This window comes from Micromys minutus, assembly GCF_963924665.1.
Source record: "Micromys minutus genome assembly, chromosome: 5".
Taxonomy (NCBI): domain Eukaryota; kingdom Metazoa; phylum Chordata; class Mammalia; order Rodentia; family Muridae; genus Micromys; species Micromys minutus.
In genome coordinates this window covers 73933702-74077880 of record NC_137974.1, presented here as the reverse complement: position 1 = coordinate 74077880, position 144179 = coordinate 73933702, and the positions used below count along the sequence as shown (strand labels likewise).

The window sequence follows — 144179 nt, the reverse complement described above, 5'->3', positions numbered from 1 at the left end:
CTCTCTACCACCCTTTGTTAACAACCTGAGCCTCCCCTGTTGCCTCTCTCCCCTAACGCCCCTCCCTCTGGAGAGCAGCATTCTGACCGTTCTATAAACCGATTTGTCTGCTACAGCTATTATCAAACTCAGCTTGAACAGCCTACCCTGTTTGCATGATATTAAAAAAAAAAATCAGAAGGTGGCATTCTTAATGAACCAAGGTCAAACGTGGTCCATTCTGTTGTGTCATGAGGGGGCTCTAAGAGCAGAGTATTGTTCAGTTCTTCTGAGAAATGTCCCGCTGACCCACATCTTCCATCAGGAAAACTAATGATTATTAAGAGTTGGCAGGAGCTGCCAAAGGCCCCCCCCCAAAAAAACAACTGATCTTAAGTATCAAGCCAGGCATCATGGCTCATACCTATAAGCCTAGTAATTAGGGGGCTGAGGCAGGAGAATTACTGCAAGTTCCAGGTCAATCTGGCCTACCTCGTGAGAAGAAAAGAAAATGGAAAAGTCAACAGTGACCAGTAAGTCAGTGTTTCATCATTAGAGAAATGAAACATTTTTCTATTATAAATGGCTACGTAATCGGCAGCTCACCATCATTGTGGTACCTTTAAAAGACTATGAGCAATGATTTATTTTTTGACAAAAAAAAAAAAAAAAAAAAAAATAGCACCATGAAGATTAACTGCTGCTTGGGATACCACAAAGATAACAGCATTGGATTCCTAAAAATGAGAGAGAGAGAGAAAAAAAAAAATCAATGCAAACAAACTGGCAGAAAGAAGTCCAACTGGATCCGTGCGAAATGATGTAACGATGAAACACAATCATTAAAGCGGCCACGGGGTTAATTACTTAACACTGTTTCTCATCTACTGCAGTCAGCACATTATCCCCAAGAAGAAGGAAGGGTAGCCGTGGAGCCTTGTCAGAGGACACAGCTACAGACAAAGCCGGCCTGACAAACGGGCCCAGAAGCTCCATATTGAACTCACAGGATGATACTGCAAGGCATCCAGAAAAGGTGTGCCTGCATTTCATTTCCAAGTCCATAGTTGAACTTCGGAGTCCAGGATGCTCCGGGTAGCCTGGATCCCTCCGGTACCTGGACACAAATGGCCCCTTGCTAAAACAGCATACCTGCCACCAAGCTTGAGCAGGGGAGCTGGGTCACTGGGTGACCCTTTGTGGAAGGGGGTGACCGCCTCCCAAACCATCCTCTCATTTCACATGCCAATGGGCACACATTCATAGGTGTGGGAAAGTACACACACACACACACACACACACACACACACACACAGACACACACAGAGAGAGAGAGAGAGAGAGAGAGAAACAAAGAGAGGCATGCATGCCATACAAGGTGCATATATAATTATTTAAATTAATTAAAGATACCACAGCCTAATTCCTCAAATTTGTGGATATTAAAAAAACAAATCCTTGAGTGGAACTGGAACCACTCTTGGTAGCCATGTGCCTGTAATCCCAGTACTTGGGGACCTGAGAGAGGGACACCTCTAATTCAAGGCCAGCTTGTGCTGCACTGGAAGCCTCTCTCTCCAAAACAAATTCTCTGGGGGGGGGGTGATAAAATAATGTAAAATAAATTTTCTTTTCTTTTAAGGATGAACGTATGGCTCCTTATAATTAATAACTAGTGCATTGCATGCCTGATAATTCTGTGGAAGCAGGAAGTGTCAAAGCATTAGCAGAAAGAATCCCCAGCACTGCCCCAATAGAACTACAGAGCAAGCAGAACAGACGCTGTGACTCGTGTGTAACAGAGCGCTCAGGAGGCAGAGGAAGGACCACAGTGTGATACCGAGAAAGGGAACAGGAGAAAGGCAAGAGAGGTAGGGCCTGTGAGAGAAGACAGAGGGAGAGGAAAAGAAGCTTCAAAATAATCGTCATGATTTTCTGCTTTAAAGGACATTGTAGATTAAAGGAAGACATGAGAATATATATTTTGGAACTCATGGGTTTTTAACCTCACACTGGGATCTTCAAGGAGAAATGCTTACGAGAATTTGTTGTTTCCTCTTGGATACGAGACTCTTTACTATTTTCATCAACTGCGGGGTTGATAGACTGGAGTGTATGGTTTACAGAGATTAGCAAGATGGAAGAACTGAGCCATGCATTCTAGAACTTGATTCAAAATGTAAGTGACCTTGTGCAGATGGAAGACCTGTCCTACTCAGACTGAGGGGCAGCTGTTCGATTTCCTAACACACAAACTATAGTGAACTGTTGAGCAAACACTATAAATGAAGACATCACGTTCAGCCGGATGCCTGTCAGTAGAGCAATTCCATTGAGAAGCTACCACAACAGAAGTGGGAATGCAGAGGGCACGATGCGTTCCCAGGCTGCTGTGCAGTCTCTCCCAAGCCAATGTCCAGAGCTGGGAGGAAGTGGTCTTCAGAGCCCATCTGGCCTTGAGCTTCTGTATCCAAAAGAGTTCTCCACAGAATGGAAGTAAATAACCCAGGAACCACCCTGACACGCACATTCTCAAAAGTGGGATTGGTTTAAGTCAACACAGCCAGTATTTCTATAACATTTTTACATACGGTTGGGCGTGGTAGCATATGTCCTTAATCCCAGAACTGAGCAGGCAATGACAGGGGGATATCTGTTCAAGGCTAGCCTGGTCTACATACAGAGTTCTAAGCCAGCCAAGGATACATACATGGTGATACCTTGTCTCAAAGAAATCCCAAAAGGTTATATATGTAACATTGAAACAAGCTTTTAGGCAAGAAGATACATAGACATGGATTCTGTGAATAAAGGGGGGAGGTGATGGTGGTGGTAGTTTTCAGAGCAATAATGTGACTTTTTTATTGTCTTAAATCATAAGGACATTATGTCTAAAACTAATATTTTCAATTATATGCCGTCATTTCTTCACAGTTGAAATTATAAGGTAAACTGAAGGTGAATACAAATAAAAATAGAAATATTTTTAAAAACGTGAGTCCTAGAACAACCCTAAAACATAATAGCCTCACATGAATTAGTCACGACTGTGCCCACGTGTATCGAAGATCAGGAAGCTGATAGCCTCTCAGAACATTTGGACTAGTTAAAAGTCATTAGCCGTGTTTATTTGGGGCATAGGTCACATTACAGCTCTGTTCTACTTGTACTTGTGAGCCGGTCACAAAGGTTTGAGAATGTCTTGTTAATGTCACAAAAGGTGCATTATGAAAAAGGATTGGATTAGAATTATCATGGCAAAAGATACCTGATCCCATGAACCTCCTACAAAATGAACCAACCCTCCCCATTTCATCTACAATTTAACTCAGACTTAGAGGTGAAAGATTTATAGTCTCCTTTTTGATATCAGTGTTAACCGAATCTTAATCTCAAGGATGATAAAGGCTCAGAAGCAATTCCCACTTTATAGAAAAGTAACAACACTGTGAGAAAAGACAAACCCGATTATTAATTACAGTTTGTGATTTTTCAATACAATCAACCTTCCATATAAAGATACTGCATCCAGTATCTTGGATTCAACCAACCAAGGATACAAAAACTGGGGGGAATAGAACTGGATGGAAATATAAAGGCATGTTTCTTGTCAGTATTCCCTAAATCCTCAGCACAGCAACTAATTACAAGGCACTTGCTTCTGACTAAGCACCCTAAATCTCACCTAGAGTCCACAGGATGGTCTCTGAAGGCTTTACACAAATACACCATTTTAACGAGCCTTGCACATCCAGACTCTGGTATTTGATGGAATTCTAGATAAAGTTCCCCTTAGAAAACAAGCGATGTTTAAATAACCACTTGACAGTCTTAGCATCTGAAAGCTTTGTTATAACCTGCAATTCACCGCCCCAAGTCCTCCGAGCATAGCTTACATGCTCATCGGTTCTAGTTATTAGGAAGCACTCCCATGGCCCTTGTATTTCCTCTGCAATGCTTCTTATTGAAATGTTTTTGGACCTAAAAAGCTAGTAGTTTGGGTTCACTAATCCCTAGTGTTTTAGTTGGTGGTGACAAGGACAACCATGGTGAAGACAAAGGCTCGCAGGCTCAGGCCAATTCAGGCAGAATCCTAGAAATGGGATCTTGACATAGTGTTTTCAGTGAGGACTTCCCACTTCCAACTGGCTGGGCTCTAAAGCTAATCACCTTCAGCAGAAGGGCTTGAACCCTGATGGAGGTTACTTGTCATTCAGTGAAAGTGAAGGTTGATTGATTCCTCTGAGATCCATTAGTAGCTCTATCTGTGGGTAAAAGGCCTGAGGGAATAGGGACCCTCACTACTTGTTGGTTAGAAAGGAGGAAGGGACAATGACTGACCACCCTGACCTTTGAAGACACTTCAGGAGTCAAGAATCTGAGCAGGGAGCAGCAAGGGAGAGGTTGGGACAGCCCTGCCATAAGGGATACAGGCAGGCCCAGACAAGGATTGTAAGGAGGGAAAAGCAGAAATGATGTCATAGGCAAATTTCACTTCCATCAGAACTAGCCTTATTCAGCTAAAGACAGATTACTACAGCAGAGATATAAATTATCTCTGGAATAACTTTGCAAAATAATAGGAAAAGTTTTTAGTTTGCTGACAAATATACATGCAGGTTTCCAAGCACTTAATCATCACCTTCAAAGTTTCTTGGAATCTGAGCTGGGGTTTTCACTGATTAGGATGGCAGGTTGTTCTGAAGAAGGTGCTTCCCAGGTCTCCTGTCAGAGGGCCTAATCCAGGAGGAACGCTAATCAAAGAGGCTGCTCCTGGGGTTCCTCTAGTTACATGGTTTTCAGAAATTGTATCAAAACCCCTCAAATACTGTTAATTGGTTTCAAGTCTCCATGGCAAACACACACACGCACACACACACACACACACACACACCAAAAACAAAAATACTGAGATGAATAGTTTAGAAACTGAATTATAAGAGATCGGTGTCAGATACTCCATTAAAATGCAATAGAAATTAGATTAGGTCTTCGATTGTAGAAACTTAGTAGTGACCTTTAAGGGTAGTGCTGTAAAACAACAACCAATCAATAGGATTTAGAAAGCCAGTTCAGACAGATGAAGTACTTGCCCGAAGCCAAGATGCAGCATGGACTAAGAAATGAAGAGCTGTTTCAGTGGCGCCCATTTTTGAGCCCAGCAGAGGTCATTCTCAGTTTCCCAGTGAGAGACCAGCCGCGGTTCCATGAGACTCCATGTCTACAAAATACAGTGAAAAAAATAAATAAATAAAAGATGGAGACTATATTCAGAAGGTAGCTCAACAATATTATTTTTAGATAGCATGAAGATATGCCAAATAATACCTCCCTACAACAATAATTCATAAACGTTTGCTGTCCACAATTGTCTCAGAAGCCAAATGTACCATCTCCTGAGCCCTCCTACCAGAGCTGTGGGCCCAGACATGTGAAGATGTTCTTGTGCCCCAAACAAGTACTCTGGGAATCTAGTGTCCCTGCTCTCTGACCGTCTGTGTGAGAAGGAATTTAGAGGACTGAACTCGTCCCCGCAGGTAGAACCTGTTTAAAATTAAAGAACATGTAAAATTCACAACAGTGCAAGGATCAATGAATATACAACAACCCACTACCTCGCCTGAAGGACTTCACAGTACAGTTGTAACCACGTATACCTCCCTTTGGAATTAACTCCTTCCTAACCACAGCTCTTTCTCACGTTTGAGCTCCGCTCTGCTGTGTGATTTGCTAGGACAGAGAACCCGGGAAATCTCAAAGACAATAGTCAAAGAACATGATTAGGATAATTTCTCAAGAAAGTCAAGGGGTCAGTGAACATATATGGGAAGGCATGTTCAAATGAGTTAGTAATCACAGGGACACGGCTTTTATGGGTGCTGATGGTAAACAGGTGAGGTATTGTATCATGCGACGTGTTGGAGAGGGAAGAACACTCAAGCCTGTTGGTAGGAGGATTCATTCACACAGCCTTCTAGAAAACAAGCTAGAATGTCTCGTTCAAATCAATATAGCTATACACTGTTCTCCAGTCTCCTCGTCCAAAACAAAAAGGCTTCATAGACACTGAATCTGTGTTTGCTCAGTGTGACTCCCGAGGACTTTCATTTTCAGGAGGGGTTTGGGTTGTTTGTTTATTTTGGTTTGTAACCTGGCTCTCCTGGAACTCACTATAGAAGGCAGGCTATCCTCAAGCTCACAGAGATCCTCTGACTCCAAAGGGCTGGGATTAAAGGCATGTGTCTCCAGGTGCAGCTTTTTCTTGAAGATGAGGGTGAACACTAAAGACTTTGTCCACCCGGGACCAGTGAGTGGATCAATGCAGTGTGTGTGCAGCCTTTCTCCTTGATATACATAGGACCCGTTTTAAAAATCCAGTCACAGATCTGAAAATACCCAGGGATGGTGGCGCACACCTTGAATCCCAGCACTTGGAAGAGAAAGGCAAACGCTCTGGGAGTGTGAAGCCAGCCCGGTCTACAAAGCAAGTTCTAGGAGAGCTGGGGACTCTGTCTCAAAAACAGACAGACAAACAGACAAGCTTCCTATCACGATACCACTCACGTGACTTCAAAATCATGTATTCCAAATGATGCTATACACCAAGTATATGAAAAGCCAACGTATTAAGCAATGGAAGGTTTGAAATAGTTGTATACAAAAGAAAACAAAACAAAACAGAAACCCATCAACAGAGGATGAACAGTATGCCACACTCCTGAGTCTACACCATCTCAGAGAGATGTATAGCACATCCTATACAGTAGTGAAGGTTACAGCAGCTCTCCTTCCGTCTCCTGTTTCCGCAGCCTTTTCTCATCGGGATTCCCTAAATCATCAGCCTAGTGACTATATACACAGCGTTTGCTTCTGATTAAAGCATCCTAAATACCTGACAGTCAATTTTCTTTTGACAGTTTTCCCAGGTTTGCAATTTTTTTGCAAATCCTTCATCTGTACTTGGTATATTCTAATTCAAGATGCAAGGGAACCCATCGTGAGTGATGGTGTATCAAATATCAGGATGCGTATTTCTAGCCGCCCCGTATATGGCATCTTTCTCTCCCTTTTACTCCAGGCAGGTAGCATCTGAAGTGAAACACTTGTTGGTTATTCCCTGTTGCTCTGACATGCTAGCACTCCTTACCAAACTTGAAGTGGGGTTGAGCATGACCATGATCCTCCTGAGTCTACCTCCTGGGGTTCAAACTTCAGCAATTTATAAAACCACACACAGCAGTCCATGCCTACACCACAGCACTGGGGATACGAATGCGGGAGAATCGGGAGTTCAATGTCACCCTTGTCTACACAGGAAGCTAGACACTGGCCTAAGCTAGAGATCCTGCCTCGGAATACATTAATGAGAGAACTACTCATATGCAATGGTATTTAGTCTGCATGACCCCAAGACCATTATTGAGTATAAAGAACAAGTTTCACGTCTCAGAGAACCCCTCAGTCTCAGTCTCTTTTCTGGCCACTGGGATGTTAAAAGTACATGAGATTCCTACCGGCAGATTGCTCCACCCCCTTTTTTTCCTATTATACCGAGTTTATTTCTTGGAATTTATTACAGGGTAGAATTGTCACGTTAAAGTAATTGGGTCCTTGATAAGTGATCTTATCTACCATAGCCACCAGGCACCTCATACCGTGAACAGGACCTGCCAGCAGCAATAAGAGTTGCCCATTCAACAAAGGCACCCATTCAGGAGGCTGGTTTCGACCTCAGAGCTTGAGAAAGGCATTGTACATTGTGCCTATTCACTGGACTGGTTCACTAGCAAGAGCCCTAGATTTAGGGAGGAAAAAACAAAACAAAACAAGACAAAAAAAAAAAAACACAAACAAAACAAAAACTTTCCGAAGACATGTAAGGCAAGTTGTGCAAGGGCTGCTGGTAAAAATTAGATTAATAATATCATTCTCCTGCCTAACTCGAGCTGTTTCTCATACCGTTCAGACTCCCAACAAAGTAGACTTCTTGTAAGGTAGAGCCCCGGTCCCCTCTTCTGCTTGTTTACACAGGCAGTCCTTTGTTTTCCAATTTCTAGAAGACTAAGTCATTTACACATATAAGTAAATCTAGAGTTTAACGTATTTTTCTATTTCAATTATCTAGTCTCCTCTGCCCTGGTACACTTCCCGCACCCCTCCACCCCCAACACCACTACCACCATGCCTTGGCAACACCACTACCACCATGCCTTGGCAACACCACTACCACCATGCCTTGGCAACGCCCTGCTGTTACACAAAGGAGACCCGTCTAGGTGTTACACACACTAACACAATGGTAGTATTAATTAATAAATGGTATGGTATTGACATTGTTCCTGTCACGGGAACAATGTTAATAGTCTTGTTAGAAAGTTTTGTTTTTAGTTTCTTTAAAAGAATTACTGTTGTTTTAGATTTATGTTGCATGGGTAATACGAAGGATTGCCAAATACTTTTCACCTAGATTTCCCAGATAGTAGTTTCCTGCCACATGGTTTAGGCATCTCTATCTATATGCCATATGCTACCATGTTCACTTAACCAGTTGCAAGTAAGTTACTGCTGTGTTCTGAACCCTTTAGTGTCCTGAAAGGGCCGTAACCTTCAAAGGAAATAAGACCATTCCTGGGTAACTGCAGTCCAGCGATTAGAATCAAACATTAATATAATTCTGTCTACTCATCCACAGTCGGGAGTCTCCTCAATTTCCCAAGTAATGTTTTCATAGAAATTCTGGATCAAGGTGGAAATAGCCGTTCCATCTTCTGTTGGCGTAGCTGTTCTGAGACCGAGCTTATGTAGGAAAACAAAAACCAAAACAATGTTCTCTGTGCTCAGTATGAATGACATTGAGATGAATCTCAGAATGGGACCCAATGAGTTTCATTCTAAGGGATTGATAGCTGAGTTCAATTTCTTAATTTTTTTTTAAATTTAAGAACCCCTATATCTCAATGTCTTTGTGCCTTCTTTTAATATATTAGCCATACTTTATTTTCCTTCTTAAAGTCCTTCAAAGAGGGCTACAAGTGTGTCTTGGTGGCAGAGTACTTGCTTGGACATGTGCAGCCCTGGGTTAGATGCTGTCTGTCTTTGTGACACCCTCACAGGCATAGAATCTTGTGAACTGCGGCCATTTTTTTGGCCTTGTTTTTCCTATCTAACGGGAGAAGTTTAGAAACCTTTCGTCCAAGTACTTAGGAGGCAGAGGCAGGCGGATCTCTGTATCGGAGGCCATCTCTGCTCTACAGAGAATTCTGGACAGCTATCTCAAAAAAGAAAGAAAGGGAGAGAGAGGGAGAGAGAGAGAGAGAGGGAGAGGGAGAGAGAGAGAGAGAGAAGAAAAAGGAAAGAAGAAAACCAACTGATTTAATCATGTTAAGAGGGATAAACTGAAGGCTTTTAGAAATGAAACTTTCAGTCTGATTAGTGGGTATCACACCAAATTACCCACAGTATTTTCTTTTGGCATCTGTGTTACAGTTCCCAAACATTGCTTTCTTTGGTATCTTGTGTCTTTGTGGATGTAATTATTTGTGGTTCGAAAAAAAAATGATTCAGTTATCAGAGATAATAGGCTTATCTAGGAAGGGGGAGGTCCTTGCAAGTACAAAAAGAGTTTGGAGAGTTTAGAAAGCTGAGGCAAGCTACAACTACAGCAAAGGGCTCTCCCCTCCAATCTGCAGTGCAAGAGAAGGCTTGACAGAGGTGAGTGAACCGTACAAACTGGTTTCAAGTAGCCAAAAGTCTAAGAAAGTTCAAGGTCTTCAAAGCTATGAAATAGTTCTTTCCCAATATTTAATCATAACATTCAACTCTAGATACATTTGCTTTAAAATAATGTTCACTTTTTTGAAATTGTTTTTTGGGTTTTTTTTTTTTTTTTTTTTTTTTTTTGCATGTTTTTTCATTCTAATTATGTTGACACATTTTATCTTCTTCTGGTAAAATATATAGATAGTTATTTCTGGAACCCAGGTCTTACTTACTATGCAGCCCTGGACAGTCTAGAACTGGCTATGTGTACCAGGCTATTACTAAGCTAGAAAAGATCCTCCTGCATCTGCCTCTTGAGAGCTAGGATTAAAAGCATTTGCCACCACATTCAACCTTTTTTTTTTTTTAAATTTTACTGTATTTTGTTTGTGACAATGCCCCCTATGCAGACCTGAACAACCTGATAATATTTTGTTTTCTTTTTAAACTCTTTCTGGTGTGTATGGTAGTGTGTTTTTATAGCAGGCAGGTAGATCTCAGAGGACTTGTATGGGCAAATTCTCTCCTCGGACTCTGGGACCCAGAGACTGGGTTCAGCTCATTGGGTTTGCATGTTCCAATGTTGTCAATGTTTTTGGAAACTGTGATGCTTTAAAAGTCACATAGCGGATCATTGTGAGTGGATCATTATGAGTGGATCAGAATTGTATTTAGCTAGTTCTATCATTTTCAAAATGTTTAGGAGTATACATATATCGGTTAAATTCAAACTTTGTCGATACTGTTCAAGTTCGAAATTCTTGGTTTTCCTAATCAAGTTCCCAGGAACTTGTTGCTTAGATGTAATCTGCTGAACCCACAGATCTACTTTCAACATAAGGTTAGATCTTGTTTTCAAACCAAGTATTCTAGGGTCATAAAGTAATAAGGAATTATTGATAACTTATTTTTGTGGTAAATGAATAATTTTCACAAAATTTGGATAAGTCCAGGTCTGTGCTCGAGTGAAGGTCAAAGGTCATGGTATTTGACTCCTATAAACATTTACAAAGGTGGCCTAAAAATAGAGTTGTCACCCAAGAGAGTGTAATTAAAGCTGGCCTAGAATCCCATTACATGTTATAAGTATTTTAGTTGCTCAACAGAGCTAGGTTTGTTGAACTTCCTGGAAGTCAGCAAATATTCTAGATCTTGGAGACTCAAAGAGTGACATTTGGGGACCATGTAGTTTACTAGCAAAAAATGTAATGTGTCATTGGTGGTTAGGCCAGGAGGAAACTGGAATTTAGAGTTGTCATATACAAGAGCAGAGAAGTTAGATCACCTTGAAAATTTAGAGACTAAAACATTCAGGAAATGGTGGTGACCATAACTTTACTTAACCATTGGCCAGCCTATGACTGCAACTGTCGTGTAATATGTTAACTTGACTTGGGTCATTTTGGAGGTAATTGTTATAGTTATTGTAAACACAAAGTAGGAAAGGATCCTACCAGAGCATCCCAATTAGTGGTCTAGTCTTATTTCAGTAAGCTTATATAGACATGGTAGGAAATTCCATTACCAAACTAGAAAATGTCATAGACATTTTTTAAATTCTATTTAGTGCTTTATATATTTTTTAAATGAAGACTAAAATCATAAATATTCAAATGAACAGATGGTTGGCTGCTGTCAGTCAAAGCAATAAAGGACTTTACAATTCTCACCAGGAGTGTATTTAGTTACAATTCACTTCTTTGGTCCTTTATATATTTTTTTAAGTGCAGTTCATTATAGAAGAACCTTTTTCTATTCTTCTCGAGTTTCTGATCTCTCTCAAAAATGTCAAAGCACATGAAAAGAATTGTATTCTTTTGACTCCATCATAATACTGAGGTGTCTCAGAGATGGGAAACGTGTACACTCTTTATTCTAGACTCTGATCCTTCCCTGGAAGATTATCTTCACCTTACTTCCCTTACAACATGCCAAGTTCCCAGACAGAAGCAAGCATTTCTGTGTGGGATTCCAAAGGCACCCTCCCTCCCCCCCCCAAAAAAAAAAAACATTTCATTCAGTTGTTATACCTTGTCAATAGAAATTGCATCACACTTAGGTTTGTATAACCTTATATCATTTGCTTGTTTGTTTTTAAGAGATGGAGGTCTCACAGTGTAATCCTAGTTGGCCAAAAATTCACTATGTAGACAAAGCTGGCTTCAAGCTCCCAGGATCTGTTTGTCTCTGCCTTTGACTCAATTCCTAGTACCACGAAGTAATTTAAAAGTTTAAAATTTTAATATAATTCAACATAGATTTAGACTCTCCAAATGACTGGGCACAGACTCTTACCCTCCTCAGAAATTGTGTTTAAGTGTCCATTCATGGACGTGCACGTGTGTGGCTGTCAGAGAACTCATAGGAGCTTGTTCTCTCCTTCTACCCTGTGGGTCCTTGGGATAGAACTCGGGCTCTCTGAACTCTCTGGCACATGCTCTCGCCCACGCTGCCTCTCCTAGTTCTGCCTTTTGATAAGAGGCGTGGAACCTGAGTTACCAGAAGCATCCCTATTGCTGCTATTGCTACTGATGCAATCATAGTTCTTGGAACTACAGAGGGAAAAAATAGGTTATGCACTCAGTGCACTAGACATCCGGTTTTATTCCCTGTGTGGTACCTACTTTATATTACCAAAGGCTATGCCATCACCCTGCCTTGAGTGGCAAGTGTCCTTCTGAGAGGAGCAGCTGAAAACTCTGGGCAGTCTCAGGCACTTCTATACTACACAACCACCCTGGGGAATCAAGAGATCTGCTTATCTTGCACCCTGCAGATCCCAATTTTATGAAAAGGTGAATCTATAGTTGGTAAGTTGCATGGAAAAACAAGGTGTGTTGCTATTGAGGACTTTTCTTAGTCTCTGACAAAAGGGGATGCTGTGGCCACTTGGATGGAATGTTTTTTTATTCTCCCTGAGTTCTGTTCTGTTTTCCTCTGTATAAAGATGGATGGTCCTATACTCCTTTGAATTGTTCTTAAAACAGGCTCTCACTGTGTAGCTACTGGGTGACATAGAACTCCTAGAGTTCTGCTTGCGTCTTCCTGATTGTTAGGATTAAAAGTATGTTGCACCACAGCTGGCCCTACTGAGGTCTTTACAAATTGTAAATTGTTTGTGATGCTAGAGATCCAATCTACACTTGTTTATGCTAAACAAACTCATCCCCTGTGTAAGCCAACCTAAACCCAGCTGGGCATGGTGACAAATGTCTTTCCTTTGTTCCAGCTTTTAGTGTTCTGCTCCCTCTCCCCCCCCCTCCCATAGTAGCTAAGTTATCGTTGCAGTACTTTGATTTAGTTCCTTGGTCTAAGAGTATTCTGAAAGTATCTGAATTTTTCACTATTACTCCAGATCTTCCAATGACGCTATTAACTTCCAGATAAAATCCAGACCCTTTAGCAAGCTATTTAGAAAGACTGTGCCCTGATCTGTGTTCTTACCCTTCTAGCCATTTTAGGCTTGGTTTCCAGCCTATGAGTCATGCTTCCTGGGGCCGCCACAGCTTCAGATCCAGTTTCTTTTGCTCAGGACATTGTCTTTCTAGACTATTTACTCTTTGAATCATTACCATTAGCTTTTCCTCAGCTATTCTAACAAGCAGAGCATTTTGTTTTTTGTTTTCTGCTATACAAAGCACTCATCAGCCTCTACAGCATTTATATTGCATTAATCATGTTTAGACCCTTTCTCTTATATTCCATGTTTTCATAGAAGAGAATTGCTATACTAATTTCCGTGTGCCTAAGATTACTTGGCAGATGACAGACATTTAATAAACTAGTGCATTTTGAATTAATACTTTATGATGATTTAGGATGTTTGGGTGGCTGCACTTTCTCTCTCTCTCTCTCTCTCTCTCTTTCTTTCTTTCTTTCTGGTAGAAAACAAACCCTGGGAATTCGGTCACGACTATGAGATTAGGTGAAATCAAGCAGGTAGATCCTTATTATAGCCCATGTTTACATAACTGCTTAAAAGAATTGTTTCCTAAAATGAATGAGAACTGACAAGTATCAGTGATGTGATTGAGTTCTTTTTGCACACTTAAAGTGGTGCCGGCATGCATCTTCTTGGCAAGGAGTTGTAGATCTCACTTCCCAGTAGAGTGATCCTCTGATCTCCCTTGCCTTAGCCTCAAACACTGAGAGTAGAGGCATGTACCACCGTGCCCAACCTGCTTACTACTTTTAATGTGTCTTCATCTATATAAAAGTTCCATTGGGACAGAAGCCATGACAGTAAACTAGGAGAGCACCTGGCATGCGGTAAGCAGGTATCACATAGGTTTTGTGGTAGGGAGAATGGTGGCTAGCCACATGGGTGAAAACTCCAGCTAGAGCAGAGAATTAAATCAGGAGGGCCTAGGACTCAAACTCTGGTGAAATCACTATTAAAGAGAAAACTAGAAATAGGGTGTCCTGAAAGGACTTTAGGTAGAAAATTACTTGAGGATACCTAAATATCATTTGAGTATCTGCTATGTGGATGAAGAGTTTGAGAACTTGAGGAATTTATTAGAGTCGGTGTGGTAGCACACACCTTTAATGCCAGGACTTGGGAGACAGGTAGGTAGAGCTGTGTGAATTTCAAGCCAGTCCGACCGTCTCAAAAGAAAGAAAGAAATGAAAGAGTTCACAAGAATTTCCTTTACACTCTTATTTGCCCTTATTCAGTGTCCTGCAATGACTGAGTGCACAGGTGGCAGTGTTTTCTCCACCTGCCCAAGGAAATGTCATACCTGTTAGCCAGGGGAAAATTATGACTCCTGTAGCTTTCCTAAAAGACGAAATGATCCCGTGTGTGCAGGAAATTGTTCAAGAACAGTTGATGTTCTTACGCAAGGCTGCCAGGGTGATGCAGCTTAGGATAAGTGCCTAAATGCCAACTCGGTGAATTAAATCTGTCAAGTGCCAGCCCTGCCATAGGACGCACAGCCAACCTTTAACATTCATTTATGTTCTTCTCCTTTCCTCCAGACACGGTAGATTCTTTTTTCCTAAGCTTTTTTTTTCTTCCTCTCAGATTGGAATAAGTCAACATGTTCTAGACAGTCACATGAGAACTACAGCCCTGCAGATTTCCAGTTCCCAAATGATCTGTATTCAGGCTGCAGAATCATGAGAAAAGAAAATTGCTAGATTTTCTAAAAATAGTTGTCAAACTCGATTTCATCAGGTACCAGAATGTAAACCTCAGGATATGAACCTGCTGAATTGTTAGGGGCCATAGTAAATCCTTTATTCAGCCAAAAGGAAGTCATTTTACCACAAGTTAAAAATGCTATTCTTTTGACCAGTCTGTGTTGGTCCATCTTAATGTGCATACTCTATTCCCAAGGAAGTAGTCTTCATATTAAGTAGTTGTAGAGATGAAAACATACTATCTGGCTTGAGGACTACACGAGCAATTTTCAGGTGTCCGTGTAAGTTTGAGAAGGGAAAGAAAATGCTTATGATACAAATCAGAGAGAACTTTAACTTTTTTAAATGTTGAGTTCCTGGCTTGATTTAATTTTAGAATCTATCACTTCCTACAACTTTATTAGATAATTTGCTATATTCTCTTTGGCCAGGCATAGTAAGGCATACCTGGAGTATTACCACTCGGGCAGAGAGATCTGGAGCTCAAAGCCAGGGTCAGCTATATAGTGTTTGAGACCAGCCTACATCACCTGAGACCTTACCTTAAAGACAAATAAAAGTGAAAACCCCATAAAGATGCTGAATATTGATCCACCTGGGTTCATTCATGAATATTTAGCCATAGTAATCTCCTACGTGACTGAAAGTTTCTATGTTGTCTGACTTTATATAAAACATAATAGCCTGCATTGGCCTATGGATTTGGCCTTGAGGTTAGATTCCTTAAAATTTATGACAAACTTAGCTCATTGGAAATTACTGTCTAAAATTCCAACAGAAACTTTGACATAGTACTGTATTTTTATTCATCAGTACATCTCTGACTCTAGTAATATTTCCTTTTTTTTTTTCTTAAACATTTTTCCAGTTCTGGGAATTAAACTCAAGGCCTTTTTAAGGCACTCTAACCACTAAGCTATATCACCAGCACTCTTGTTGCTTTTTAGTTGTGTGTTTTTGTGTGAGCAAATGGTGTTTGCAGAGGCTAGAGGAAGGTGTCAGTGTCACAAACCCTGACTCTAGAGTTATAAAAGGTTATGAGCTGCCCAACACAGATGCTGGGAACCAAATCTAGTCTTCTAGAAAAGCAACAGACTCTTAGCCACTCTAGTACAATTTTCCTTTTTGAGAACAGAATGAACGCTGGATCCTGTACTCTCCAAAGTAATTCAGAATATAGGTCTGTAAAACTAGACCCAGCCTGACAAAAAAAAAAAAAAAAAAGTAAATGATTTACCCATTGGGTATGTTTTAGTTTTTAGTTTTACTAATTGCTATTCTAGACAATACTGACAGTGGCCATTGCTGTACAGCCACTTTTGCTAAAACCTTTCTTAAATATGGTAATAGGAGCTCTGCCCAAGTAGCTACACACCTATTCAGCTCTAGCTATCCGGTATTTGCCCATACCAATAAACTTAGTCCACCGATACATTAGTGTTCCTTACTTGACTCTCACACATGTGATCTTTCTGTGCAACAATACCATTTTGCTATGTAAATGTAGTTCTTCGGGGTGTCTTATGGCCCCACACAATCCAAAGATTCTGAGGGTGAACTCTTTTTATACACCTGGCATAAATGGGATCATTGTTTACAGATGTACTGTGCTTGAAGATTCTCTATTTCCATTTAGATTTGATCTGTTGCCTTCTGAGGTCTTTAATCTTCCATCGCAACCTTCCCTTCCTGGCTTATCTTCTAGGTATTGTGTTTTATACAAGGAATATGCTGATAAAAGCTGGAAGGACAAGTTTTATTAAGGAGCTTCCAGTGGCATCTTTTCTGGCTAAAGTGGTTCTCTTCCATTTAGGGTTTCAGGAGTCTAATCACTAGGTTTTCAAGGTTGTTTTCTTCTCTTAAAGTCTGTTAGAGGTGCTTAATGCACCAACCACAAGTGGGTAAGTCCTCAGGGATCACCTTGCTCAATGTTAGGATGGGGTTATTCCTGAGATCAGCTTCCAACTTACTCAATGGCTAGAACAGACACACTCAGCAAACCGATAAGCCCAAGGCACCAAATAACAGCAGCTGCCAAAGAGATTGGCCATGACTGCCTTGTGAAAATTTAGTGGACTGGCCAGCAAGTCTGTATCTTAGTTTAAAATACATTCTTTCAGCAGCAAATAATGGAACTCCCTTTCCAAATAAGACTGCGTGGTAACTCCTTATAAAAGGGTAATCCCAGCAGAGATGATTCCTCTTCCTGAGAGCAGCAGCCAAGCTTCTAGTGCTCGGTGAGGACAGCTAATGGAGTACTGCACACCAGCAACTCTCATATCGTCAGCAATTACAGGATCTGCGGATTACACAGCTCACAATCTGCACCACAAGTTGTACAAGAAAACTAAGACACTGGTTTACTTTTGCTTACTATTTGCTGAGTTATTTTAGCTCACCAAATTCCCCTTTCGAAAACGTGTCATTATTTTGTTTGACTGAGTTGACCAACCTTTGGAGTAATAGAGGCTGATTTAATGTTTAAATGTGTTATTATACAAGTTGGCCAAGCTTATTTACTAATGCATTCTGCCCATATTTTCCCCAAGCTCAAGTTAATACTTATCCAGAGTCACTGGTCATATGAAAAGGTTTTACGTCTGTAATACTGAATCTGCCTTCTGTTCCTGGTCTGCTTAACTTCACTTTACTGTCCCTAGATTTTTCTTTTAATCTTCCTGCATTGTCTTACATAATTTAATCGTTACCCTACTTCACTTGTTTGTGAAGGGATCTGTGTCTCAAGTTTTTGACTTTAAATGGATCCCCTGGGCAAGCAATTTTTAGTGACAATGAGTTGCTGTTTTTGTTGCAGTTATTAAAGGTCTGGCCTCTTTTTTTTTTTTTTCAAATGCACTTACTTTGCTTACAGAGTGCATGTTTGTAAGACAGTTGAGTTTAACTACACAAGGAAAGTCTCTAAATAGAAGTGCTAATAAATCACAAAATGCGGTACACAGAGAGAGGGAGGGCACAACTTGATTCTTATGGTTTCTCCAACTGAATGTGCAGAAAAACAGGGAACAAAAGGCCTCAGTGTTGTTGGAAAGCTGAGTTCTTCAAAGCAGGTAAAGGTCCTGTTTACCTGTCCCAGATGAAAGCTGCCCTTGTATGATACAGAAACGACGGTGCTCAGGCTTCACTTAGAAACCTAGATTAAAAGGACACTGGAGCGGACTGAAGACCAACAAAAGGAGAAAGCTTAGCTTTTGACTCAAAAAAAAAAAAAAAAAAAGCCATCAGTCCTTGATAAAGCTGAAGATTCTTAATTTTTAAAAAAGCTTCCCCTTAGCAAAAGCTAACCTTTCATTATCTGTGAGTGAGCAGCAGTACAAAGAAAGGATGCATGTGATTTCGAAATGCCACAACCGAGCCAACAGCAGTTGCCAGCATCAGCAGTTTGGGGGTGTAACCTAAAAAGGAGGAGGAAAAAAGGGAAGAAGAAAGGCTCCGGAGCAACTAGGCTTCACTTGCCTCAAAAAAAAAAAAAAAAAGAGAGAGAGAGAGAGAGAGACATTTCCCCGGTTCCACGGGCTAATCTCTGCGGAGAACCTTCCCACGTGGAAGTGCGGGTGGTGACGCGAACCCCTAGTCCCAGCCTAGGGCCGGGCTCTGGAGCCGTGAGTCACCCGCCCAGCGGTCATGCGACATCAATATGGGGTGATGACGGAGATCCTGGGGCGCAAGTGCCAAGGTAAACCGTTGGCCAGCGCGGCGGAGCTATGGCCTCGGGCTACAGGGTTCCTCCCGCCGGAGCCGCGTTCCAAGTCCAGACTAAGTCCGGGGCCCTAGAGACGGGCGCGTCTGGTGGTGAAGAGCGGCTGGCACTCCGCGCCATTCATCAACCGGTTCGCACCGGTGGCGACTGCCGCGAGTGACGTTAGCGCCCCGGGCCCCGCCCAGCGCCGCTGGCGTTCCGCGCCGTGATTGGCCGCCGCCGGTGCGCACGTCGCGCCGGCTATAAAGGGGCGGGCTTGTGACGCAAGGGCGCCTGGGCGCGCGCATTGGCTCTGGGTTGCGGCCGGCTCGGCGACGCTCCTCGGGCAGCTCACTGCATGGTCGTCTGGTGCCCCCGCCGCCTGCATCGCTGCCGCCGCCCCGCGACGCCCACCGCCGCCTGCCCTGCCGCCGCCGCCGCCTGCGCCGCCTCGGGATCGGCTGTATGATTAGGCCACAATCTTCAATGAGTAGACATATTCCTGTGAGTACCGCGGGCCGGGCCTTTGTTAAGAGCGGGCGACTGAAGAGGGGAGGGAGGCTGGCCGGCGGCGGGACCCGGACCGGGAGCGGCCGACCGGGCAGCCCGGCGGCTTTGTGCGCCTGCGACCCGGCGGCCTTTGTCCCGAGAAGCCGCGAGGGCGTCGTGGACGTGGCCCGGGCGGGGCGGCGGGGGGGAACCGGGACCGGGCGCCCCGGGCTTCCCAAGATGGCCTCGGTGGCCGCCCGCGCTCGCCACCGCGAACCCGTGATTGCGGACCTCGCGGCTGTGCGCGCCGCTCAAGCCCGGACTTGCCCGATCGCCGCCGGGCGTCGGTAGGGGTGACCGGGGCGGCAGAGAGGGTCCTTTAACCGGCCCCGAGACGGGTTACGCTCCGGGCCGCCCGCTCTGGTGCCGGGAGCAACAGGAGCTGCTGGGCAGAACTGCGCGGCTCCTGTTGAACGAGCAGCCCTGCACCATTCCACCGCCGGTGAGACGAAATTTCTACGGTGTCGCACTGACCCGAGGTCTCGATTCGGGGGTTGGAGGTCGTGCATCCTGGCTTGCTTTTTCTTTTTCTTTTTTTCTAATTCGTTTTTTTTTTTTTTTTTTTTTTTTTTTTTTAAATGCTGGTTGTTTCGTGCCTGCTTAAACGGTTGGAGAACCAGACAAGCGCGACCTGTTTCGGGCAGGAAACTGCGCCTTGCATTCGCAAGATTAGGCGACTTGCCTGAAACCTGAGTGTATTTGGAACGGAATTGGATAAAGCAGATGATTCCACAGATTGGTTCTATTCTGCAGTCGGACCGACTTGACTTAAGCTAATGCCACACACACACACACACAAATGATCATTTTTCTCTGGTTATGTGCTGTTGGTGTGTACAGTTAAAATGGGAAGATCTTTTCTCGTGTCTTAGCTTTAGTTTTTTGCCTTTGAGGGAATGGGGGCATATTAACAAGGGTGTCGGTGGTCTCCACTGTTTTAACAGAAGTGTCCTCCAGCCACTGGGCGGCTCCACTCATTTCAAACCAGTTCAGGAAAAAAAAAATTTTCTTGCCGCTTTTCCACTTCCTAATGGAACTCATTAAAGGCTTTGTATGTAGATCCTGTCTATGAATGTCCCATAAAGTGCCAAATTTACAAAAGAAAAAAATGTACCTCAAAAGATAACAATGTTTTCAGATTATTGGGAGTCTACTCCCTGAAGTACCAATATCTTTACTGTCTTACACACTTGTTCCTTTTTCTTTATGCACTGGACAGGTGTATCTTTTGAGATACACTGGTGTCAAGAATAAGTTGTCTTGCTGTGGTACCGTCTAGTAAATAGAGAGTTTGGGGAGATTAGTCCTTTGTTTCACCGGAGAAAGTCGTTTGTTCAGAAGGACAGTGATTTGGCTTTTATTCATTCCTACACAAACTGCCTAGAGTAGATAGACCGTAAAAGGTTTCGTTAATGCTCATTTTCTTCTAATGGGTTTACTTGAAAGGTAGGCTTTGAAAAAATATCGTGTGAATATTAATATACTATTTGGTGCTGACATGACTACGGTTTAATTTTTAAAGAGGAGCTTATGGAAATAGTATTTGTCACATAGTTACATTGTATTTGAGACCATTATAAAAGTCTTACCATACATTGTTTTTTCATATTTGAGTTGGATTTTAGTTTTATATCAGGTAACTGGAATTGGAGTTTTAAAATAGCAAAAAGGTAAATTGCGTATTTTATTTGAACATGACTTGTCTTAAGTAGGATATGGTTGAAGACCTAAGTAAATTGTATTTACAAGAGCAAATGCAAAGAAATGGCATAAAAAAAGTTCTTGGGAGTTTTTAATCAGGAGATTACTGAGTTTCACTTAGAGAACAATCATTCAGTGCAATGTGTTTTATAGAAACAGACTGCCTGGCATTCCAGGCAACCTCCCTAGAGATGAGTCCCACAGTCTTCACCTTCACAGTTCACCTTCTACACACTTCACCTTCACAGTTTCCTGAGTGCCAGATCAATGTTCCCTACTGTGAGAATGCTGATACTTAAAGCCATGGATGTGTGTGAATTATTTTTAATGCCAAGGAGCTGCTACAGAATACAAAAGGGAAATGGGCAGGTCTTCAAATATAAACTTTAGAGACTAAAATTAAGGAGTAATTTATTTAAAATGCTTTATAAGATCATATAACAGATATCTCCTTAGTTTGATCACAGTAGCTTGATAACAAAATATAAGAAATGTTTGAAATGTCTGAATTCAGCGAATTGTGCAAAGACATCAAAGCATCAGACTACATGAAGTTTATATTTGTGTTTAAAATGGTAGGCTAAGGCAGTCTAGAAAACAGTGTACATAGTTGGGGCCAGAACAAAACTAACTGAAAGGAGTAAGTGTATGTGTATAGATGTATAAATGGAATTCCAGATGTAGCAGTGACCACTCTAATGGGCCTGCAACTGCTCGATTTAGGCCTATTGATTTAAAATGTAGTAACCTTGAATTTTGTAATGTAAGTAAAAGTTAATGTCAAATTAGTTTGTCTCTAACTTGAGCAGTTGTGTACTTAGTGGGAAAATCATGACATATTGCTTTGGAATTAGAAAATAACTTTTTCTTTTCTTGCTTTCTTTTTCTTCTAAACAGCAGTTCTGTGGTGTTCTTGGTCACACATTTATGGAGTTTCTGAAGGGCAGTGGAGATTACTGCCAGGCACAGCACGGCCTCTGTGCAGACAAGTGAACTGTAGAAATTCATTACTACTCCACCAAGAAGCCCCCGTAAATAAGTGGAGAACCTGGACACCGGCGTGTTGAATTGAAATCTGCAGAGCATTTTACAAGCGCTCAGACCTGGATGGGGTAAACCTCAGTGCACTTCCTTTGTGTTGCCTCAGTATTACTGGATTGAAGAATCACTGCTTCTTGTTAGGAGGTTCATTTCATTGCCCGTTTCCTGATTCATACTCAAAGCACTGAGAATTTCAAGTGGAGTATATTGAATATTAAAGTAGACTTCAGGCTGGTTTTGTTTTTTTTGTTTTGAATCATTTCTGTATTCAGTTTTTTAATTCTTTCATAACCCTCTTGGGTGTTTTTTAAACTAAATTAACATGGCTCGAATGAACCGCCCTGCTCCTGTGGAAGTCACATACAAGAACATGAGATTTCTTATTACACACAATCCAACCAATGCGACCTTAAACAAATTTATAGAGGTGAGATTCAATTTTTTAATGTCCTAATGTTGTAGTTTAATAGTGAGTCTGCTTGAAAATTGTTGTATCTATGGTTTTCATCCTCAGAGAGGAAATATTTGAATGGTAGAGGTGTGCTATACCTTGAGAACTGTACCCTTGAGTTTGCTTAGTTAAATTAACAAGGCAGAGACTACCACTTAGACTTTCCATATATCTTCTTAGCCTAGTGTAGTAAACTTGGATTAGTGTCTTTGATTTTATCTGTGCTTTGAATCGAAGATAATTTTCAGCTGCTAATTTCTTGTTTTCTGGTGACCGCTATGAGACCAATTTGCTTGTACAAGGAATTTAATTCCAAGTACCTTGTGTGAGCACACATTATGAAGTATAAAAATCTACGGATGCTCAGATAGCATAAATAGTTGAATGTTACATCATTTTTAAATTATAATGTCAGTGAGTTGAATTATAACTAATGCATTCGTAAGTCTATGGATTTGTCTTTAGTGGTGAGTTGCTTTTTCAAATTGAAGTGAGGACTTGAGCCTTTGAAATTATTCTCAGACTTGGGTCTGAGGAGGTCCAGTCAGTAAAGCACTTCACTGCTCCTGCAGACAGCCCTGCTGCTTCTTGGTGGCTAGCCAGCCTAGCCTCCTAACAAGCTGCGGGACAGTGAGAGATGTCTCAAAGTGAGGTGACCAGCACCTGGTAACTTGATGTACCAAGTACTCACAGAAGGAAAAATTTGGGGTTTGGATTTTTGTTTTACCAGAGTTCAGGGTTTCTATTCTCCCCAGTATAGCATTATTTAGCAGTCCTGTTCACTCTAGTGTGGAGCAAACATGAAGAACAGGTTTACCATTTGTTTACTAGCTGATCAGAAATGGTGCAGATGGCACAGGGCACAGCAAGAACACAGTTCCAAAGACCTCAGTGGTTTATTTTAATGCATGCATTGTTTCCTAGGAACTTAAGAAGTATGGAGTTACCACAATAGTAAGAGTATGTGAAGCAACTTACGACACTACTCTTGTGGAGAAAGAAGGCATTCGTGTTCTTGTAAGTACTTGAGTTTTTATGTATTTGTTACACTACAAAAGTTTATTTAGATCATCAGACCATGTTTTTTAAGTCAATAGTAACATGTAATTAAGCATTTTATCTGCTCTTTGAGAGTCTTGTTGCATAGCCCAGTTAGCCAGAAAAGTGCTGTGAACTAATGGGCTGCCTGCCTCTCCTAGATTTGGGGACATAGGGGTGTACCAGTGTACCTGGCTAAGTTAAAGTTCTAAAACATTTCTTTTGAATCAGGACTGGCCTTTTGATGATGGTGCACCACCATCCAACCAGATTGTTGATGACTGGTTAAGTCTTGTGAAGATTAAGTTTCGTGAAGAACCTGGTTGCTGTATTGCTGTCCATTGTGTTGCAGGCCTCGGCAGGTAAGGAACTACCTGATTTCCTCCTAGCTCGGTGGCTCTTACCCTTCCTATTGCTGCAGCCCTATAATATAGTTCCTTATGTTCTGGTGGCCGCCAATTAAAACCTTATTTTGTTGCCACTGTTGTGAATCATATATAGATCTGATATGGAGTCCACAGGTTGAACTGCTGTTTTAGATAAAGGTCTAAGTTGAAAGTTTCAACACTCCAGATTCTATTTGGGATTGGCCCTGGCCCCTATGCCTGCTAGACAAGGACTCTACCACTGTTGTACCTTTCCGTCCCCACTTGCCTTATTTTCAGACTGGGTGGCCCCTGCTGGTCTTGAAGTCACTTCAGTAGTAGGCTTGGGAATTGTAATTTTCATGCTTCACCTTTCCAAGTAGCTGAGATCCTAAGCCTATAGCATCAAAGCTAAGCTTTTATATTGTGTATGAACAACTAGTTTTACAGGGTTTAATTATTGACCAAATTTTTACCTTACCAGAGCTCCAGTGCTTGTTGCCCTCGCATTAATTGAAGGTGGAATGAAATATGAAGATGCAGTACAATTCATAAGACAGTAAGTAATAAACCTTTATTTTTCATGCCTGCTTATTAGTAAATATCTGAATTCAGTAAAACCCAAGCCATGTATTAACTGTTTTGATGTGTGTGCTTTCTGAGTATATGTTGTATGCATGGGGTCCCAAGGGGGCATCGAATGCCATAGAAGTGAAGTTTGGGTGGCTGTGGGCCACCTAGTGCACGAAGGGAACTTAAACCTGGTCCTCTTAAGAAGCAAGTGCTCTTAACTATCCCCCCAAATAGATATTTTTTAAGATAAGTATACTAAGGCAGGGATCCAACCTTTTTGTATTCATGCAGAGAATTGTTGGATTTTTTTTCCTGCTTTTTGACTCAATGTGCTTTTTAATTTACATTTTGCTGAGATGTATAAATCTAAGAACAGAGAGGTGTTTTGCCCTAGTCTCAGAATCATTTATAGGTTAAAAGTTAAATAAAACTGGCATATTTAGAAATCTCTGTTCTAGATAGTTTTTTTTTTTTGTTTTTTTTTTTTTTTTTTGTTTTGTTTTGTTTTTTGATTTCATTTTCCTTGCCACCAAAAATGGTACTCCTAATCTCTATCATGATCAAAAAGAGTTCTGTCTTTTCCTTGTTTCCCTCCAGAAAGCGGCGTGGAGCTTTTAACAGCAAGCAACTTTTGTATCTGGAGAAGTACCGTCCAAAAATGCGGCTCCGCTTCAAGGATTCCAATGGTCATAGAAACAACTGTTGTATTCAATAAAACTGGGGTGCCTGATGCCATTGCCTTGGAAAGGAGACTTCAGATGGGACCTGATTTGTCATCCGTAATTACCCAATGTGTCAGCTTACTATATAAGTCTACTGAAGCTCCACAGGAACATTGAAAACAGTTCTACAAGGCCACAAGCTTGGCAGAACTGCAACCTCTATGTGTGGGCTGTGATCAACATGTTTGGACACTTAGCAAAAGGCTTTGCTGGTCAGCATTTAAAATGTGCTTATTTGTACCAATTGACCTTCCCTAAAATGAGGTGTTGAGTTATGTCATTAAATGTACTCCTGTGCCAGAATACTATTAGTCTATAAGGAATTTAGAAGGATTAGGTGCCAAAAGACCCAGCACAATACTTGTATATTTTTATCATCATACAGAACCAAAATCCCAGGAACTAAACTCCCTAGACCTTCCATGGTGTGTTCCTTCAGTCATTTCCAACACTGCAGGGTTCTCCTTATCTGCCTGCTCACTCTGTGTTTACATCTCCCACACACGCACCACAACACATCAGGTTTGCTCAGCTGTCACTTATTTGTTAAACTAAGTCTTGCGGCGATTATTTAATGTCTTTGTCTTATTTTGTGCTGTTTGGAGCAACCTCCATTTGAAAATCAACTTTGTTACAGAAGCACATATCTTCAATAATGTCTTCAGACAAAAAGCCTTATAGTTAATTTAATGTTTGCACTCAGGTGCAACCTAACAGGGAGGGCCTGAAAAAGAAACGAGAGGAGGCTATTAAGTATTTTTAGTAATATGTTGCCTTTGTCTTGTGCAGAACATGTAGAGTATGCTCTTTAATTTAGTAAATATTTTTTAAGACATAGAGATACATTGTCGTAGCTAACCAATTCTTAATCAAAATTCCCAAAATTCTTTTGTTTTCCTTACCTATCAGAAGCTTTCCAACTTGTTTGAATTATGGTTTTCTCTTCTCTTCCCAAACTCTTGCAAAAAAGAAAAAGTGGGATCTGCTAGCGAACTGAGCAGAAATATTTTATATGCCTTTTGAGCTATGTAACTTAATAATTGGATACTTGATCATTTGTTTTATTATGTAATTGATAAAAAGGTGATATGTATTAATGTTAGTTCAACCATATTTATACTGTCTGCGAATGTGTGGATATAGTTCTGTGGGAGAAATAGTTTGTCAGTGTTCACCAGCTTGTAAAAACTTAGTGTGAGAGCTTCAACATCTAAATAAATGATGAAACACATTCGTCACTGAGGTTACTTTGCTTAAAATTAACTTAATTTGTAGAAAACGGAGATTCGATTACTATCATTTCAATTTACAAACAAATTTGTTAGGGTTGCCAAGTGCTTTTTATTAAAAACTGCTCTTTAAAGGTCCAGATAATTGAGTCAGTTGGATGTTGGGTACCAAGGGAGAACAGTCTGTAGTAGGTGATGACCTTGAGTTTAGTCAGTCCATCAGTCACTCGTAGCTCTGGGTTTCCGATCCCGTTTTCTCATGTTTAAGTTCATTACATACCTGTATATATTAATTTGAACCTGAGTATTTGGCACATGGTGGCTTAATAAATTTTAACTTTCAATAATCTGAAATGTTTCATTTTCCTAGTTCATGCTAAATGAACAGGATTCTTTGAAAATTTGAAATGATACTCTAATACTTTTAAGGTGTTACATGCCAGTCTAGCATCAAAAAGGTCCTTGCTTATTACTAAGTGATACACTGTTACCACACAGCCCATAAATAAATGTGCTTATTGGGAGGAGAAAGGTGCTGTCATGATTGTTGAGAAATTTGACTTTATTGAGATTGATGTATGGTGCTAAAAGTCACTTTGCATTATAAATTTAACCTGTATGTTATAAACTGGTATTTGCTTTATATTTTCTGTGAATACAGCAATACTTTGCATTACCAACCAAGAAATACCTTTGGTCTGATAAGAATTTAAGGACTTAGAAGCTGAATTCTTAAATGCAAGTTGGCTGTTATAAAATGTACTCAGTGGGAGGTTGGAAGTTTAGCTCAGTGAGTAGATGCTTGCTTAGCAAACAGGAAGTCCTGAGTTTACTTCCCAGAGCCAGATAAATATACAGGAATCAGAAATCCAAGGTCATCCTCACCTATAACTTAGCCAGCCTGGTCTACATGAAATGCTGTGTCTAAATATGTCATGTGCTTGATTAAGTTGGGGCACTTTTAGTAGATAATATAGTGACTACTTGCTGATGTGATTACTCAGAAAATGGAGTCTCCTTTTAGAAGTGACACTAAAATAGGTACCAAGGGGCATTTCTCAGTAGCCAGCAATCATTGTGCCCACTGAGGGCAAAGCTTCCCTCAGTGCTGGGCCAAGTGATCACACTGCATGTGGTCAAGTCCCAGGATGTAAATGATAACAGGTCCCATAGGCTAGCTGTAATCTCAACTGAGGGATCTTTTGTGTTAGGAACACTGGCTAGTACTGCAAAGGAATTAGAAGGTAGTGGTGCCTGGTTCTGTTCAATAATGAAGTTTTCAGGAAATGTTATTCGGTGAGTGTTTCAAATGGGAAGTGACTTGATTTCTTAATTCATAAGTGAAAGGTTAAGATACACAAATTAGTGTCTGCTGTACACATTTATACCCCCCACTCTTAGAGTCCTTGAATTAATGTTGTGTGTTCTCCTTAACTCATGAATTGGAAATTAAAGACTGCTTTCAAAGTGTCTGTCAGTGTTTCTGCATTACCTTTAAGCAACTACACGAAGCCGTACTGGAGGAAAAGGAAAATTAAAATGTTCGTTTTCATTAGTCACTTTATGCATTGAGGATGGAACTGGCAGTGGTACACTAGACACGGATTGACTAGAGAGCGCACTTAGCTGTTGACTAGCTCTCACTTAGTATTTTACAGTCAAGGATGTGAGCCTCCAGCCAGGTAACTAACAGGTAGAAATCAGAAATCAAGCCCATACTTGAAGCTGAGTGTAGGGGTACACTCTCTAATCTCAGGATTCCATTAACTGGTAGCAGGCAGATCTCTGCTTTCCATGCCAGCCGGAGCTACACAGTGAGATCCCATCTCAGAAAAGAAAATTCCATATATGAGTCTTATATATACCAAGCTATGCAGTTTATTTGAATGTGTAGTACTCCACAGTGGCTTCCTCTACTACTTGAGAACCTATCTCAAAAAAACAAGGCCAAAGAAAGGGAGTCAGGAAAGGACGAGAGGGATTCAGCTGAAGAAAGGCAATTGTCTATTTTCACTGAGCATGATGGTCGAATCTGCACCAATGGTAACCTGCAGCCTAACGTTCTGGTTGGAACACGCTTAAATACCTCTTCAAAGAATTACGTGCCCAGGTGTTTCCCTAGTTTGAATGCAAAATTAGAGGTGCTTCCAAAACAGCCTTGTCCCTTTAAAATTCTTTGTTCTGGCTTTACTTGTCTGTGTGTGTCCATGTGAGTGTGTGTGTTTGGATTCTGGCTTTACTTGTTTGTGTGTGTGTGTGTGTGTGTGTGTGTGTCTGTGTGTGTGTGTGTGTGTGTGTCTGTGTGTGTGTGTGTGTGTGTGTTAGGAATTGACCTTAGGAAGTTTGTTCACTGATTAAATTCAGTATTGTGATGGCCAGTCTTGGTAATCAACTGCACACCTTGAAGAGGGACCCTCAACTGAAAATAATTGCCCAGATTAGATGGGCTGTTGGCCATATCTGTGGGGCATTTTCTTGGTTGCTAATTGGTGTAAGCAGGACCCACTGTGGGCCCTATTGCCTCTGGGCTTGGGCTTCACTAAAGGAGCTGAATTTGAGGGAGCGGGCAAGCTTGTCAGTAGCCCTCCCTCCTTGGTTTCTCTTTCAGTTCTTGCCTCCAGGTTCCTGCTTTGTGCTACTGCCCTTATCTCCCTGGGTGATAACTATGGCCCACAAGCTGAAATAAGCCCTGCCTGCCCTCAAGTTGCTTTCTCTGGTCATTTACCACGGGAGTGGAAAGCCAGCTAGGACAAACACATCCTGGGAGAAGCATTTTTACCCCCTAGTTTATTTTCCACTGACAGTTGTCTGAGACAGGGTTGACCTCAATCTCCCTGTTACTGGAGGATGACGTTGAACTTCTGATCATTTCCAAGTTCTGGAATTGCAGGCAGGTGGTGCTGGAAATCAAACCCAGGGCCTGCAGCATCTAGATAAATACTCCACCCACTGGGCTACAACCTCACTCAGCCCAGGAGAGTCCATCACTTTTCTTTAGAAAGTAGAGTCTGGCTTCTTACAGAGCTAAGGTGAAAAGATTCCAGCTTTGAAGAATGATTTAGTTTCTTACTTGGCTGGAATCTGGAATTCATGATTATTTTGCATAAACAATTACATCCTAGGTGTTGGGCACTAGTGAGAAACTGCTAAGATTATGTTAAACCTTGAAATTGTGGGACTACCAGTAGAAGGTCAAGATGTAAACACGAACTCCTGGGTGTACAACATGTTATCTGAACCAAAACAACCCTCTCCCTAAACGTTTTGATATGTAAAAGAAACACTGAAATGCCCCTGCTGAAAATTTACATATATTGAAAATATTTTTACCCAAAGCCATCTGCAGAATACCATTAAAACACAGACTTTAAAGAAAATACGTAGACATTAATGAAGTGGTGGCCGAAGTTATGCTTAATCTGTTATACATGAAAATAAATCCGGGCAAACTTGACCCTGCTCTCTGCCGGCACATCCAGATGTTCAAACTCTTCACAGAAGCACAGCTCAAAGCCAATTCTTGACAGCATGAACATTTGAAGGTTGAGCCCCAGCCTTGAGTTGCTTGGCTGATTGCACATGCAAATCAGATTCTTCCTGGTGTTAGGGGTTGACAGGGGCACTGTGAAAGTAAGGCAAAGACAGGCAATTCTAGAAGCAGAGCTGTTCTTTAATCAGCAACGATTACAGTCTCTGTGGAGATGACACTGTCTGCACAAGGCACGGGGGGGGGGGGGGGAGGGTGGTAGGGGGGAGGCGGCACTTAGGTTTTATAAATCAGAAAAGGAGTTTAGGGGATGGAAAAGTCTATGGGTCAGTTTCCCCTGAAGTCTGGAAGTAGTGGGTACCAGTGGGTAAGTGTGTCACCTGCTTGGAGGCTTCCACAGAGCTTATCAGTCAAGTCAACTTCAAGAACTTCTCAGTCACCTGAGGCTTTTAGGTAATTAACCCTGGACCCAAACGACAGAGGCACTAGAACTGGCTGAACGACTTCTGCTTGAAACAGTGATTCTGCCCAATGATTCTACTTTGTTCTGAGGAATGAAAAAGCCCATTGTGGTTTAGTTCTGGGGACAGGCACAATGGAAGCTGCTGCTGTGACTTGGTTCTTTGGTGTTATTGTTTTTGTTTTCAAGCCAGGGTTTCTCTGTTACTGAAGACCACCTTTGTTGAAGCCCCTATCTGGACTCATTTTTTGACACAGCTGGCTTCCCTGTTCTTTCTGCCTTAAAAAGATAAAGGTGGGATGCTTAGCTTCTGCTTTGTGGCCACCTTTAAGAACTATCCATACTCTGTGGTATAGAATATTCAAGAACAACTAATATTTATCAGTACACCATTGTTTCTTTGAGTTTGGCCTTCACAGGGAGCATTTGTTTTCATTCTTTTTTTAAAAAAAAAAGATTTATTTATTTTATGTATGTGAGTACACTGTAGCTGTCTTCAGACACACCAGAAGAGGGCATTGGATCCCATTACAAATGGTTGTGAACCACCATGTGGTTGCTGGGGTTTGAACTCAGGTCCTCTGGAAGAGCAGCCAGTGCTCTTAACAGCTGAGCCACCTCTCCAGCCCCATTCTTCTACCTTAAATAGAACAAAACAAAAAACAAAAAACAAAAAAAAAAAAAAAAAAATTCAAACTCAAGAAGTTAGTTTCCTTTCCTGGGTTTTCTAATGTATAATTATACCTCTTTCCACGATTTCAAGTTTGTGATTTCTTTTTCTGAAGATTTATTTTGGGGGAAAAAAAGTTATGGGAACTTTGAAGGCATGTTAAAATTGAAAGGGTGGGTAAATGTTCCCTGTGCCTATTCACTATGATGGTGACTGTCCAACTTCAAACATCTCTTGACGCTCCAAAGTGACTTGAGATCCTGTTGAAACAGATTGCTGGGCTTTATACAAACACCCACAGTTCTGACTTGACAGAAGCTTGAGAATTTCCATTTCTCACATGTTGCTGAACCAATTTGAGAACCACTACTTTAAGGAATAAAATGAGTATTAAAGGAAATAAGGTGGACATGGCTCTGTCTCGGGCTGTTGCAGAGCACCAACTTCTAAATATCATAATCACCATCTGTATCAGCAAGATGTGACTATTTTCAAGAGAATTAGATCAGCATCCACACTGGGCTCTCATGAAGACGGCTACCTCTTACCCAGGTTGCCCATGGAAAGGCCCACACAGGAAGAACATACGGTCTGTAGCTTCAGCCACTAAGGAACTGAAGCTGCAAGACCAGAAGTCAGCTTCCAGATACCCTCACTCTCCTCAAGAACCTTCCAAATAATTGCTTTTAAATCTTGAGACACAGACACAGTGAGGTAAATATTGAATTAAGTTGACAGTTTGTAGCAATAGATGCCTAATATACCTCTACTGTGGTGGGAGATTAAAACAAATCTCATATATAAAATATATAGATGTAGATATCATTGTTCACTCATAAAATATAATTTTTACTTCTTCTGAACATATAAGAGTATCACACCCCCAAATCAACAATTGCTTAATATTATTAAGTATCTAATCATTCTAGATTTCCTTGATTGTTTCATATTTTTAAGAAATTGCCCTGCCCTATACCACACCAGAGAAGAAACGTAAGTGTAACTCTGATAATAATGTAAAAGCAGTTCTTTACATATATATGATTGTTTAGTGTGTGTGCGCTCGAGCGTGCATGTGTGTGCGTGTGTGCATGTGTGTGTGTGTGTGTGTGTGTGTGTGTGTATACACCTTCCACAACATGCACATGCAAATGGAGGTCAGAGGACTAGCATGTGGTTTGGGGACCAAAATGGAGGTGATGAGGGTTGACCAAAAGCACCTTTTCAGATGGAATGGACTCGTGGCAAACTGAAGGTAATTTTAACGGAAACATTAGTGCATCTGTCAGCTGTGCCTGGCTGTAACCTGTAACCACCTCAGCACTGGGAAGGTCTGGCAGGAAGTTTGGAGATTCCTGGCCACCTTATGTGACACGTGCCATAGTGTTCTCAAAATCATACTGATACATGGAATCCAAAGTTCAAGACTACACAGACTTATTTGTTTTGCTGTTAGAGGAAGGCTCACCATGTGACTGAGGATAATCTTCAACTATGACTCCCCCTCTACTTCCAAAGTCCTAGGACTACAGGCATGAACTACCATGTCTAGCCAAAAAAATCTTAATTGACAAATAATAGTTTTATATACTCATAATTTTATAATATGATGTGATATTTTGGTACTTTTATATGATGGAATGATTAAAACAAACTAACATCATTATTTTTTGTTTTCTCTTTTTCATGCACACATTAAAATTGTACTCATTTAATGGATTATTATTAACTGTAGTCACCATGCTTGTCCAATGGATGTCAATAATATCCAATTTTGATAGAAACTTTAGACACTTTGACAAACATCTTAGTCACCATCTTCAGAGTTAATTATATAATCAATTATGTAATTAACTTGAGCCAACTAATTATATGCCTTACAATAATTTGTTAATCGATTGCTGATTGATGGACTGACTGATTTCCTTCTTCCTTCCTCAGTACCACTGAGACTTTAACCCAGGACTTTGTACATGCTAGGCAAATCATTAAACTTTACCACCAGCCCATTTTATGTATTTTTTATTATTTAAAATAATTTTTAAATTTAAATAAATTTTGATTATATATTCTTTCCCCAAAGTCCATTCAGGTCCTCTCTTCCTCTTTACTCACCCAACATCCAGTTCTTTCTTAAAAACAATAACAAAAAAAAAATACAAAAATAGAAATCCCTAAAACCAAGAAAACAAAATAAAACTATCCCACCCGCTCCCAAAACACCACCAAACTGTAACCAGTTAAAAGCATATATATAACTGTGAAATCCATTATATGTTGGTTAACTACTCCTGAACCTGAAACCTGCCTCTGCTGTGTTTGACACACTCTGGGTAACTCTGCTGGACAAAACTGGCTTTTCCCTTTCCCAGTGGGTATAAGTGGCAGTTGTTAACCTTTACCCTGGTGGTTATGTTTCCATCCATTCATTCATTTACTCATTCTTTAAAATTATAACGATTCATGTGAGCTTCGCTCATGTTCATTTACAGACTCATGTTTCCTTGGTCCTCTTTCCCCTCTGGCTCTTATAGACTCTACCTCTTCTTTTGCCCGGTTCCCTGAGCTATGAGAGGCAGAGATTTGATGGGTACAGCCCATTTAGGGCTAAGTATTCCAATGTCTGGCAATGGGGGAAGGTTCTCTGATGATGGCTGAACATTGTGAGTATAGGAAAATGTCATTAGGGGCCATTTCCCGTTTTTTACTTTTTACTCTGAGATCCCTGTCTCACCGAGTTGCTCAGGCTAGTCTTGAACTTTCGATCTTCCTACCTTAGCTTTCTAGTGATGGGAAGATGAGTGTGGGCCACCACTACCCACACATCCACACACCCACACACACAAGTTACTTCTTTAGTCTGGTGCTGTGCAATTTGGTAGCTCATTGAGGAATGTGTAGGATAAACAAGCTGCCTCAGACTTATCTAGCAATGTGTGTTGGATCTTCTGGTCTTCAATAATTTCCCAACTCAAGCAATGGGAGATTTCAGTCATGAGTCTATCAGTTTTACAGATCATCCTCGAATGAGATCATCTGTATGGACAAACTTTGCCTTTTCTTCAGGCATCTCCTGCCTACTTCCTTGTTAAAAAAAAAATAATTGTCTGCTAATCAGTGCTAAGTTCTTCAGAGAGTCTGATTAAAGCCATGAATCTAGGCTTTCGTTACACATCATAGTCTCTGTGACAGATGCTGATACTAATAAAAAGACACTACCCAAAACAAGGAAATTGCTGCTCTTCTGAGTTTCTATCCAAGTGGAACAAAACAAAACAAAAACCTCATGAGCTGGGCAGGGGATCGCAGACCTGTAATCCACAGCACCCCAGAGTCTGAAGCTACTCTGAGCTACACAGGAGACGTTGCTCAAAAACGGCAGCAACAGCAGTAGCCAAAGCAAAAGACTTTTCGGGGTACGCTGATGTGTAGAAAAGAGGAAGAAACAATGGTCTAATCCAGTCAGAGCAATTAAGCCTCTCTGTGAGTTGTCCAAGGAGAATATGTAGCTGTGAAACAGAATCAAATTTGCTACGTTCTTCTGTAGTAAAAGTTCCCCTTTTTGAAATAAGAGAAGATCCTGAGAGAGGGTGTTTGTTTGTTTGTTTTGGTACCAGCGTATTGGTTTCCTGCCTAGCACGAGGACGGCTAGCTAACAGATAAGCTCTAAGTGGTAGCCATTTTTTAACTACGGAGTGGACTCGGCTTATTGCAACAAAGATGGCAGAAGTATCTGCAAAGAACCACAAGGAAAACAAAACTTTCTGCAAATACATTAAGAATAGGGACTTGCTGTAGTAATTAGATCTCCGACAAATATGAATATTGTTGCAGAACTGGGGCGTGGGGGTGGTCTATAAAACGATAGAAGACCAGAGAAATAGGCATTGAGCCGTCTGCCTTAAGTGCCTGATGGGTAGACAAATGGCAGCTTGCCCAGAAATCAAAGAAGAGCAAGGGTGACCATCTCCAAAGCAGTTTTACAAAGGTTGTGTTCCTGCAGTCATCGCTGGACTTTGTCCCTTGGGGAAATGGGTGTTTTTGAGTGAGCATATTCCTGAGAGCTTAGTCACTGGGAGAGATGACTCGGGGACTGCTATTGACAAGGAGGCCAGCAGGTGGCAAGAGAAGGAAAACTGAGCCAAACAGCAGGTCAGCTTGGGATTCCTGGGCTCGGCACCTCCGTCCTAACCCCAGCTTCACATCCGTGACCACGAAGCTCCCGTTGTGTTCACTTTCAGACCCATGCAAATCTCTCTTTTGTTCAGAGGAGTCCAGGGCAACACAACACAGCGATACTGACCCAGCAGTGTTTACCGCGAGCGCTGTTTTCATTCTTTGAGAGCTGAGTTGTGGACTCAACCTAGCAACCAGGGAGGAAAGACAACGTGGGTCACAGAAACAGGCTAGACACGGTTCAGCTGGACAGAATGAAGCTATGGCATCTGGAGCTGGAGAGAAGCATGTTGAATCAAATAAGTCACTCTCAGATACATAAAATTATGTGTGCATACCAAGTGAAAGGGGGAAAAAAAGAGAGAGCTGAGTGGGGGACCAAAGGGAACTAACTGGGTGAAGGAGAACCGGGAAGGGAGCGGGTATGGGGAAACAGACTCGCTATACATTTTGTATTTCTTTTCGCATGTTCTTGTGTAATATAGCACCTTGCAAAGGGGGATATTGCACAATGAGTTTTAAAGTAAGAAAAAAAGAAGCCGAACGTTTTCAACAGAGAGGAAGCGTTCTTTTAAAGGATCCTCACACCTTTCCTGCGCTTACTGAAGCAGGTGAGCACAATGGAATGGCGAGACCAGACATCAGACCTTCTTAAAATTGCCGATCTTGTAGAATTTAGAGTCAGAGAGAGACGTTCCCTAGGTAACACGAGAGGGAAGTATGAGAAAGACTGGTGAGCCGTGTAGGAGTGAAGCAAAAGATCAGACATAACTTGATGAAGTTTTGCTGTTCAAGAATTTTTTTTTTTTTTTTGTCATGATGTAACATGGGAATCCGGTTGATACCACAATACCGAAAGCAGTCTTTCCCTTTGCACGGATACTAATTGGCAGCCACCCACTATGAAACTGTCTGTGAATTCTTAGTTGACAGGCTTCCAGGTACCAGGCAGAATCTCTTACCTTGCAGTGGTTTGAATAGGTATGACCCCTCCCCACCTCCTCTAGGCTCTGTGTTTGAATGTTTGGCCCATAGCAAGTGGCTGTAATTAAGAGGTGTGGCCATGTTGGAGTGGGCGTGGCCTCATTGACAGAAGTGTGTCACTGTGGGAGCCTGCATTAAGGTCTCCTATGCTCAAGCTACATCCAGTCGCAGAGTTTCGCCCTGCTGCCTTTAGATAAAGGTGTAGACCTCTCTCAACTCCTCCAGCTTCCCACCACGATGATAATGGGCTAAAATTCTGAAACTGCAAACCAGTCCCACTAAATGTTTTCTTTTATAATAGTTGCCGAGGATGTGATATCTCTTCACAGCAATAAAAACCATAAACAAGACACACCTGGGAAGTGGTTTACTTAAAATATGGGTGTTGTCCACCCTAAGAAAAGCGTATATAGCAAGAGATTTTTCAGTTGCCCCTATGGGATCTGATGCTTCTCTTCAGAGCCTCCATCTGCGCTGTCTCAGAGGCTGCCACCTAAACTCTCAGTTTTCATCACACTGCTGTCTGTCTGTGTGTCCACATTAATGACTCTTCCGCATACTCCCCAGCAATTGGTTTCAGTGTCCCCTTTGAGCCCCCATATGAGAGCTTTCGGTGCTTAGCTTGTCTAAATTCAGCTCTCAGGGAAGACTCCCTTACCCTCTAGGGACAATGGGAACACAGCAGTTAGCAACAGCTAATATTTAGCCTTGAAATAGGCTATTCTCAGAAGTGGCTGTAGTAATCAACAAATCAAAAGAAGTAAAACCATAGATTAATAAGGAAAAATAAATGGAGAGAGCCAAAGCCAGTGAAGACATTTGAGCCTTCTCATTCAGATACTTGAACCTAATAAATGTCCTACTAATTTTAATTTCATTTATTTTTTTCTTGTTTGGTTTTAATTGCCCATTTATTTATTTTGAAACAAGGTCTCACTGCATAGCGCTTGCTGGCCTGGAAGTAACTTTGTAGACAAAGTTGGTCTCAAACTCACAGAGATCTGTCAGTCTCTACCTCCCAAGAGCTGGGATTAGAGGGATATAGCACCATGCCAATCTTGTTGTTTTTCCTTTTTCTGTTATTTTGTTTCTTTGTTTCTTTTGTAGGTTCTTACAATGTAGCTATGGTTGGCCTTGCTACTCACAATGTAGACACACAGGCTGGCCTCAAACCCAGAGGTAAAATTGCCTCTGCCTACCAAGTACTGGGGTTAAAGGTGTACTACCATATCCAGCAGTACTGCTTGTTTTAATAAAGTTTGTTTGCATGAGCCAATCCATTTCCATTCAATGCAGAATTCAATACTACTACTCTAGACGTTTTTAATCATAATACTCCTCTCCCTTTCTCTCTCTCTTTCTCTCTTCTAATTTCCCTCCCTCCATCACTCCCCCATCTCTTTTCTCTGTTTCTCCCTTTCTGACGCAAGTGATTTGACCCAAAGCACTGTACATGATAGGTAAATGGTCTATATCCAATCTAAAGCCCCCAATAAAATGTTTAAGACAGGGAAATATACTGTCTGAGAATTTACCCAGTTAGTGATTGCACTAATATGTCTTAAACTAATTGTCCTGGTTAGCTTTAACTGCCAATTTGTCACAGCTTAATGTTATCGAAAAAGAAAGCCTTAACTGAAGAATTGCCTAGATCAAATAAATGTGCCTGCACACACATCTGTGGTAGACTATCTTGATTGTTAATTGATGTAGGAAGGCCCAGCCCACTGTTGGTGGCATAACCCCTAGGCAGCCAGCTATTCCTGAACTGTATCAGAAATCTAGCATAGTATTAACAGTTTGAGTTTGCCTTGGTTTTCTTTCATAATGTTTTATAGCCTGGCATTGTAGGCCAAATAAACCCTATCTTCCAAAAATTTCTTTAAGTCAGAGTGTTTTATTACAAAGAAATGAAACTAAAATACTAATGTTTTAATTTCTTGTCAAATTTCTTTTCCATTTAGTTGGTAGCTTCAAGGTCAATTTTTTTCTTAATTAAAAAAAGTTAATTATTCTGTGTGGATTGTATGTGTGAAAGATTTTTTTCCCTTTCTTCTGTGAGAATCCCACTTTTTACCCTTCCTGTAAAGTCGATAATTATCTCAGGATTTAAAGGCTCTGAAATGATGATATAAAAAATAAAACATCGAAACAAAAATATAATATATATAAAAGATTTCTGGGCCAAATGATGCATAAACCAGGAAGCTAAACATACTTCTGCTTCAGCTCTGCCATCCATGTAAAAAATAGGAATAAAAACTAAACCCTAGTGAAGTGTAGAGCGTCTTGATGAATGCACATTACAAGTTATATCAAAGGAAAAGCATTGTGACTCAATAAAGCTGGTCAACCCCTTAAACACAACGCTGTGGGAAGAGTTGCCTGGGATTCACAACACAAACAGGTGTTTGTAGAGACCAGAGTCGAAAGCAGAGTTGGAACTTTGAATGTAAGATATTTTCTACTCCAACCTCCTCAATGGGTCTTAAGCTACCGATGTTGGATAGCGTTTGAAGCTGGTAGCACCACAGCAAGAACTGCACTCCCTCATTGACTGTGGGGTTTGCTGCCTCAAGGAACTGACCTCACTGTCTTCCTCTGCCCTCACATTAAGGCTCTAAAAATGTTAGAATCCAGATCAACCGAAGTGCAAGACGATTCCCCTCCCCCTCCCCTCCCTCTGGCAATCAGAGACAGCCTGATTACAAGTCTCCCTAGAAGCTACTTCTCAGTCACTAGACGTGGAACCTCCCTCATTCCTCTGAAACTTACAAAAGGGGATTCCCCACTTGGTCATTTGCTCTGAACACTTTTCAAAGTCTCAGCCATGCTATCGCCTGTCCGTTCACTGTGTTAATAACTTCTAATAAATATTGTATGCTGAGGACATAGATCAATGTTAAAGCAGTTAGCCTTTTATGTATAGTTGCATACATATGTGTGTAGATATAATTTATGTATATATATATATATATATATATATATATATATATATATATATATATGTAATATAAACTAGAAATGAGGTTTTATCCTATTACAAGGAATGCCAGAAAATTAATATTTTAAAAGCCATGTGTTAAGTCCCTATATCTCTCTCTTTGCTGAATTTCTCCTTACATTGATTATTGCAATTCCAAGAATTATCAAATATTTAAAATTTATGTATGTATGTATGTATTTAGTTAGTTAGTTTTTGGTATATATGCTCTACAATAGCTGTATGATCAAGACCATGGCAGCTCCCTCCCTATACCCTAAACCCTGATGGTAGCCTATGTCCAGAACCCATCTTCTCAGAAGACATGACAGTACTTTGGGTTGAGTTTCGGTGTGCTTATACCTCCTTATGCACAGGTCATTGTGTTACATCTGGGAATTTTTTTTTCTAAACTGTTCTGTTCTTAAATGTGCTTACAATAAACTGCTCAGAGTTAGACTCTAAAACTTTTAATCAAGCAGGCGAAGTACTGTTGAGCTCAATTTCCTCCTTACCTCTCCTGGATTGTTTCTCTACTGCCAAAGAATGTGCAGGAGCCTTCACGGGCCACCATGTCTGCTCTTACATCTCCCCACTATGAAGGACTCTTATCCATAACCATATAGTCTTCCTTAACTTTATTTTGGCTATACAGTATTGGGGGTTTTGTTTGTTTGTTTGTTTGTTTAAGACAACGTTTCTCTGTGTGGCTCTGGCTGTCCTGGAAGTCTCTCTGTAGACCAGACTGGCCATACTCAGAGATCTGTATGCCTCTGCCATCTGCATACTACATTAAAGATGTTCACCACCACCACCACACAGCTTACTGTTGTTTTTGTCAGTTTTTTTTTGTTTTGTTTTGTTTTTTAATCATAGCAACATAAACATAGGCCTGATGGCTCATGGCTCAGGAGGACTGTAATCCTAACACTTAGGAATTACAGGCAGGACGGTTGGTAGTTAGGTTATCCTTGGCTGGGTGGCAAGTTTGAGACAACCCTAGGCTATGTGAGACACTGTCATAAAACAAAAAAGAAGTTTTTCTGGTTGGGCTGCCGTGTCTGGTTTCAGTACTTAAGGGTGAGCCTGGCTGGTCCTGCGGTGACTTTGGTCTGGTATGCTAGGGTTGGGTGCTGGTGGTGGTGGGCACACTTTTCTTGGAGGAGAAGGGGAGGGAAGAATGGGGAGAGAAGCTGTAGAGGGTACTGGGGGGAGAGGAGGGCTGATATTGAGATATGGAGTAACCAAGTTAATGAAAAAAATAAAAATAAAGTATTAGATTAAATTACATTTCTTAAAATTTAGAGTATAGCTTAATATTTTAGCAGTGAAGTGTACAATTTTGCCTAATTTATATCTTCCATGTATAATTTGGTACAATTTTAACCCAAGTTTACAGATTAATGCTCCATTTGTGCGTTGTCACGTACGAATAAAATGACTGAACTCTGTTTCTCTTGTATAGTGAAAAGCCGCTAAGCAGTGATCAGTGTGTATATAGACTTACAAAAAAAAAACCTATGTTTTCATATTAACATTTTAAAGTGCTTTTTTAAGATTATTTATTATATATATGTACACTGTAGCTGTCCTCAGACACACCAGAAGAAGGCATCAGATCTCATTACAGAAGATTGTGAGCCACCACGTGGTTGCTGGGATTTGAACTCAGGACCTCTTGTAGAGCAGTCAGTGTTCTAACCACTGAGCCATCACTTCAGCCCCCTTATTAACATTTTTATATTGAACAATTTATGCTTTTCTTACTTGTCTGGGTCTTATTTTTCTTGCTTTATTTTAATGGCAACCATTTACAGTCAATTCATGCATTAATGTGCATACATCTCACCATTTTGTGACCTTAGTAAATGCTCTGGTCACATTGTTCTTATTATGTGAATGTAGATATTGAACCAGTTCTTTTGTAAAATTTGAAATGTTGTGTTCAAATCTGATCATTTTAAAGTGATAAATTTTACTAAATGCTCTCTGTGGGTCTGGAAAATAATCAGATGTTTTCTTCCAAACACTTGGTTCATATGATGAATGACACTAAATTATTTTCTTACAGGAAAACAGCTTTCAGTATTTAATGAAATTTTAACCGCTCATTCCTACCAGTCCCAGATCCAGGACTTTGAGTTAGCCCACCCCAACATCTACCCCATCAACTTTCTTCTGAAGCAGGCGAAAGGGGCACAGGTCCAAAGCTGCAGGATTTCCATAACACAGGTCAGTAACAGGATATACAGAGAAGTCCCAGTGAAAATCCAGCTTAGATAGTGGAAGCAAAAGGCCTTGGAAACAGACCAGTGACTCGTTGCAATGAGCATCTTCAGGTAAAGATATGGGGACGAAATGATATACTGTGTGATACACTGTAACACACTACAGCTTCCAAGACAAGAATTTTTTTTATTATATCTCATTTTATTTTATTTTGGGGGGTGCAGTGCTGGAGGGTGAATAAGACGGGTAGAGAGATAGGTGGGATTGGGGAACATGCTGTGAAATCCACAAAGACCCAATAAAAAGATAGAGATGAAAAAATAAGTTTCCAGCCTCCAGCACACTGCATTCTCACATATGGATATTCAAAGCTAAGAATGCTCATTTATTTTGAACTCATAAAAGTTATTTTTCTGAAGTATATGAAGCACAAAATGACTATGTTGAAATGTGCTTTACCTCGTCACTTTGCAATTCATTCTTTTTTTTTTTAACTGTTCAGTTTTCTCTGTGCTACCATTAAATTGAAATTTCAGACTGGTAAGTATATGAAGAATTAAGTAAGAATATTGGATCCCTTATTGTCTTTTATACCTTTTTCGAACTTATCTATCCTTCATCCTATATTAACTTATAATTTTTTTGTCTCCCAAGCTCCTGTGTAGAATCTCACTGGAACCACCATGAATGAAAGCAATGATGGAGGAACCACCAAAGGTCTGTATTTAATGAAGGGATTCTTCTATCACTGCTCTTGCTTCAGAGAACAAATTGTTACTTTCCCTAGGAAAGGGAGCAGGCAGACACAGAAGGAGAATGGAAAGGTAGAAAAAGTACTTACCGGACACAAAGTAAGACGGAAAGAACAATGAGGCAGCGTCTAACCCTGCAGGAGTTCAGCTTCTAAAGAGAGACATTAAGGTGTCCGTCCAGTGATAAATGTGCATCTCTGCTCGATGGTGACAATGGGCATGAAGTACAACCCGCAGACAAAGTACAGGGGAACACATTCATTTTCTGAAATTCTTATTTTGGAATCTGTGCTCTAGGTGAGCAGAGGCAGGACGTTAGGACATGCTCTTGCTTTCTGATATAAAATGCCAAAATTTCTACCATCAGTTCAACATTTAAAAAATTTTTTGAAGTATGTGAATCATGTGTGTGTGTGTGTGTGTGTGTGTGTGTGTGTGGCAGCTGCCCAAGGAGACCAGAGCAATCACAAGCACTTGTAAGTCACCTGCTATGAATTCTGGAAATTGAACATGGGTCCTCTAGAAAGGCAGCACACTGTTAATCACTGAATCATCTCTTTGGCTCAAGCATTTCTTAATAAAGTCTCTTCGAGTGTCCTCTGCTCTGGTTGTTGTTTTTTTTTTTTCTTTTGTCAACTTGACACAAACCTAGACACAGTTGGGAAAAGAAGCCTCAATTAAGAAAAAGTCCCCTGTGAGACTGTAGACAAGCCTGGGAGGCATTGTCTTAATTACTGCCTGATGAAGGAGAACTTAGTTCTCTGTGGTTGGGGCAGTCATGAGACAACAGCCATTGGTACAGGAGACAGTTTCCTAAACAGAACACCAATGGCTCGGGCTCTAAAATCAACAGTTGATAAATGGGATCTCATGTAACTGCAAAGCTTCTGTAAGGCAAAGGACACCATCAACAAGGCAAAATGGCAGCCTACAGATTGGTAAAAATTATCTTCGCTAATCCTACATCTGACAGAGGACTAGTGAGGGCTGATGTCTATATGCAGGTGAGTGCAGGCATAAGGTAAGGCAAAGCCTGTGATTGAGCAATGAAAAAGAAAGGCGGCGGGGGCGGGGCGGGGGGAGCAGAGTTTTTGAGAGTCAGGAGAGATGGGAGAGCGAGCGAGAAAAAGAGAAGATGGAGGAGGAGAAGGATGGCTCAGCCCTGTGTGGCTTTAAATAGCTACAGGTAGCCATGAATATCTTATAAGGGATGGATTGTTACAAGACAATTTGTCTTATCTAGGTGGGAAGTTTATATCAGTTGGCGCTGAGTTTATTGTGTGGACGTTTTGTGTAGTGAAAATTTACTGATATAAATCTCACTGAGAAATTACAAGCCTCTAGAGTTTTGATTTTACTGGGTTACTGGGAATTGTGACAATAACCACAGGGAGCAGAATCCACAGCAAGAGAGCCACTAGAGGGCGGCTGGTGCTGGGTTGGTGTTGCAGCAACCCACCATGGGGCTAGCCATGGTGGCGAGGTCTCAAATGGGGCCAGAGGGTAACAGGCAGTATCGTGGCATGGTGTCCATTTCAATTATTTTATTTTTTAACTATTTACCGACACAGACAATTTTTCAAAATCTATAGAGAAGTTAGACTCAAAAAAAAAAAAAAATAACCCAATTAAAATATGAGGTACAGAGCTAAACAGAGAATTCTCAAAAGGGAAATCTTTTTTTTTTTTTCTTTTTTTAGCTTTATTTTAAAAAAACAGAGATTATATGTATAGATTTTTAAAAGCATTTTTGCATAAAACTATATGAATATATTTTTGTCAGTACTTGATTTTTTTTAAGGTTTGATAGTATGCATTGAAATTTTACTAGTTACAATGAGCATAAAGTATATGTAAAACAGAACGTAACATAGAAATAATCAAAGTTTTCTTGCTGTGTAAAGATTAGACATAATAATTTTTAAATACCAAGAATTGCCACAAGGCTATATTCTTAGCTCTTGAATTATTGATTGTTTAAGGTCTAGGTGTACCCCACTCTAAATGGGTGCTATACACATTTTTTTTCTAAGAAGAACTGGGGCTTCCACTTTTTGGCTTTTTTTTTTTTTTTTTTTTTTTTTTTTTTTTTTTTTTTTTTGAGCTTCATATGGTCTTTGAGTTGTTTCTTGGGTATTTAGAGCTTTCTGGGGCTAGTATCCAATTATCAGTGACTGCATATTATGTTTGTTGTTTTGTGACTGGGTTACGTCACTCAGGATGATATTCTCTAGATGCATCCATTTATCTAGGAAATTTCATAAAGTCATTGTTTCTAATAGCTGAGTAGTACTCCACTGTGTAAATATACCACAATTTCTGTATCCATTCATCTACTGAAGGGCATCTGGGTTCTGTCCAGCTTCTGGCTATTATAAATAAGGCTGCTATGAACATGGTGGAGTATGTGTCCTTATTATATGTTGAAGCATCTTTGGGGTATATGCCCAGAAGTGGAGTAACTCGGTCTACAGGTACTAGTATGTCCAATTTTCAGAGAAAATGCCAGACTGATTTCTAGAGTGGTTGTACCAGTGTACAACCCCACTAACAGTGGAGGAATGTTTTTCAAACGAAAAATCTTTAATAGCTGAAAACCACTGAAAGAAATGTTCAATATCCGAAGTCATCAGGAAAATGTAAATCAAAATGATCCTGAGATTCCACCTCACACCAGCCAGAATGGCTTAGATCAAAAACTCAAGTGATAGCACATGCTGGTGAGGATATAGAGTAAGAGGGATCCTCCATTACTAATGGGAGTACAAACTTGTATAGCCACTCTGGAAATCAATCTGGCGGTTTCTTAGAAAATTAGAAATAGTTCTACCTGAAGACCAAACTAGACTGTTCCTGGGTGTATACCAAAAAGGTGCGCCACCATACCATACCGCCAGGACATGTGCTTCACCATGTTTATAGCAGCTTTATTTATAATAACCAGAAACTGAATATAGAAAATGTGATACATTTATACAATGAAATCTATTCGGCAATTAAAAACAAGAACATGGGGCTGGAGAGTTGATTCAGTGGTTAAAAGCACTGTCTGCTCTTCCAGAGGTCCTGAGTTCAATTCCCAGCAACCACATGGTGGCTCACAACCATCTGTAATGGGATCTGATGCCCTCTTCTGGTGTGTCTGAAGATGGCTACAATGTACTTAAACACACAAAATAAATAAACTTAAGAAAAGAAGCAACAACAAGACCATAAATGAAAATCAATAGCTTCATGGGAGTGAGGGGATGAGGAGAATCTCTAGGAAGTCCCAAAGAGGATGGATGGGAGAGATTCCCAGGAGTCAATGCAGGTGAGATGCCTAACAGCAGGGATATGGAACCTGAAGAGGGGCACCTTCTCCAGCCAGTCAGCACCCCTGGTAGAGGGTTAAGAGCAACAGCCCCCACAAAACTTTTGACACAAAGTGTATCCTGTCTAAAAGAAATACAGGGACAAAGGTGGAACAGAGACTGAAGGAATAGCCAACCAATAACCGGTCCAAGTTGAGACCCACCCGCATGGGAAAGCACCAATCCCTGACATTATTAATGATACTCTGTTATGTTTGCACATAGGGGATAGGAATTCCACAGGAAGACCAACAGAGTCAACTCACCTGGACCCTTGGGGGCTCTCGAGACTGAACAACCAACCAAAGAACATACACAGGCTGGACTGAGGACCCTGGCATATATGTCGCAGATGTGCAGCTCAGTCTTCAGATGGGTCACCTAACAACACAGTTGGGGTTGCATCCTGACTGTGGAATCTATTTCCCAATAGAGCTGCCTTGTCTGGCCTCAGTGGGAGAGGATGTGCCTAACCCTGCAGAGACTTGTTGTGCAGGGGGAAACCCAGGGGCCCCACCCTCTCAGAGGAAAAGGGGAGGACAGATGAGGGGAGGGACACTATGAGGGGTAGACCTGGAAGGAAAAGGCAATGTTTGGGATGTAAATAAATACATAAATTTAATGGAAAAAAAAAAAGGAAAACGTTATTTATGACAGTGCAATAAATCTACAGGCCTGTAAGACAGCCATGTGTTATCAATATCTGGTACTAAGTTATACATATATACATGGCTGGAAGTGTGGTACTGTTTATTGGAGCAGCACCATACCAGAAGTAAACCACGGCCTTACCAGACTGTGGCTGCTACAGTGTCACTAGGAAACAAAAATGTTTTAGCCACATCATAGTCCTGTAAGATTATACTGTAGTCAGGGATTGTTGTTGAAGGAAAACCCTAAAATGTATGCACAGTTGTGTCTAAAACAAAACAAAAAAAGAAGAGCCCAATACGTCACTATTGCTTTCCTGTCCTCCTTAAGGTACAACTATAACTGAGTGGTGAAAGCAGTGTTGTCTGGGACGTGCATGAGGCCTTAGGAAATGATTGACAAGGACACATGGCCATGATCACTGTCCCAGATATTCTGATTTTCACGTCCGAGGACTTTATTTTACCTCTCTTGCAAAGCAGTCAGGTAGCATGTCATTGTTCTACGGATAATAAGGACCCCAGTACAATGCATCAGAAGCAAGAAGGCCAAGATGACTATCCGTGAGAAGAGCTTGCTTTGACCATTTTATTATAAACAGTAAGTGAAGCTGTTTTTTCCTCTGGGAGAGTATTTCCAGAAAGGTTTTGAAAGACCCCCGCAGAGGGGAGACCCTCACTCAAGTCTCTGGAAGACATGACCCCCCAAGAACTCAGGAGAGACCATCCTTGCTGCAAATACACAAGGTTTATTGATGAACCAGTGCACTGGGGTCGAGACTCATATCCCATGCAGGGGTAGAGGAATCTGACTCCGAGTGGCTGGGAGAAGAGCCTAGTCAGCTCTGGCGCCATCTTGTAATGGCGAATGTGGCTTCCCACAGAAAAAACCATAACCCAAGGGGGGATGGAGTACGTCATTGGAAAATGCCAAAGATACCAGTGAAGAATCATAAGGGAAACACCTGGTTTCTCAAGATTGTTTATAAGGTGTTATTTTAGTTTTTATGGTTTTATGGTCAGTCAGTTCCTGAAACAGAGTCACTGAACCAGCTATCCTACATTTTTGGCTCTACTCTACTTGCTAACGTTCTTCTACTTTACCTGTTAGGGGGTCAGGATTTATCCTGGTCTTTCAATTTTGATAGAAGACACTGAGACAGAGGCTGTTCCTTGAGGCCACAAGGTATTGTCTATTTATCTGGAGACATAGTTCTCAATTACTCTTTAATTTTTGTCACAAAACACTGACATTTAGAGACATACTAAGTTTGAGAGGCTGCCTCTTACATTTTATTTTTCACAAAGTCCTCAAAGTCATACTCAATCTACATTTGCCTTCTTACCTTTGCAGCAGAAAAGTGTCACAAGATGGACTGGCCAGGTGCCTGAGCACAAGAATGTCAGAATGTCAGAGCATCATGGGAGTCTGAAGGGGATAAGGCATTTTGGAGCACCTAAAACCAGGAAGTGCATTTTTGGGAGAGGGGGAAAGGAGGGAAGTGTCTTGCACTCTAGGAAACCCGGGTGTAGAAGTAGAGAGGCTGTGGTGGAGGTGTAGGGGAAAGGCTTTGTCCAGTTTGCCTTTGGATTGCTGTGATAAACATCATGACCAAAAGTAGTCTGGGTAGGAGAGGGGTGATTTTCTCTCACAAGGTAGTCAATCATCTAGAAAAGCAGCAGCTTAAGGCAGCACCTGGCTGGTGGCAGGAACTGAAGCAGAGACCACAAAGAAGACTGATTTCTGGCTTGCTCAGCTGCTTTTCCTACATATCCCAGGCCCCCAGCTCAGCAAGAGGACCACCCCACTATAGGCTAGACACTCTTACATCAGTTAGCAATTAAGAAAGTGCCTTCTCAATGTTTTACCCAGGGAAGAGCATAACAATTGGTATCTAATACCAAATAATCAGCCCTGAAAACATACAAATTAGTAACATTATACAGACTGAGCAGGTTCCATATAACATAATAAACATATAATGAATAAATAATATTTATTGAATAAATAATTTCTAGGGAGCCTGTCATGGACTCAAACACCTATCCCTAACAAGATGTCCGATAGTATCTGAAAGATTACTGTCAGGGAATTAAGACCAGGGAATGTGGTCCAGCCAGCTCCTAGCTCAGACCTGACAATTTGGGGATTCCTCAGACCTGCTCACTGCAGACAATCCTGAGGAATGTTCTAGACAGGGAACAGCTATAGCTGCATTCTTTGCATACCTAGAAAGAATGGACACCTGCCTGGTCTCTCTCTTAGCACCTGGGGGAAAGCTAATGTCAACTGAAAATTGTTTAGATGCTCTTGTGAAAGATAAAGTATTACATGGAAATTGCTCAAACGTAGTGAATTGACTCAACCTGCCAGTGTTTAGTAACAAATCTTAAATAATTGAGCTATGTCCACAGACCATATTAGTATAGTTAATAAATCAGTTCCACTGGCTTTTAGATATAAATAAATAATATAAGGAAAATAAGTGATTAAATGTAAGCTATTTATTCATATCAATGAAGGATTTTTTAAAAGGGTTTTGAGGTTATAATATAATTATAATATTCCTCCCTTCTGCTTCTGCCCTTCAAACCCCCTTGCATATTCCTCCCATTGTCCTCCAAATTTATGGCCTTTCTTTTTCTTTCATGGTTATTGCATGTGTATATTTATAAGATATCCTAATAATCCTATAACATAACCTTCCCACTCAGTATAATGTTAACTGTATGTATGGTTTTAGGGCCGACTATTTGGCAGTAGACAACCAATTGATGTGCAGAAGATTAAATGGTATATTCAGCAATGAGGACTTACCTTCTGCTTCTTGAAGGGTAGAAGTCAAGGACTTCTGGAGGGTGGCAATGAGGGGAAACAGCAATGGGCTTCATTTGTCAGGGGAGTCTCTTGGACAGTCTCCTGGCCTACATCCAAAGAGGAAGTGTCTTCTATCTGGTATTGGGATTTCTATTAGGTATCCTTTCTCTTGTAGGAAGCACCATTATCCAGGATTTTTAATTTAAGCTTAATTTAAGTTAATAAGTTAAGCTTAATTTAATTTAAGCTTATATATACTATAAATTAACATATGTATGTGCGTGTTGAAGGTTTTCTAAGGTAATTAAAAGTATGATTCTGTGTGGCTTTTTAGACACCTTCATTGTTGATTTAGCCCCTTCCCTCTTTCTTTTGTATTTACCTTCCTCCTCACCAAACAAGGCCCCCCTTTCCCATTTCCCTAATAAGATCTCTTGCACCCTGTTATTGCCTCTCTATTATTACTCCCAGTGTCCTATCCTCGAAATGGTCTCCTTTTTCCTTCCTGGTTTCCATAGTTACTACAGGTTACAGTTACATCTGAAGATTTGCAGTTAGGAGCTTCTGATGAAAGAGAATATGTACCATTTGTCTTTCTGGGTCTGCGTTACCACACTTAACGTGACATTTTCTTGTTCCACCAATGTTCCTGAAAAGTTCCTGATTTCCTTTTTCTTTCTAGATATCTAGTATTCCAGAGTGTATATTACCACAACGTCACCGTGAATTTATAATGAAAGCTCATTATGAACATGTTACAAATGTACCACAACGACATTATCGATTGTAAGACTTTTAGGTTGTCTCATTTACATAGCTGTTGTGAACAGAGCAGTAATGACCATGGGCCAGCAAGTGTCTGGGATGCAGGGTACTGAGTCCTTTAGACATCCACTACAGAGTGGCTATAGCTGTGCCATATAATAGATTTGTTTTTAGCTCTTTGATAAGTCTCCATACTGATCTCCATAGTAGCCGTACCTGTTTGGAATCCCATTAACAATGAGTAACGGTTCTCCTTTCTCTGTATATCACCAGCATGTATTGTCAGTTCTGCTTTTAAAAACAGTTTAGTCTGAGTACCAGCTGGGACATGCACAACCCCATTTGTAATAGACAATGACAACATCTAAAAAGACTTGGTTGTTAAACAGATCAATGGCCAGCACTGACAAAAAAGCACTGGAAAAGCAAACATATCCCCAGATATTGAGTTTGTCTTATTATTCTTAACAGTCGTCAACAGTTTACGCTGTGATTTAGAGCAGTAAATACTATGAGGACTTGAATGAGTGCTAAGTTTAACCTCAAAATCAATAGGGGCTACATGACTGATCAATTTCATCACTGTGAAACTAATTAATCTTAACTATGAAGTTTCTGGCTCACTCTATGCAATGCCAGTTAATTCTCCCAACGTCGATTTTCTGTAGAGCTAACTTAACCTGAGTACATTCTTTGGGCCACAATTTCTTAACATGTTCTGGCCAATTTCCATCCTGCCTTTTTTTCTTTTGCAGAGTGAGATGTGTCCAGAAGCTCCCAACACATTAGGATGCAGGATACACTGCTTCATAACTGCTCATTCTGAACTGGTAGCAGATGAGCCTAAAAGCTGCCTTTTCTTCCTGTCTATCCTTTTTCCCTCTCTCATACCTAGGCTATCAATAAACTTTTACCCTTCCTGTCTTTACCATCCATATTAGTTACTATTCTTGTTGTTGTTACCAGGTACTGACAAAGAGACTGCTTAAAAGGAAGGAAATGTTTATTTGGTGCTACAGTTTGTCTTAGGGTTCTACTGCTGTGAACAGACACCATGACCAAAGCAACTCTTATAACGACAGTGTTTAATTGGGCCTGTCTTACAGGTTCAGAGGTTCAGTCCTTTATCATCAAGGCAGGAACATGACAGAATCCAGGCTGGCATGGTGCAGGAGGAGCTGAGGGTTCTGGAACATGAAGCAGCTAGTCACAACACATCCATGGTCAGGAAGCACATTCATCTGACTTTTTCTTTATATAGCTCCAACCAATGGGATGATGGCTCCTTTATTTAATGGAGATTGTTCTGCTTCAATTAATATAATGTAGAAAGTCTCTCACAGACATGCCTAGGGAGGGGTGTCTAGATCCTTTTCAGCTGACAATGAAAAGCAGTATTAACCTTCACTTTGCTAATCTGACAGCCAAATGCCACTTTTAAGTCAAACGTGCCAACCCTTATCCCCATAAAATCAAGGCCATCTCATAATGCAAGATGTATTCAGTCCAACTTCGAAAGTCCCCATGGTCTTTAGCAATTTCAACACTGCTTAAAAGTCCAAGTATCTCCTGACACAGGTAATGTCTTACCTGTGAATACATGTAAAATAACACAAACAAAACGAAACCAAACTCTTGAGAACATCCAATAGACAGTCTCAGAGAATAAGCATTCCCAATCCACCAAGGAATAATAGTGGTATAGCTTGCGCCAAAACTCAGCCAGGTAAATGCCAAATCATTCAGCTCTGTGTCCTGTCTAGCATATGTGACTTATGATATACTGCTCTGGGTTCCCAAAGGGTCAGGTAGCACGCCTGCAGTTATGATGTCTGCAGTTAAGATATATTTTCTTGGGCTGGCTCTGTCTTTACAAACAGGTGTCCTTGTGGAAAGCCCATGGTTCGAGCATGTCCAATATTATGGCATCTCTACTGTGATTTAGGCTTCAGAATCCCTTATAAACACAATGGCTTCCCTGCAGGGGCCCCAGGTCTGCAAAACCCAGATAAGAACAGGGGCAAAACCCAACAGACAACCACTCAAACTTAAGCATCTCCACAAGACAAGCTTTACTCCTGTACAGAACTGTGCATGGCTACAAAGATCTAGGGACCAAGTACACAGAGTCATGATGGTCGAGGATCCCTAGTGCAAGACAGAACTTGGCAGTGCCTCGTTGGCTGAGATCCAGTCTCAAAATCTGCCTGTAGTTGGTAATCTTAAAGATTGACAGAAAGGAAAATGAAGAGACAGTACAGGGAGAGGGGGGTTTAACAAATATTTCAGGAGTCACGGCAATGAGTTTGAATTTTTGACATGTGGATCTTTTAATTGAATCAAATTTGACTGAACACATCCAAATTTCAGGAACTGGGTACACGTGAAAAAAGAAAAAAACAGACATACAAAAATTTAGATTTACTTGATAAAGATGGCTAGGTTTATCTCAGCTTCTGCTTACACATTCTTCTTTCAAATTCCATTAAATGGTGCTAGGCCTACTTTTCCTGAGTGTCTTAAAGGACAAAAACGGCCCCGTGGGTATGGGTTTGTGTGGAGAGCCGTTGCTGCTACTTCTAGGAATTTGGCATTTGTCACTGGGCTTGGACTAGAAATAGGCTCAGATATCAAAAACAGTGATGCTGATTATGGGACAGAGAATGATGCTGACAGTGAACTTGCTGAGGACCCTGATAATGGTAACAGGGAAGCCATGTTGGGCCTTTGTTCCTGACCTACCACTGAACATTTAGCAGTATGATCCAAACCGGAGATTCTTGTGCTTGGCTCAAATAAGAATATCAGAAACAGTGACCTTGGGGCTTTGTTTACTCCTATGCTGAATTACTACCTTGTGTGATCTCCTTGTTTACTACTTCATTTGATTACTTTGTCTTTGATCTGAGAATTGGCCGTATGTTTTGAATGTACCTAGAACAATGTTAAAGCAGACTGGAGAGAAATAAAGCTACTTCGAGTCATGTTATAATTTTGTCTATTTTTCTTTTTCAACCCTCACTCCTTCGCTTGAGACCATGTTGACTGACTGAGCTGGCTTGGTCAGGTTTAGAGTTTGATTGACAGTGGCTCTTTCTTTTAGCTTCTGGGCTAAGCTCCTAATGCAGAGCATTAAATAACAGCCTATTCGAATAATAGCTACCGTTATTGTAATTAGGGATGTTAGAAAAGTAATAATTCCTTTGCATTCACCAAACCACCTTTTGATTAAGTTAGTGAGATGGTTGTCTGTTCCTCAGTTTTCTCATTAGAACAAGCATTAAAACCTTGGAGGGTCCGGGTAATGGTCCCATCTGGAGTTCTGTTGATAGAATTGAAGTGTAATATTGTCTACCCAGAAACTCTACATTTTTCATCGAAAATCATGTGTAATGTTAATGTGTTTTTCCAAATCATCTTACTAGTGGGGCTCAATTGTGTAACTATCACCTTGACAGCATCTTGGGCATAATTAACAAATCTTTGTTGCTTGCCATAAATATCCTGGATCGACAATTTTGCTAGCAGTCAATCATCAGAACAAAGCTGACTTGAAACTGGCATCTTGGTTTTAGAGCTGTGAAGTTGTTTGTGACTCTCCAGGGACTTTTACAGGATCTTGTTGAAAGACAGGCCTTCATGGTCCCAGTCATACTGTCCATTGGAATCAGTTGCTCTCTCCAGATAGAGAGACACAAATACAATTACCTACAGGATGTGGGGGCTTTATAGCCCCGGGAGGCAGAAGATGCTTCCTGTCTTTAACTAGGTAAACCACTACTGAGAGGTCTGTCAAGGTCATTGCCCCAGGCCTCTTGGTCTAAGAGAGAAATGACACAGCATGTGCCTTTTGGATTAGATGGCCATGTGGTTAGCAATCAACCTGTGGTCAGATTGCTAAGGGCAATGGCTCACTGTGTTTTAGCTGTTTCTCCAAGTCATGCTCTTGCAGATAGCAAATTAAAGTCATGCTTGTGAATAAGCAGTGCAAGCAATGCTTTAAGTAAATAACTGAATAAATCAACAAATTGGTTTCTATAACTGGCCCTTTTTACCATAGTCTACCTCAGCTGACTATACAAAAATGCCAATGGCCACTTGGATACCACATACTGATAACAGTTGATCTCTTAACTCAGTGACTCTAGATGGTACCATTCCCTGGGATTACTGTGAATGGCTGATAATGACTTAAAATACTTTAGGAAACATCACGTCCGTTGACTCAGATAACGGAAGTCACATCCCTGCAGTCACATCTGAGAACTTGCAGAAACACCCGAAATAAATTGGGAAAGTATTGAGGGATGAGGATTGGCTCTGTGCCAAATAAAGAAGCAGGCATTTGCTATACATTTCTTTGTCTTTCCCTTGGTAAAACTGCAGTCTACCCAGTCTAAGCACAAGTAAAAGAAATGGAGTCTGGGGTCTTTTCCCAGTGACCTGGAACTCTACAACACTGAAATAGTAATTATAGTTGTTAGAGGACAGATACAAACAGAACTTATTATACTATTTTGTCTCTGATTTTATTATGTCTATTTGAACAACTGCCAAAATAAAACATAGTTAAAAGGGTTGTGGTTTTATACACAAACATTTTTTAATACATTTAACTGTAATGCATACACATATATACACATTTCTTTGCTTGTTGTTTGTTTTGAAGCTGAATCTTACTAGGTATTCTAGAGCCTCAATCTGTATCCTCCTGCCTCAGCCTCTCAAATGCTCAGTCTTTAGGTGTGCACAGCTACATTGTAGTGGTTTGTATATGCTTGGCCCAGGGAGTGACACTATTAGGAGCTGTGGCCTTGTTAGAGTAGGTGTGGCCTTGCTGGAGGAAGTGTGTCACTGTGAGCATGGGCTTTAAGAGCCTTGTCTTAGCTGCCTGAAAGCCAGTCCTCTCCTGTTTGCAGTTAAATCAAGATGCTGAACTCTCAGCTCCTTCAGCACCATTCCATGCTTCCTACCATGCTGATCATGAACTTAACTGTAGAGCCAGTAAGCCAGCCCCAATTAAATGTTGTCCTTTCAAATGGAGGAGGAGGGGGATGGAGATGGGTGTAGGGGAAAAGGGATAACATCGCAAATGTAAATACAGAATATCTACAAATAAATAAATAAATAAATAAATAAATAAAATGTTGTCCTTTATATAAGTTGCCTTGATCATAGTGTCTGTTCATAGCAGTGGAAACTCTCACTAAGACATACACCCAGCTTCCCCTGCCTTCTTTGTGTGTGTGTGTGTGTGTGTGTGTGAGAGAGAGAGAGAGAGAGAGAGAGAGAGAGAGAGAGAGAGAGAGAGAGAGAGATATGCTTGTATTAACATATACGTGAGGTTATTTACTGGAGCATAGGCACTTTTCCAGTGACTGCAGGTCTAAAGAATGTGACCACTATCACCAGATCCTCCCCCACCCCTGGGGGTTTCGGTTACTTTTCCTGTTGATATGATAAAATACTCTGGCCACTTAAGGGAGGAAGAGAATATTCTGGCTCACTCTTCCAGGGTGCTGTTCACTAGGCAAGAAGTCAAGATGAATCAGTTAGTCACACAGTATTCACAACTGGAAAGCAGAGGGTAGTAGATATTCTGTGTTTTTTTTTTTTTTTCTCCTCCACTTACATCTTCTAGGATTCCTGCCCGAAAAGTAGTCCTACGAGAAGTTGAAATGGTCTTCTGTTATCAATTAACTTAATCAAGATAATCCCTCACAGGCATGTCCAAAGGTCTACCTCCCAGACAGTTCTAGATTCTGTCAAGTAGATAATTAACACTGGCATTGTATCCAGCAACCATTAACTTCAAACTGTTCCCCAGGTTTCCTATCTGGGGTAATTAGTAATTTGTACCCACCTTCCCAGAAATAGTATCCCACAATAATTTAGCAAACCTGGGGTGAAAGTCATGGAGATCTAAAGTTTTAGCCAAAAAGCATAGGTCACAGTCCCAGCTTAGTGATTGATCCCTAGAGTGGGGTCAGTCAATGGAACTATGCTTTTAATCTTTGGAATTCAACACTATTCTAAGTAGTGGTATCAGAGCTGAGTTGTAGAGCAACATCATAAATCAAAATGCATGTAACTTACTGTGTTAGTTAGGGTTTTACTGTTGTGAACAGACACCATGACCAAGGCAACTCTTATAAAAATAGTATTTAATTGGGGATGTCTTACAGGCTCAGAGGTTCAGTCCAGTAACATCAAGGCAGGAACATGGCAGCATCCAGGCAGCCATGGTACAGGAGGAGCTGTGAGTTCTATAGTTCTACATCATTATCTGAAGGCTGCTAGCAGAATACTCACTTCCAGATAGTTAGGATGAGGGTCTTAAAGCCCACAGCCACAGTGACACACCTATTCCAACAAGACCACACCTCTAAATAGTGCCACTCCCTTGGCCAGACATATTCAAACCATATCACTTGTCAAATACAGGTAATGGCTTGGCTATAAAGTAAGTATTCCTACCATCCCCCCAAAAGGGCCTCTGGATGAAAGCCAGGTTTCTAGGTGCTGAATTCAACCATTAGGAGTTGATTGTACATAGTTGTTCTACACGGTGGGTTCCAGGACAGCCAAGGCTACACAGAAAACCTTGTCTCTAAAAGCAAACGAAAATGAGTTGATTGCACCGTGAAGACTTTGACATCACCACTACATTCATGTATCTGAGGTTGAAAGAACTAGACCACTGAGAATGTGTTTTGGAGAATTATAATTTGGAGAAAGAGGACCTCTCTTTGGCTGTCTCTTCATCCTTTATACCCGGAGGTGAGCATCTGTCTTCCAACACATCCATCCTCTATGATGTTCTGCCATACAATAGGCCAGAAACACTGGAGTCAGTCAACTATGGCCTATAATCCCCAAAGCTGTAAATGCTAATAAACATTCCCTCCTTTTACTTATTTATTTACTTGTTTATTTTGAGATAGAGTTTCACTAAGTAGCCCTAGCTGGTCCTAAGTTTGTGATCCTCCTGGCTCAGCCTCTCAAGTACTAAGATGACCAGTGGTATGACTAGCGTTTTTTCTCCCTTTGAGTTTCTCTCTCTCACAGCATGTGACTCTGGGTACCACAAATGATATTTGGCTACACGGTGTCCTGCAGACCATCTGTTGTTTGTTCTCGTGAGATTGCGGGTGGATGGAGGTGTAACTGGGGACAATGCCCTAGCACCTTGACTAAGTATTAGAGCATGGATCATTAGCACAGGAAAAGATAAGCATTTAAAGTGTTGTTCCCACTAAATATGTGTCACTTTAGTGTCATCATAAGACTGAAAATTCTGCACTGTGGGCCATCTGTACCTACCCACCCCTAGAAAGGATTCACACTGGTGTCTGAGGCTTTTGAAGTCTTAGACCACAGAAAACAATGTTCAAGTCTTCAGTTTCTCTAGATAGTCCAGGAATCAGTTGGATTCTACATAGGTTATTACATTTCCAAGTCATCCGTAGTTTATAGCAAGAAGTATTGACAACTCTTGTTTAAGAGATGAGGTGAGGTATATCTCTTCTGTAGTTCATAACTATCCAAACTCAGCAATATTCTTAACCAACAGGAACACTTCATTAGCCAAAAGCAGTACTCATGTAAGAGCAACTATCAAGGCCCTTTTCTTTCCTTATAGGTGTGGTCAGTTATATTGTATCATCTCGTCTCTACTCTTAAAAGTATGGTGCAAGCCAGATTAGAAGGAAGAGAGACACTGAGAGGATACGCCTGTAGGGAGAAGTATAGGAAGAGGGGGGGCTTGACTTCTGACTGCCATTCTGTTCCATACACTTTTTGTCCAGCATAAGTGTGGTAAAGGGCTGGGCTCCAAGGCCATGAGTCTTCCACATGTGAAATTAGAAGAAAGAAGTAACATTGTAATATCTCCATTCTTAAAATGGAGGCTACTTCTGAAGGAGAAGGAGGAGGAGGAAGGAGAAGAAGAAGGAGAAGAAAAGAAGAAGGAGAAGAAAAGAAGAAGAAGGAGGAGGAGGAGGAGGAGAGGAAAAAGAAGAATTTCCAAAGACTTTCTAATTAGCTTAAGAATTTACTGTAGGAATATACCCAGTGCAAGGAAGGATTTCTATGCTTTTTTAGATTACTTACCAAAGCTTGCATAGGCTTAGCTGGCCAATGCTCCTTACTCATTTGTATGCACATTACTGCTGGTTCTGGGCTGGGGAAAGACTCCTTGGAAAAATAACAAAGAGTGCACCAAATGTACTCTGACTTACCTATCCTTTGTTTTTAGAATATAAATGGATGCACACATATACCAAGGATTAATTAATTAATTAACATCCCAAATGTTGTTCCTCCAGTTCCCCCTCAAAGAGTCTTCCCCTCCCCCCTCCCCTACTCTTCTGAGAAGGCCACCCATCCTCCCACCCTGGGGTATCAAGCCTCAACATGATTAGATGCATCCTCTCCCACTGAGGCCAGACAAGGCAGTGCTCTGCTACATATGTGCCTGGGCCTATGATTAGCCCATGTATGATCTTTGGCTGGTGGTTCCATCCTGGGAGCTCTGAGAAGTCCAGGTGAGTTGATGTTGCTGGTCTTCCTATGGGGTTCCTATCTCCTTCAGTTCCTTCAGTCCTTCCCCTAACTCTTCCATAGAAGTCACTGTCCTTCGTCCAAAGCTTGACTGTGAGAATCTGCATCTGTCTCAGACAACTGCTGGTAGAGCCTCTCAGAGGACACCCACGTCTGCAAGCACAACATAGCATCAGAAATAGTGTCAGGGATTGGTGCCCAGTTTGACTGGTTACTGGTCATCCATTCCTTCAGTAGGAGAGATTACTAAGGTAAAGATTTTTTTAAAAGATTTTCTTTTTAGAGTTTCGGAAAACTTTTAAAGGTATCAATGAGGAATTAATTAGACTATTAGACAAATAAAACAATATATTCCAGACAAACATCACCTTTCTATTTATTCTCAAGGTTAAATATAAAATCATAAGTGCTTGAACTGGGCTTGGGGGTACACCCTGTAATCCCACTCCTTGGGAATCAGAATCAGGAGGATCAAAATTCAGAGACAACATGGTGAAAGCTTGTCAAACAAGTCTAAAGTAACAGTTCTCTACCTGTGGGTCACAACCCCTTTGGAGGTCATAGGATCCTTTCATAGGACTTTTGTCAGATGATGCTGTATATCAGACATTTAATTACAATTCACAACAGTAACAACAATACAGTTATGAAGTAGCAACAAAATTAATTTTATAGTTGAGAGTCACTGCCAATGAGAGACTGTATTAAAGGGTCACAGCATTCGGAAGGTTGAGAAGCACTGGTCTAAAAGCTTGGAGATAGAAAATCCAACTCACTTTCTGAGAAATGAGAGAGTATTTAACACCAGTTTTCTATATACCAATATTGGATGTGAGACTATAATGAAGAACTGTATGTATAGTCATTTTTCTTTTGTTTTTGTTTTTAAGATAGGCCTCTAGGCTGACCTAAATCTCACTATGTATGATGCTCACCTCACCATAGCTTCAAACCATAGCAATACTAGTAAACCATCCTCTCAAGCCAGCATACTTGTACTTTATAAACTTTTAAGAAAAATAATTGTAAATTTAGTATTTTATGCCTGGCTAGACTATCTGACAGTTATGAGGATAAAGGAATATATCTTTAAGTATATGAGAATTTGTCTTTCCTGAGAACATTAAATTGTTAGTTTTGAGTAAAGCTGAACCCAGTATATGAGAGCACAGAAACAGCCAAGCCACGGGACAAAATTTGTCCAGATGGAGGCAGGAACCAGACTATTTGGCAACAGATAGTAACCTGCAGGCTGGATATGGCTCAGTATATTATAAAAACCTATGGTTCTTTTATCAGTAAAAAAACAAACAAACAAACAAACAACTAAAAGCAATAAAGATTTTCGAAAATGATGGCTTAACTGTAAATCAAACTAAATGGAGAATGATTTTTAACTGCTAAGTGGATCTTTCAAAGGAAGATGTTTTTGCTTGATGTTTGAATGTTGTTTGATTGGTATAGGGTTGTGAAATTCAGTTTTTAACAAAGTGAAATCCTATTCATGTCACACTAACAAATACTAACACAGTCATGCTATATAGTCTTTTTTATATAAAATTATAAAAATTATTCTATACAATTTACCCCCAATTCATTTTATTATACAGAGGATTAAGTAATTTTAATTTAATGTATTAGTTTAATTAAATTATTTATTTTTTGTAGTTAAATTTTTAAGAATTCTGGAATTTTGGCTTCTCTCAAAATTGGAAATACTATAAGAATGTGCTTTTGTTTTAATCCCAGCCATAGAATGTGGGTCTGCTTTGGGGACGTCTGCAGCAGCTGACTATGATTTGCCTCGTGCTCTAACAGAAGCATGTTTTTTGGCAGTTGCAGATAATGTCTATGATTGTGTGAAGTTTGGAATTCTGGGAACTTTTAAGAAGTCATATAAATGGTGAGAGCCCCGAGAAGTGTGATGGGTAGCTATTGTTTGTTTAGGGAGGTTGCTTGTGGTTTGTTAGTAGCCTTAGAAGAAACAAACAAAAAAAAGAAATTAGATCTAGGAATCTCTTTCCCCTCTCCCTCTTTTGCTTTCTTTCCCCGTTATCTTTCTTTCTCTTCTACCTAGTGTAGGGCATGAAACTGGAGGGATAAAAGGTAGAAAAAAGAAGAACCCACAAAGTAGCAAAGACCAGCTACACTTTCCCATAAGTTAGGAGTTTGAAAGGGTGACAGGAGAAGAGAAATGCAACAGTAACTTGCAGAATAGGAAGCCATTGTATACCAAGGAGCCTCAGGGGATGTTTAAGAACATGTTCATTTACAAATGTAATCACTTGAGGGAAAACAGCAACAGTGATCTTGTGTGCATATTTTTTACCTCCCACATGTAACCTTGAACATTTACATGTAAGTAGGCCTCACAACAGTCCTTCCAAAGGCTAAGACATTTGAGGCACAGAAAAATTAGGTCACACAAAGTTAACTACTTTGTTTCCATAGGTGAGAACGCTGGCTGATGATTGGAAATGGAACAGCTGTTTATTGAGAGTATATGGCTATGAAACTTAGAGAATATGAAACAAGTTCAGATTAGTTTCAGCATGAGGTATATAATATCTCAGACTCATGGATTTATAAATTAGAAGCTACATAGATTTGTATAGCTATTACAGTATACAGTAGTTACTAGAAAAATGAGACACAGGGGAAAGAAGTATTGTGTATTGAACAAATGTGGGGCTGCGATTATAGAGACGCTTGGCTAGACATTTTCACCTATGTATAAGCATCATAGTGTCTCATCTTCATCTGGGTCATTACAAATTCCTCTGTGTTTGCTACGGGCCCATACAGGATTTTGGGTAGTCTCATTGGCTTCAGCAGAGCAGTCCTGAAACAGATTACACAAATGCATTTTTGTTCTCTATGATTGTAGCCAGGATTCAATGAGACATGCTTAACTGGTAAGAAATAACCAGTACTGATTTTTACACAACGTGGTTTTCAATCACATCAAACTTTCATTCTAGGTGTGACCTCTTATGCTTTCAACACTAACAGAAGAGTTTGTATGCTCATATACTATGCTAAGAAAATACCTAATTAAACTAAACATAAGAGAAAAACTCAAGAAACATTGTAAGCAAAATATTTGAGGTTGTTTTTGTGTAGCACAGCATGTTGTGTCAAGTAAACATTTCAAAATCATAGTTTTTTTTTTTTTTCTTCTTCTTATTTAAAGAAGTATCGGGCTGGAGAGATGGCTCAGCAGTTAAGAGCACTGATTGCTCTTGCCAAGTTTAGTTCCCAGCAACCACAAGATGGCTCACAACCATCTATAATGGAATCCGATGCCCTCTTCTAGTGTATCTGAAACAGTGACAGTGCACTCACATACATACAATACATAAATAAATAAAATCTTTTTTTTAAGTATCAACTGATATAAACCTCAGCTTAACACATACTTTAAAGCTATTTATGTGTATTGGTGTTTTACTTGCATGTGTGTCTGGACTCTCAGAAGCAAGAATTCATCAGATCTCCTGAAACTGGAGTTACAGATGTAACTGTACAGGCACTGGGAATCACTCCCAAGTCCTCAGCAAGACCAACAAGTGCTTTTAATTGCTTAGCCATCTCTCCAGTTCCTAAATTTGATTGTAAAAGGACAGTTTTTATCATACTAACAAAAATTGCTAAGTATCTTTATAGCCAGGCTCTGTTCTCAAAAGTGACTCTCTTAAAATGTCTTTAAAAAATACCCATTATCAAGTTGTTCAAATATTGGTTTTCTAACCTATTTGCTCAAATTCTGCCCAAGGGATGGAATTATAGATGACTCACCATTACTGGCTTCATTTTGGGTCATGTTGTAAAGTAAAATTTGCTCTCACCTCAACAGTAGTTAGGTCTTCTGCTTGGTTATTTGATTGGTTTGAAACAGAATCTCATGAGGCATAGGGTAGCCTTCCACCTCCTTCCTCCCCCCTTAGCACTCCCCTCAGAGTGCTAAGACTTGTTGTTAATGACAGCATATCCAGCATGAGTATTTAGAAGTTTCCACATCCTGAGCTTTCCTGACTGAGACATGATTGGACTCCTGATAATTTTAATAAATTTGTCACAATAAATTTTGTTGAAAGTTTCAACTTAATTGTTATACCCGAGCAATGTATTTCTTTATGGTAATATTTTGATGGGCTATAGTTATTGCTATGTACCATTCAGCAGCCTGAAACTTCTAAAATCTATTCATATACATGTTGTGGTAAAAATAAAAATGTTATAGCCTTTTATCCTGCGCTAGTGCAGGCACCGTTAGAACCACAAGACACTGCACAGTATCTCTATCTCAGCAGCTTCATGCTGCCCCACGCACTCTCAGACCAAGGCAGTCCTAGAACTGCCCTCTCCCCATTGTCTCCCTGCCAACCAGGAACTTTGCTCACATTCCCCACAGCCTGGTAAAACAATGACTCAACAGCAATCAATAATTTATCAAACAGATTTATATGTTAAATTCTCAACCCACAATCCATCCAAATAGTAAGCTTGCAAACAGTTGACAAATATATAAACTGCTCACCTAGATAAGACTAATTGACCTATTGAAACCCTTGAAAATATTCATATCTACCTAGGGCCAATTAAGATCACCTGGGTCTAAATCCTCTTTCGCCAACTGCAGTTTGATTCTCCTCCCTTCCTCTCCTTCTATCTCCTTCCTAGACTTTTTCCTGCCTACCCTTTCTTCTCATCCAATGATAGGCTGGATCTACCTTGCTGCACAATGACATCATCCTACATATATACTTGATTATTTTATTGTAATATAAGGATACCTTTATCAACCTAATTCAGCTGCAGATGACATGTTCCAATCAGTTTTTTTTTTATTTTTTAAGAATTGCCTATTTTTTTTTATTTGAGTACACTGTCACTGTCTTCAGACACACGTGAAGAGGGCATCAGATCCCATTACAGATGGTTGTGAGCCACCATGTGGTTGCTGGGAATTGAACTCAGGACCTCTGGAAGAACAGCCAGTGCCTTTAATCACTGAGCCATCTCTTTAGTCCTTCCCCAATCAGCTTTATCATATGAAAATTTGATTTCAGGTAAGTGGTACCATTTTTTAAACCAAACCTTCCTTTTGTCACTTTTATAGTAAATGAGGGAAGGCGTGTGTGTTGGGGAGAGATAATTGCAAAGATCACATTTGGAGTGACAATATTTAAGACTGTTGTTTTCACAAGGAACAGTACTGTTTCTTATGAACTCAAAATCTATTTGTTTTATTCTGCTCAATTTCCCAACTCCCCCACTCTGTGAGTGTGTGTGTGTGTGTGCATATAAGTGTGTGCATGTGTGTGTGTGTGTGTGTGTGTGTGTGTATGAATGTGTGTGATTGTGTGTGCATGTGTGTGTGAAAGGAATTGTGGTGATGACGAAATTGAATTATCACGTCTTTTAGAGCAACCCAAACTGTCCATTCTTGAGGTTCCCTTCTGGGCTGGTTTGTTTTATGTGACATAAGATAGAGTTGTTTGGGAAGAAAACCTTCTTCTTTGAAAAACTGCCCCCATAAGATTTGTTTGCAGGCAAGTATATAGTTCATTTTCTTTCTATCTTTCTTTCTTTCTTTCTTAATATTTATTTTATGTATTTGAGTACATTGTAGCTGTCTTCAGACACACCAGAGGAGGGCATGTTCATTAAATACAAATATGCAAAGCACTGCTCCCCTAGTACCCAGAAGGCTGGGTAGGGTGTAGGAAGGGGAAGATGCATTTTCTTGTTTCTACAGAACATAGACAGTGGTAGCAATTACCAGTAGTGTTTTGTTGGCACTTGTCTTACTTAGGATCTCTGTTGCTTTGATATAATACCCTAGCCAAGAGCAACTTAGGAAGCAAAAGGTTTACTTTAGGTTACAACTCTTAGATCACAATCCAGTGCTGAGGGAAGCCAGGACAGGAACTCAGAGCAGGGACCTGAAGTCAGGAATTAAAGTAGAGGTCATAATGGAGGCTGATTACTGGCTTGCTCACTCAACAGCTTTCTCAGATAGTTTTCTTATAGCATCCAGAACCAACAGTCCAGGAGTGGCAATATCACAATAGACTGGACCCTCCTACACCAATCACTAATTATGAAAATGAACTATGGGGCTAAAGAGATGTCTCACTGGTTAAGAGCATTGACTTCTCTTCCAGAGTTCCTGAGTTCAATCCCCAGCAACCACATGGTGGCTCACAATTATCTGTAATAGGGTCTGATATCCTCTTCTGTTGTATCTGAAGTTGGCTACAGTGTACTCATATAAAATAAATAAATAAATAGATAAATAAATCCTTAAAGTGTATAGCTTTATTGATTGATAGTTCTTTGTGTGTGTGTGTGTGTGTGTGTGTGTGTGTGTGTGGGAGGGGCTGTAGATATACAATAGCTTATGTGTAGAGGTCAGAGAATAACTTCTGGATGTCTGCTCTTTCTTTTTACCAAAGGAGTCCCAGGGATCAAACTCAGGTTATTAGCTAGAAAAAAGCTGAAGGGTGCTCAGGAAAATCCAATCCAGATATTAGTCACTTTCTCGACACCTTGACTATCAGAGACAACTCACACAAAGAAGGTTTATTTTGGCTAAAGGTTTTGGAGGACTTTAGTCAATCCTGGGAGAGAGGCCATGACAGTAGAAGCAACTCAAGTCTAAGGTAGTGGTAGCCTGATACAGGTGGTTATAGTCTTCTGGTTTCTTTGGAGACTCGGTTGGGTTGTATAATGTTTTTCTGCAAACTGTCTTATCAGAGGATAGTTTGCTGAGAAGAAACACATGATGGGGTATGTGAAGTTTTGCTAGAGCAGAGGCCTGAGAGAACATGTGATGTTTGAAAAGAATATAAATGTTTCTTTGCTGGTCGTTGTTGTTTGTCGTGACTTGGTAGAGAGAAACATACCAAAAACCTTCTGGCGGCAGCTTCTTGTCACTTTCGAGGACTTTGGCCGATTGGCAGAATCTCTTGGTTTCTTCTGCATCAAACTGCCATTGTTGATTTGTAAATGATATTTGCAAGTGGACTGAGTTGCTGGGGCTGATTCCTGAGAGCCTAACGGCTGATATCCTGAAACTGTGAATTGGATTTGCCCTGCAAAAACTATTTCTAAGTAGGGTCACATTTTCCTTTGCCCTATTAACCTTTCCTTTTCACTACCTCTGGTGGGTGGTGGGCAACGAGGGAGATTAAAGCATTCAAGTACACTTATTAAAGTAGGTTATATATATATGTATATATATATGTATATATATATATATATATATGCCTACAGTGATGCTTACAATCCTATTACTTGGGAAGCCAAAGCAGGAGAATCATTGGGTTATGCAGTGGGAATATGTCTCAAACCAAACAATTCTCTAAATTATCTACTGTAAAGATGAAGGCAACTCAGCTGGTCATCCCTTGCTGAAACAATATTCCAGGGACTGGTGAATAGACATTGCCCTTCTTCAAGTTCTCATTTTTAGTACATCACACAAAAAAAGAAGCTTTTAAAAATTTTTTTAGATTCTCCTTTCCAAGATATAACCAGGAGGTGTGTCTTACCTTCCTTAGTTATGTCATGCCCCCAACTGGGTAAGAAGCAAGCACTTAGGTCATTGTATGACATATCCTCTGTTGCAACTTCTATAGTTTGAATCTCAGATCCTTCCACCCCAATGCCCAAGTGGTGGTGGCACTTGGTTGTCATCTGAGGGGTTTTTGGATAAAAGACTAGATTCTGATAACTCTGACATAAAGGACATTGATTAATCCCTTGGCAGACTTAAAATATGGTGACATTATTAGGAGGTGGCCTAGGTATTGGCTTCCAAAATAGCACTTGGAAGAACTATGCATAGACATCCCAGGTCATGTTTGTCACCCTGAGAAGTTAATCCTCTAACCTGTCATGCCTAGAAGGCCTATGTTCTTCTGCTGCGCATGGACAGACTTCCTGATAAATTACCTCTTTACTTCTGCACTATCTTGGGAAACAGAAAGGAAAATAAGACCAACCCTACTGGCTTTGACTACCACATCGAGTTTGGAACCTGCTGTGGGAATGCTCCCTATCTCTGGAGGGTGAGACAGAGACAATAGGACAGTGAAAAAGGCTTTTCGTCTCCTAGGCTTGAAAGCCAGACTGATTCTGCCCAAGCTGCCATGGAGACCCCACAGAGACCATGGGAACTGTTGGCTAGTAGACTCTGTCATTTTTAAATTGATATATTATATTTTTCATTGATAATTATATCATCTTAAGTTGATATATTATAATCTATTCTTCCCCAGGTAATGGGAGAGGAGCTTAGACGGAATGCTAACATTCCCCTGCTTTGGTTTAATTAAAAAAGGAAAAAAGGGCTGGAGAGATGGCTCAGCGGTTGAGAGCACCGGCTGTTCTTCCAGAGGTCTTGAGTTCAATTCCTGGCAACCACATGGTGGCTCACAACCATCTGTAATGGGATTTGATTCCCTCTTCTGGTGTGTTTAAAGAGCGTGACAGTGTGCTCACATACATAAAATAAATAAATATATCTTTTTTAAAAAAGGAAAAGAATTATAAAGAGGTGATGGTGAAGCAGAAATAGGGTTGTCATGATCTCTACTTCCGACTTAATTGTAGGACCTGGTGCTAGGAGTCCCACACGGCTCACTGGCTGGTGGAAAGGCAGCCTCTGCCTCCTCCACCACTGGGTCTGGCTGGCTTGCATAAACTCAGGCTTGGACGCATGAGATCAGTGCTCAGCAGGGCATGTGAACTCAGTGAAAGGAAAAGATGACAGGGCACCAATGAAAGAAAAAGTCATGGGGCACCAATGTTGTGAAAAGATGATGTCCCAGGTTTTGGCACCAATGTTAGGGGAAGGATGAAGAAAGTGGAGGGCATATGGCCCATGGAAGTGTGGCAAGGCCTGGGGGCAAGGGAGATGCCTCTGGGGGGGTCCATGTGGGGAATCCCTTCCCCCGAAGGACCAGCCACATGACAGTATAGTACAGAATAGAGTTTATTCAGGTCATGGGAGAGTTAAGAGGGTAGTAGAGGCAGAGGGAGGGAGGGGGAGAGAGGGAGAGGGAGAGGGAGAGGGAGAGGGAGGGGGGGGAATAGAGAAGTAGAGGCCGGCCATGAGCACATGGAGGGAGAAGGGAAGAGGAGGGATAGGGGTGGGAGAGCAAGAGAGCCAGCAGGCAAGAGAGAGAGGGGGCAAGCAGCCCCTTTTATAGTGTCAGGTCATTGGGGCGGAGCATACTGGCTACTGTCAGGTAATTGAGGGGTGGTGTTTATAGACTCCCAACACTCAGGCCTGAGCCCATAAGACCTACGCTCAGTGGGGCACGTGAGATTGGTGCTCAGCAGGGCATGTGACCTAGGCCTGAGCCTGTGAGAACAGCGCTCTGCTGCTGGTCTTTGCAGGATGCAGCGAAAAGCCACTGCCATTGGGTGCTAGGCCGAGCTGAACCAAGCCAGTTTCGGTGCAGGATGTGAGAACCTTTGGGAGAGAATATCTCTTCCCAATCACAGGTGTTATCAGCTCTTTAGAACAAAGGAACTCAGACAGAGGAATGATTTCTACACACATCTCACTTTGCTTTCATGCCCAGTTCCCATCTAAATACAGTTTTTTGAAACGGTTCAGAGTCTGACAACAAGCACTTCCTATTTGTTTGGCCTGAGGTCTTGGGAAGACCTTGTCTACATATTTAGGGGCGGTCCTGCCTCTGCGTAGAGCTTACATGCAGTCATGTCTACATAAAGGAGGAACTTGGGGCATGGCTGATCTGGAGAGTTTGGGAAGCTGCTGCCAGTTCGCTCACTATTCTTGGTGCTTTGACTGGTCTCAAGAGAGAATCAAGGTTGCTAACATGACCTACTTGCCCCACACTTAATGGGATAGATAAACAGGTGAGCAAATTAAGAAAACTGTGGGTGGGTGGGGAGAATGAACAGAGAGGAAATGGCCTCACAATTGAAGTTTTTAAAAGATTCCTAAGGCTTTCAAAGGCCTGGGGGGAGATGGAGGCTATTTTATTATTTGACACAGCCTTTCTAGCTACCCTCTGCTAACCCTTGGTATGTGATGGCAATTATCCATTCCTGAATAGGGAGGGCACTTCCTTTTACCCATTAATCATTCGGAAGGCTCACCTGGCTAGCCATGTTTGGGAGGAAAGTCAATGTGTAGATGGGAGAAAGCCTGTCAGTATAAGGGATACAATGTTCTGGGTGAGACTCTGAAGTTGAATGGATAGCTCACTAAATTGTTCTGGGTAATTTGATTCTTCTGTTTTCATCTCATATTAAAACATAACAATACTTAACCCTTTTCTAAACTAACATGACAGTATATATCTGCAAAATGGTTTCTCCAGAAAATTTTACTACATAAATGTTGTGCTTTTATTTTTTCCAATACTTCATTATGTTGATTTATGTTGCAAGAGAGACATGTGTACCATGACATAGGTGAGGAAGCCAGAGGTCAATTGCAGGAGTTGCTTTTCTTCTATTATATCAGATCTCAACCTTTAAAATGACATGACCTTTAATACAGTTCCTTGTGTTGTGGTGACCCCCAACTATAAAATTGTTTTTATATTGTTGTTGTTGCTACTTTATAACTGTTATTTTGTTACTGTTAAGAATTGTAATGTAATGAGTGTACTGTGGGCTTAGGACCGCGCCACACCGCGGGCCCCTGCCACTGCCCTCCACCACCCCAGCATCAAGGAGACAGGTGAGCATCTCTTGGGTTTGGCCAAGTCCCCCAAAAGACCTTCACGTCTCCCCAAAGCACTGTGCTAACCCCAGATACTTGGAACACCACAGCCGCTCTCTTTCAAGTCCGTGAGGATATGGGGTGGGGCTGAGTGTGTGGGTCTTGGTCCTGCACCACAGGCAAACTGGGGATTCCAGAAGGGAGACCAGATGGACGGGAATGGGTAAGGGGTCACAGGGCCCTCAACACTAATAAAGAATGGACTTGTTTCAAAAAAAAAAAAAAAAGAATTGTAATGTAAATAGTTTCAGAGATAGAGGTTTGCCTAAAGGTTGCAACCTATAAGGTTGAGAACCACTGATCTACTATGTGCACCCTAGGGTTTGAACTCAGGTGGTCAGGCTTAGTGCCTTTCCTGCTGGGTCACCTCTAGCCAGCTCCAAATGCCCAATTCCCTTATGCTCATTTTGGGCAACTCAAAAATTTCCTGCTTTTACCATTTAACTGAACTGATATTGTTGAGAATAGTGTTTTTGAGATGGCAAACACGTTTCATATCAAATGGGTGTTTTAAAGATTATATTTATATGTGTCTCGGTGTGGGAGTGCATACATAAAACAGATGCCCTCAAAGCCAGAAGTGGGCAGTTACAACCATTCCCAGGGCTCCTTTTTCTTGTAACCCGTGATATGGGTAAAAGACAAATTACTCTTAGAAGAAAAGCCTAGTAGTGGACAAATGCGGATTTGGGTGCTTAATCGAAAAAACAGATACAAATACCATGTTTATATCAAAGATGCTGAAGCTTTTCTAAAAATCAGAAATCTTTGATGTGTGAATTACATACAGTGCTAGATTTGTATTTTTATCTTTATTTTGCATTTTGTCCTAAATTTACTAAGATTTTTCTGAAGAGATGTTTTTATCAATTCTTAAATCCGTTAGCCGCTTAACAAGGAATAAGAGTTAGGTTATCTACTTTTTGCAGTTGCGTCCCAAACAATTCAAATGAAAATTTCTGATTATTAACTTCTATTTTTTTCTTTCTTAAACACACACACAGAGAGAGAGAGAGAGAGAGAGAGAGAGAGAGAGAGAGAGAAAGATACAGAGAGATGGGGTGAGGGTGGGGCGAGCAAACCCCACAAAGCCTTTAAAAGGTTTGAAACAAAGACTTGAGGTTATTAGATTCAGCAGGGCATGGCATTTCAGAGCTCCACCTGACTTAGGACAACCCAAGACTCTTTGTAGACCCGTGTGCTGTTAGCAGTGAATTTACCAGAAGACAGAAAAAGTACAGAGCAGGTCAACACACCTCAGTGGCTTGCTCCACCTCCTGCGGTTCTTACTCTGCAAAGTTGGCTCTGTACGTAGTTTAACTCAACAAAGGCTTTAAAAGGGAGAGTTCCGGCCTCAGGCTAAGGTGCTCAGCGGGTGTTGAAAACGTTGTAATTGTCTTTGCGGACTGAAGACACATTCCTGGTCTTTTAAGGGGCTCTTTTTTGGTTTCGGTGACTGACGGGCAACAGTTAAACCACAACACTTAACTGAAGGCCCGGATGGGGTAAACAAACTGCTATGGACTCTCCGTGTTTGCTCTCTGGATTTCAACATCCTATTGAAGGAATGCACTCCAGGAGTCTTTATAGTTGTCGATACCTAGGAAACCTAAGAAAAACCATTTAAGAGATAAAAAAGTAACCCTAAGTGTTTATTGCCTGTCATAAATGCTATGATAGACACTGCTACAAAATAATCAAGAGTGTTTGAAAACTTTAAGTGTATTTAGCCCGTCCTCTGCAAGGTGACAAGAAACTTTGACACTTGTCCTCAGAGGAATAAGGCATCTCCGGAAGGTAACATGGAACTGGGGTCGTCCAAGGACTGCAGTTCATATTTTGCTGATTGCTTACCAAGAACTTTTTTTTTTCTTTGTATCCAGAAATGTTTCTTTCTTTTCTTTTCTTTTCTTTTTTTTTTTTTTTTTTTAAGAGACAGGGTGTGTCACTATGTAGCCTTGGCTGGCTTAGAACTCTCCAAGATCCCCACTGCCCCCAGCACTGTGATGAACCACGCCTATGCCCTCAAGAAACGTTTTCTTGGAGTTCAGAGATGTTCCGGGCGGATCGGCTGCAGGGTGGGGGCAGCGCCACCCGGAACTTTCAGGCTCGACCGTTCCATTTTCACCCCATATCCAAAAAGTACAGGCACTAGGCGGGGAAACCGGTCCGCTCTGCCTCGTCTGTCCTCCTCCTCCTTCTCCGGAGCTGCGACCAGCGCGAGCCCCTAGCTCGGCTGCCGCGGCCTGGCAGAGCCTCGGCGGCGGCTGCGCGCAGGTCCCATCGCGCAGGCGCGGCGCACGCTGCCCCGGCCCCCGGAACGGTAAACAGTGGCGTCACGTGACGCGGCCCCGCTCCTGCTCCCGCGCCGCCACCGCGGTCGCACGCCGATGGCTGCGGGCTCTTGCCGCGCCGCACAGACACCACGAGGCAGGCGACCCCAGGGCTCAGGGAAGCAGTGACTGCAGCTCGGACGGGGAGGGCGGAGCGCAGGCCGGTCGTAGTGTCGTCACCACGGCGGCGCGGGCCGGGGAGTCCCGAGCCTAGGCAGCAACGCCGACGCCCTGCGCGCACCCCCTCCGCGGCCCCCTCCTCCGCGGCCCCGCGGCCTCCATCTTCCTCTGGCTGCCGGTGGCAGCGCTCGTCTGCGGAGCTGGTGAGTGGCGGCGCCCGCCGCGACGGGCACTCGGTGGCCTCCTTCCCCTATCCTCCCTCCCCACGCGGGCTGCCCGGGTCCTCTCCCCGCACCCCCATCTCGCGCTGCTGACCGCCCGATCCTCCCGGGCCGTTCGGCCTCCCGGGCTCGCCCCGCCCCGCCCCGGCCTGCCCCACCGTTTGGACCGCGAGCCCGGAGCGGCGGTGGCGGCGCGGCCTCCGCGCGATCGCCGGGCCTCGGTTCTCGCCTGCGAGCGTGCCCGGTCTCCGCCGTCGCCGCGCGGGCAGGCGGCGCGGGCCACGTCGGGTTCCAAGGCCCGGGGTCCCGGCGAGGTGGCCGCAGCCCGCTCGCGGAGCCTGGCAGCCGGCTGGGGTCCCAGCCGAGGCCGACCCGCGCCCGGGGCCGGTCCCGGGCCCCGCATCCGGGACGCCTGGGGCTGCGGATCTCCGGGGACCGCGCGCTTTTGTGCTGGGGACCCGGACAGTGGGCCGGCTCCTTTTGCCTAGTTTGAAATGGGAAGCCCAAGAGTCCTGCTTGCCGACGGGACGTGTAATTTAATGAACCACTAGTCGATAAGTACGTGTTAATGGTGCTAAATAACTGATCATCTGACACCGGGCGGGGGTGGGGGACCCTGGGAGAGGAGAGAGTGTTGTAGCACTGTCCAGCCGGAGGCTCAGTCCCCCAGATTCCCCTTCTCCCTGTCTCTGGCTAGCTAAATGACATTTCCTAGTTGTTACTATTCGAATGTGTGTTTATGATTGCTGTTGAGTAACCATTAGTAGAGCGCGGTTGTGGTTTGAGGGAGGGGGCAGTGTTTTAATGTCTGCCCGATGTTAATCATTCTTCGGACAGGTCTTTTAGAAAAGGATCGATCTAGACTTGACCCACGTTATGAATTTTGCTACCTGTTTTTACGCTAAACACACATACACACCCACCCACCCACCCACCCCCACACACACACCCGACCACAGCAGATTATACTGCTCTATTTAGTTCGTATTTTGCCATCAAACTTTGTCCCGTGTTTTCAATCTCCAAACCAACATCTCACTTCCTGCCTCTTAAAAAAATTCTTGTACTTGGGATTTTGAAAATGTAGGTGATGTTTGGTTGTTAAAAGAGATGGATGAGAGAAGCAGGAAGTGCTGTCTTATAGCATCCGTATGTTTTTAATGTATAGTGCAATTTCAGAGCACAGAAGATGTTGAGAGGAAAACCAGTTATTTCAAACAGTAATCCTTAGCATCTGACATACTTAGATGGTAGATGGTAGTTTTTCTTCTCAGTGTTCTCTTTGCCCGCCATTTATATTCACAATGATTCTTCCCCCTCATCATCATTGCCATGACCACTTGAACTGAGTATTCTAGTTTTCCATGAGAACAGATTTGAAGCAGGACCTGAGGAGTCATTGATGAAGCCACACATTCAGATAATTCAGTAGCAATAGAAAGACTTGTTGCATAGGCGGAACGGGCCATTTAAAAAGAGTTAAGACCGGAAATGTTAAGCTTTATTTTATAGACGTACCTGTGCCCTGTCAAGGCGACAACTGGCTCAGCGGAAGGCCAGGAGTTTTCTCTTGTCTTTTGTGCACTTTATTGGTGTTTCTTGAAGAGCATGCATGGTGGGATTTGTTAGAGGGCTCATGCTTCCTAGTGGAAGAACAGTGCGCTTATCCATTGTACCAAACTAGTTACATGCGGGTAAGCTTCTTAACGACACTTGTATGCTGTATAGTCTCTTATGTCATGAGAGAAAACTGGCCTGTAAGTGTAGGTGGGGAGTCAGTTAGAGTACAAATTTCAGAATAGAGAAATTGGAACGATTTTTAGCTAAAGTCTATTATTAAAAATTTAACCTACATTCTGTTTTAGAATCTGTGAAGAAAAGTTTGAGAGTTTCTGATTTATATATTATTGGCAAAAGTTGGAAAAGGTAGCAAGTGACAGTTTGCTATCCAATCATACAATCTTATTAAGAGTTGAGATTTTGGAGAATTGGGCATATACACAGGCATGAGACACTGACACTCAGACACGCACATATATACAAGTGAACACATTGGGTGTGATGTCAGGAAGTTTGAAAGCATTATACTGGAGTGCTCTGCTGTGAGTCTTTCCGTCGAGGAGAGCGGCTCCCTTAGTCCAGGGGAAAAAGTGAAATTGCAAACAAACAAACAAACAAAAAAATAAATAAATAAGGAAAACAAAACAAAAATAAAACAGAGCTGGGGAAGGCCAATTGTCAGGTAGGGAAATGATAACTCATACTTAGAGGCAGATAGCATTGTGCCCACAAGCAAATGTTCATAGGCATGGCTGAGGATAGCTAGCTGTCAATGCGGTCCAGCACAGATACAGACAGACTAAACAAAAAGAGTTGACATGTTTATTTATATTGAGAGATTTAGAAAAACTGCTTTACTAATTAAAAACAGGCCTACATTTCTGTTCCAGGTGTCAAAATAGGTAATAACTGGGTTCCTTGGCAAGGCCATACAGTGTTTACCTTTTTTGTTTTGTTTGTTTTTCAAGACTCTTTCTGTGTAGCCGAGGAGGTCCTGGAACTTACTCTGCAGACCAGGTTGACCTCACAAGATCCACCTGCCTCCTCCCAGCATACTGGGAGTAATTGTTGCTTGATTACTCCCAGTATTAGGAGATAGCAGAGCATTGATTTGATTAAAAGTATCTGAAACCAAGCTGCTCTGAAGGAAATAAAGTGTTGACCAAAAAACAGGGTTTAAAAACATTAAGATAGGCAATTGGGTGGAGATCTGCCTGTATTGGCGGGCAACTCCATACCTCAGGAATTAGTTTTGATCATTTGCACTGTGAAGAAGAGCTCTAAGAAAATAGTTGAGATTTAAATATTGCCCAGAAGTTTTCATCTACTAATACAATCAGGTGTACCAGTTTTGAATGGCATGGTAGATGATGCAGGCCAAGAATAGTACTGTTCATCCAGGTGGACATGTGACACCAAAGAGTAGGGAGAAAATACACCCAGCTTTAGCCGAGAAGTTTACCTTTCCTCCAAATGACATGTGCATGTGCATTGAGCGTAGCCATATTTTTATGTGTATAGTGTGGCTAAGTACATACTTCCTGTTTTATTTTGAACGAAAAGCAAGGTACTTGTTTTTTAGTTTTACAAATTTTATTGTTATTAAAGTTAGAAAAACAATGTGTTATGTAAGGAGAGTGCATAAAATAAAATTTAGAAGTGCTGGCTCAGAAATTATGCTGCCTGTGTTGTATTTTGAGGGTATTGGGTATGTGAGCTTTGGAAAATTACATAACCATTTGAGTTTGAATTGCTCTTCTGTAGAAGAGAAATAATAATCTCACCCACTTTACAGGCTCTGATACTCAGTGCTAAGTGCGTGTTGGTCTGGCTGTTAGTACCCAGTCTATGATGGTACCTCTGCACTTAAGTCAACTTAATTCAAAATTTTACTGCTGTTGAACGCTACCTAAAATACAATTATGGCAAATTTGAAAAGGACCTTTTCCTGTTACTACTTTTGACAGGTCCAGTTCTGACTTTGCAGGTTCAACTTGTGCCTGCAAGTTCTTCCTCCTAAGTTCATAGGTCTGCTTTAGTCTTAGGCAGGTCCCATTTATTCTTTTTACTGGATAATGTCACACAGACTTCATGATCTTGTTTTTCTTTATGGGGTTTTGCTGGTAGATTCTAACTCATATAGCTGGAACAGAATTTGAAGTGAGTAGAACAGTTACTTGTAGGATTGTACCTAAATATTTCAGTTTTCTTTGACTATCCTAGAAGGATAACCTAGTATTTACCTATAGTTTAAAATTTTTTTAAATAATTTAAATTTGTATGGGTGCTTGGTCTGCATGTATGTCTGTGCATGTGTGTGCTTGGTCTGCATGTATGTCTGTGCATGTGTGTGCTTGGTCTGCATGTATGTCTGTGCATGTGTGTGCTTGCATCTCACAGAGGCCGAAAGAGAGTCAGTTCCTCTGGGACTTGAGTTACAGTTCTAAGCAAGAATGTGGGTGCTGGGAATCAGAACTTGGTCCTGTGGAAGAGCAGCCAGTGAGTGGTCTTAACCTCTGAACTATCTCTCCAGTCCTTACCCGTAATGTTTTTATACCAGTTGTTGAGAAATGACCTCAACAAGTGAGTTTAAAATCGTTCTACTGCTTAGGCAGAAGACTAGGTGTAACTTGGAGGCTGTAGCACCTTTCTTATAAATTGATAATAGCAGTAGTTCTTGTCTAATAGTGTGCTTGTGAGGATTAAATAGCACAGTGCCCTGAGTAGTCAGTATTCAGCAAATTTAATTTTACAAAACTGTAGGGTAGGCAAGTGTATTAAATCTTGAATTAGCTATTTCTCAGGGTTCAGCTGTTAGCTCCATTGCTTACTCTTGCAAACAGTTTTATTTTTGCTAATCAATTTTTTAAAATTGGGATTATAATGTGTAATGTCTTTAGAGGAGCGTATTGTTAGCCCCCAACACCCCAAAGTGTGGACTTGAGTGCATTATAGTGTATTTATTAGTTATTGGGGTATCCGTCCCAGCTGTGATGACAGTAAAGAATCTGAACGTGGTCAAATGTTCTTTGGGTGGGTATAATTGCCTCTAGTTAAGAATAATTTGTTCCTGATGGCCCACACCTGGAATCCCCAGTGTGGGAAGTTAGAGGCAAAAGGGTTAACTGAGGCCAGCCTGGGCTTCCAGAGCCTGTCTCATACTCAAGGTGTGGGAAGAAGTAGGAAGCCTGTGTAGCTTGACATTAAATTAGAATATATTACATTTAATGTTCCACTGTTAATACCATTGTACTTTTTCTACAGCTGCCTATTAGAAATTCGTTCTTGCATGCATGATCAAATTGCTTGATTTCAAGTTCAAATCAAATTTAAATAGTTTAAATTATTATGTCAGAGCTGGAAGGCATCGAGTATGATCCCTTTCTAGGGCTTTGCTTTGTTCAAAGTGTTTGCCTGGATTTTCCTTACACAGAATTGATTACTACTCCTCTTTAGGTTTGCAGTAAAATGTTATTTTAAATACCTTCACTAGCATACATAAAAAATGCTCCTTTCCAATCAGTATTACCATGTTTAAAAATTTCATAAGTTTTTTTAATGCCCTTGTGTTTTAGTTACTTTTCTATTGCTGTGACAAAACACTTGACCGCGGCAACTTATAAAAGAAGGCATTTGACTTGTCTTCTGAGTCCATGTCAGAAAAAGATGCTGCAGGAGGCATGAGGGGCTGAAGAATGAGAGGGTGGGTAACTGGGATGATCGGAGCTTTTGAAACCTCGGCGCCCAGTACCAGTGACCCCTCCTTCAGCAAGGCCACACCTAATTTCCTAAGGAGAACCCAGTACTCAAGCACTCCATTCAGTGGGGGCCATTCTCATTTAAACAGCCAGCCACAGCATGGAGAGCTTCTGTTTCTTCATGTCACCTCTTACACGTGTGCATGCACATGTGCAGTCTGTATGAGACAACTGAAGCTCATTACATAGTTTCCAATCTCTCTTTTTAAATTTTATTTATTTTTAATGGGGTCTCTTCCCAGGTTGTTAGCCAAAGCTAGCCTTGAACTCTCTTCCCCTGCTTCTCTTTAGTGCTGGAATTACAGTCATGTTCCCACCGTCTCTTAACTTTGATACTGGTGTGGATTTATTGAAAAACTTTTTAAAAAGTAAGAGGATGAAGATGAAGTATTTTTTACATAGGTTTGCTTTAGAGTTTTATGTTTCAGACTTTCATATTGGGATAGAACTCAACCTTTGACCTGTAATTCAAGGCAGAGTTGCCGGGATTGGCCTTGAACACAAACATATTCTGTAGCTCAGGCAGGCTTTGACTTTGAAATTATCCAGGGCCTGCCTGCCTGCCTGCCTGCCTGCCTGCCTGCCTGCCTGCCTGCCTGCCTAAGTAGGTGGGATTAAAGGTCTGAGCCAATAGGCCCAGGTAAAAAAGTAAGACACATTTAAAATGAAATCTTAAAGTCAGTTTTTTAAAGTAATTTTTTGATACTTTGTAATTTTTTTACCTGTTCTGTTCATACCTGAAATAGAGAATAACATTTCTCTTTTATTTAGTGTAAATTTAACTGCAATCTAATTCTCAGAGTATTTTAAAATTGGAAGTAGATTAAATTTTACTTCATTAGTACTTATGTTTTAATTATGTTACTATTCGTAATTAGCACCATCTTTCTTAATTTCCTCCCTGAGTCTTTAGACTTCATGTCAGATATTGTCTACTTACTGCCTGAGTTTTCACCTGTGATCTTATTAACAGCCCTCCAATATGATAGTCTTTTGCTACTTATATTTTCTTATATTTGTCTGTAATCTGGTTTGAATTGTCAGTTCCTTAAATATGAGACAGTGCTTGGTTTTCCATTGTAGTAGGTGGTCAGAAATAAATCTGTGAGTGAGTGAGTGAGTGAGTGAGAGTGAGTGAGTGAAGGAATGGTTTGAATTAAGATTATCCAAACCTGTGACAACTCTGTATTTTATTGCTGATAAATAATTGATGTGACCCTGAACCCAGAAATCATTTCAGATTCTAGCATGTATAATTTCAATTGATTGATGATATAACTGTATACATTCCATGAGCCATCTTTAAAAAGATGATAGATTGTGTGTTTTGCTTTAAATAACCAATGAAAGGAATTATTTATGTAAAACTTTGGTGTAAGAAACAGAAATTTGTTTGTATCAAACAGCTATATATAATTACCAAAGATTCTGAAAATACCTTTAAAAAAAAACTGCCTTTCTTTTACATTACTTGTTTTCCAATGTTCACTTTAGTTTTAAAGCTGTCTTATTTTGGAGTACTGTTAGGTTTATAGAAACTCTGCAAAGCATGCTGAGTCCTATATACCCTGTATACAGCTTTAATGCATGTCCCTGATCACTGCCTTCAACTGGTATTAGTGCCTATCAGAGCCACAGAAGCCTCTTAACCTAAGGAAACACTTGATTCAGATTTTACCTGCTTTTCCAGAACTGAACTTTTTCTGTCAGTCCACATTGCACGTAGATTAATATGTCTGTTTTAATTAATATTTCTGTAATTAACATTTGGTTTCCTATCTAGCAGGAATTATTTCTTAAGGTACATCTTCAATCTTGTGTTAGTCTGTGGTTGTGCAGAGGCCATCCCCCTGAGTGAGCTTGCTGGACACAGGTGCTGGCAATTGTGCACGAGCGGCACAGGCTTTAGCTAAGCCCCAAAAGCTCACTTTTCACCTTAGTGTGAGTTAGTTTTGATACTTAATATCTGAAACCAATTAATTTATACTTGTGGTAAATGTTATTTTCAGGATAGCTTGGATGTTGGATGACTGTCCACTGTTTTTGCCATATTTTCTTTATTGTATGCAAATCTAATAGTACCCACTTCAAAAAAGTACCCTCATTAATTTATATATATTTCCCCTAAAATATGTCCCATATAATGCTACTATTGTGATTCATTCTATGGAATTCATAAATTTTGGAACCATAAATTTGGGGATCTTTTTGTTTTCTGTCTTAAAAGATTCTCATCTGTCTGGTATGCCAAAGCATCTCCTGCAGGGGAGGCTGCATAGTAAACATGTGATGAGAGATGAAATATTGTGAAAAAAATGCAGCCTTACTATACATAAGATTTTTGTCAACATTGGATCATAGGGTCTTGATTATGCTTTCTAAGTCTACTGAGAAACAAAGCTGTACATTTTGGGATGAAGAACCATACCGGAAATTCTGACCTATAAGGAGTTTAGTATGCTTAATCTTCCTGTCTGTCTGTCTTTCTGTCTCTGTCTCTTCCTTTCTTTTAGAGTGTTCAGTTTTGACATGGGGAAGTATGTTGAAACAGGAGGGTGTTATTCGCTCGGGCTGGCTTCAGGCTCTTTATGTAGCCAAGACTAGCCTTGAATTTGTGGTTTTCCATTTGAAGAATGATGGGATATTTTAATCTATTAAAATAATTAAAATTTTGAACATTTCTGCCATTCCTTAAAGTTTCCATTTATTCTTCAGTCTTTCGTCCGTATCTTCAGTCCCAGTCACTAATTTGGTGGAAAATTGTTTATCAATGGCCTTTAATGAGTCAGGTCTTTGTAACTCCTGAGCTCAGCATTAAGGATGAATAGGTATTTAGGTATGGACTATGGAGCTGATGACTTTGAGGAAGACCTTTAAATTATTTAAATGCATTTTTCTTGTAAAAGAAGCATATTTTCAAATCCCTTTTCTCATTGAGGATTAAGTTCTACACATGCAGATGAAATGCTTACCCCAGAGTATTGCATATATGTATCTGGTAGCTTTATATGGGAACGCCATATCACCTCCCTTTTTTTAGATTGTGAAAGAAAGGTTGGCTTGTGGGCCAGGCTGGCCTCAAGTTCCTGATACTCCTGCATTCCAGATTACAGATGTGCAGCCTCACCTGGCTTTCCCTCTCAGCTTTAGGCAGGGAGATTTTAAGCCAGGTTCAGAAAGGTTTGGTAGATTTAGTTGTAAAAGGCTTTGAAAATGTAGAGCACAGGATAGTCCAGGTGGTGAGTGCGGTTTTCTAACTGGTTCAATTTTATACCTAAAACCATTCATTAAAAAATTGTTTTTGATAATTGAGATTTCTTGAAATCTCCATGGAATACCTTTTGCTGAATGCTTGTGTATTGTTAAAATTTGGTAGACCATGTAAATCCCACATAACTCACTAAAATAAATTTCAGTATTTTATGTGCTTGTTTTCTTGTCATTTATCTTGTTTTCTCCTAAAAGAAGACCCGGGAGAAAGTGTGTGTGTTCGTACAGCTTTGCACATGTGTAAACTTGTGGTTTCTTGGGCTTAGTTAATAGTTTCTTTAATTTCACGGGGGGGGGGGGAGAATTGTCTCTCTGTGTTATGTGTGAATAGTTTTAATGGTTTGTAAATAAATCAAGGCTACTCTATGGTTTTTAGTAGATGTGGACCATAATTTAAATTAAATTTTAGCTGTTTTATGTGGGCTTACTGTAAAATATTGTTTTATTCTTTATGAAAATGTTATGGTTAAAACACAGTTTTATGGTTTAAACTATGTAATTTTCTCAGATATGTCAAATGAATGGGCTATATAATTAAAAAAACTAAATTGAATAAAACAGTAGCATTTCTGGTAAAATAATATTCTACATGGATATAAAGAAAGGTCATTCAGTAAAAATTTGATCCACATTTCCAAATGTATATTCTAAAAAACACTGAGGGTTTAAAAAAAAAAACAAATTCAGAAGTGTGTTCTTAGATTCAAAATTATTAAAATAATTTGGTATTAGGTGATTATTTTCAATTGATAGCTTTATTTCTTATGGTATTTTTTTTGTCTTTCTATAGGGTTGAAAGACACACAGAAGTCTTCATGGATATAGTTGATACATTTAATCATTTAATTCCTACTGAACACTTAGATGATGCCCTATTTCTAGGATCCAACCTGGAGAATGAAGTCTGTGAGGATTTTAGTACAAGTCAAAATGTCCTAGAGGACTCGCTGAAGAACATGCTCAGCGATAAGGATCCTATGCTAGGATCTGCAAGTAACCAGTTCTGTTTGCCTGTTTTGGATAGCAATGAGCCCAATTTCCAGATGCCTTGTACAACAGGTAATTCTTACTGTTTTTTTTTTTTTAAGTCTGCAATTTAAAATAAAGACTTTTCAGCAGCATCTTTTTTCCTTTTCGTTTTTAAAAACGAGTGTAGTGCATTCAGGGTTCTCTCCTTTAAATTTCCAGTCTCTTCCAGGCATCAGTTTAGAGAATTTTAACTAATTTTCTTCTAAGCAGTGTTATTATTGTCAAGGATGGTATAATTAGAGTGACCATGGGACATGGCACATCAGGTGGGATATTTGTGATGATTAAAGGGGTTGCTATTGATAATTGTGTCTTTAGAACATGTGAAAATTGGGACTCATGCTGGAAATGGAAGTTGCCTGGCCAATGGGACAGTGTCACCGAGGCCTGCCAGAGTCAGGGTGAAGGCTGGCTTGACATGTCTTCAGCTTTCAGAGTTCTCTTGGCGTAAATGACAGACTTTGATAGTCTGTGTGTCTGTTTCAAAGCCACAGAACAATGCTGTTCTGTACAGTAAGTACTAGCCATGTGTGATTATTACCCCAAATTAATTTAGTTCTAGTTGAGATGTGCCTCAAAGTGCACATTAAACTTTGGTTATTGGATATGAACGAAGATTGCAGAATATTTTATTAACTTCTTTATGATGTGGTAAAGTAATACTTTTAAAGATATTTGGTTAAATAAATGATGAAAATTAATTTCTTTTATTTTTTACAAAATTATTTTTATGAGTCTCTCTGGGTCTTAAATGTTGCCTCAGGCTGGCCTCCACCTCCTGGGGTCATGAAATTCTTTTGCCTGTGTAGAGGATTTCTGTGCCTGGCTTACGTTTTCTATTTGGTGTTTATTTACTTACTGAGATTGAGCCCAGGGCCTTGCACATGCCAGGCAAAATAACCCTTCACTAGGCAGGTCTGAGCCTAGCCTGTCGTTTTATATTTATATAAGTGTGGCTTGAACAGTTTGAAAGCACTGCTCTAGTCTGTAGTTGAAGCAGCTGAGAAAGTCAGGAGTAACTTTCTGTCAGGCAAACGTCTGTAGAATTGGATATGATGGTGAATGCCTGTAACCCCAGCACATGGGGAGCTGATGAAGCAGGGACATTTCAAGGTCATGGCCAGCCTGAGTTGCATGTTAAGACTCTGTCTCAAAGTCAAGGGAACTCCTGACTATTTCCCAGACTAATTCACAGGTTTATGTGACACTGGTTTGTTTGCTGATCACTTTAGACCACTCTTGAAATGTTTTCAGTGCATTTACTATTTTTTTTAATGTTTTTGTCCACTATTTTAAATTGATATAGTAACTGAAGGTTTGGAGTCTGGATTGACGTTGACTCAGATCATGCTGCCTGAAGACTTCAACTCTGGTTACTAGGACTCATTTCAGTCGCTCCTTAATCCTCAAGTGTTTTGAATGACATGCTATTAATGGCGTATTTCTGAAATAACTTATATTGTGCTGTTACCACATAGGTGATTTTGTTACTTGTATTACAAGTGTTTTAAAACTTTACAGTTGTTTTGTGTATGTGACTATGTTAAGTACTTTGATAACCTTTGCGTGTTCACACACAGTTGGCCAATTTAGGTCTACATTCAGGAAAAACATTTCATACCTGCGCACATGTTGGAATTACAGTCACCACTAATAATGTTTTGAAGGGTCTTGAATCACTATGGTTAGCATTTTGCTTAACAGTTTTACTTAACGAAGTTCTGGCTCATTAATTTCTGTCAGCTATATGCAATATCTTTTTAAATGATAATATCTATCGATGTAAAATTTTTTACTGATGTAAAAAGGCTTCAGTTTTAGGGAACATTTCTAGTTAAAGGGATAAAGTTCCTTTCTTGAAATATGTATTTTTGAAGATTGTATTAACACTTGTTAATAATGCTGAGTAGAAATGTTCTCATTAATTTATTGGCTGTAACTATCTTAGGTCTATAGAATGAACTTTTCATATCCCTGTGTGTATGGTATATATACTTTTAAGGCATGCAAGAGAATTGGAAGGACATTACAGCAGTGGTAAAGCTACTTTTCTTAGGATTGTGTAAATCTCATTTTTTGCCAGTCAGGGGATTTGATTCATGGCTCTTTTTGTCCTTTGAGATAGTTGGTTTAGTCAAAAACCCACTAGTTTTCTAATGACTGCAAATGGAAAACAATTTTTTCATTTTTACTTTAGAATAATAGTAAATTTAGAGTTTCAAAGAAGAAATCTTAACTATAATAAAAATGCTTTATGAAGAGTAACTTTTCCAGCTATTCATAAATACTTTGGATTTTTTGTTATGAACATGACTTGGGTTTTTACTCATGGTCTTGATGGGAGGTAAGCAGAGACATGTTCCTGTCTGTACTTCTTAGGACAGTACAGGCTAAAGCAGTGGTTATTTTGTAATTTTGGATTTTTTTTAAGTGCTGTAAATATAGCAAATGGAATGAGTGGAATATCTTCTTCTCTCTTCTCTGCTGAACCTGGTTGTTTCTGTAGCTGTTTAGAGATTTCTTGTGCTGTTGACAGAGTTTGGTCGTTTGTATTATAGTTTTGTTATCTATAGAAACTCATGCCTGTAATCTCAGTACTTGAGAGGCTGAGGTAAGATGATTGTCAGAAGTTTCCTGCTAGATTGGGCTAGATAGTAATTCCAGTCCAGTTAGGGATACTGAGAAAGACCCTTTTTCACCAGAATCTTTGCTTGTGCTGACTTACATCTAAGCAGGGTGCTGGGTTTGTAGTAACTTAGGTGTTTCTTAGCAGTATTATGATTTAGTACCATTTATAGCAGTTGCTTTTTAAAAATTAACATAATTATGCATATTCATAGCTTAGTGTGGTTTCAGTACTTGTACACAGTGTGCTATGGTCAAACCCATCCCTTAGAGATGGACTTGTGTTGACACGTGTCTCATTGCTTTATTCCACAGCATCGTCTTTGTAGCTGGTATAATTGTGACTTAAGTTTTTTTTACATCTTTTCTACTTTTTGGGTTTTTTAGAAACTTGTTTTTAAAGGTTTGCTTTTTTGACATGCACAGCTGTATATATATATATATATATATATATATATATATATATATATATATATATATATATATACACACACACACATATACATATATACGTATATATGCATATATATGTATATATATAATTTTTTTTCCTAAAATTGAATTGTGAAAATTAACATTTTAAATGGCATCCTAGTGTCAAAAAGGGACACTAGTTTTCTTTTGCATTTATTTTTTCCTTTCCAGTAGTGTTGGGAATATTCTCCAAATGTTGGATTATCTTGGTGTTGATCTTTTGATAGTAGGTAGGAAATCCAGTAGCAGTTCACTGTGGAATAGTGGATTGTTAGCCAGAGAGTCTGTAGTTCCTCAGGAAGCGATGAGCAGCAGATTGAGAAGCCTTTCTTAGCGCCTGTGGTGTTTTCTCCTTCTGTTTCAGGTGAGGAAAAGGTTTCCTTGTAAGTTGATGCTTGTTTATAAGCCTAGTTAGGTAATGGAATTGAGGGGGGATATCTGTTTTGTTCAGAGTTTAAATGTTAGTCTTTCTAGAAAAACACACCCAGTATTTAACTGAATATCTAGGTATTATATCCTGGCCAACTTGACTAAAATTAGTCATCATATCAAGACACCAAACTTAGCAACCATGTTAACTCACTGCAAAGTTGGCTTTGTGTTTGATGTCGTCAATCATTTCAGTCTCAGAAGTTTTGGGGCAGTGCTTCACAGTGAGCTTCTGGCAGACAGTTTATGGAGAAAGCCCCTAGTTCCTTTTCTTTAGAGGGTGTCTTTGAGGGAAGTTGATAAATGATTAGTGCTTCCATGTTAATGAACCAGGTGCTGGGTAGAGTGACTTGATTTGCTGTCCTATCTCATTGCATCTTCAGGATGGCATACACAGTAACTGTCAGTTACATTCTATTGCTGCAGTAAAGTGCCAGGACCAAGAGCAATTTAAGGAAGAAAAGATTGATTTTGGCTCAGAGTTCCAGAATGTAGGTGTCCATGACGGTTGGGAAGGCATGGCAGCTGAGGGCTGGTGGCAGACTCTGGCTTATCATCTGACAGCTGCATGCAGGAAGCAGGGGTGAGACTAAACACCAAAGCCTGCCACAGTGATGTACTTTCTCCAACAAGGTTGCAGTCTTGGGACCAAGCAATGCTGTTAACTGATGACCAAGTGCTTTTGTGTGTGGGGGGTGGGGTGGGGACTGATTCAAACCACAGTACTTATCAACAGGTTTCTATTCCATTCTATATATTTTTCCACCAAGTTCATTAATAAAAAGCCACAGTACTAAGCTTGAGATAGTAGGGTCTTAAGTTTTCTGCTGCTTAGTAGTTGAATACTCTTGTACTCAGGGCTTTAAAGCTGGTTCTCAAAATTTCATTTGGTTTTATTTTCAATTAGGACAGAGTTTTAAAATATGTTTTTTGGAAGGATAAAGATACTAGATTTTTTTTTTTTTAACACTACGGGAGATGAATAGAGTCTGCAATGGCTTATAATTTTAAGGGGAAGTGTGAGGAGAGACAGAAGCAGAACAGTTAGCTAGTGATTCAGTTGATTGTGCGAATAGATGCTCTTAATATATGCGGTTAATAAGTACCACTGGATAGGTATGCTACAAGCTGCTCAAAACATGTGTGTCAGGGTAGAATTCTGCTGTCCCTGAAACTGTCACAGTCCTGTTTCAGTCTATTAAGTACAGCATTTTTTTTTTTTTTTGTTTGTTTGTTTAAAGTATTTTGAGCTGTATTCATTTGTTGAATATGAGTCTTATGCTAGGTCATTTACCAGACTACAAATACACAAAAGTGAATAAAAGAGAATTTGCCTCAGTTATTATGGAGCTTAGCATTAAATAGAGAGATAACAGTTTTTGATGAGTTGTCTGAGTATATTTTGTAAGGCTAGCTATGTATTTAGCATGCACTTGTTGGAGGAGATAGTGTAGCAGTGGCTCAAATGTTCCTGAGCTGTGTTGTTAGCCAGGAATTCTTTGATCATTTCCCGAAGCTGTGATTTCAGCAACCTTGAATGATAAAGTCCCTTATCTATCACATTCTTTATTCCAAAGAGCAGATTTGCTTTGTGCACTACAATAGAACAATTACCGACTTGACTCCTGTTGATTGCTGCAGTTCACTGTTGGTGCAGACATCAAGCTAAGGCATTAAGAGGTCAGAGTAGTCCGTCTTATGTATTGTGCCATCAGCCATGAATCAGGGAGGACCTGGCCTATTTGTACAAAAGTAGAGTCAAATCCTAGCCTCTTTCCACATCTTAACATTTCTGTATATAATCCCATGTATGCATTATGCATATCCCATATGTACATTAATATTATATTACATGGACACTTCAAATGATTAATAAAAACAAAAATTAAATGAAAATTTACTTCTATGAATGTATACATATTCACATACATACACACACACATTATACACACACACACACATATACATGCATACACACATGTTACTTATACTGGCAGTAGAGAAGTGGGCACTTAGTAAGCTTTGACTTGAAAAAAATAAACCAAAGACAAAACAGGGTGTAGGACTGAGAAGCCAGACAGTGAACAGGTGTCCTGCACGTGTCCCGCAGGTGTGCTGCAGGTGTGCTGCAGGTGCGTGGCTTCTGACCCTGCTGCAGATTCTAACAAAAGCATAGAATCCTTCACTGTAAAGAAAACAAAACCTAGTGCTTTAAATACAATTGTTTTGGACACTAAACTAGAATTTCTGTCCAGAGTTTTTATTTTAATGTATAATAAATGGCAATCTTTAAGAGTATACTTTCAGAGAACATAGACTTTATTATCTTTTGAGCACAGATTTTAAAAAAAAGTCTCTCAATATGTCCCCATACAGGCTATGGGACTAATGAAGAGTAACTAGTATGGCCCTATCTCAGGATGGATTTGAAGTTATTTTTTCAAACAGTTCTCCTGGATGTTATGTGATACTGTTTGAGAGCAGCTAAGACAGTGGCACTTGTCTTATTGTTTGTCAGTTAAGTGCATGGGATGAGATTGTAAGAATCTAAAAGTAGGGGTCATTTGTTTAACTAGGAGTTTGCTCTCCTGTCCTTGTAGAAGACAGGGCCAAGAAGTGAGCTGAGATTTTCTGTAACAGGCCCAGTATCGGAGAGCAGAAGGGCTTGTTGTGTTGGATATTTCCTTTATAACCCAAGTTTACAGTGATAACTTAGTAAGTTTCTGTGTGGTCGTCACTGGTTGACTTATCATCCTTGGGGCTTCCTTCCAGGTAAAGCAGCATTGTAGAGTCTTTGTCACCGTCTCCACAGCGCTGCCTGCTGCTTCTGGAGTCCGTAACGCCTTGATCTCTAGCCTCCTGCTCTGCTTTCAGCCTATCACTCAGCTGGAGCTTCTTCCTAGAAGATGTCTCAGCTGAAGCTCAGTGGCAGATGTGCTGGGTTCATTCCTCTCTCAAGTACTCCTCCTGCTAGTTCTCCTGCTTTGTTACAGACTTACTCTGTGCTGGAAGTGTCATGGTAGTTATCACATGCATGTGTAGAAGAGGAAAACTGTATGAAGTCATTTACAAAGGAGTTGGTTAAAGTCTGAGGGTATCTAAAGTGATGACATTGTTGGATGCTAAATTGTTGCAGGCTTGCTTTCCTGGTAAAGCTAATTTCATCTTCCTGATGTTGCCTATCTACATGAGATGGCGACTCGAGTAATCAAATGTGAAAAGGCCCCCTTGGGTTGGATGGACAAGAGACAGTGCTTATTACAGTCAACGTCAACGCATACTGAAACTGTGTATATAAAAGAGTATATTTGACAGCTTGGCTCTCTTCAGTAAGACGTATGGTTGCTGGGACCGTAGCCCTCCTGCATCTGCTTCCAGATACTAGCACTGAAGCACCTGGCTTTAGTCTCATTTTCCCCCCTTTTTATGAGTGCATTTACACATGCAAGCATGTGCCTGCCTGCATATAGGTATCTCCATGTTACTGCAGTGCCTGCAGAAGTCAAAGCTGTTAGGTCCTCCTGGAGCTGCAGTTAAAGGGGTTGTTTGGGACCTGTTGTACTAGGAGCGGAACTTGGGCCATCTCAAACTCCCCAGATTTATTTTTATACTCTGTATTCTCAACTTAGAATTTAAGTAAACTTATCATACGTGCAAATACTGCTTTAAACATATTGATAAGTAACATATTCAGAGCTACTAGTATAATTAACAGAGAATACTTTAACTTGTTTGGTGATTTTCTATTTGTACATGTTAATGTGGAGTTTATAAGGTTTATGAGGTCCAGTGAGGTGGCTCATGGGTCAAGCCTAATGACCTGAGTTTATGGAGCATACGTGGTAGAAGCAGAGAAGCAGCTTCTATAAGTTCCTTTGACCTTTACTTGTACCCCCACATGAGGCAAACATAATAAAGATAAAACATTTTATAGGCACTGAGCTTGGTGCTTGTTACCATTGTACTCTGGTGGCAGAGGCAGGAGGATTGCTGGAACCTGGAGGACAGCCTGGGCCTCATAGTTTAGAAAACAAAACAAAGAAACAAAAACCCTTTTCCAAATAAAACGACTTGCCAGGGAAGAACAGCAAAGGAGTGTGGAACCCGTGTCAGTGTGTGGGTGTCAGGCATTTTTGAATAGAGTAGCACGTAGTCTATGATGTTCTTTTTAAAAATTTTAAAATTATTTATTCTTATGGGTCTGAGTATGTGTACATGTGTGTACACATGTGTGATGATGTATAGGACACAGTTGAGGATAACTTTGTGGAGTGAGTTCTCTCCTAAAGCCTCTTGGTGGGTTCTGTGCATTGAACTCTTTGTCCTGCTTGTGTGTTCAATGTTTTTATATGCTGAGCTATTTCTGTCCTTACTCTTTTTTTATGTGAAGGACTCATGAGTTGTTTTTCTGAACTTGCTTTTATGTTGGTCTGTTTGAGTCCATAATTATTAACTCTTTGCTGTCAAGAAGAACAATGAATAATAAAGATCTTTAAGTGCTTTATTTTGTTAGGTTTTAAGGATGTGGAGCAGGGAAGAGTCCTGAGTAAAGATGGAATGATATGGGGACTCCAGCGGCCTGGAGAGGATTCTTGTCTCAGGCCTTGTCCCTGATCAGTTTCTATATTCTATAGTTATTTCTTGGTAGTGGCAGGATCTGTTTTTAAAGAAGGAAAGCCTTGTTGATGACCTGGATTCCCCATTTCAAAGAGTTAGACATTCCTACTTTCCTACAGACTCCAAGAGCAACATCTCGCAGACTTTTTCTTTCCTATGTCTCTTACTGTTAAGGATTTACTCCAAAGATCTGACTTACTGGGTTACGTGGACTCAGAATATTTGACCACGGTTTTATTAATACCATGTTCACCTGAGAGGGAAAACAACTTCATTTGGCATTGTGGATCTTGTGCTTCACAGCCTAGAGAGTAGTTGTCACATCATTAGGAAGATAGGTTGGGGAATGCACTCTCTGTGAGTGACGTGTACCCAGCTACAAGATTGGCTAAGTGGTCCTGAGCAGTAACTAGTAGCTTCGGGCTTGCCTGCCATCTTCTTCTGCTCTGTGTACCGACACCCCTTCCCATTCCCGAGTTACCCATGGTGCATGGAGTACTTGGCTTATATTCTGAGCTGACCCTGCTTTACGTGTCCAAGACTTTCTATGCTACTTCCAGTTTTTGCCTCTTTAATGCATCATAAGCATTTGTCTTCATTTGTTATAACTTAGGGAGAAAGTGAATTATTGTAGTGTTTAACATTACTGTTTGCTTATTTGAGGCTTCATTCTTTGTGGAGGTGTCACTGTGGGGAGGGGTGTGTGCATGTGTGTATGCATATAGACCAGGTGTCCATGTCAAGTATCTTCCTTGGTTACCCTCCACTTATTTTTGAGTCAGGGTCTCATGTAGTGCAGGATGTTCTTAAATTCACTAATAGCTCAGTGATCTTGAATTCCTCATAGTTCTGCTTCTGCTCTTGGACGTATGGACATCCACTGGTACACTGTGTTTGCTGTGCATTACTACAATGTCATCTTTATAGAAGGGACTAATATTGCTTAGACCTTTTCTTAATAGAAAATGCTGTTATGTTTGTAATACCAGTCTCATTTGTAAAACATTTAGCTTGCTATGTAAAATAAAAATGTTTAACTCATCCTTAAATGTAATAACTTCTTTAAAGCCCTTGCTGTAAATTAAAAAAAAACAAAACAAAAAAACTTGCTGTGATATATCTTAAGAGTCACTCTTACTCTAGTGCAAACTTACTGTTCATAAAGTTTTAAAATATAGAGAACACTGTATTAATAATGCAATGCGAAAGAAGCATATTTTGAGGCATCAGTTTTCTCCTTTAGGATGTCTTGGTTCTTAGTGTCTCCAGGACATGCTGTGGCTGGGACTAATTCTCCAAAGGTGCTGCTATTACTTGGATTGAATATTGCTAACACTAATTTTGATTTAGATTTGCAAGTAAGGTAATACAAGTTTTTCTTCTAGATCATTATCTAGTTACAGATACTCTGACTGGTTAAAAAAAAATAAAGCTGCTGTGTAGAGGAGTAGAGAGCTGGCTTAGCAGTTAAGAGCACTTGCTTGTGCATGGAGCACCTGAGTACAGTTCCCAGCACGTGTGTCAGGCAGCGCATAACTGCCTGTAACTCCAGTTCCAAGGGAGCTGAAGTCCACTTGCTTCTGAGGGCACTCACACTTACTTGCATGAACAGATACTCCTACACAGCACATATACTGACAAAATTAAAAATAAGTCTTTCTTTAAAAAATGTATGTAAGGAATTGTAAAACCGACTTTTTATTTAAGGTATGATTTTAATGTATTCTGACTTTATATCTTATCCCCCTGAATTTTGCTAAATACTTGACATTGACTTTATAAAATTTTCGATACATATTAATTTTTATTCCGTGTGCATACATGTATGTGTGTGTGTGTGTGTGTGTGTGTGTGTGTGTGCGCGCGTGTGCGCGCGTGTGCATGTGTGCGCTCTTGTTGAGCATGTGGAGATATGGAAGTCAGAAAAACTTAGGAGTCACTGTCTCTCATGTGTTTTCTAGGGATTGAACTCAGGGCATCAGGCTTGGAGGCAGGCACCACTGTTTAGTGTGCCATTCTTTCCTCCTTCATGAGACAGAACCTCTTTTACACGTAGACCAGACTGGCCTCAAGACATGGTAGCCCTCTTGCCTCAGGCTCCCAAGTGCTGAGATACTCTGCACCTTAAGATTTATACCTTATGAAATGATGAGATTTAAATTAAAAATCTCTTTTTAAGATTTTAACTAAAATTACTGAGTTTGCAAGTCTAGGCACTTCTGCCCCACAGGTCGGAGAATAGCTTGGGAATCCGTCTCTGCTGCTTCCAGGCTCTAGGCTAGCTGGCCTGTGAGCTTAGTTTACCTTTCTAATTTCATCTCCCATCTCATGGTAGAGATGCTAGGATTCAGGCATATGTCACCTCTAGGATGTCTTGGTTATTAGTGTCTCTAGGTCATGCTGTGGCTGGGACAGGCATATCCTTTAAAAGGCCATTTTAAATGTTTTACAGTAAAATGGACTAGAAATCAAGTATATGCTATTTTGATATCTGGGTAAGGAAAAAGAAAGGTTTTTCATTTTAAATGTTTGTATTGAAACTTTCATACATAGTGATAATGATAGGATAGCATGTGCACAGGTACCTTCTGTTGGGACTCTCCACTGTTAATATTTGGTTCTGTTTGCTTTACTCGTGTGTGAAGTTTTCAAGTTTATCCAGTTCAACGGTAAGGTATCTCACAGGAAGGACTCACACACAATTCTGTGCCTAAATAGTACATAATATTAATGTAGTTATCTATTCAGATTCAAGTTTACTATTTATTCCCAAGTTACATTTTATCGTATTTATTTAAATCAAATTTAATTATTAAATTAAAATTTATTTAAATTTCTGAAATTACTCTTTCCCGCTGATTTTTTTTTTCCCCTTTTTCTTTTTTTGAGACAGTTTCAGTTGTAAACTGGCCTGGAACTCCGATTGTTGTTGAGGATGACCTTGAACTCCTGATAATTCCCCTCTACCTTTCAAATTTTAGGATCACAGGCATGTGCCAGCACACCCCATTTTGGCTCCCATAAATGGGGACTAAATCTAGGGCATTGTGCATTCTAGTCAAGAACTCTATCATTTGATCTGAGTTGCTATATCCACCTTTAGCCTTCAGGTCAGTACCTTTTGAAAAAAATAAGACCACCCATTGCAAGACTGTGCTAAATTACAAACATTTTAAATTTTTGATGAGGTGATAGCTTGTCCTTCGATTTCTGTAATTCCTTCAAATTGGAAATGAGGAATAAAAGCTTGATTAGAGTTAAGGTTAAACATATTTACAGGAATTGTTCCTGGGTGAAACTTTTCAATTAATGTTGTATAATGTCAGAAATCTTACTGTGCGTGATTGTAGAACTCTTATGCTAAATTTGTTTACTAGGCTAAGGCATTGAGACAGAAGTCTTCTTTAGGACTTGAGATAACATGCCTTCTCCAGAACCGTGACTTGGTCTAGTAAAATTAAAATTTCCTTATTACCTACAAGATAGTATGCAATTCTTATCGATGAGACTGTTGAAAGGGACAAACTTTAGCATTTATTCCACAGTTTCAGAATTTATGTTGGTGAAGTAGTTACATCCAACATCATGGAGTGGGCGGTCACAAAGACTCTGTGGGTCTGAAGTATGTGCAGAATGACTTTTTAGCATGGACACATGTGATCCTGTGCTCCATGCGAGTGCTGTTTCCTCCTTCATATACAAATTATGTCACATGTAGCCGGTGTGATGTATGTGCAGTGGCTGTTACCTGTGTGAGTTGCTGTTGTAGAAGCAATGCTTTGATTATTTTCTGATGTGAAGCTTTTGTTTTCACTTGGCTGCAGCCACATCCTTTTTCCTCTGCTTCATATATGGCTACTCTCAATTTTAGAATGAAAGGTTTTCCTGATAGGCAGTGTCCCAAACATAGATTTATAAAAAGAGGTTTGCTTGAAAGTTGTGTTTAAGAATATTTTCTAGCAGTAGGCTCAGCAGATTTATTTATTGATACTGTGATGCACAGTGGTCCCAGGGAAACTCACACGACTTGGATTAGTGGATGGGTAGTGCTCACCGACTCAGAGAACAGCTCTGCTGACTAGTTAGGAAATCATCTCCACACACATTCAGTAAACTGAGTTTGTCTACGAAGCGTCATACTGAGACGCTGATTTAGTTGTTTTAGAAAATGCATTACTGCCCCCACCACCCACCCACCCACCCACATTCACAGGGCAGTGGTAATCCTGGCCACAACAAGTGCTCTGCCACCCCTGTGTCCTTAGTGCCACTGAATCATTTTATTAGCAATATTGTCAACTACTGTTTTAATAGGTAAGGCTTCTGGTCCTTCCATCAATTGGGCCTGAGATATACTGGGGTAAAAGAATCATGATTGAATGATACATTCTCATCTTTTGAATAGTTTAGAACATTGAGCATCTTTTATTCATTTATCTAGCCGAGAGACCAGCAAACAGATTAATAGAAATATGTGGAATAAAACTTAGTTGTTGGCATATAAAACTGTAGAATTGAGCATCTTAACTGAGATGCACTTGATAAAGGATTAATATTGTGCTCAGAAGAGTCAGCATGTACTGAAGTTACCACTGTGGACTGAATTCAAGCCTGTGGTGTAAATGGTACAACATGTGGGTAGTTGCTTCAAAATAAATATACTCAGTGGTTCACCTTTTTCTCATGAAGCCTCAGTATATTTATTGTAACGATCAGGATTTTGTTGTTTTTCACTTTCTAAAATGTTTCTTAGATGCGCCAACTTTAATGCAGAGCTGATTTGTTTTCTGTCAAGGCTCCTTCCTGTCTTTAATCTTTTCAATTGTCGTTTTTAAAAGGATTTAGTTTCTAGACATGTTGAAAAAACTAGTAACTGGTTTTTTGAGGGAGCAGTTTTTTATTTATTTATTTTCTTATGTGTCTGTGCCTTCTAATATGTATGTTTCTACACTGTACGAATCCTCTGAGGGGCTATTCAGTACTTCTATAATATAATAGAGGTACTTTAATTCTTTTTGACTAAGTGGATTGAATCTAGACATAAAGGCTCTAAGTTTTTTTTAGGTAGACAATTGTAATCTGTGGTGCTTGTGCCCATTAGTCCTTAAGATTGAACAGTTGCATACTTCTGCAGCTGTTCAGACATTGACACTGTATCAGAAGGCATCAGTTTTTACCCCCATGGGTTTCGATTCTATGTGGTTGTGTGCATACAGTCACCAATGCCCTTTCCTGAGGTGGTGGTCGTTGCTCAAGCTTTACTTGGTAGGGGAAGACTACATTCCATTAAGAAGTTAAAGGCTTTCTTGTTTGTCTCTGTTTTCTTGTGAATATCATAGTGTTTGTTCAGTTTTCACCACTATGCCCAATATCTTAGGTAAGCAGATAGCGCAGGGAACAGGTTTATTTTGGGTAAGTTTTTTAGGTTTTAGTTGAAATCAGTTTCCCCTTTGCTTTCACGTGTGGAGAAGCAGCATATCATGGTTAGAAAGCGTGGTGGAGCAGAAGGACTTGGCTCATGCCTAGGAAGGAATAGGGTGGAAAAGAGACCTTTATCCCTAAACACCTTTCAAGAACACTTAGAATTCCATGAAGATCTTCCACTAGGCTTTGCCTCTTCAGGTTTCTACTTCTTCTCATTAGAGCCTTCCTGGAAGCCAGGTGACCCATGGCCCTTAGGGAACCATCTGCAACCCAAGCTACAGCTGTAACAGAACAGATTGGGTCCTGATTCATTGAAATGAGACACTCAATGAGTAAACATGATTTTTGTTTCAGTAAGAGGACTGAGTTTTTAAATTTATGTCTATTCCTATTTTATGGTAAGCATGATTCTTAGTAAAACTCTAGGCATTGGCAATATAATGCTTAGTTGCATAATTCTATGTAAGGTTTAAGGTTTGCTTTGACTTAAAAGTGGTTGATACTATACTATTTGATTGTTTTTTTAAAATGCCATCTATGTGTCAAGTGCTATATAGTTTAAGGTGTTAGAGGATGCAGTGGTTATTTGATACAAGTTCCTGGCCTCATGCAGCTAACACGTATCACTGTAGGATGGTGAGCAATCATAGTAGTTTCTTACATTGTGACAGTCACGGTGTATTTGAACATGCTCCATGAAGAAGAGCAGCATTGTAGCTGTGAAATTAGGTCATTTGCCATATAAGCATGAAGGCCTGACTTTGCTCTGGTATTTTTGATCCTTTCGTTTCTCTGTTGCTGTGGTGGAACACTGACCTACGCAGCGTTTAGAAAGAAGTTCATTCAGGCTTATCCTTCCAGAGGGATAAGGGTATGTCATATGAGGGAAATGGTAGACATGACAGTAGGAACAGAAATTGAGATTTCACATCTTCAAATGTAAGCACAAAGACAGAATAAATGGAACGTGGCCAGAGTCTTCAAGCCCTCAAAGCCTGCCTTTGGTGACATACTTCAGCAGCAAGGCCACAACTCCAAACAATACCATTATCTGAGAACCAAGTGTTCTAGTACATGAGTTTATAGGAAGCTTCCTCGTTCAGACCACCATAGATCCACAGAATTTGCATAAAAAGCTAGGTTTGGTTAGTGAGGTGGCCCAGTGCATGAAGGTTTTAACTGTCTAAGTTTGGCTCCTGGAACCCAATTGGTAGGAAAAATGAATATGTTATTGCAAATTGTCTTCAGATCTCCACCTGTGGGCCATGTTATGCACATGGGCCCTACTCCCAATACATCCTACACACATACATGCATATATACATACGTAATACGTGTCATGTAAGCAGTAGCTTTTTGAAAAATTGGGTACAGTGATGTGTACTGCTGTCTCAGTTCAGGAGAGACAGAAATAAGAGCATTCCTAGGGCTTGTTTGCCTTTCTTGGCTAGTTCCAGCTTCAGTGAGAGACACCGTCTCCATACTAAGGTAGAAAAGGTATAAGGAAGATTACTGCTTAAAATGTTCCCAGTGTTCCACACATAGGTACCTATACATGAACAAAGCAAATGAGTTAGGACATTTGTCTTACATATTCTAGCTGGCTGAAGAGAGCAGCCTGGATAATAGAGATGAAGGGAAGCTGGCCTGAAGCAGGTTCTGCTGACTCCTCCCCCAAAGGCTCCTGTCAGTAGTTTTCATGTCATCACTAGGAGTCCTAGGATTGGCCTGTCAATGCAAGTGTCTGTTGCTTGCATGCTTTTGGAGACATGGGCGGAGTTCAGATGGAAATGAAAAAATGTTCTCCTGAGTTCTTAGAAGGTTAACCAGTGCCCCTGGTGCCTTTCTTGTGACATCCTGTATTTAGGTGCCCATTTGGGGTTTTGAAGCTACCTTTCCACATCCGTTTTCCATAGGTTTGCTTTGCAGTTCCATGGTGTGAAGTGCACCTGTTTTTTTGTTTTTTGTTTTTTGTTTTTTTTCCTTTCTCTACTTGGAAGAATTGAAGTGTGGATGAGCACTCTTTCTGTAACAGCCCTTATTATGAAGTTTCATTGTTAACACTGTTTTGTATTCATTTTTTACAGCATTTGTAATATATTTTTCTGTCCCTCTGCCAAACAGGCTGGATCACAATTATCATTTTTTAAGGTTACATCAGTAGTTTACCATGGTACCAGATCAAGGACATTTATTTTCTCTTTCGTCCATTACTGACTTAATTGATTTTTGCTGTTCAGAAACATTTTACTTGTTTTTTGATTCACATGTCTCACACAAATCTCTTTATTTTTCCAACTTGCTTTTCTCAATTTCTTCTTATGCTTCAATTTTAATGTTGGAGGGTCACGAATTTCAGACTTTAGACAGTTATTCTATTTATACTCACTTTCAAGTCTGTTACTTGATTGCCTAAACAGAAAAATTAAAACCCTTTAAGATTGAACTCTCAGATATGTTTGTTTACATGTGTGAGGGATGGTGCACACGTGTGGAGGCCTGAGGTTAGCCTCAGTGTTCTTCAGGAGCAACATTAATGTTGTTTTTGAGACAGGCGCCTCAGATGTGTATGGACAGGTTGGTTCTCTGGAGTTGTTTTGCATTAGATATATTAGCTTCTTAGGAGTGAGTGTGATGTTTAGTACTGTTATGTTCCTAATGCAGATAAGAATGTGAGTAATGCTGCTGAATAGTCTGATCTTTGTACCCCTTTCAGTTCCATCCTTACAGTTAAAAGCTCACCGAGTTACGTGAAACAAACACACTTGCATCTATGTAGTGATGTAAGTACACAGGTAGGTAGTAAGGGAGTCACCATTCAATGAGTTTTATAGAAGATTATAAGCAGCTCATCTTGAAAAACTTCAGATTAAGGCCAGTGAAATACTGCAGGTAAAGGTTCTTGCTGCTAAGCTTGCAGACCTCAGTTTATAATCCCTGAGGTTTATGTGGAGGAAGGAGAGAATGAAATTGTGCAGGTTATCTTCTGACGTCCATGTTTATGTACCTTGGCATGTGCACACACACAATATTTAAAGCTCATTAATTGGCCTGTAGACTTAGTTACTAAGTGTCCCCAAGCCATTATTAATTAGCCTCTTGTGGGTGATTTTACCCATCAAGGTTGCCCCCCCCCATTGTAACGTAAGACTCGCGTATTGTAGAAGTTTGCTGACAGAGAAAGTGTAAGAGTAAGAAACTAGAATAACAACTATTCCTTATTTACTTTAACTGCTAACAGTCTGTGCTTTTTATGCATCTTTACAATGCAAATATACATAATTCGTGTGCTTTAAATAGAATTGAGAATTAGTGTTAATCTACTTTAAGTACTTAATATAAACTTTCTCTTCTGAGCATGTACAGTAACATAAATATTTGGTCATAGAATAGCCTCACTGATTTCCCATCTCTTGCTCTCTACCTATATTGTATCTTGAGAGAGTCCTGAGGAGTTTCTCGTCAGTATTTTTTTAGTGCTTAGTGTAGTGGTCTCTGAGAGTAGTGCATTCTTTGTAGTAAGATATTTGGAGGGCAGATGAGAAGTAAACCCTTGCCCTTTACAGAGGAGTCGATACTCCAACTATGTGCTTTCATGTGCGTCCTGTCAGTCTCCTCCCCTGTGAGTGGACACGGACGCGCATTTCATTCCTACGACCTATTGAACAGAGATCAGAATGTCTTCTGGCCAACATTTTCTTTGCAGTCCTTCTTTCCACTGTTTTTTAATGTTTATCTTGGGAAACGGTTTTAGCAGTTTTGTGAATCTATTCATTGTCGAATTGCATAAAGATTGTGTCATATGAAAGTAATTTATTAAGATTTTTGTTCTCTTTAAATTTTCGGATAGACTACTGTCCTGTTGAGCTGTTTTAAATGAAGTTCTTCTTCTTGGATAGAAAGATGAGGACTAGATAACTTCTGAGGTTCTTCTAATCCCTAGGATGAAGATAGTAACCAACATTTGTCTAGTGCTGTAAAGTTTACAGAGTGAGTTTATACATCATCCCCTAGACCCTCACAGCAGCAGCCGGAGCTGGTAAGACAGGTCTGTGACTCTGCTTTCAGAGGTAGAGGAGACCAGTGCACAGGCAGAGTGCTGAGTCACACTCTGGCTCCATCCTCTGATTAAGGCTGCCTTACTGGTTAGGGGGCATCATTGAGTTGTGTGACTACCACACTCACTGCTTTCCCCACCACTGGGCAAGGACAGCTTGCTTTCTTTCTTCTGTTCTTTCTTCGTATTTAACCATCCATTAATTACCTGCATTATTCCCACACATGCAGCATAATGTCAATAATTACCATTCAACCAAGAATTAGACTATTAGGTTTGGGCATGAACCTAGAATTAGGAGCTTTTCAAGACATAGAAGACTTTTGTACCACCTCAGCAGAATTGGGATAATTGGTTATTCCATGGCATTCTCAAAGGGAAAGAGATGATAGCAGAGCAACAGTTGAGGTTAGATCAACAAGGATTATTGCTAATTCTCTGAGCAGTTACCTCACAGGATAGACATTGGTCAAATGGAACAGATTGTAGGTGCTTACTGGTAAAGTACTGCATATGTTAGCAGTAGACTTAGATTTTTATGAGTATACAATATCACATTAAAACACTTTGATTTTTTCCCATGTACTGCTTTAAATTAATAACACACCCAAAATTTTTAAAAATAATTTTTGTTTTTGTTTCTTTCTAGTTGTTGGTCTTGACGATATTATGGATGAAGGAGTTGTTAAAGAAAGTGGTAATGATACCCTTGATGAAGAAGAATTGATTTTACCTAACAGGAGTTTGAGGGACAGAGTAGAAGACAATTCAGTAAGATCACCAAGAAAATCACCTCGTTTAATGGCACAAGGTAATCCTTCCCAAGAGGTTAAGCCAGAAGATCAGATGCATAGAACATGAGTGTTAGGTTGTATAATGCTAAGCAGATTACCTTTCCATCCACCCACCAATTACCTGCCACTTAACTGATTATTAGGGTCTCTATAGCCCAGGCTGAATTCAGACATCCTGTGAAGAAGCTAAGGCTGGCTTTGAACTCCTGTCATGTTACCTATATTCTAGTCACATCTGGCTTGAAAAATTGTTTTTCAAAATATGTTTTGTAGTATAAACATTTTTAAATTACTAATTTTTGAGATTCTGACGTTATTACATTGTTTCTTCCTTCCCATTCTGCCATTCATACTCCCATATGGCTCTCCTTGAATCTTTTAAATTCATGAGATTTTTAAAAGATTTATTTTATTTATATGAGTACACTGTAGCTGTCAGACACAGCAGAAGAGGGCATTGGATCCCATTGCAGATGGTTGTGAGCCATCATGTGGTTGCTGGGAATTGAACTCAGGACCTCTGGAAGAGCAGTCAGTGGTCTTCTGAGTCATCTCTCCAGCCAAGATTTTTTTTTTATTAATTGTTATACATGTGTGTATGTTTCTAAATACACAAATAGAGCCTCTAAGTCTGTATAATGTTACTTTATTGCGTTTTTAGGGCTAACCATCTGATATTGAATAACCAGTTAGTATACTGTTCTCTGAAGAAGACTATTTCTCTTTCTCATCATTTCTCAGTTGTCTGTAGTTCCTTGTGTTATTGAAGCTTTCTGGGTTTTCCCTGTCTATATTAGCATGTCTATTGATGCTGTTCTTGTTCAGCTCATGTTAGGAGTCATGATGAGACTTTATGGATGTAGCTTCTGACATTACTAGGACTTGCGATCTTGGAGTAAACTCCCTCATCCTTTGGCTCTTACAGTCTTTCCTCCACCTTAGGTGCTGCATCTTTTGTAAATGTATCTGTTGGAACTATGCTCTACAACTCTGCAGTTTGATTTATGGTGTTCTGTAGTGGTCTCTGTCTGTTACAAAGGAGAGGTTTTTTTGAGGGGTGAGAGCCACACTTGTTTGTGGGATATAAAGACACATATTTAGGATATAGTTAGGAACTATGCTAGTTTTAGTAAAGTAGTGGTTGTAGGTTCTAGTTGCATCATTGCCTGTTGCTAGGTTTTCAGTACAATGCATAGTTTCCATCTTAATTGGGTCTTAAGTCCAATTAAAGAGCTGTTGGTAACTGCCAAGGCCTGTGTACCACTACTGCACCCTTAGGGTTATTGTGCTGTGTGGGTCGCTAGTGTGGTTCATAGATGTCACAGCTGGGTAGGACTGTTGGTTGTTCCTTCCCTCCTTTGGAAGCTGGAATGGCGCCTTCTAGTACCACAAGAGCTAGTCCTCAGGGAGAAGGCTTTCAGATCAGTCTCTCCTTGGGCATCTTGGCCATTTGTCTCAAGTGTATGGTGTCTGTTTTTAGCAATAGGGACTTATCTTCTGCCTCTGGTGGCAACCTAAGGTAGCAATAGGCTATACTGTTTTGGGAATCTCTTGGACAGCACTAACAACTGAAAAGATAGCTTCTCATACCTGCTGTGGGTTGTTTGTTTGTTTTGTTAGATTGCCTTTGGCTCTGGGGAGGGAGTGTTATTAACCCAGATACTATATATGCATATAAAATTCATACACACGCACACACACACACACACACTCACACTCACACTCACACTCACACACACACTACATTGGTCATATCTCCCTCAGTATTATTTTCCTTCAATCCTTTCCACTCTGGCTGAAAATATTCTTTGTTCTCCCACCAAGTCTCTCTCCTACTTTAGTGTTGCTGTGTGTTCACAGCATTTTATCCCAATTGCTTATGTGGACATGAGTGAGAAAATTAACTTTAGCAAAGACAAATTACCATAGGAACAGATCTGAAAATATGACTTCACTTAATGACTTACAGAGTTGTTTCCTCTGATTTTTTTGGGGAAGGGGTTGAGTTGCTATATGGTGGATGGGAACTTGTAGAATCTTTTCCTCTATTAAAAAATATTTCATAACATGAAATCTTGGAGTGTTAAGGGATATTTTGTGTATTAAGGTTAGCTAGTATTCATGCGATTCGGAGTCTGGGAACTATTGTTCACTTCTGGAAATGTTTGTTACACACTACATCCATTTTCATTAGTTTGTCAACTCTTGCTTTCTGGAATTCAGGTCTAGTGAAAGATGCTGACCTTTCATTTTCTTTATTTCCCTTACTTTTTCTATAGTATCTTTTTGACTTAATCTTTTGAAATTATTTCATTTCCCTCTGACCTTCTTTCTGTCAAGTTTTACATTTCTAATGCTCAAATGTTTCTTTGTTTTGTTTAGGGAATGACCCTGAAAACAGCAATGTATTTATTTTTATTAAAATGTATGTAATAGCTTTTGTCTTTAAGATACTAATACCTTTTATCATTAGGATACTCAAAATGTTTTCAAAAGGATTCATCTCCTTTTTGTTTTGAAAGAAAAAAGTTAATATTTTGGTTTTTGTTTTTTATTTTAGAAAGCTTCCTCTCTTTTGTTTTACTCAGGAATTTCCAAAAAAATCAAAGAGCTGAGCAAACATTAAATGTACAGAGATTCTGTATACCACAGGATTAGTCACTGGCTGCTGCCAGCAAGAAACACAGCATTGGAAGATGGAGTTTTCTTGAGCCAGTGAGGAGGGGTTTGTAGCCTGAACGGGCAAGATCATTCTGTTGTCACGTTTAGTTCATAGGTAGAGAGAACAGTTTCTGCTGTTGCAGTGACACTGAGGGAGGCTCACTGAGTCTGAAGTTGACATCCCTAAGAGGAGCCAGGGCCATGGGAAATGCAGGACAGAGGAACAGTGAGTGCACACTGCCAGCCAGGTTCATTCAGACGAACGAATGCTGTGGAAAACTTAACTATATGGACTGAATATAAGAACTAAGCATTACTTGTCTTTTGGGATAACTCTCATCAGAGTTCAGGCTAGTTCTATGGTCTCATTAGCGTATTTTGGTAGTTTGATACCCTGCAAAGGAAGTTTTAATATAAATTCTGTTTCACATTTACCATTATCATATTGCTATTCTCCACTGGCATTCCTAGTCTAGACCCCTTTTCAGTCTCTAGGGCCATGGGTTCCAACCTTCCTAATGCTGCAGCCATTTAATACGGTTTCTTTGGTAGAGACCCCCCCCCAACAAGAAGATTATTTTTGTTGCTATTTCATAACTGTAAGTTTGCTACTGTTATATAAATATCTGTGTTTTCCAGTGGTCTTAGACAATCTCTGTGAAAGAGTTGTTTATTCCCAAAGGGGTCACAACTGACGGATTGAGGACCATTGCTTTAGGGGCTAAGCTCTAAGGGTTTAGGGCGGAGTGTTAATATGATAGATTTGATAGCTTGCCATCTTAGTGTTTGTCTCAGGTATACTGCTTAATTGTTCCTTGCTTGAATCACAAAATGTGTCATTGTTTCCTCTTATTCTTCATTTTCTGTAAATTCATGTCTTTATAAAAAAATCTTTTATTGTAGCTAAGGGAACAAGGGTTATCATTATAATTTCCTTGGTATATAATTTTAATCAACTTTTTAAAATTACTTAACTTGACACACGTGTACTTGACACTTTAAGAAATGATTAAGATTAATATATAGGAATTAAAATATAGGAAAAAATAAGGTTTTTTTTTTTTTTTTTTTGGCCTATGGGAAGGCATGCTTCAGACTAAGGCAGTTTATATTTAGAGAAGTAAAGGTGGCTTTATCCTTTGTCCAATATGTTTCTTCCTATTTGAAAATAATATTTCATTAGAATGCTCTCAGACTCAGCTGATTACCATGCCAATGCTTTTAGCAGCTACTTCAAAGCTAATTTTTCCCCTCAGTGGTTTTATTTCAAACATGTATAGAATTTAGAGCTTAAAAGTTACCAAAATACAGAGATAAAACTCTGATAGTTATTTTAAAAATAACAGAGCCTATAAAGAACAGTTCATAAACCATTAAGTAATGCTTTCTTATTTATTTCATCTTCATTTGTTGTATATACACATTTGTGTGTGTGTGTGTGAATATGAATGCCAGGGGTCAATTTCAGTTGTTTTTTTTCCTATCACTTTCTACCTTATGTTTTGAGTCAGTATCTCTCATTGAACCTGGAGCTCCTTGATTCAAGTAGGCCCGTAGTCAGTGAACTCCAGTGTTTTCTGTCTCAGCCCGCTGCCTGCCTCCCACATTGGGCTTACAGACATGTGCTTCCATATTCATCCTGTATGTGGGCGTCAGGGCTCTAAACTCAGGTCCTTGTGATGCAGAGCAGCAGATTAAGGACTGAGCCACCTCCCCAGCCCATACTTTTGTAAAGTTGTTGAGTGTGTTACACATGTTTAGAGATTGTGAGGCCCAGGGGAAGTAGAAAGAGTCCCAAAGTCTGAGTGGATTAGGCAGCTGATTTTTCCAGTGGGGCGTTGAAGAATGAGAGTGCTGTTAGTTACAGCAGGACCTGCTGTATCACCTGGATAACAAGCACATTCTCTAATAGTCTCATCCTCTACGAGAAGTGGCAAGTTGGGGGACATATTCAGAGTAGTAGTGTAGTAGGATTTTATGTTGAATGAACAGCTTTAAATGAATGTGCATGTGAAGTTGATTTAGAAGAGCAAGATGGATATACCTTTATACTTGGAGTTTGAGTTTTAATTCCAAGTTGCTTTTGTATGTAGTGAAATTTTAAGGTTTTCCTTACTTTCAGTTCTTTTTACTGTGTGTGCTTCCTTTCTCGGGAAGATTTTTCAGGCTCAGGACAACGGGAGGGGGAAACCTTATTTACTAGACTCTGTTAGGAATACTGTTAAAGAAGGAATCATCATACTTTTTAAATTTTTAAAAGTTTTTGTATTTTCCTTATACTTTTTTAAAGTTACTGACTCATTTGGCTGTCTGTGTGCAGTACCCTTAGTGCAGACTTTAATTTCTTGCATAGGAATAGTACAGGGACTGGAGGTGTGTGTAACTCATTTGTTCTAGAGTACAAACTAGCATATAAAATTGTGGGTTGTGGGTGTGGTGATAGGCTGTAAATCTCAGTATGTGAGAAGTAGAGGTGAGAGGATCAATTTCAAGGTCTCCTTGAAGTTTTTGAGTCTAGCCTAAGCTACATGAAGCTTGTTTCATTTCTTACCACACCCTTGAGTATAAAAGGGCATTACACTGAAATAGGAATCGGAGCAATAGATCTTGTTTATGATACATGGTTTGTTTGTACGTAAGACTTTTGGGATTTGTACTTATTTTTATGTTAGAAGTATTTGATGTTTAGAGTGTATATTACTTTAACACCTACTAGTGGTAATTTTATTTTGCTTTGATTTCCCTCTCTTACAGAAACAGTACTTGTTGAAAATATTTCTTAAAAATTAGATGAGCTTGAAATTTGTATTTCTATTTTGTCTGACAGAATTCATGATAAATGAAATTAACATGTTAGGCTATATATTATATACACACACACGTAATATATATTATATATATTAATATATACGTGATCATCAAGAGTTGCTCTCAGTAAATTTTTGTTTATATGATCAGGTAAGTGTCATAGGTCAGAATAAGGAAGTGATATATTTAGACTACTGAAATAAAAGCACACAGCAACTAGCTAAGTTATTTTTATTTTATTTCCCCCATGATAGAACAAGTAAGAAGTTTGCGACAAAGCACTATTGCCAAGCGTTCAAATGCAGCACCTCTAAGCACAAAAAAGCCATCTGGGAAGACTTTATCTACCTCTAAAGCAGGGGTGAGACCACCAGAAAGATGTCAGGGTAAAGAAGAAGCTTATGCGTCACTGAAATCTGAACACCCTAAGGACAGTAGAAGAAGCAGCCGGCATGCTGACCATGTGGACGTGGCACCAGAAGTCTCAGCATCTTCAGTTGATTCTTCAGTGTCATCTTGTGTGGGAGTGAAGGAAGACGTTGAGTTTGATCCCAAGCATGAGTCTGATAACCAGGGCGAAGAAGTGAATGTGCCATCTCCTGAGTTGAGTTGTCCACCTCTTTCAGAGACTAGTGCTAGTGTGGAGGAAAAGACCGACACGCTGATGGAATGTAAAACTAAGACTGACAGTAGCCCATTATTTAAGTTTTCAGTTAAAGAAGATGAGCAGGGAGATCTTGATTCAGGGGAGCTGGACAACACTATTGAAGAAAACAATGCAGTAGGAAAACTTGAAGAAGAATCAGAGGAGGTAAAGTTTCCGTGCGAAGGTGACCAGATGACTGAGGAACCTGAATCTTCTGATCTGTCTAGTGACTCTGTTTGTACCGATAAAAATCAGACAGAAATGAATGAAGGGGTGGAATGTCATTTGGGATTGAAGAATACTGTGGATATTGTTGGTAAACCTGAGAACTCTCCTCAAAGCAGTCAAATGGAAACCCTGGGCTATGGTGAGGACATGGGGCCTAATGATGCTCAGTTACAGAGCACAGAGTTTAATGAGTCACATTTGGAGGAGGTTGACACTTGTGCTTTTGAACCAGAAACTAGTACTTTTGAAAATACTATTTGTGATATTCCTGACCAGAATTCAAAGCAATTGATTACTGAAAGTATTAAAATGGAAACAGCAAATCTTCAAGATGATAGAAGCGGTTTAGATCCCAGAAACATAAAATCCAAACACACAAAATCTGTAACTCATTCTAAACAGAACATGACCATAGAGACACCAAGAAAAACTGTGGCAGCAAAGCATGAAATAGGTCAGAGCAAAACTAAATCTAATGTCAAGACTGTGAGGCGAAATACTGGTGAATCAGAACCCCAGCCTGATTGTCAGAGGCCAGTCAAAGTGAGAAAAAAACAAATTGATAAGGATTTGAAGAGTCAGAGTTGTAATTCTGGAGCTAAATCTGTAAAAAGCCAAGCACATTCTGTTTTGAAAAAAACACCCCAGGATCAAAATTCAGTGCAAATTTCCAAACCTTTAACTCCTTCTCTTAGTGATAAGCTTCATGGTCATTCTGGCTTTTCTAAGGAGCTTCATCATCATGTGCAAACTGGACACTTAGTGCATTCCAATCAGAAACAGAGCCATAAGCCTCAGCAACAGGCCGGAGTGGTGAAGGTCACTAGCCATGTGAAGGAAGAGCATGAACATCCAGGCAATGAGCATCTTAAGGAAGAGGATAAACTGAAGCAAAAAAAACATGATAGGAATCTACAGCCTCGCCAAAGGAGAAGCAGCAGAAGCTTTTCTCTGGATGAGCCTCCATTGTTCATTCCAGACAACATAGCAACTGTAAAAAAAGAAGGGTCAGATCAGACCACTTCTGTTGAAAGCAAATATATGTGGACTCCCAGCAAGCAATGTGGGTTTTGCAAAAAACCACATGGCAACAGGTGTGTGTGTGTGTGTGTGTGTGTGTGTGTGTGTTTGTGCATATCTGTATGGGTGTGTACATTGGGAAACTTGTAGGATGAGGATTGAGATATACGTGAGAACTTTCTAATATGATAAAAAAATTAATATAGAGACTTCCAAAAACCCCTTACCAATCCTGGATAAATAATAGAAACCTGGAACCATTTAATTTACAGCTAGATCACTGTAGGATATCTTTGAAAGCTTAGTCTGACCAGTCTGATGTGCAGGGACATGTTTTGTCATTGTGACCAGTTAGCATTTGATGTAGTCATTGCATCTGATAAAAACAAACCCTTTTTTGCTAATCAGAATTGTTATGCTGCCTCAGGACTGGGGGTTATATGTCTTTTTATTTGACTGCAGAACTAGTAATAAAGTATAAAGCTCTTAATGGAATGTCTATTTTTCTTTTGAAGCTGTTATTTTTTTTAAATGATGCACTTGCAGTACCAACCACTTCCATTTCAAAACTAACATATTTGATCTTGGAACTAAGTTCAGTAGCAAAAGCAACTGTTATATTACCTAGATGAATTTTGTATGTCATGGGGTAGATTGAAAATATGTATTTGGTTTTGGAGAGCTTAGTAGTTTAAAGAATTTGTGAGTTCTGATCTTTGAAAACTTTAAAGTTGACGTAACCACTATTATGATTGGGTTATTTTGGACTCTGTTTTTAGTAGCTTATCATATGCCCCATCTTTGGTGTATTATGCTTTTTTTTTCTGAGAAGGGACAAAGATGAAGTGATATCTGCTGTTGTAGATGGTACTGATCAAGTACTCATGTTGCTCTTCAGACTTATGTTAATGATAAAACTTGGACAGTACAGTTAAATGGCAGTTTCCTCTCCCAGCTCTATGAGATTACATAAATGTGAAACTAAATTAACAGAGAGGCAGTCAGTAGACAGTATGGTATACATCGCTTTAATTGGGAATAAGAGAGAAGTTTTGGGATTGTTAAATTGAGTTTTATGCATAGAGGTTTGTAAAGGTTTTGTTTTGAGACAGAGACTGTAGTTGAGCCTGATTTACAGCTCAGTGTGTGCTCTGTGCTGTCCTGGATCTTGGGGTCCCCTTGTCTCTGACTTTAGAGTGCTAAAATCTTTACTCTTTATGTCCTATTTTAATGTCAGGAATTACTCTATGAAAAAGTATCTGAAAAGATTTTTAAACTTTGTAGCATGTTTGAATAGAATGCTACCTTTATCCCAGTAGCATACTTCTTCATGTTTGTACATGTATATGTTTACATATTCCAGAGGGAGCTTCATATCTCAGAGATTTAAGGACTAACTCACATTGTTAATTTTATACTTTTGATTAAAGCCAGCCCTATCTCTTTTGGTGTCTTAAAGATTTACAACACTGCTGTGTGGTTAGAGTCATGGACTAGGAACCTCAAGAATTACATTGGCCTAGAGAGTTCGAGCCCATGTTTGCTGTGTTGCTATTAGCTCTTTGATAATAGCTTTTGTCCTATTGGCATAGTCTTCAGTTTGCTCAAACTCTATAGGGTTGACAGTCAGTTCATAACTTCATCAGTTTCTTAAAGATTACATAAAATAAAGACTACATGTTCTCTTTTAATATTTCATTAACATACTTTTTGAGACTTTCTTTGCTTTAGTCTGGAATACAGCCTAGAATGATAGCTGTGGGGCTGAGTTGACCCTGTGTAATTGATCTGGATGCTGTATATCAGAAAGAATTAGTTTCTGGAATTGGCTCTTTAGACACCTTAGTACTTTTTTCAGTCTGGGAATAAAGAAGCTAAGCCATTAGTTACATCTGTCTGTCTGTCTATCGATCTATCAATCATCAATCTGTCATCTATCTAATCTATCATTTATCATCTATCTTCAGCACTACATTCCTATATTGCCTTTCCATTCACTAAATACCTAAAGCATGCTTTTTACACAATTTGTAATTTTTCAATTTTAGTTTATATGTAGAAATACAGATATATTAGGAAAATATGGAAATTAATTATCTGATCTTTATATACAAGTCATATTGAAAGCTATTTGTAAATAGCACTTGTGACAGTAGAGTTAGCTAATATTCCACACAAATTACAATTGGAAATAGGTTTTTTGTATGTATGTCCTGTTGGATGTTTTGTATTATGAATCTTCATGACGTAACATTACAATCTGATATCCTAGAGACAATAGGTCTTTTAATAGTTATCTTTTTCTTCAGTTATTCTGATACAGATATATCAAGACTATTCAGTATACCTTAAAAATGAGAGCCTTGTTTGCTTTTACATAAATGTGATTTTTGAACCTTTTCACCAAAAGGCATTTTTGAATAGAAATTTTCTTAGTCTCTTGTGTTATGTCCCTTCCGCTTCTCTTCCTCCTTTGTCTTGAAGATGTTTGTGTCTTTAATTCGTAATGCATTTTCTTCACTTAAGTGTAAGTTGGACAAAACTTCAAATGCAAGAAGCAAAAAAATCCCCTTAGCAATATTAAGTTCAGAAAAGAATATTTAATTCTGCAGACATACTTCTAGAACAAGTGACTCTGGTTTTCTCATTTTAAGTTTTATAGACTATTTTTCTTTAAAGGTTAGGTTGACTATTAAGATGATTTTGTGTTTATGTGGTATAAAGGCTTATTTATATGTTGTGACAGGACATTCAGGGCTTCACTTAAATCACCCACAGGACCATAGGTCCAGATTGTAATACCTTCCATGTTAATTTGTGACCTGTATCTTTTAAGATCAAGTTTTCTTAGAATTGACTCTATAGTTTAACAATTAAAGTTTTCTAAGAGTTTTCTTCTGGCTCTTACCAAAAAAAATTAAGATTAGAAATACATGTTGCTTTCTGTTGCTTTTCAGTGTTTTTACTGTCAGTTCATAAGTGAGCATAGTAACAAAAGCCAGGAGTATTGCTACATTTTTCACTTAGCTAATATGTGCAGATTTGCTTGAGCTATCTGATTCAGCAACAGTGGACTCTTGTGTTCCATACAGAAATTTCTCCTCTTATTAATCACACCTTGGAGGACAGGGCAAGCAATGGAGTACTGGCTGTCTGCATCCCACTGCTGTGAACTTTTAAGTGTACTCTCCTAATCCTCGTCTTCAGAGCAGTATAGCCTGAGAGGAGAAAAGGGGGAGGGGGGCTTCCTCCATCCATCTCTACTCCCTTCTTTCTTTTTTCCCTCCTCTCCCTTTCATTCTGTCTTCAAAAGTTTTTTTTTTTTTTAGTTCATGGTTCTTAGAAGAGTACCTAAGTAGAGACTGGAGTTAACAATTATAAGTAATTGACTATATTAAAGTAGATCCCCAGACACCCCTTGCCACAGGACATGGGTGTTTGCTACTATTTTTTTTTTTTGTTTGTTTGTTTTGTAGAAAGTTTTATCTAAATACTTGTTTGTAAAACCAAACCTAAAGTACTAAGGTGACATCTTTAGATGAGAGATTTGGTTTTGAAAGCACGTCAACAATTGAGTATAAGCATTCCAAAGTAAACTTGAGATGGATATGATAAAATAATTTTTTGATAAATTTTATGATTATAGATCAGTGAGGTGACCTGGTTACATCAAATGGGAGTTTGAAAATGCTTTACAGTGTTTTAGAATCTGACATTTAAGACCGAAACCATTGCAAAGTTGATTTGAAGTCAAGGCAGGTCTGGTGATAGAAGGGAAGGGACCGCTCATTTTTCTTCTGAATATGAACGCTGTTTATACTAGGCAGTTGGCTTCAGGAAGTAACTACATGGAGTGTAGGAAAGAGCATTAAAGTATTAAACATGAAAGAATTCTTCAAGATCTCTACCCTGTGGAAAAACTGTCACCGAGATACCACAAAATCATCAGAAATTTCAGAGAAATTTTCAGATAAATGCCAGCATTATTTAAATGTTCTCATGGCCTGGGAATAGAAACTACTTTCCCCCATTTTTCAAACCAAGTGCATCGTAGGGAAGACTGATTGATAACGTGGGCAGCAGACAGACCACTGAAGTTAAAGGCCAGCTGTAGCTCGTTTCTAAGCCTCAGTGTAGTAGTCGGGCAGATGGCAGAGCACGCAGAAGGAAGAGCTGCTGTGTGTAGAGGAGGGACCACTTAAGACATTCCCTAAATGTAGCACCAGTGAGCACCTTGGGTGTATGTAGACTTGGGCTCTCACCAGGCTATTTAGACATTCCATCTGTTAGCATGTTTTTAAAGGACCAGGGTGTGTTTGGTGCTGCCACTTAATAAAATCAGTGCCACAAACTACTAGGATTATAAAGTCTCTGAAATCCTTAGAATTGCCAGCTGGGAAAAGAAAGGGGGGGATTAGATCTGAGTATTGCAGTGAGCGCACAGCATCACTAATCATGTATGAGTTGCCATTTTATTCCTAAGTAATTGCAAATACCTTCAGGAGAACCACAACTTGTCTTCTGATTCATGAGGGAATGCAGTAAAGAAAAACTCAGAAAAATCAGTTAAACACAAATGCAAGTGCATTCATGTTAAGATGGAGTGTTCCTAATTGGGCAGATGAGTTGATTTCCCAAAACACATGGACATTAACTAAGGAAGTCCATACCCAAAAGTAAACAAAAATCCTCCAGCTGAATCAACATATATTGGATCAAAATGATTCAGGTTACATGCTACTAGGAGTGAGAGGCCTTATTTACTCTTTTTTTCGTTTTTCAAATGCTCCAGTTTTCTGTATGATCTCTCCTCTTCAGTTGGATAGACTGTGATTAAGACCTCACACCTGATGGACTCTCTATGTGCTCTGTTCTGTGGTATTTTTGAACAGTGGGATGCCAGTTTTCATGACTGCCTTGTGTCCTCATTCCTATGGCCCATCAGTATCTTTCATTCCTACCAGGGAGGAGAGTCACTTGATTTAAAAGTCACATTGTACTTTTTGGGAACTTGCTCCATTTGAACAGTATTTGAACACTAAGTATTTTCACTCTATACTAAGATTTTAAAAGCAATCACCTCTTTTTTTTTCTCCCCCACCCCCAGGTTTATGGTTGGCTGTGGGAGGTGTGACGACTGGTTTCATGGGGACTGTGTTGGATTAAGTCTTTCTCACGCACAGCAAATGGGAGAGGAAGACAAAGAGTATGTTTGCGTGAGATGCTGTGCTGAAGAAGATAAAAAGACTGACATACTAGACACAGACATCTTGGCAGCCGCAGCTCCCACTGAAGCCCACAGTGAAGATAAAAGGATGGAGTGTGGCAAGGTGGCTTCTTCATCGAAGCACGCGCTTGCCGAGGATAAACACCGACACACGGAGGACCCCGGGAGGCACAGGGTCAAAATTTTAAAACGGGTAAGCTTTGCAGGAAGTAGGTTTGTTCTTTCCAGAGCTTTGTATGAACCTAAATGAAATTCAGAATTTCTTCTTCAGATCTGTTAACAGTGTACATTCTTATGTTAGCATTAAAATGAGTCGAATTTAAGGCAGTGGCCCGGGGAGCTGTAGGTTTACATTTGAATCTTTGTTGTGCAATGTTTATGTGGGTATGTGACCTAAGTATAAATTATGCTTACTAAATATGTTTGATAATTAAATATGTACTAAATGTTTGCATGTTGTTTTCAAGAATTAAAAAGAGTAACTGTAGCCTTTGAGCTCATTTGCTTGGAAGTCACTTCTCCCACCTTTCCTGTTGAACTGTGAACTTCTAAAAGTTTATTTTCCCTGATCTGGCATTCCATTCCATTCCATTCTATTTTATTTATTTATTTCTTTTATATATACTTTACCTAACTATTTTATGTGCCTTTGTGTGAGGGTATCAGGTCCCTTGAAAGCTAGAGTTACAGAAAGTTGTGAGCTGCCATGTGGGTGCCGGGATTTGAACATGGGTCCTTTGGAAGAGCAGACAGTGCTCTTAACCATTGAGCCATCTCTCTAATCCCCCTGATCTGACATTTAAACCACCTTCTAAAAGCATTTCCTAAACAAATTTAAAATATTTGTATTTAAAAGAAGGAAAATAAAAAGCATGTGTTATTCTGTCCTTTTAAGTTTTCTTTCATAAGCAGTGATTTTCCTCATTCTTGATTTATAGTAGAACCCTGAAGAGTAAATAGCACCATGTCAGTAAGTGTGTAAGAATAAGTAAGTATAGTGTCTGACAAGCAAACACTTGATTTACAGGCTGCAAGCAGAGGACAGGCGCCTGTGGTGCAGCTGTGCTGGCCTGTGAGCCACACACAGCTGGACAGGAGCAGTAGCTGGAGCTTCTCTTCTAAAGGATGGTGAGGGAGAACAGCTCGGCTAGTACAGCTTTGGCTTGTGCTTACATTGAGTCTCATAAGCTCCCGAGCATAGCTTCCTCCTGCAGCAGGGAAAGTGAGCCAGGGAAGAGCCTGGGCATCCTCTGATGGCCTCTCTGTTCTCTCCATTGTTTGTTGAGTCAGTTCATCCACACACTCCTTTTGTGACTATTCTTGGTTGAGCTCCATTTTGACAAACTTTTGTGACATTCAACATTCTGTTTGACAATATGTTTGGAGAGTTTCTTGGTTGTCAATAGGTTAATTGGTATTGCTGAGTGCTGTATTAGCATTTTGCAGTATGTTCTCTGAAAACTAATGTCTTTCATTAACTGTTGGTTATTGTACTTTGTATATAGTTTCTTGTCTGTTTAGAAATATATTGTCTTTTGGCTGAACTACGTCTTTCTTACTTTAAAAAAACACTATAAAAAGTTACTATTAATGTTTTCAGAAATCCTAGAAGCTGTTCTCTGTAGGTCATGCAGCATTGCATTATTGCATGGTGTTCTTGAACCCCTACCCTTTTTATTTTGTTTTTAAGTTTTTGAGACAGTACCCACTGGCTGTCCTGGATCTCACTGTGCAGGTCAGGCTGGCCTCAAACACATGCTCCACCACACCTGGCTGATGGTAAACTCTTGTATCTTCGGATCAATCTGGTGATAATTTATGCTGATTGCTTTTCACATATTACTTTTTATCACTAGATTTCTATGTTGCAATATTTATTGCATTTCCGTGTATGGTAGGAATGATGTTACCAGAGAACTGTACCAGTAAAATATGTTTCTAGGGGTGGATAGATAGATCTACCGTTAAGAGCACTGGCTGGTCTTTCAGAGAACCCTGGTGAAATTCCGAGTGTTCACAGCATAGCTCACAGTCAACTGTAATCCATATCTAGGAGTCTGACAACTACTCAGGCCTCCACAGGAACTAGGCATGTGTATGGTAAACTAATATGCATACATAGAAAACAAAAGTAAGTCCTAAAACCCGCTCCTCCCATTTCTACTCTTAAATTCCAGTTAGAAAACTAAAAAATACTTGAAAAATGAGAGCATTCTTACATTAAAGAAAGTAATGTTTCCACGTTTATCTTGGTCTTGGTCTGTATATGGGTTATTCTCCCTGTGTTTTGAGATTAATGTGATGTGATTCATTTCTCTCTGAGGAGTAGCAGGTACATTGATGTACCCATAAGAGTTAAAGTTGCCTGTTGACACCCTGGGACCATAACTGTGACCCGTAGGGAAGTTTATGAGACTTGTTTGTTCTTTAAATGCAGGTGCTCAGTTATCCATAGTCCCTTCCTCCAATTCACAGCCAACTAAGGCCCTTCCAACCTGATCTGGCTTGTGTTCTTTCGTAGGATATTATGTATTCTATACAATGTAAATGCTTAACAATAAAACCTGTGTTTTTTAATGATGGTAATTTATTTTTGGGTGTGCGCATGATTTTATATTATATATGTGAGTGCACTGTCACTTTGTTCAGACACACCAGAAGAGGACATCAGATCTCATTACAGATGGTTGTGAGAACTGAACTCAGGACTTCTGGAAGAGCTGTCAGTGCTCTTAGCCACCGAGGCATCTCTCCAGCCCCTATTTTTTTTTTTTTTTTAATCTCTTACAGAAGTATAAATATTTGGATTGGAAGTGTTTAGTTTCTTACAGGTTGTAATGTTAATTAGTTTAATTTTTTTCACTTATATGTTATTGAGGTTTGTCTTAAATAGTAAGTAGTTTTTATGTTAATGAAACAAATTCTATTTTTCAGGAGTCTGGTGAGGGAAGAGCTTCGTCTGAAAGTAGAGATAATGAAATTAAAAAATGGCAGCTAGCTCCTCTTCGAAAATTGGGCCAACCAATTTTACCTCGGAGATCATCAGAAGAAAAAAGTGAAAAAGTAGCAAAAGACTCTGCAGCTGTCCCCTGTGCAGGAGAGAGAGCGGCACGATCAGGTAGGAAGGGCACTGGAGAGCATGTGCTGTGTGTTTAGCTTATTCCCAGAAGGTTGTATATCTTGGAAATTTTTTGGGAAAAAAAATGAACATTTTAATGACTGTTAAAATACATTGTTGACTATGTTTATTATATAAAAAATTGCTCTAAACATTGGGGATACTAGATAAGTAGTTAGTGAAGTTAGAAGACCTTGATCCTGTCTTTTTTCTTTTAAATTTTAGTCAAAGAAAGTAGATAAATACAAGTGAGGGAATGCTATCAGAGGCTTTCAGAGAAGGGTAGGAGTGTGTCACAGAGGCACAGGTGGGGGCCAGGGGACTGATGTGGATGGAGAGAGGGAACAGAACCGAAGGAGAGGCAGGGTCGTTGGGAGCAATGCAGTGACTGTAGGCTTTCAGGCAGAAACAGGCTTGGTGTTGAGGAGGAAGAGAACCAGTGTGCACAGTGGGCAGCGTGGTGTCAGCGTGCCAGTAGACCAGTACTAGTGGGCAGGCTCAAGGACATCATGGAGGATGATGGTGTGTTCTCAGTAGTGGGAATCTCTGGAGTTTGTGTAAGGGAGTAATAGATGAAGGAGTCTGCTTCTCAGGAGTGCACAGCGGTGTCCTGTACGAGGAGTAAGAGTAGCTTGGTGCATAGGTACGGGGTGTAGTGAATATGGTCACATTAAGATACCTTTTACAGTGCAGTTAACCAAACTTGGTAGGAATTAGTTACAGGCCCATGAAGGAAGTGGGATGATTGTGTAGGATTCTATTTTTTTTTTTTTTTTTGATAAGAAGGAATGAGATTTGAGAAGGAATGTTTAAAAACCATTACACCTTTATCATTAATACTTTGAAATGGTATTAGACATTCAGGTAGGGTAGAGATATTAGTAAATCTTTGTCTGATGGTTGTAGAGCACATGACTTTGGGGATGTGGTCTGAACTTGCTCATCAGCCCACAGCTATTGTGTAAAATCAAAGATGTAGATAAAAAACAAAACAAAACAAAAAAACAGCTATGGAAAGTCTCATAATGGACAGACAGAGGCAGAGCCCTTATACCAGCCTGACTGATTGATTGTTATGTTTTCTAACGTGGGAATAGGCTGGAGGTTAACAGGGTGATTGTGACATTGGAAGAAACATGGTTAATGTTCAAAAAGCTAAAAGGAAGTGAGGAGCTGTCGGGCGCACGGCTGTCTCAGCAGCTGAGTACAGCATGAAGCCTCTGACTTAGCTAAGTAGGTCATTGGTGACCTTGACAGCAGCACAGGAGCAGCTGTGGCTTACAGCAGAGTGTAATGCTGAGGACCTGGAGAGACTCTGATCAGTGGAGCAGGACGGGAGGAGGGAGAGGGAGGGAGAGGTGGCAGTAGAGGTAAGAATTTTACTTAGAGAGAGAGAGAGAGAGAGAGAGAGAGAGAGAGAGAGAGAGAGAGAGAGAGAGAGAGAGAGAGTGTGTGTGTGTTTTCTTTAATGTACATTCTTAATGCCTTGTTAAAAATCAGTTGGTGTTCTCTCATTCTCTTGCTGTGGACATGCTTTTTTATGTCAACTGTGTGCTGTTGTGGCTAATATTGTAATGGCTTCAGCTTTTTAGCTCAGCATTACATTGGCTGTGTAAGATCTTTAGTTCACTACAAATTTTGGAAGTGTTTTCCTACAGTTACTGTGAGAATGTCTTTGATATTTTGACAAGAATGCATTGATTGGAGATTGTTTTGGACAGGATCAACCTTCAATGTATTTTTCAGTTTATAAACAAGGAATAACATTCACTGTATTTTAAATTTTCTTACCATAGTTTAAAATTTTATACTTAGGTAAGTTTAATCCTAGGTATTTTATCAACGCCATTAACAGTGAACTTAACTTTCTGTTTTTTTTTTTTTTCTGAGGAATTTCATTGTTTTAATGTTTTTAATTACTGAGATTTGTATATTGTTTTTTATGTCCTACAACTTATTGAATTTAATCATTCCTAAGAGGGTTGGGTTTTATTTGTTTGTGATGTTTTATGGAGGATTTCTTTTCATCTGTACAAGTTATATCATGTCTTCTGCAAGAGAGATAATTTGACCTCTCCTCTTTCTGTTTAGATGTCTCTTGTTCTGTTCATTTGTCTTACTCCTCTGGCTTCAAATCCCAAGTTTTCTTGAGTATCAAATATCCAAAAAAAATTTCAAATTAGGGCTGTTTAGTCAGTAGTAGAGAACATTGGATGCAGTAAGGGAGCAAAACCCATGTAATAGAGAGTGATGTCATGGTAGAAGTATTAGTTGAGATTCAGTTTTCTCAGTAAAATATGAAACAAGTCAAACTGGAAGAAGGGAGTGAGATGTCTCCAGTGTGCCATCAGAGTTCCCTGGAAGATAGGGAGAGTAGATTAGGGCACAACATTATCCTACCTACATGTTTAACAGAGTAAGTGCTAAGAGTGCAAGGGAGTGGTAATAGTGCTCTATATAGTTTGATTTTTATTAGAAATGAGGTTGTGAGGATAGTAAATGATAGATTTAAGGATTATTAGAATAGTGGTTATGTGAAAAATACCACAGGTCATTGGGAAGTGTCAGTCTAAACTATAGTGGGGCATCAGCTTACTCTTCAGGATGGCTACTATGGGAAAGATTGAAGACAAATGGTACTACTTAAGCCTTGATTTCATAGACACTAAGGGTAGATGGGCGATTACATTAGCTGGTGGTACCAAGAGTTGGAAAGAGTAGGATAGGGAAATCTCATAAAATTTTAAATGTGTTCACCATTTATAGAAGTGATATGAGGTAAATTTAAGCTGATTTGTGCATTACATGGTGCTTGTCTATATCACTACAACACTAGTAAGGACGGTAAGATTTACTTTTATTATTTCTAATGATGTATGTGTGTCCGCGTCAGTGTGTGTGTGTGTGTGTGTGTGTGTGTGTGTGTGTGTGTGTGAACTGAATCTTATCCTCTAGAACAGCAGGACATGCTGTTAACCTGGGTACCATCTTTCTGTCTACCAGTAGTGATTGCTTTGAATGCCAGTTGATCAAGCCAGCTTAGTCAGTCAACAGGGTCTGGAGAGAGGGAGGGAAGGAGGGAAGATTGAAAAGAAAAAGACAATTAGGCAACATTATAACATGACTCCAGCCAGTGCTGAGGAAGAGGTTTATTTTTTTCCAGTCTGCTTTTATATCACTATAGGTACATACCGAGAATATGGTCAGTTCTAAGGCACAAAGAAAGTAGACAAGGAAGAAACAAAGCATAACCAAAGGTCCCATGGTCACTGTGTTTAGGGTCTTATTAAGACCACGTTTCTCAGCTGTATTCATCTTGAGCCTACTTCCTTGTCCTAGCCCAATGTCATATTCCTGCCAGATTCCTAGAAGGCGGCCTCACACTCTCTCCACAGCCAGTGAATAGAATAAAATTTTACTGAGCCAAGAAGACTGTAGAATAAATACGCTGCTGGTTAAAGTTGTTTGACATTGAGATTTTGAAAATGCATGAAAATTAGTAATGTCAGAAAGAAATAGCAATGGAGTGGGCTAGCATTCAGCTAATGTCACACATATGACATGAGCGCAGTCAGTTCTATAACTCATTAATCAGTCATTGCATTTTTAGTTTCTGTAGTAACCTTGAGTCAGACTTCCCGAGTAGCTTTAAAAATACAAAAGCACATGAAGAATAAGTGAGTGCATACACTTTATGGCTCTAGAGCCACTCTTGATCACAGAGGGTTTAGGTAGCACTTTAGCACCAGGACAGTTCGAATTATGAACGCTGGGCCCTGTGTGATTTATAAATAGTGCTTAGTCTGCGTGGATTTAAACTTACATCATGTATTATAGAGAAAGTGTCTTTTAGAACAGTTTGATGAGTTTAGATTCTTTTTAAAATTAGGTACTCATGAGAAGCAAGAGACAAAAAAGAAAAAAGCGGAAAAGGGTGGATCTAATGTGCACCCGCCTGCTGCTGCTTCCAAGCCTTCTGCAGATCAGATCAGACAGAGCGTCCGGCATTCTCTTAAGGATATTCTTATGAAAAGGTAACATATTGTTATTGCCGGTGGCTGAATGGCGTGGGATTTTCTTGTATTTGAAAATAATTGAATTGTTTAAATTTTAAGACTTACAGACTCAAACTTGAAGATACCAGAGGAAAAGGCAGCAAAGGTTGCCACAAAAATTGAAAAAGAACTTTTCTCTTTTTTTCGGGACACGGATGCCAAGTATAAGAATAAATATAGAAGCTTGATGTTCAATCTAAAAGATCCTAAAAACAATGTAAGTAACTTGTTTAGTCTGAGTTTTCCTAAACTTACTTAATTTCGTGGGCATGTGTATGTGTGGGCATGCACATACTGTGGCTCTTTTGTCAGAGGACAACGCTGACGATCCATTTCTCTCTAGAGTGCGTGCAGAGTTGCACTGACGTCATCAGGCTGGGCAGCAGGCACCTTACCCAGAGCCACTGCACTCTATAACGCCTGTGCGGGCCGTGTCCTGAGCTGGGATCCAAGACTTCAGTGAAGTAGCCCTTCCTGACAGGGTCCTAGTAGAGTGAGAGGATCCGTTTGCTCTTGATTTAGACTCTACAAATATGTCCTGTTAGATGTCCATAGCCTGAGTGCCTCCTGGAACAGCTGTGTCCACCATCCAACATGTTTGTAGATGTCACGTTGTGAGAATGTGGAGCATCCCCGGGTAGTTTACACAACATTCTGTGTGTGGTTGGTTTGCTTGTGGTACTAGGGATTAAACTCAGGGCCTCGGGTCACAAAGTTTGTTCTCCACAGCTGAGCTCCTTTTTACTGAGAGCACCATTTCTCACTGGCATGGAAGGGGGTGTAGCCAGGGACGACTTTAAGTTTCTGATTCTTCTACCTCCACCTCGTGAGTACTAGGGTGCAGGCCTGAGCCATAGTGCTCAATTGACATGTTTCTGGGACTCAGACCCGGAGCTGCATGCATGCTGAGCAAGCACTGTACCAACTGAGCTGCGTGCACATTTCAGTAAGCTCCTGCGCTACTCACTCAGGACTCCTATACATCAGTGAGTGGTGCTGCGTTCATTGACACACATGTCTGGATTTATGTGCACTTTGTTTTCTTCATTATCTTTTTCATAACTCAGTTATGAGTATAAAATTTACTCTTCAGTATTCTTCAAAATCTCTGTTAAGCCTAAGCATTTTTATTTAATGCTGTAAGTAGAACTGCTCACTCAAAAAGTCACATTTTGTTGTAAACTAAAAACAAAAATCCACACCTGATGGCACATGCTTTACAGCAGAACTGTCTAGGGATCTGTGGCCGACAAGATCGCCTAAGCTGTGAATTCCCTGTGCAGCTAGAGACATTTCATCTTATCTCCAGAAAAATATTTTAAAATATATTTACCAAATTAAATAGAACTTTATTTTAAAATATATTTTAGCTGTGGATTAATAAACATTATTGTTCTCTTAATTATATCTTGGGAATTCTTGTTTGAGATTTAGCAAAAATCCAAAAGGTGTTTATATGTATTTGTGTGTGTGTGTGTGTATGCATGCATGTTTGCACATAGAAAGTTTTATACTGCATACACTAAGCAAAATTATTCAGTGAACATTTTAAATGTTCCAAATATAAATACGATTATTTTGTGTGCTATATTTACATAAGTGCATTGAGAAATTCTGCTAAAGTTGATTCTAGATTATAGAATGACATCTCTCTGTGTAAAAGTTTTCACATCAGTGATACAAATATGCACATTAATATTTGCTACAATGCAGTCATCTCTCAACTCATACATTTCAACAGCAGATAAAAAACACTGGGGAAAAATTGCATGTGTACTAAAGATGTATAGGCTTGTTTTTCTAGTCGTCACTCCCTTTGTAATGTTTGTCACAAGTATGTACAAAGTTCTTAAAATGTTAAGTAAATATAGAGTTTAAACTGTAGTTACATGACAATGTTGATACAATAAGAAAAAGCTATCGTTAGGTGATTTGCCATTGTGCACACATCAGAGTGTATCTACGAAGACAAAGGCAGCTAAGCCACCTTCCCTATCTATCACTAAGTAGTTAATTTTAAATGTGTACCATTGTTTGCATGGACTGGAATGTTACACGCAGCTGTGTATATAGATTATATGTTAACAGTACATAGTTCTTATTGGCAGTTTAAACATGAAGATTTAGGATTTAGGCAGAGTTCATGAGAACAATTCCTCTACTAGGGGAAGTGCAATTGATTAAAATATTTTCAAATGTATTAACAGTGTTGAAGACAAATCTCCATTATATAGACTGTTATGGACCAAGAACTTCTTAAATTATATAATCTAGAAACGTTCATCAGTAATCAAATGAAGATTTGATTTCCTTGCAATTAGTTCATTGCTGTGGTCTCCACTCAGGCCTGCCAGGATTCAAATGTAAAAATGTTTAAAAACAGAAACAGAGATGCCACTGCATGACTAAAAAGCTCTTTATTCGGTGCCTTTCTAGAAGTGGTGTGTTATTATAATTTGTCCTGGGGCAAATTAAGACTATTTTTGGACAGCTGTATAATGGTTTCATTGTACTTTTTCATGTTGATTTTTACATGGATTTTCTTTTTTAGGGGATGCATGGGTGGGTGGGCAGAAGCTTAGAGTGTCAGTGTATAACTGTCCTTAAATTCTGTCCTCCTGCCTCAATCTCAAGATTGAGTGCTGGGATTATAGACATGGCCACCACACTGGCATCAAATTGAATTTTATATAGGATGTGTTTTATGTTTTACTCTTCCAGAGTACAAAGGTGTTAGGCTGTATGCACTAGATTAGGATAAATTATTACATATTCATAAATCAGGCTTCAAAGTATCTCAAAGTGAAAGTCTAATTATTGAAAGTTCACATATTACCACCTCTCGTTTGTTCCTAAATGTTTGTGTCTTCTTTTCTTATTTTAAAATCCTATAGATACTTTTTAAGAAAGTTCTGAAAGGAGAAGTAACCCCCGATCATCTGATAAGAATGAGTCCAGAAGAACTAGCCTCCAAAGAGTTAGCTGCGTGGAGACGGAGGGAGAACAGACACGTAAGACATCTGGGACTTTGTGTTCAGCTTGGCTCTCAAAGATCCGTCCGTACAGAGTGCCACTAAAACAGGCTTTCTCTCCTTCAATGCATATTCTCTACTCACTCCCTGCTCCCTCCCCTCCCCTCCCCTCCCCTCCCCTCCCCTCCCCTTCCCTTCCTTCACCTCCCCTTCCCTTCTTTCACCTCCCCTCCCCTCCCCTTCCTTCACCTCCCCTCCCCTCCCCTTTCCTTCCTTCACCTCCCCTCCCCTTTCCTTCTTTCACCTCCCCTCCCCTTCCTTCACCTCCCCTCCCCTTCCTTCACCTCCCCTCCCCTCCCCTTCCCTTCCTTCACCTCCCCTCCCCTTTCCTTCCTTCACCTCCCCTCCCCTTTCCTTCCTTCACCTCCCCTCCCCTTTCCTTCCTTCACCTCCCCTCCCCTTCCCTTCCTTCACCTCCCCTCCCCTTCCTTCACCTCCCCTCCCCTCTCCTCTACTCCCCTCCCCTTCCCTTCCTTCATCTCCCCTTCCCTTCCCTCCCCTCCCCTCCCCTCCCCTTCCCTTCCTTCACCTCCCCTTCCCTTCCTTCACCTCCCCTCACCTCCCCTCCCCTTCCTTCACCTCCCCTCTCCTATTCTCTTTTGTCCTCCCCTCTCATCCCTTCTGGCCAGGCCAGGTGATTTTCTTTCTTCAGCACTCTAAGTTGCTAAGGCTACTGGCATGTACCACTTCACTTTTTTTTCTTTTTATTTAAGATTTAGTTATTTTTATTTTATGTATGAGTGTTTTTCCTGTGTATATGGGCATGTAGTGTCAAAAGAAGGTATATGTCTTAAGGTTTCTCTTGCTATGATGAAACCCCAAAGCAACTTGGGGAAGAAAGAGTTTCTTGGGTTTGTGTATCCTGAGTCATAGCCCATTGAGAGAAACTAAGACAGGAACTCAAACAGGGCAGGAACTTGGAGGCAGAGGCCATGCATGGAGGAGTGCTGCTTCCTGGCTTGCTCTCTGTAGCTTGCTCAGCCTGCTTTCTTACAGAGCTTAGGAACATCAGACCAGGGTGTTCCCACATTGTGTCCCTAACAATGAGCTGGGCCCTCTTCCATTGATCACTAAGAAAATTCTCTGCAAGCTTGTCTGCTCACAGACTGATCTTGTAGAAGCTTTTTCTCAGTTTGGGTCCCCTCCTCTTGGATAACTGTAGCATGTGTCAAATTGATATAAAACTAGTCATCACAGCTTTGGAATCCAGACAATTGGAGTTACAAATAGTTGTGAGCCTCCATGTAGATCCTGGGGAAGTGAGTAAATGTCTTTTGCCAGAACACCAAGTACCCTAAACCTCTGAGCCTGTCCAGCCTCTGCTTCCTAAACTCTTACATTTTATTGCCTGTCTTTATCTCTTCGGGTTGTTTGTTTGTTTGCTAATCGCCATATTAGAGAGTTATTTTATCATTTGTTACTTGCAAATCAGAACAATTGGAAAATAAGCATTAACCAACTTGTGTTCTCTATAACCAGTTTGAATGTGTTATATTAATATCTTAATGAATCAGACTGTTCAATTCTAAAACTTTGTAAAACTTTAAAAATATTACTATCAGGTTTCATGGGCCAATTTTAAAAGAAAGAAAGGCTCTTTTAGAACTAATTAATGTATTGGGAAGATAACCTGACTTATCATGTGTAAATATACATAGAAATATTGTTATGTGTATGTGGTGCTGTCTTAGATTGAACTGGAGCATTTTAATTTGTATACCAAAGTTTTTAAAATAAAAAGTCAGAGGTGCCAAAAATTTTCAGTTGGGATTTATACTTACAATACCTTTAAGGTCAGTCTTTAAAGATTAGCTAAAGTTTGCTCCCTCACACACTCACTCACACACTCACTCACACACTCACTCACTCACCCACTCACCCACTCACTCACTCACACACTCACTCACACACTCATGTGCTCACTCACCCACTCATTCACTCACTCACACACTCACTCACTCACTCACTCACTCACTCACTCATGTGCTCACTCACTGACTCACTCATCCATTCACTCACTCACCCACTCACCCACCCACTCACTCACCCACTCACTCACCCACTCACTCACTCACTCACCCACTCACCCACCCACTCACTCACCCACCCACTCACTCACCCACTCACCCACTCACTCACCCACTCACCCACTCACCCACCCACTCACTCACCCACTCACTCACTCACCCACTCACTCACTCACCCACTCACTCACTCACCCACTCACTCACCCACTCACTCACTCACTCACCCACTCACCCACTCACTCACTCACCCACTCACCCACTCACTCACTCACCCACTCACCCACCCACTCACTCACCCACCCACTCACTCACCCACTCACTCACCCACTCACCCACTCACTCACTCACTCACCCACTCACTCACCCACTCACCCACTCACTCACTCACCCACTCACTCACCCACTCACCCACTCACTCACCTACTCACTCACTCACACACTCACTCACTCACTCACACACTCACTCACTCACTCACACACTCACTCACTCACTCACACACTCATGTGCTCACTTACCCACTCACTGACTCACTCACTCACTGATGATTTGAGTTTTTGTTATTAAATATTAGCTGCCCATTTTAGAAAATGACTATGGTTGGCATTGCCCTTCGTAATTGACATGATTCTTTTATTCATAGAGCTTGTTTGAGTCTTAGACATTAACCTTTCTTGGCCTGTGCCTGGGGTGGTCTTCGGGTCTCAAGACCTTCATGAAACGTATTATCTTTTTTTTCCCTTTGATTTCATATAATCTCACCTCCACTTCATTTCAAAAATAATGTTAGCATCATCTTTCCCTGCACATTCCACATTTGCACTTGCCTTACCGAAGCTTTAAAAGCTTTAGCTGCATTTGATATGAGACTGTTTTACTTTTCCTTGTGTGATAAAGAGCCTTTATTCACTACCAATCTTACTAGTCCTATTGACCTTTTTAGTGGATGTTTTACAACCAAGAAACGAGATGAAGGGATAGACCTTTGCAGTTCGTGTGTGTGTGTGTGTGTGTGTGTGTGTGTGTGTGTACACGCACACTCTGGCCAGCTCTATCTCATACTCTTGTTATACTTGCTAACTTTGTTGTTGCTGAGTTTTTTTTTTTCTTTCTGTTAATTAACAGTGTTAACAGGCCTAAGGGACAGTAGAAGGAGGTTACCTGATTTTTGTTTGTTTTGTGATCATTGAATAAGCTGGTATTCGAGGGATATACTAGAACATCAGATGAGGAATATGAGTTAAGTTCGTTTTTGGATCCATGCAAGCCGCTTTCAAGTATCCATCCGGTGTCTCCCCACTCTGAGCACTGCCTCTCGTTGCCTCTCTGTAGAATGTCAGTGTGAGCCTCTCGTGGCTGAGGCGCAGAGTTGAATTCTTAAGACCTGTTCACACTTCTCAGGTTCTATTGGTATTTTATATCAGAGAAAAAACTGAAAGTTAATTATAATTCTTTAGGTCAGTCCTCATTAATTAAGGCACACACTTTAAATGTTTCCTTAAATTATTTTCTGTTAGACCATAGAGATGATCGAGAAGGAACAGAGAGAAGTGGAAAGACGACCAATCACGAAAATAACTCACAAAGGTGAGATAGAAATCGAGAGTGACGCCCCGATGAAAGAGCAGGAGGCAGCCATGGAGATCCAGGTAGGGACGGGTCTGTTGTTTTCCGCAGCTGCAGACACCAAGGTGGACAAAAGCTTGCCTCGTGCTCTTAAAGCAGGACAATATTTTAAAGTAGACTGTTTTACTGGATTGGTTCTTAGGAGCTTATTTTTTCTCAGAGTGCAGATTGTCTGCATTATAGCTGCCTGCTACAAGCTTGTGAATGTCCTGAGAGTATTTGATACAATAATCCTTGGTGCTTTGTAAATAGCATAATTTGAGAACTGTTGTAATTTTTCTTTAATTATATTAAGAAGTGTTTTCTTTTGTATAGTAGAGAAACAAGAAATAAGTGGATTAGGGCGGGGGCAGTCTCCTTCAAGTTTCTAGTTTCATTTTGAAGTTTCATTAAAAGCTTTGAAAAATTAGTTGTTTTGAGATTTTATTCTAAGCAACAAATGCTAATTGTTTTAAAGAAAGTAAAAACAACTTTTTAAATGTAGTGGCTTGACTTTGACAGATTAACAGTTTTAGTTTTTAAAATTGCTGCTAAAATGCATTGGTTAAAACTAATTTTCATTTTCTCTTATGTTAGGAACCTTCAGCCAATAAGTCATTGGAGAAGCCAGAAGCATCTGAGAAACAAAAAGAAGAGCTTGACTCCACATCTAAAGACACCACTAGTCAACACAGACAGCATCTTTTTGACCTGAACTGCAAAATATGCATAGGTCGGGAGTTCTGCTTGCTCTGCTGCTGTGCTCGCTGTGTGCGGGGGTGTGCGGGGTGCTGCAGCGCTGGCCCACGCATGGAGCATTTGAGTGGACCCAGTTTAGGAAGGCAGAAGCAGACATAGCTGAGCTTTACCACAGGCACAGGAATGGAAACATAGCAGCAGACATCTGTTAAAAAGACTGTTGGACTACTTGCCCTTTTCAGAACGTTTGAGGTTTTGTTTGTTTGTTTTCCATTTTGGATAGTATAGTCTGAAATTAGTGTCATTTTCTCTTTCACACTGCTCAGGTTTAGTGGCTATGCATTTATGGTTAGGAATAGAATTTCAGAACACAGATTTCTTTTTACTGGCTGGAGCTTATCAGTATTTTAGGGAAAATTCATCAGGGAGTCAGATTTACTTTAGGTTCTCACAGTGTCTTTATTTTAGTTTGTTAATGTCGTTGTTGTTGTTGTTTGTTTTTTTGAGAGGAGTTACCTTGAGTAACAGCCCTGGCTGTCCTAGAACTCGCTTTGTAGAGCAGCTGGCCTCCCACTCACATCTGTCAGCCTCTGCCTCCCCAGTGCTGGGACTGGGCTTATGCCGCACCGTTCCCGTTAGTGTGCTAGCATTCTTTCCTTACCGCACTTCCGTAGGTAATGACGGTGCCAGCAACTTCTCATTCGCGTGTGCTGTTTTCTGTTTAAACACTGATGAAAATTAAAGTCAGTCCAGGTAGAACCCTTCACAGTGTGAGGAAACCGTGTTTTGGTTAGCTTAGGTCTCTGGGATGGGGGGGTGGCATTGGTAAATTCTTTGGTTCTCTGAATAGGTGAAACAACTTGCTATGAGAAAACATCACAGGTGTATATTAATTACCCCAGGAAATATTTACTCAATATTCAAGCCAAAGAAGTCATCCCTTTTGAAAGTAAAAATGCATGAAAGTTTAAAAATTGCAGATAATAAGTTTATTTTGGTATTTCTGGCTTCAGGTCGAATGGCACCACCTGTAGATGATCTTTCTCCAAAAACCGTGAAAGTTGTTGTAGGAGGAGCCCGTAAACATTCCGACAACGAAGCAGAAAGTATAGCAGATGCGTTGTCTTCAACTACAAATATTCTGGCCTCTGAATTCTTTGAGGAGGAGAAACAAGAATCTCCCAAATCAACGTTCTCTCCCACTCCACGGTAGCTTTCTCTCAGTCATAATTCTGTAACGGTCATGCTTACTTGTACTTACAGATACGCAAACACAGAAAAGTGACATCTCCTAGGGACTTTTGAGAAAGTAGTATATATACCTCAGACCAATTGAGATAAATGAACAGGACTTTGGAGGTTAATTTATTTTGAATGGATTTTTAGACTTAAGAGATTTGAGAGTATGAAGTAATGACTTTGAGAATCTTAGTTGTGGGCTGAAAGATGGTTCAGTATTTACGAACTCTGGCTACTCCTGAACAGGACTTGGTTTCTATTCCCAGCATCCTTAAGGCAGGTCATAATCATCTATGACTACAGTTCCAAAGGATTGGACACCCCTCTGGTTTCCAAGGTCACATAGGCAAACAGGCAAAACTCCAGGTGAAATAAATGCAAGTAAATTTTTGTAAACAAATCAGAAACAAATGATTTAAATACACCCATCTCAGTGAGTAGGGGATGTAGCCTTTGTTCTGTGCATGCACATCTTTTGACCTTAGTCTACCTCAAGCCAGTTCAGGAGGATGTCTATAAAGCATGACTGTGCGGTTATGATTATAAATTTATAAATTGAAAGAGCAAACTTTTTATTGAGTTCATTTGAGTTGAGTGGACAGTTCAATTAAGATAGCTTTTATTTTGATTGACAATTATTGATACCGGTTTTTAATTGTCTTTTTGGACATAAGATACACTTAATGATTATAGAAAGTGGACTTACGCATGGGTATTTTGTTACATTTGTTGCGTCTACATGTGATACTAATGTGGAGATTTGATGACAACTTTGTGGAGCTGATTCCCTCCTTCCACCTTCATATGGACTCCAGGGATAGGCCCTTAGCAGTGGGAACCAGTATCGTTACCACCGAGTCATCTGGTTGGCATGGTTGCTAACTTTAGTATCCCTTTCTAGTCCAGAGATGCCTGGAACTGTGGAAGTTGAGTCAACCTTCCTGGCTCGATTGAACTTCATCTGGAAAGGTTTTATCAATATGCCTTCTGTGGCAAAGTTTGTTACCAAAGCCTACCCTGTGTCTGGATCCCCTGAGTACTTAACAGAGGTACTGTGAACTTTTTGCCTTTGCTTGCTCGGGTTTGCATGTGTTTCTGAAAACAATAGGCAGGGAGACGTGCTGTTAATAATCATTTAAAGAGTCTTTTAACCCATATATTACATAAAGTGCTGGCAAATTTATGGCAAAGTTAGCCTAAAAAAGGATTTTATTGTTAAAGAAATGGAATTCCTACACTGTCGATGTGTCTGTCGGTCACTGTTGAGGCAGTCACAGTACCAGTCTCAGGAGAGCACTGACCTGTGGTCGGGTAGATAGAAGTAAATCGTGTAGCAGAATGCTGTGGTTAGTGAGCAAGTGTGACATTTACGCATCAAAGGAGATAGAGCCAGTGCACTGAGCTGTGTACATTACCTTTGTGGATTTGATCCATTAGTTTTTTTCATTTATTCTAAGACAAAAGTTGTGATATTTCATTTTAAATTTCAAAACACCTAAATCATCTATCTGATCCTTCCCTATAGTTGGTTAGGATAGAATTTTCCTCAGTCTCACCCTCATCCTCTCTCCTCTGATCTTAATGTGCAGCCTGGAGTTCAGTGTAGACGCAGCAAGCCCCGTGTCACTGAGCCCCAGCGTGGTCCTTTACGTTCCATTGCTCTGACTGACTACATGGTGCTGCTCTTGTGCAGTTGACTTCCACATAATATTTTAGGAATGTGAATATTGCTAGAGAAAAATTAAACAGGCCACTAATGGTCTTTTTAAAGATAAAAAAGGATAAAAGAACATAACCCTTTAGAATTCTTATTTTCTCTTTAGATCATTTTGAAGCTAATTCTTTTACATGGATAATAAGGTCCTAGTCTCAGATCCTTTACATTTGAATAAAGATATTTTTATCAGTTCCATACTTTCAGTGTGGTTAGTTTCCTGAACCCCATCTCTGACTTTTACTTTTATTACAGCTAAAATATTAATATTAAAAGCAACTAATGAGTTAAGTAAACTTAATTCTACTTTCATGCTTTTCCTTGGTCTTCATAGAAAAAATAGAATATATTGAATAAAGTTTAAAATTTTTGTGATTAACTATATTTATATATCAATATACATTTAGTATGCCGTTTAAAATTGTATTGTTAATTTTCTCTTGCAAAAATATACTTTGCAATTAAATTGCATAAAATTTGAACTTCAGCTGTTAATAATTAAGGATTCCTTAAAAAGGAAGCGTAACAGCACCAGGCACAGTGGCACACACTGTTAGTATCAGCACGCTGGTGACAGAGGCAGGAGGGTCTCTCAGGAGTTTGAGGACAGCCTCATCTACATAGTGAGTTCCAGGACAGCTAGAGCTACATTTTTCAACCTTGTTTGGAAAAAAAGAACGAAACAAAAATAAGGCAATGATGCTATGCACGCCACGGACCGTTTGGACAGAGCCCACCTCCGAGTCTCTGAGTTGTGTGTGGTGCTGGCCACAGTGCCCCCTGTGCTTGTCATACCTGTGCTGCCCTGGTATGACTTCAGGCTTATGTCTGTGTGTCCTCAGTAACTGCATTTCCAATATTACTTATTTAAGTTGGCGTTTGAGATAGGCTCAGTTTCTCTCTATCTGGGTTTTATTTACTGATGCAGTTTGTTTAAATCTTTGTATGTTCTGGGGATTGATTGAACCCTGAGTCTTAACACATGCTAAGCACATGTTTTTATTACCATGTTCTCAGCTTTGTTTACGTGTTTATATTTTTATTCAAATTATTCTCAGAGATAAACATGTATGAGAGTTGGCATTGTAGTGAAGATGCTGAGTTTTGTTGATCACCTTTTCTTTTACCCATAGGACCTACCAGACAGTATTCAAGTAGGTGGCAGGATATCACCTCAAACAGTTTGGGATTATGTGGAAAAAATAAAAGCATCAGGCACCAAGGTGGGTAAATTCAACAGTGCCAGTATGTAAATGTTTCCAGAGTCGAACTAAAGTCTCACACAAGGATCGAACGGGAGCTAATACAAACTGGAAATGTACATAATCTATCTAGGAGGTGATAGGCAACTCAGTTACTAAAGTGTCTTACACAAGTTTGATCCCCAGCACACACATAACATGAGATATAGAGGTGCACATTTATAATCTCAGCCCCGGGGAGACAGATATGTAGACCAAGCAGGCTAATAGAGCTCAGGTCCCAGCAAGGTACTATTTCTACATCTGTGCATTCTATGTATGAATACACAGACTGAAGTGAAGCCATTTGCTCAAAGCAGTGCACCCTTCCCTTGATTCTCTGAAGGAAGTGTGTTGGAGTAGGTATGAGGTTTGCCTGTCAGAGAGGGCACAGCCATGCTCTGTACTCCAGTGCACACTGCACTACAGTCCACTGGGGCAGACCTGCAGAAGCCTTCTCTCCTGTCAGGATGCTCGAGCCTTATGGCTCTGGTCGTGGAGGGTCAACTGGGAACCAGGCTGCTTCTCGCCACTTTACTGTTCCCAATAGCACATGCTTTCATCGAGCACAGACATCCACACGTCACTCAGCACTAGCAGATGGAACGACTGAGAACTGAGTCACATAGCTGTGTGCAACTGGAAAGAAGTCAGGCAGAGGGGGCCATGTGCCGGCCAGAGATTAAGGTCTGTTAGTAACAGGAAGAGGAGATTATAAACTGAGTTGTAACCTCTGCCCCATCATGGTAATGCTTCTCTTCAGCCATGGGCTTTATCGGATGTAAGAGTGGCAAAGATCTTTTCCCAATCTGTTGGTTGCCATTTTGTCTTATTAACAATATTCTTTGCCTTCAGAAGCTTTGCGATTTTAAGAGGTCCTGTTTGCTTATTCTTGATTTTAGAGCATAAGCCCTTAGTGTTCTGTTCATAAGGGATCTTGTTGATTTTCTCAAAGAACCAGCTCCTGGTTTTGTTGATTCATTGTATAGTTCTTTTTGTTGCTACTTGATTGATTTCTGTTCTGAGTTTGATTATTTTCTGCCGTTTACTCCTCTTGGGTGTATCTGCTTTTTGTTCTAGAGCTTTCATTTGTGCTGTCAAGTTGCTCATGTATGCTTTCTCCAGTTTCTTTTTGGAGGCACTCAGTTATGAATTTTCCTATTAGCACTGCGTTTATTGTGTCCCATAAGTTTGGGTATTTTGTACTTTCATTTTCATTAAAGTCTAAAAAAGTCTTTGACTTCTTTATTTCTTCCTTGACCAAGTAATCATTGAGTAGAGCATTGTTCAGCTTCCATGTGTAAGTGGGCTTTCTGTCATTTTTGTTGTTATTGAAGATCAGTCTTAGTCCATGGTGATGTGATAGGTTGCATGGGATTATTTTAGTCTTCTTCTATCTGTTAAGGCCTGTTTTATATGGTCAGTTTTGGAGAGGGTACCATGAGATATTGAGAGAAGGTATCTTCTTTTAGGATGAAATGTTCTATGGATATCTGTAAAATACATTTGGTTCATAACTTGTGTTAGTTTTGCTGTGTCTCTGTTTAGTTTCTGTTTCCATGATTTGTCTATTGATGAGAGTGGGGTGTTGAAGTCTCCCATTATTATTGTGTCAGGTAATTGATATAGTTTTAATAGTTTATTGAAGTAGTTAAAATGTTATTGAACTGGGAAGTAGGGCCAGCACACCTCTTGAGGCCAGCCGAGTTTACATGGTCAAAAAATAAGTTACTACATTGGTTGCTATTACTTCTCTCCCAGCCCCCCTCCTCCCGTGTGTGTGTGTGTGTGTGTGTGTGTGTGTGTGTGTGTGTGTGTGTGTGTGTGTGTCTGTGTATTACTGCCCAGTATTTTATAGCATACCTTTAGCTTGAAATGATTTAAACACAGTAGTATTAGGCTTTGGATATATTAGTTACGTGATATTATTAAGATATTTTGGATATCCCTTATCAAAACTGCTTGTGATCAGAAATGTTTCAGATTTTGAGCTCTTTTGAATTTTGGAATGTTAACATATACATAAGATAATACCTTAAGAATGGGTATTTATGTATAATTATAGAATGATTTATGGATTATGTAAACATTATAAACATAGACTAATGGTAATTTCATACAAAATTGTTTGACACATCTGTGTTTTGAGTGCATCCTATCACTTGTTGACAGGTGTGGGATTTTCTAAATGTTGGCTTTTCTAGTTTCAGAATTGAGAGCATTTATCTTTAATAAACTGTGTATAATTCCAGAAGGTCGGGCCATAGCTTAGCTCACTAGTGTTTTCCCTCTTGTGTCTGTATTGACTTCTTAGTGAAGCAGGCCTTTTCCATTTTGACTGAATAAAAAGAAACCTTCATTTCTAAAATAATACCAGTTATGATTATCTTTTTTATTTGAAATAAAGCCAAGAACCCCAGGGATAGGTACCACAATTCTTGAGTTAGGCAATCACCTTAAAAAGTTAAGATCTGTTATATGCTTGTTTTTAGAGTCTTACCAAAACTAAAACTCAAAATTAGATGAGTACTAATTAATAAGCTTTTTAAATATCAAGGTACATTTTAGGTTAGTATTTTAACTAATTGTTATTCTCTTGTATAGGAAATCTGTGTGGTTCGCTTCACACCAGTAACTGAAGAAGATCAGATTTCTTACACTTTGCTGTTTGCATACTTCAGTAGCAGAAAGCGCTATGGTGTGGCTGCTAACAACATGAAGCTTGTTAAAGACATGTACCTTATTCCGTTGGGCGCTACGGATAAAATTCCACACCCTCTCGTCCCTTTTGATGGACCTGGTAGGTATATGTTTTGGTAATAGAATGAGGTTAAAATAAAGTGGGAGGGGTAGGTCCACAGTAGAATGAATGGTTGCTTTCTATCTTAGGATCCAGACTGTAAGAAATGACATGACCGGGGTAGCCACCATTCATTACCTTGTAATGAGTGCTTGTGAAAGCTATGAAATGATGGAGAAGGACCACTAGGTTATGGCAGTTATGTTTTTGTGTTTTCTCCAGGACTTGAGCTGCATAGACCTAACCTGTTGTTGGGCCTGATTATTCGTCAGAAACTGAAGCGACCGCATAGCGCTAGTGCAGGTCCCAGTCACACAGCCGAGACGCCTGAGAGTGGCCCAATAGCCTTGCCACCTGACAAGAAAAGTAAAATGGAGTCATCCACAGAGGAAGCAGCAGAGGAAGAGAGTGACTTTTTCAATTCTTTTACCACTGTGTTACACAAGCAGAGAAACAAGCCCCCCCAGCCTCTTCAGGAAGACCTGCCAATAGCAGCTGAACCGCTAATGGAAATCACCAAGCAGGAGCCACCAAAACCCTTAAGGTTCCTTCCTGGGGTCCTAATTGGCTGGGAAAATCAACCGTCTACTCTGGAACTAGCAAATAAACCTCTTCCTGTGGATGACATACTCCAAAGCCTATTGGGCACCACTGGTCAAGGCTATGACCAGGCTCAGCCAGCTGTAGAACAAAGCACTCTTAAGGAAATTCCTTTTATAAATGATCAAGCTAACCCAAAAGTTGAGAAAATAGATAAAGTGGCGGTGACTGAGGGTGAAACCAAGGAGATAAAAGTTAAAGCAGAAAATATTTCAGAGTCTACGGGTAAAAACTCAGGAGTAGAAGAAACTACATTGGTGGGTTCTTCTTCCACTTCTCCAGGGCCTTTGGCAAGCCTTAGTCTGAGAGGGAAACCACCAGATGTCTCTACAGAAGCATTCTTAACAAATTTATCAATTCCCTCAAAACCAGAGGAGACTGTGGAAAACAGAGAGAGAACATTAAAAAGACCTCTGCTCCAAGACCAAGAGAACAGTTTGCAAGACAGTAGAATTTCAAGTGACTCTCCGTGCAGGCCCAGCATGGGAAAGGGAAGCACAGAGGGGAACGTGAGCTGCACTGAGAGTCTTGTTGCTAACACAAGATCCCCACAGTTTATCAACCTGAAAAGGGATCCTAGGCAAGCAGCAGGACGAAATCAACAGACAACTTCAGAAAGCAAGGATGCAGAGAGCTGCAGAAATGGAGAAAAGCTTGCTGTGCCTGGTCTATCACACAACAAAGAACCCTTAGAACCCATCAGTGGAGAGGGGAAACTGTCTTCTCTAGAGAAGAGCTCGTGTGTAGAGAAGAATGATGATTCAGAAGCTGCGTCAAACTCGGCCTCTGTAGAAAACTTAAGTTCTTCACAAGCAGAGCAAGCCAATCCTTTACAAGAGGATATTCCAACACAAAGCATTGAAACCGTCCACCCGTTTAGAAGAGGGTCGGCTGCATCATCATCTCATTTTGAAGGTGGAAATACTTGCCAATCAGAGTTTCCTTCTAAAAGCATCAACTTCACTTCCAGGAGTACCAGCCCCCGAGCTAGCACAAACTTTTCCCCTATGAGGCCACAGCAGCCCAACCTCCAGCACCTTAAGTCTAGTCCTCCCGGATTCCCATTTCCAGGACCCCAAAACTTTCCTCCCCAGAGTATGTTTGGATTTCCACCACATTTGCCACCTCCGCTACTCCCCCCTCCAGGCTTTGGCTTTCCTCAAAATCCCCCCATGGTTCCTTGGCCACCTGTTCATGTCCCTGGCCAACCACAACGTATGATGGGGCCCATTTCACAGGCATCAAGGTTCATGGGCCCACAAAATTTTTATCAGGTAAAAGATATTCGGAGACCAGAAAGGCGACATAGTGACCCCTGGGGTAGGCAAGACCAACAACAACCAGATAGACCATTTAATCGGGGTAAAGGAGACCGTCAGAGATTTTACAGCGATTCCCACCACTTGAAAAGAGACCGTCATGACAAGGAATGGGAACAAGAATCTGAAAGGCACAGACATAGAGACAGAAGCCAAGAAAAGGACAGAGACAGGAAAATCAAAGAGGAGGCACATAAAGATAAGGAGAGACCACGGTTATCACACAGCGATCGAACAGCAGATGGGAAAGCAAACAGAGATGGTAAGAATGCAGACAAGAAACCGGACAGGCCTAAAGGTGAAGAGCATGAAAAGGAGAAAGAGAGAGAGAAGAGCAAGCACAGAGAGGGGGAGAAGGACAGAGAGCGATACCACAAAGACAGGGACCACACCGACAGAGCAAAGAGCAAAAGGTGAAACTCAAGGCTATATCAGCATCACATTCAGAACTGTTCCATGTATCTTTATAATATTGCCTGGTAGGACTGTGCCATCTTAACCCTCACTGTTGGTGGTTGGCAGAGTGAACTGTGCTGGTGCAGAGTCCTGTGCACCAGCACACACCGCTTCACACCACTGTCCTACCTACAGGAATTTAATATTTTTAAAGTTTTACAATACTGTATATTCAAAGATTTGTTTAATTAATATGCAATAAAGGCTTAGAAATTTAGTTTTATTCCTTAATTGGTAAATATGGTTAACTATGAAATATATTTCCTGCCTCAAGTGAATGTCCTTTATATAATGACTAATTTTAAAGTAATCTGTGCTCTGTACATTTGTTTTCAATTGCACTGTTTTTAAAGAAAATGTAGAGGAGCAGCAAAAAAGCCAAGCAACTTCCTAATCAGACCATACTAACTATTTAGGGGCAGTGTTTGACTGAATCAGAAGCCCAGGGAGTCCATTTGTTGCTTTAATCTGCGCTCATTGAAGGCGTTTCTGACCATGTACTGCAGTTTGTGGTAGGCCATATCCCTTTCCTTTCTGGCTCTTCAGAAACTTGAATACTTAAGCTTGTACATGATCTTGTGTTTTGCTATCCTTTTTACTGTAAAATGTAAATATTTTAAGGGATATTTTGATTCTAAAGATGATAAAAGAATTTCTCACCTACTTTGTGCGTGTGACTTGAAATTCTATAGTAAGAGGTTCTTCGAAGCTTCTTTCCCGTGAGACATTATTCTTTTACTCAACCAAGAATATGTAGACACACTGTCAAATGTTACCCCAGCGAGTTATGGTTGTTCTTACATCTTAGATGAATCACATCTAAAGACGCTAGTGTTTAGAACTGCCAGCAGGCAACTTTATAGTTGCCCACCAAGTTGCTATTATGTTTCTGAAAACTTAAATATGTAAAGCTGCAGAACTTTTAAGTGAAATGTATTTTGATTTTTTTTTTTTGTAAAATGATTTGTTTGTAGGGCAACTGTAAAATTGAGTGTGCCAGTTTGACTTGAAATAGAAAACACACAAGACTGTTATTCTTTTAGATCCAAACCTACCTACACCCCGAAATATATCCTGTGCTGATGTTTAAAACGTAAAGCAATAGCTGCCAGATGATGCTAACACTTGAGACCCAGGCAAGAGCGGTCAGTGTTCTTACCTACCTGTGAAGAAGAATTCCAGTAACCTCACAAAATTAACAAAATTGTTTCTAAAGGAGGATTACCAGGTTTTTTTGAAACCAAATTAACCTTGCTAGAGAAAATCCAGTCAAACATTTTGTCTGAATTGCAAGGATTACCTTTCTTTTTCTTCCCATCTTTGCCTCTGAAATTTATCATCATCATGAAAGTTCTAAAATGAAGGATTTCCATTTAAATAAAGTATTTTTAATGCTTGGTCTACTTTTATTTTGGAAGTTAACTTGTGAGGGAAAAGAAAGTCCTCGCACAAGGCCAGTCCTAAGGCTTATCATTGTTTGACTGATTGGGAAGGACTGCATTTCTTACCCGGCCTGTCAGTTAATCTTTTACTGATTTATGTGGTTTGAGAGTTACCCTAACACCTGATTTGTTTTCTAAGATACAAGTAAAAGTTAGTGAGCTGCTGAATGGAAACAGAGCTACAGTGAGCCCGAGTGCCCCAAGCATGGTGTTGAACATTCGGTTCATTTGAACTTTGACCAGTCTTGATATGTGAATGGTTGACTTAGACCATAGGAATCTGGAACCTGGGACGTTGGCCAAGGTCAGAGTTGGGGTTCCAGTCAAGCTCCACATTCCTCCATAGCCCCATGTGTTTAGCAGTGGTGCTCTGAGAACTAAGATCAAGGGAAGCAAAAGAATGTTTAGGTCCTCTTCATCCCATCAGTGTTCCTGAGCCCCTTCTCAGCAAGCTAATGGAGACAGTAGGAATAGGAAGCCAGCTGCATGCCCACTCTCTGTTCCTATACAGATGGGCTAATTCGTGTTAATCACTTGTTGGGACTCCTCAGTGCTCAGGTTTGTTGCTGTTGTGATGGTAGTTCATTGTAGGTCTCCAGATGGAAATTCCATACACATCTAGGAGGGAGGTAGCCATTGAGTGTACCTCTTTTTGGGAGTCTAGATGTATTAGGGTTGTTACTTCCTAGAGGAATAGGACTTATCGAATATACATATCACTTATTAGGATGGCTTATAGGCAGGTCTAATTCAATAATGGCCATCTACCACTGGAAGGTCCAAGAATCTAGTAGTTGTTTAGTTCACAATCTCAGCTGGTCCTCAGTAGATGTCAGAATTGACAGCAGTGGGGTTTAGTGCTAATGGAGTTCAGTGAGTAAGCAGGCCTAAAGGGAGCTATGAAAAGGCTGCCCCCTTAAGGTGTTGTACCTCAACTCCCCACCCTCCAAATAGGTGTTATACTTCAAGAAAAGACCCCTCACAGGTGAATCCAGCCACCTGGATGCCTTCCTATCTGGAAGTCAGCTGAATGGGTGACATCTGTGAGCTCATTACTCTGCTACACAACCTTACATTCACAGGTACTAAGGATTAAGATGTAGGTAAGTCATCTTTGAGGTTAGGGAACCATTCTGCCTTATACATGATAAAGTAGTTGAGTTGTTAGTCTTCTGGAAATACAGAATGGGTTCATTGTAAATGCCAACAGCATAGAAAATGGAATAATGTTGGCTTCCTGTATTTTATTCTGTTTCCAAAGTGTACTCTCATAGGACCTTTTAAGGTCACATGGTGGCAAAAACAGAAAAGTTCATACTTTGTTCCTTGACGTGTACAGCGTTTGAAAGTGAAAGTGTTCTCACCAAGACACCTCTAGGAATCTCTAGGAAGCATTAAGTTCTTAGGTGCTTATGTACCTGCTGTGTGTGGTGCTTGGAGTTACTTACTGAGGGTCATCAGTTTCCAACCTGGAGGAGCTTGCCCCATGGTGAGAGGCAGTTACTTTTGAGTGTGAGACTGCAGCTGGAGGGAGTATGTTCAAGTCAACAAAGCTAAGTGAGAAAATTGGCTTCTCTATAACACCCCCCATTGCTGTGGGTTGAGGCCAGGGCCTTGCCCATGCTAGGCAAGGCCTCTCATCACTGAACTGCAGCTCTAGTCCTCTCCAGTAATTTGTAATTTTAATGATTGCTCATTTAGGTATTAATAGAGCATTTGTGTGAGGGTGTGGCTTGGTAAATTTTTTTAACCTAATATGTATAATCCCCAGTACCACATAAACCAGACAAGGGAACACATCACAGTCTTAGCAGTTTAGAGTGGAAGCAGCCACATGGTGAGTCCCAGGACAGCTGGGATACATGAGACTGTCTCACACATCAGGACAGGAAAACTCCATGGTAAGTTCAATAATGTTGCTGGTTTTGTAAAAGTACTTTTTTGCAAAGAGCTTATACAATGTACTTTTTTCTTATCCATTCACCAACTCCCTCCCCTTAGCTACCCAGCATCCATTTCCTGGAAGTATGGTGTCTGCCTGGCTCACCAACTACCAGTTTCTAAAAGCATCTCTACAATGAACAGTCATCTATGCTGCACTCTTGACTGGCTTGGTTTGGGGCAAATAATCATAGATACTCCTTATTGAGAAGTGCATCAGCCATGTTAGGAATTCCATATTTTGTATATTTCCCCATCTATCGCTCTTCCCACCCCCTTTTCTGCAGTGTTCCCTTAATCTTGAGAGCAACACATAAGTATTTAGGAGACAGTTTGACAGAGCATCAGTTTAATAAAACTTACAAAGGTTTTCTGCTAGGGCCTGTTACCTTTCTTGGCTTTTGACCAGGTTCACAGTGCCAGGCATGAATTTCCCTCCTGTGGAATTAGCTTCATATCTAGCCAGAATATGGTTGATGATGCCCATAACTGTCATACCACTACTGAGACTGAGCACATCTTACTACGGAGTTCAATATGTTACCACGCACATTTCCGTGCTGGGTCAGCCATTGATAGGTTTCCCTGACTAGCCAGCAGGCAGTGTATGAACTATATCTAAAGCTAGATTTGGTGATACATTACCAGATTCAGGGCTCTGGGGTAGAGGTCAGAGTACTTCCTGTAGTCAAGAGGTCAGTTAGTGAATTTCATGCCAACTCACACCTACATAATGAGGTCCTGTCTCTAAGGGAAAAGGGGGGTGGGGTGGAGGATCTGTTTTCACAGTCTTTAGGAAAGGGAGGGACCCCCCCCCCCCACGCCCCCAGCTTGCTTTATATTCAGTCTGAGATTTCGGTCCATGGAATTTAGAGAGGAGGACTTCTCATACCTGTCCCCTCGGTATTCCCAGAGCCTTGTTTTCTGTTTTTTAATTTGTTTGCATCCTGACCACAGTTTTCCCTTCCTCTGCTTTATGTCAATCACCCCCCCCCCCCATGCCCCATCATCTTCATCTCTGTTTCTCTTCGATAAAAGGCCAGCCTTAGTGGATATGAACCATCCATGGCGTATCAGGTTGCAGTGAAACTAGACATTTCCTCTTCTGTTAGGGTTATACAAGGCCTCTTTCTCACTCTCTTGTGCTCTTGCTCTCCCCCCTTGCCCCTCCTCCCTCTGTGTGCTCATGAGTGGCCTCTGCTTCTCTACTCCTTTTCTCTCTGCCTCCACTACCCTCTTAACCCTACTCCCCATGCCCTGAATAAACTGTATTCTATACTTAAAAAAAAAAAGGTTAGACAAGGCAATCCAGTAGTGAAAAAGGGTCTCAAAGGAAGGCAACAAGAGTCTGACAGCTCTTGCTTCACTGTTAGGATTCCCACGTGAAGACCAAACTATACAACTGTAGTGTGTGGAGGGCATAAAGTGGGCTTGTGTAGACACCCAGATTGTAATTTCAAAGGTTACAAGCTGCTGCTTTACCTCTCCATGACTTGTATGATCCGTGAGTGCTTCAGGTCAGCCACGGGGTGCCACTGGTTTTCCTGATGACTGATGGACTGCAAGTACTGAATTCTGGAAATGCCAAACAGTAACAATATCAGTGTCCTTTCAGTCTGCACTGGGGGCACCGGCAGTGGAAAGAGAAAATTGTCATAATTGTTTCTGTGCCTTCCTTGGGGACAAAGTGGGCTTTCGTGGTTTAGCAAGAAAAACACGGGCTGGAGAGATGGCTCCATGGGGAAAGCGATTGCCTCACAACATTAAGAACTGAGTCTGACTCCCTAGGACTCACAGAATCCGGCACAGTAATGTGTGATTCTGGAGCTCCTCTGGTAGGATAGGAGAAGACCGGAGAATCTCTGCAAACTCCAGGATCTGCTGCCTCTTGTGCACAGTGGAGAACAGCAAAGAGGTCCTGACTCAGAACAATATGGAAGTAGAGGATGGATCCCAGAGGTTGTCCTCTGACCTGTATGAGCCCACATGCACTTACTAGGTGAGGTGGGGTGGGGGTGGGGCGTAGAGGCCTGGGAGAGAGAAGCTCAGTGCTCAGTAGAAAGGTATGTCTGAGAAAGCACAGGCAGCCGAGGCTTGCCCAGCATGTTGTTCAGCCCCCAGGAACAAAGCACAACAAAAGCACACAAATGAACACGGCGGGAGCAGCTCAGTTGAGGGGCATCACTCAGAATCTGTCCTGTGTCCAATTTTGTGACTAAACCCGACAACAAATGGAAGTGAAGCTTAATGTTAACTCTGGTCTGTTAAGTACCCGCTTTTACAAATCAGGTCTGTTACAAATACTCGCCATATCTTCTCTGTTCTTGAGAAGTAAGGATTTATCTCTTACCAGTGCACTCTCCCTCAATTTTTCTCTTCTTACTCAAGCAAGATTTCCTTGTCTGTCTCCACATTTTGACTTATTACAATTATGCAAATGCACATTTGTGAATTATGCAGTATAATATGGCTTTATTTTATTGTGTAATGATTTTTTTCTGGGTTAGATTTTGCTTTTTCACATTTTTAATATCCATCATTAATTTATTCTGACCTGAATTTTATTCTGGAGTTTTTCAGATGAATAAGCATTTAATGAATGTAATACCTATGAGACAACTGAATGTTGTGGTACATACCTTTAATTCCAGCAGTTTAGTTTCAGGCTAGCCTAGTGTATATAGTAAGTTCAAGACACCCAAGGCTATGTAGAGAGGCTGTGTCTTAGGAAAAAAAGTTCAGCATATTTAGAAGTCAAATAAGAAAGACAGCCAAAACCTCATCTTTAACTGTAATTTGCAAGCACGTCGTATACCTGTGTGTATAAAATATATAGATGTTTATACATAGTTGCATATATATATGTATTATGTTGACTCCAGCAACAGGAAACATGTAATTTCCCTTTAATATTATAACAAGATTATGAACATAATTACATTTATTCATAATTGACAAAGTCTCTAGAGTTTAACTTCCATGCCTAGTCGTGTTCACCTTTGCCATACAAAATATTTCCTTCTCATTAATTAACCCAATCTCTTTTGGATCCTGAAAATCTTTAATTTTGCCAACAAAATTTCTCTTAAAAATATTTTGAAGGCTGGAGAGAGGCTCAATAGTCACATCTAAAAAACACTCCTACTCACAAGGCTTGGGATGGGGCAGAAAGAATGTAAGAACCAGGGAGTTTTCCATGAGACTATCTCTCAGTAATGTCAGAAACTAGATTCATAAAGTCTTACCAATTTAATTGCCCAAACATAAGCTGAACAAGGACAGAACTAATGGACATACCAAAGTGGACAACGAAAAACCCAGGGGACATCGACCTAAGAACTATAGGCAGCTGAGAAAAACTTGGAATGGGGATCGGTGGTCTCCAGGAAAGGGCACACCCACTGGTTGTCCAGTGGCAGACACTCATCCTTGAAAACATAAATACAAATAACATTAAACCAGTTGGACAAGGTATATTTAGGAAGTGTGTGTGTGTGTGTGTGTGTGTGTGTGTGTGTATAGTTTGTGTATATAGTGTGTATGTGTGTTTGTGTATGTATATACATATAGTGTATGTGTGTGTGTATAAATATATAGTATGTGTGTGCATATATTTATAGTGTATGTGTGTGTGTATATATATATATATATATAGTGTATGTGTGTGTATATATATAGTGTGTGTATGTGTGTGTGTATATATATATAGTTATGTGTGTGTGTGTATATATATATATATAGTATGTGTGTGTGTGTATATATAGTGTGTGTATATATATATACATATAGTGTATGTGTGTGTGTATATATATATATAGTGTATGTTGTGTGTGTATATATATAGTGTATATATGTGTGTGTGTATAGTGTATGTGTGTGTATACATACATATGCATGCATGCAATGACAATTAGTGAAATAAAAGAAGGCATAAGGCTGGGATTTGAAGGGGAGCTGGGAAGAGTATATGGGAGGTTTGGAAGGTAAAATATAATAGTTATAATCTCACAAAACAACATTGCCACTGATATAGAGAGCTGTTGTTGGGTCACCACCAGGGGACCCTACTTGTACATGGATTTAAGCCAATAGAAAATCTTTATTAGCCAGACAGTGAAAACACTGGGTGTTCAGGTTAATTTCTAGCAGCCATGACAGGTGGCTTACACCCACCTGTACCTCCAGGTAAAGGGGATCGTCTGTCCTTTTCCAGCCTCCTCCACTCTTCTCCACTCTCTTGCATGGGTGCCTGTACACATACTACATTCATATACACCTTATACAAGAAAGGAACATCATCGAGCCAGAAGAAGTGAGCTAGTAAGCAGCATTCCTCCAAGGTCTCTGCCTCAGTTCCTGCCTCCAGGTTCCTGTCCTAACTTCCTGCAATTATGGATCATGATGTGCAAAGGTAAGTCAAATAGCCTCTTCTCACCCCACCCACGTTAATTTGGTTTTATCAGAGCAACAGAAAGCAAAGTAAGACACCTATTAAGCAAAGTGAAAAGTGAAGTCCACACCTCAGAGGCTCCGCTGCCCTGTAAATTATCAAGGCATTGAAAGGGCTAAGAAAAGCCACTAGTAGGATGAGATGCAATCTCATTGTCTTTGTCACAACAACCATGCTGGCATATAGATCTTATGCATACATGATGCACATATGCCATACATAAACATAAA

At 40.3% G+C, this 144179-nt stretch overlaps 3 protein-coding genes across 4 annotated transcripts; all 3 read left to right on the top strand.

Annotated features, from left to right (window-relative positions):
* Nucleotides 1-18951: 18951 nt before the first annotated feature.
* Nucleotides 18952-21868, top strand: LOC308420966 (uncharacterized protein). The gene is made up of 2 exons (XM_080917237.1): nucleotides 18952-19084; nucleotides 21728-21868. The coding sequence occupies exons 1-2, from the start codon at nucleotides 19046-19048 to the stop codon at nucleotides 21821-21823; spliced, it is 135 nt and encodes a 44-aa protein (XP_080773363.1). The 5' UTR covers nucleotides 18952-19045; the 3' UTR covers nucleotides 21824-21868.
* A 291-nt stretch (nucleotides 21869-22159) lies between these two features.
* Nucleotides 22160-27721, top strand: PTP4A1 (protein tyrosine phosphatase 4A1). 2 transcript variants are annotated; one of them, XM_080917236.1, is made up of 5 exons: nucleotides 22160-22298; nucleotides 23247-23339; nucleotides 23592-23722; nucleotides 24210-24284; nucleotides 24900-27721. In XM_080917236.1, the coding sequence occupies exons 1-5, from the start codon at nucleotides 22194-22196 to the stop codon at nucleotides 25135-25137; spliced, it is 642 nt and encodes a 213-aa protein (XP_080773362.1). In that variant the 5' UTR covers nucleotides 22160-22193; the 3' UTR covers nucleotides 25138-27721. The 2 variants fall into 2 exon arrangements, with proteins under 2 accessions (XP_080773362.1, XP_080773361.1); XM_080917235.1 differs by having other exon boundaries at nucleotides 24896-27721.
* A 43568-nt stretch (nucleotides 27722-71289) lies between these two features.
* Nucleotides 71290-136780, top strand: PHF3 (PHD finger protein 3). Its single transcript, XM_080917171.1, has 16 exons — nucleotides 71290-71568; nucleotides 80965-81233; nucleotides 99479-99640; nucleotides 105347-107060; nucleotides 112094-112406; nucleotides 115148-115331; nucleotides 119221-119365; nucleotides 119447-119603; nucleotides 122281-122397; nucleotides 125961-126092; nucleotides 126646-126781; nucleotides 127761-127956; nucleotides 128888-129035; nucleotides 130834-130923; nucleotides 133546-133741; nucleotides 133964-136780. Exons 2-16 carry the CDS (start codon nucleotides 80990-80992, stop codon nucleotides 136075-136077), a joined length of 6048 nt encoding a protein of 2015 aa, XP_080773297.1. The 5' UTR covers nucleotides 71290-71568; nucleotides 80965-80989; the 3' UTR covers nucleotides 136078-136780.
* The last annotated feature ends 7399 nt before the right edge of the window (nucleotides 136781-144179 follow it).

What these genes read in the sequence shown, in the direction of transcription:
- LOC308420966 (XM_080917237.1), top strand. Translation starts at nt 19,046, where the DNA reads ATGATTAGGCCACAATCTTCAATGAGTAGACATATTCCT. An exon ending in CAATGAGTAGACATATTCCT is followed by an intron (nt 19,085 to 21,727) that starts GTGAGTACCGCG and finishes TCTTCTAAACAG; the next exon opens with CAGTTCTGTGGTGTTCTTGG.
- PTP4A1 (XM_080917236.1), top strand. Translation starts at nt 22,194, where the DNA reads ATGGCTCGAATGAACCGCCCTGCTCCTGTGGAAGTCACATACAAGAAC. An exon ending in TGTGTTGCAGGCCTCGGCAG is followed by an intron (nt 23,723 to 24,209) that starts GTAAGGAACTAC and finishes TTACCTTACCAG; the next exon opens with AGCTCCAGTGCTTGTTGCCC. An exon ending in GCAGTACAATTCATAAGACA is followed by an intron (nt 24,285 to 24,899) that starts GTAAGTAATAAA and finishes CCCTCCAGAAAG; the next exon opens with CGGCGTGGAGCTTTTAACAG.
- PHF3 (XM_080917171.1), top strand. Translation starts at nt 80,990, where the DNA reads ATGGATATAGTTGATACATTTAATCATTTAATTCCTACTGAACACTTA. An exon ending in TAAAAGATCCTAAAAACAAT is followed by an intron (nt 119,604 to 122,280) that starts GTAAGTAACTTG and finishes AAAATCCTATAG; the next exon opens with ATACTTTTTAAGAAAGTTCT. An exon ending in CGTCCCTTTTGATGGACCTG is followed by an intron (nt 133,742 to 133,963) that starts GTAGGTATATGT and finishes TGTTTTCTCCAG; the next exon opens with GACTTGAGCTGCATAGACCT.